The 121,896-nt window shown below is 38.8% G+C and overlaps 1 protein-coding gene across 1 annotated transcript; it reads right to left on the reverse strand.

The window, feature by feature from the left end:
• Window positions 1-51,426: 51,426 nt before the first annotated feature.
• SLC26A7 (solute carrier family 26 member 7) lies at window positions 51,427-121,433 on the reverse strand. Its single transcript, XM_055703897.1, has 18 exons — window positions 121,215-121,433; window positions 104,263-104,373; window positions 100,002-100,174; window positions 91,453-91,617; window positions 84,451-84,603; window positions 82,967-83,049; window positions 81,201-81,348; window positions 79,067-79,180; window positions 76,938-77,015; window positions 75,542-75,637; window positions 69,032-69,138; window positions 66,830-66,893; window positions 61,513-61,650; window positions 59,718-59,766; window positions 56,912-57,009; window positions 53,829-53,883; window positions 53,636-53,739; window positions 51,427-51,462 (listed from the first exon to the last, which is right to left on the reverse strand). The coding sequence occupies exons 1-18, from the start codon at window positions 121,405-121,407 to the stop codon at window positions 51,427-51,429; spliced, it is 1,965 nt and encodes a 654-aa protein (XP_055559872.1). The 5' UTR covers window positions 121,408-121,433.
• Window positions 121,434-121,896: the final 463 nt, after the last annotated feature.

Consider the following 121,896-nt stretch of genomic DNA (forward strand, 5'->3'; position numbering starts at 1 on the left):
ATCTAGTCTGAATCTAGCCTCTTTCAGTTTAAAACCATTACCCCTTGTCCTATCACAACAGGCTCCACTAAAAAGTCTGTCCTCATCTTTCTTATAAGGCCCCTTTAAGTACTGAAAGGCTGCAATGAGGTCTCCCTGGAGCCTTCTCTTCTCCAGGCTGAACAATCCCAACTTTCAGCTTTTCCTTGTAGGAGAGGTGTTCCAACCCTCTGATCATTTTTGTGGCCCTCCTCTTGACATGCTTCAATGGGTCCATGTCTTTTCTGTGCTGAGGGCTCCAAAGCTGGACACAGGGCTCCAGGTGAGGTCTCATGAGAACAGAGTAGAGGGGCAGAATCACCTCCCTCAAGCTGCTGGTCACGCTTCTTTTGATGCAGCCCAGGGTACGGTTGGCTTTCTGGGCTGCAAGCACACATTTTTGGCTCATGTCCACAATTAATATCAAAGAGCACTTCAGACAGGTGTTTTCTAATATCATTTTTACATTTAAACAAACACATTAAATAAAATTAATTAAATGCCAGCACTGCTTTCTTGCTAAATTACGACATTTTATTTATTGTCACGTTGTAAATTGATGGAGATATCTTCAAACGTGTTCCACAGTAGCTCAATTCAGCTGTCATGTAGTCAATTATAACTTCCCCTATTTTTGCATAATTAATTTCCCCTAATATTTTGATTTATTTGGCCAAGCATACCAGTGTTACTGTAATGCAGGCTTATTTACTTGTTTCAAAATCTATATATAGCTCCTAGCTGGTTCATCATTCATTCCAAGACTAGAAGACAGAGTGACCCCTGTATCTTCAAAGTGTTGTGTGAGGTTTTAGCCACTCATCTCGCATTAAATTTAATGGTACTCAAGCTAAAAGCTTGAATAGTTCCTTCCCTTTACTGCCCTCTTACCTGCATCTAAAGGACAGGCAAGCCTGTGATCATCCTTTTCTTCGGGTGCCCCATGTTAACCTGAAACTCAGTAAATATAGTTTTTATTATATAACCCAGAGTCTTTTCAAGCATTAGTCAATGCAGCACAATGCTCTTTGTTTAGCTTCACAGTACAGTGACAGAAAGTACAGTGATGCGTTTGTTCATACTCTGCATGTTTGCTAGTCTTTCAGTGGTGATCTGCTATATATGCCATGAATACACCTACTAGCAACTTTACTGTATACGGATGCGTATAACTAGCACTATTTAAGTGAAACCTTAACATTTTAGCAATGTTAAAGAAAGCATATCTAATATCATAAATAGCATTTCTCCTTGGTATTTTCTTTTTTTGTTTGTTTGTTTCTTAAATAAAAAGGGATCCCAGAGCAATAATTATCAGTTTTCACCAGACAGAAAAACTACATGCTCATTTTACCACTTTTATTGTTCATGTAACCCAAATTCTCCCCTTTCCAACCACACTTTTACACCTGCCTAGGAAAGGAAGGGAGGGCTCCCATTTTCCCATGTGTCGTGCTTCTGAAGGAGCAGAGACAGAGGCTCAGAGAGACAAGATCCTCCTCAGAACAGCCTGTTAGCCTGCTCTAAGAAAAGATAAGCAAAGACTTTGCCACCTGTTGCTGGAAGAAGCTCTGACCTGTGCTTCTCCCAGCCTGCTTATCCAACACTACAGGGAATGAGAGTTGAACTTGGTGTGTTACGTATTTGTCTTGTGTACCCATTTTCCAAGGAGCACCTTGAAGTGAAGGGCAGTCTCATCTGATCAAGAAGTTTCCCTTTTTCTCTCCCCTTTTCAAGAAGCAGTGAGGTTATTCATGACTGCAGTTAAAATTTGTTTTGTTGATTCTGTGGCCTAACTATAAAAGAGTGAGTAATACTGCACATGTGAATTAGAGCTGAATTTTTCTAGTGCAAAAGTTCAGGTGAAGCCACTGGCTTCCTGTGAAGAACTGAGCCAGCCAGCCTTTAACTGCAGATTCTTCTTCCTATTTAAATTGGCTGCTAGAGAGCCAAAAGCCTTTCAAATAATTTAAACACAGAAGGCACGTTTACGTCCATTTCTAAAATATAGTTAGGTGATGCTATTCCCTGTAATTAAATACTTCATCACTGGAAACCATAATAAGAACGTGCTAATTTCAGTTCACAGTAGATGCTCAAAGGCAATAAATTACAACTCTCTATCATACCCCCATCCCTTTTATGGTTACTGTTCTGCTATGGAACTAATGTGTTTTCTCTCAAGGCTAAGTAAGTGTCTTCTGTTACCACAACCTTATAAAAATCTTTCTTAAGCCTAACAGAAATCAAATGTTGGTTATGAAATATGGATTTCTGGATTCTGTTAGACACTCTCCTAAAATGCTGATGGCAAGCAAACAAGACAGTCGCATCAAGGAATTACAGCAATGCACACGGACACATTTCATTTCCCATGTATTCTACTGATGGCAAAAGCAAATCATAACCTCCAATACAAAGAAGGAAGATTTTGTGATAAATGTCATCCTTGTGATGACTGACTGCATCCAAAGTGGCCTGAGACACCAAAGCCCCAGGGGCACATAGCTTTTAAGAACAAGGAAATCCTGACTGTCCTGAAAACATCCTAAGAGAGATTGGAAAGACTTACAAACACCAGAGGAAAAACACTCTTTGTTCAGTTTCTTTCCTGGCATTTTTGTTCTCCCAAACGCATTTTCATAAATCCATGCTTATAAACAATTGTCACCCAGAACACAAGAAACTATTGGATGTGGTTATGCCTTGTTTACACATTCCCTCCTTTAGTCCTTCCCTCCACTCTAAGTAACGTTTCATACCAATGAATCAGAAATCAGGTTAAGGCTTGCTGTTGCCTTACCTTTCTTTAAAACATTTAAAAATGGATACCACAAGAAGAAGCACTCTAGTCCTCTCCTGTTATAGGAAATATATTGTTCCTTCCAACTTTTAAAGTTGGCTCCATTACAGATTAATTTCCTAGACATTGTCACAGTGATGGGTAACATGTATACAAATCTATGACTCTTGAACCTTATTTCTACCTTAAAGTAGCTGCAACATATCTTTCAGATTGCCAACAGAACTGGAAGCAGATGCTTTGGAAAGCATTTGGATTTCAATAAAGGAGGGAGCCTTTATTTGGTTAATAGATTATGTACAGATTTCAGTGGTTGGACTAGAGTCATAAGGCATAAAACAAGAACTTGAGGTAACAAAATCCAGCTTCTTGCTTGTTCAGAGACTTTCTGCAAGATCTTGAGCAAGTAATTTAGAATGGTATGAAAATTAAGCTTTTCCAAAGCCTTTGAGGAGGTGTGTCTAGCCTTTTCTGTCCCTTGGGACAGTAGAACCATCTCACAGCACTGTTCATAGTTAGACTGTTTAGAGGTCCAGAAGTGTCCAGACATTATACTGAGAACCCAGAAATTCATTTGTTAGAGCCTCCTTTCCTCTTTTGTGATATTATGTTTGTGTAAGATAAAAGAAATTTTGTATGTACAAACCCCCTCTTTTCTTCCTGGCTATGCCTCTTCTGAGTGGGATAAAATGTAAACTTCTTATAAAAGTAGTCATGTACCAGATCATTAGAAGTGTCTTCTCCTTTTCCTACAAGCCAGAGCCATGCAGAGGGACAGAAACAGGTCACACATGATTTGACAAGATGCCACTTCTTTCTAAGGAGCTGCCAAGAAAGTCTCCCATCATATCTATGCACTTCTTTCTACCCTGTTGGTCAGCATGACTAACCATAGCACCCATCTGGCTACTTTTTTCAAAGCACCTTTTTAAGATAACTGCCTCCAGGAATCTATATTCAAAAAACTTTAAACACCTTAGAGATTATCGCTGTCATGCCTGAAAATCATTCGACCAAATCAGCCTGTGACTAATGCCTTCTGCAGAAGGAAAGGGGCAGGCAGGTCCTGTAGCAAATACAAATCAAACCTTATGACTAACAATCATTAAAAAGCTTAAAAACATTCAGGTTTCTAAGATGTTTACAAATTGCAAAAGGAACATTTTGCAGAATAAAACTGCAGTCCTGGAGCTTAATACTCACTCTACTATTTCATTACTGCCCCTGTTTTATATTAGCGCACCAAGCAATTTGTATGCGTCTATGGGCCTTTTAGTAATGTATACCCAAAGCAATTGCCAAATGTTATTCAATGCTGCTAATACGTAATAGTTCTAATGAATAATGTTTTTGTTAAGAATGTGGCAAACTGCTATTTATTCAGATGAATTCCAACCAACCATAATGCCTGGGTCTTACTTTTGAGGTATGAATGCAATAATTGCCAAACACAGTTCTAAAATGCAATTTGTTAACTTGGAAGAGATTGTGAGATCGTGACATACATTTAAAGTGCCTCCAAAGCTGCTTTTGGTTGTTTTTTTCTCTCTGAGTCTTTGTTTATGTAAGTAGGATCTACACTTACTGAATATACTGGTTGAGTATCTCCACATCCACTTCAGCTGCATGCATCAAGATTCAGTAACTGAACATGAAACATTGGAGCAAGCAGTAAAATTACCTAGAGGATAAAGAAGGAAAATGACTTTTCAGAATTGTCAGACTCTTCTTAATTTTTCATTAGGTTTAGGTTCCAAAGTAACTTACAGAGGTTTTGAAAATGTCCTCAGTATATAGCCCAGAACCAGCAGGTCATTTAAGTTACAAGAAGTAGCACCAGAAGCAAAAGCTGTGTATTAGAAAGGAAAGTTACACAGCTTGCTAATGGGCCCAGGGAGAGAGCTGCACAGCTCTGTCAGAACTGGAACAGAACTGCAAGCAGCAGGCTGAGCCCTGTGGGGATGAGAGGAGAGCAAGAACAACATTGCGTGGTATCACTGACTAGACAGATTCAAACCAAATACAAAGTTCAGCAATTATGTACATATTAATTTTAAATAAACATATTCAAGGTTGATGTCTTACTGCGGCACAGTCGACTGAAAATTCACTTTAAATGTCATAAAAATTATAATTAAATATTTTTATTGGAGATGAAACTACAAGTAGCACTGACAAGATCTAGAGCAAAGTAGTGGCAAACAAAAAAGAATAACTGATTCTAATTCATTACTGTGGAACTAACACTGTATGAGCATAAAAATATTTTGGAGACTAGCATAAAAAGTTTTAAATCACATGATTTTAAAATCTAAATCTAATCACATTTATATAAATAGCTTGTACAATGTTGTATGCATTCCTCATCACTCAAGACTGTTCAGAACATACACTTTCTCCTGTTTCTCTGCACAGTTTCTGCAGAGCTTGCAGAGTTGCAAGCGTGTTTTAATGTTGGTGGAGTGTTATAAGCTTTTTAACTTACACATAGATAAGTGCAGAAATTTGCAGCCTCATAGCTGGGAGACAGATGATACTGCAGGTGCATCGGTATGAATACAAGTGCCACACTATTTTTATCATGACTCATCTGGGAATTTAAAGAAGAGGCAGTCTTCCCTTCTGCAGCTGAGAAAGGCCAGGAAAAAAACCTCTGGAGAATTCAAGCAGCTGAGCTGGAGAAACATTTTGGTTTTGTGCAACTCATATCTTCTAACATTTGGGAAATACAGAGACAAAAGACTTGGATATAACTAGTGAAGGAAGGGTGTTGCAACAGACTGTGGTACTTCTGTGAATATTATGCATAGCGCTTTTTTCACCCATTATTACTGTAGAGTTTTTAAATGCTAGATGAAGGTGATAATTCTTGGAGGAGTTTGTCGTATACATGACCACAAGAAGGCAATTAATGGTTGAGGACAGCAGAGTCTGTTTTCTGGTAACACAGAAGGCAAGGTCTGTGGTTGTGACACTGATTACGCTGAAGCCAGTGCTCCCAGCTTGGGGCCCACAGGAAGAACTCCTTTTAAAGAAGTGAAAAAAATATTTTAGGGAAATTTTCTGTGTGTGTGCGTGCTTTGTCCTGAATCCTTCTTTGGATTCATTTCACATCATTCTCCCACAGCCCATTGCATCAACACAAGTGAGGGCAAGGGGGAAGACAAACAAGGACGAGAGGCTGGTGCAAAGAACGTGGAAAATAACACCAGTTGTGCTTCCTTAAAAATGCTGTGTTAAATAGCATCAGGAGGACCTGACTGGGGGACAAGCAAACGCTGCATCTCCCTCCGGGAAAAGTGTGGCAGTCTAGGCTTAACTTGGAGAGGATGTGGCTTCACTGACCGTTGTGGCACAAACATGAACATTTGTGGCAATCCACTAAACTGGGACATGCTGTCCTCACCAGAAGAATAAATGGTCTCAGGGTGTCCCACCATGTGAACAGGAGCTCAGCCAGACACAGTTGTGGTCAGGAGAGCATGATGAATTGATTCAGAGTGGAAAAAAGGCTTAATTTTATCAGAAAAGGTCAATGTGCACTGGTTTTGTATATGGGTGCAGAAAATGGGGCTGAGGCAATAATATTGCAAATTATTTTCTCACTCAGATTTAACTCCAAATTGTGTGCTACATACATTGGTAGCACCCCCTCAGAACATTTTCTTGCTGGTATTTTAAAAGGCAAATCTAATATTAAAAAAAAACCAACACAAAAAACCAACAAAAAAAAACCAAAACAAAACAAAAAAACCAAACAAAAGAAAAGCTGAGCAAGATAATTTTGATTAAAATTTTCTCTCCTCCTGTCAGGACACTACCCATCCTGTCTCACTGCCCCAGCCAGGAGCAAGGCAGGACAAGGGGAAACCAGGGCAGCCCCAGCCCCAGGCATCAGGCATATCCATGGGGACAGGGATGGGCCAAGGCTGGGACAGGAGATGAGGCTGTCTGGAAGCATCTCCCCATGCCACCAAAGGAACGGGCCACCTGAGGCTACCCTGTCTCTGAGCCAGCCCTGAGCCGGCAGCCAGACCCCCAGTGCTCCCAGAGTCCTCACAGCCCCTTCACAGGACAGGTAAGGATTGATGGGAACGCATTCCTTTTGCTAAAAGGAAAGGAAGGAAAATGCCATATAGCCTGGTGGTAACTTTCCCGTTGTGTGTGATTTTTGCTGCTGTGATCCATTCCATCTCAGAAGAAGAGTGGGAAGACTGGAGGGTGCTAATCAACAGAGCAGAAAACATGGAAGAAAATGAGAGATTAATTAATTACCAAAATTATGCTGCCACGAACCCTGGGACAATTAGTTCTGCAGGTCCCAGTGGAGCTCTTTCCCTCATCACAGTACCTCCTGCTGTTTCCAGAAGAAGATGGAGTGATGTGATTGGCATTTGTCATACATGTGCCATTATTTTACCTCAGAAAGAGAAACCGGGTAGTGCCTTAGATATTCCTAGCTTACTCAGGGACAGGTAAATTTGGGGTGTGGATCCTGCCCAGCAGAACACCAAGAATGTCCATCTTGCCCGTGAAGGCATGATGCTCCTCTCTGCACACTCGCTGCACAGGTTTAGCACACTAACAAGGCAGCCACATGTTTTGCACTCTGGAAGGTCACCGCCTTCAGTGTTCCCCATTCAACACATAGCGAGACACTCCCAGAACTATCATTCAAATTAGATATGGAATGCAGGTTTAATTCTCACTGAGCTCTTCTTTCTGGTTCGTTCACAGACATTAACAATCCCAGTTATACAACATTCCTGCCACAACTACTTAAGCCCCAAGAAACTGGATCACAGATAAGTCCACACTCCTTCCTTTGGATGAGCACTGGAAATAATGAAGTCTTGGTGCTTCAGATGGCTCAGCAATTTTTAGCCCATAACATGCTCTCCCATGGCTCTAGTCCACCAGTCCTACCTTTGTGAGAACTTGGCATCTGCATTAACCTGGCTTTCAGAAACTTGCACTGGAAATCCAGAAAACAAGGAGCAGGCAGGGTAGTGAACCTCAGAGGAAAATAAGGTTTTGCATGACTTGCCTAGCATCACAGACAAACCCTGTGCCATAGATTTAGGATCCAGTTGTCTAAATCAGCATTTCATTAAACTAATGATGAAATTATTTCTTTGCCTGCAACCCAATGAATCAGATTCCCAAATTCTATAACAAGGATCCTCCAATTAATGGCACCTTCCTTCACTACAGCGTCATCAATGTACACCAGAGTATCTGGTCCAGTTCATCAAATAAGATGGATCTAGCAAAGAAGATGTAAGTTCATATATGTAGTCTGCTTCAAAGAGTACACACATAGCAGAAAAATAGTCTTAGATGCAACCTTAATATAGTAAATTTTAAAATTTTGAAGTCTTAAATTTGAAACTTTTTTTGAGATTTTGAAGTCTAGTATAATTTTGAAATGTCTCATAAAACTGTTTTGAATTGTTAAAGGAATACTTGTAAAATCTGCCTTATTCGGTAATATGCACACTATTATTAAGTTCCACAAGCAAATTAACTATGAAGGACCAATTTAACGCTGCCTTTAATGTTAGGTGAGCAGTTTCCAAGTGTGGGGAACTATAATAAGTGTATTTCTTTCTGAGGGGGGAGTTCTGAATAGTAGCGTTTTACATCCATTCCATACTTACATTTTCTTAGTGGTAATGACTCTGAGGAGCCCAGAAGAGTCAGGACCCATAATCTCAAAGCCAGATTTTGCAGCCTCCATCCATTTGAATTTTCTTTCCTCAGCTGTGTCCAGTAACATAAGAAACCTGAATTTATGAGATACTGAGTGAAAGCCATCTGATGAGTGAGAGAGATTCAGGATTTCTTGATACCATCTGCACCACCAAGAGTTTAAGACACACAGCGTAAGGCCGGTCCAGACTGAAAAAATTGATGAAGGACCCTGGGTGAGCTCAGCCCCTTGGCGAACAAGGAAGGTAAATGGCTGGGTGGCTGTGACAACAGCAAGAGAGGGTTGCAGCAAGGCTGCAGGCAGGACCAAATGCCTGCTCTGCAGGGATGTCCCAGCACCCTGCGCAAAGTACGTGTGACTGAGAGGCCAGAGGGGTTGTTCATGACACTCCATCTGCCAGCACCGTGGTGAGCCTGCAGGGCAAAGGAGGCAAATCCGCTAACATGCCAGGTGTGAGTCCACACCTGCATCCTCTTTGAAACAGTTCCTGCTTTTCCATGCTATGACAGAGTTGTACACAACATGGAATATGCAGAGTGACAGCAGTTGGCAGCCGTTTAAGCCCAGGCAACCATTTCATCGTAAGTACACAGTCATGCAAACTGATCACGTTTATTGCTGATTTTGTTTATACTTGCGTATACTAAGGGGTTTTCAGCCAAGAGTAACTCCCTTGTTCAAACCCAACTCATTTGCAGCAGAAGTGATCCTCAACCCTGCTGCATCTGTGTGCACCCTTGCGAAAACAGAGGGTGGGTGGCAATAGCAGTGGGAGCAATGCCAGTCTTGCTTTGCCAGCGTGGATGTATACTCTAAAATATCCAGAGCTACTGTACATGGGGAACCGTGGTGAAAAGGACAAGCAGATGTGATTTACCTAATTGATGGCCTAATTACGATCTGAAGAAGAGGTAGGTGATTTAGTGCTGTTGGAAAACAAGTTATTGAAAGGATTGAAAATTAATATAAAAGGCCTCAGTGGTGTTTAATAAACAGAAGTCACTCAAAAATGTTTTTAAATGTTTCAGACCTCCTTTTCTACAACAGCTCTGCCAGCCTATGATCACCATATTCAGTACAGAGCCAAGAGTGCACAGCTGGGGTGAGTCAGGGTTGCCACTGAGTTTTCTTGTTCTCATCTGTTTGATGTGATGCCTGCCCTTTAGATTGTGGCATTAGTAGACAAAAAAGAGTGCAACATGTCTCTCACTTCAGTGAAACACCCACACTCATTATAACACGTTTTGTTCAGCGATTTCCAGTCAGTCGCATTTTTAAGTGCTTCAAAACAAGTCGCTCAGAGCTGCATGCAGTTTTAAGCGCAAGAAATTGCTGTGCTCAGCCCTGAGGTGATCCCCCTGGAGTTCACCTCCTCCTTTTATTTCACCATTTGCCATTTTTCCATTTTTTTCTGTTACCCACACAAAAACAAACCACTGGATCTTAGAAGGTGGTGTCAGATTCTAGCCACCAGTCAGAAGCTGGTGCTACACCATGAGGGAAGCCAGGTGGTGGTACATGTCTCTGGGTCAACCCTGTTCTTAGATTTCTATAAAAGACGTCTAGGCAGAGGAGGTTGGAAAGGGGAAGGAAGACTTCTGCTTAGTTCTTTGGGAAGTCAGTAGGTTTTCTTGAAAGGTGGCCTTGAGACAAGTGTGGAGGGAAGGCAACATCTGCAGGTGACAAGGAAGGATTTTGCACAGTCTGAGTCACTCAGCAGTTTACCCCATGGGAAAGGAAACTGTTTAGTCCAGGGAAGTCCTGGTGATGGGATGCCTGACAGAGCTATCTTTGAAGTCAGCTTTGGTACCACAGCTGGGCAAAGGGAGTGAATGTGAGTGACAGCAAAGTTGTCTTCCTGTGGAAAATGATCCTACTTGCGATGTAGCTCTCACTTTGTATCTGGATAGCTCAAGCTGTGACACAGTCATACCACGCTTGTTGCACAGGGGGGATCTCTGTGGGATACTGCCACAGCTACCATCAGTGGAGACTGATCAGTCCTTATCACTTAGGAAGGGGGATTATTAAAGAGTCAGGGTTCCTGAATTAGAGTCTGCAGGTATTTTGCAAGTCCAGCTTTCCACACAGGCAGAAGGGGGTTTGATCCTTCTGTATTGATTCAATCAAATTTGAATGCAGAGATTTCAAAGGCAATTAATATCTTTAAAGAATATGAGCAGTTAAGGAGAGACCCTACAAGACACTCATGTGAAAGCAACCAAAGAATCTGCTCTGGAAAGAGACTTCATGATTCTCTCACTAAAGGGGAAAAAAGGGAAATAAAACCTGACGCACAAGAAACAATTTCCCCCAAATGTCAATCAAAATAGCACTTTCTCAGACACCAAAGTCAATCACAAGACACAGCTTAGTAGAAACTCTGACTCTGGTAGTTCAGATGTTCACAGAATAATTTGTTCTCTGTGGGAAGCCTTCTCCTTTGAACCTGCTTCCTCCACTTGGTCAAAAAAGAGAAAGAGAGAGAGAGAGGGAGAGAGAAAGGAAGGTTTTAATGATCTTCCCAGTGCAGTGCTTCCTTTTAAAGGCTTGGGGGTTGTTGCAGGGAAGGCCTTGAAAGAATGAATGAAAGATATTTTTTGCTGATGACTGAAATTAGCTGGGTTTTATGTTGTTTTTATTTTAGATTTATGACAAAGAAGCCTGGAGTACTCCATGTACTTCCTTGTACTTTTATACTAGAAAATGAAATATAATAAATCTAAGAATAAGCATTATCCAGTCCTTGTTTTATGAGCCCATAGAGATCTAGCCTATAAAATAAATGAGCACAATATCATTGAGTGCTGGACTTTGTTCAGAGTTAGCTGAAAGTTATGCAAATTCATAATGAGACCTGCTAGCTTAAGCAAGAAGGACATTAGTCTCCAGCCACCCGTTTTCTCCCCTTTTCTTCTGTACTCTGTTTATTTCAGGAAGCCTGTGAAGTTCTGATCTTCAGAAGTGTAGCCTGTGTACTTCTGAGTGGAGAGAAACATGAGAAGCTGTTGATATGGCTTCACCATGGGTTTTGAAGTGAACCAAGGTGTTCGCTGTGTTCTTGTTGCTAATTGTCCCCAGTTTAGAACTGATCTTATTCAGCACAATACAAATGGCATTTTTCAGCTGTTCAGACAGTTTTAAACAGGAATCAGTTGTTTTAAAGATATGACTTACTGATCCAATACAGGCTTGATACTGGAGAAAAAGGAGCTGGGAAAAAATTATTTGTGACATTTTCAGTCATAAGTAATGAAAGGACTTGGCACCTATCTCTACTCCTTTAGACTTACTCCCCTCATTCGGTCCTTTATCCTGTAGGTGTCTGAGGTACTGAGGCTACTAAGTGTCTGACACTGGGAATTGCCAACATGTTGTCAGTGCCAAGTAAATTTTCTGTCTCTGAAGTTCTGGCAGAACTCCCAAGGAGGCAGCAATCAAGCACCTGTGACCTCCATGGGTCCATACCACTGTTCCAGCTGCACAAAAAGGGGTTTGGCCCTCCAATTTTTGCCACTCAAACCCCCATGAAATCTTTTTTTTCCCCCAGTCATCACTCTCAGCTACACTTTCAGTTAAATTTAGGATTTTCCATCCAAGTTCTTAATTTGCTTCACCACCAGAACAATATGTAAACACAGAAATCTCTAAGTACATGGCTTCAGATACTACCTTACTGATGAAGACCTCACATCTACTCTCATCTGACCACGCAAAGACATACACGGCACAGCTGGGCACAGATCTCTGCTGGGATCTTCTAGTGCAGCCACAGCTTGTCAAAACCCCCTATAATAACTGTCCCTTCAAATCAGAACAGCTTTCCACAAATCTCTAAGATTATCTAAACCAGAAGTCATCAGATCTAAGAGCCCTCAGAGTGTCCATCTGTCCAAATTTGGAGAGATTTTGAATGTTGCAGCTCAGTATTGACTGAAGCTGTGACTGTCTGGACAACAGAAGACTGAGAAGATATTAAAGGGAACAGCCCTGTATAAAATGGTAACATTTCAAAAACACCTTATTTCTGCTGGAAGCCAAGTACATTTCCTCCACACTCATCTCCAGTGAGAAATACCCTGCAATTTTTCCCCCAAAATGCTAACTACTCTGCTGTAAGAGAAAGCCCAGTTCACTTTGAAGTGGTAAGTATGCTTAAATTTGCTGCAGGCTTCAGTATCCCTGAGGGTCCTAAGGCCTACAAATTATTTTTATTCATTTAAAATGAAATAGAAACTAGGAAAAAAAATATCAATACAGCTAAAAAGAAGACGCTGGAGAGCTTTGTAACCCCTTCACTCTCCCTGCTGTGTTCTGTCTTCTATCTGATAGGATCTCCCCTATCTTTTCTTCTGGAAAAAAACTTTCCTTCCATTCAGAGCAAAGTAAAATTTGACACATGGTCTGGACAGGGTGAAAAATATTACTGCCATAACTCCACTGTCTGGTGTGAATTAAGGGTGTTCGATAGTCTGCATATTCTGCCAACAGTGTATAAGGAGAGAAGCTCCAGTGAAAGTGCTGTCACAGAGCAATTTACTACTGTGCCCAAAGGTATGACTGCATCAAAGATGCTGTGTTTTAACCACCCAGTAATACTGCAGTGAAGACCATGGGTTTCATTTTGTCATATGAGAAGAGTGTTTAGCTGGTAGCCTGTGCAGATGTCCATGCTGCTGCATCTTCCTTTCTGCTGCTTTAATCTTGCTGAGGTTATTGAAGATGTGTCTGTCCACGCTGCTGTCAGACTCTCGGTTACTCTGCAAGAGTAGCAGAAGTTGACCCAGTGGGAGCACAGATTTAGTATTTGGAGGCAGTTTTCCACAGATTTGGTATTTGGAGGCAGTTTTCATTGCAGTTTGTGGAAACAGGAAACTCGAGGAACAAATGTGTCATCCAACCAACCCATATTAATAGATAAAATAACACATCCCTATCCTCCAGCCTATGGATACCTCTGCCTAATTCAGCTAAATATTTCCCAAAACAGTGGAAATTTTTCTAGGAAATGCTTGTTACTACATATTTTGTTTAGGTACCTGTCCTACAAACTCTTCTTAATCCCCACACATTTGCCCCACCTTTCGAGTACATTAGTTCCTATGGCAACGAGGATGCCATTAGCATGGGAGAGCTCAATGGCATTCATAATTCCTCTTTAAAGCCCATTTATAAAATAGAAAGTCATTTATACTATGGTTTATCAAATAAAGAAAGTATTTATGGTCCAGGTTCAGATCTGCTGATGTGGGTGGGAATTTTGCTACTGCCTTCAGTTGCATCCAGTATGGTCCTTATGCTGCACACCATATGTCTCGCTAACCACCACACAATCCCTTACCCCAAACTGCTAGCTCCTTTCTTTTTTGGAAGGAGAACTAGTGAGACTGATTCATGCAAAGTACCCTCATTGTTTATAATGAAGATTAAAAACATAATTATTTTTAGGAGCTCCTCAGTGATAGGAAATTTTAGACTTCAGAGATGCCAGATGATCTAGTCCCTGACTTCAGAAAAAAGATTTCTGCAGGTACTGCACTCTCTTCTGTTTCGTGTCATTGCACCCGCCTCTCACTGACTCCTGGCTGCCATTTTAAAGAATAGCATGGGAATTATTTCAGACATGTAGAAGATGGGGTGTGATTCAGTTCGAGATCTCAGTGGGCTGCAGGGATTAAATTGGCAATTGTGAAAAATCTTCCTACACGTTTTCCATATATTTCACATGTCATCCCACAAAAGGAATGAAAATAGAAGAGTCCCTTCTACTGAAGCTGTGAGAAGAGGATAGAAATCAGAGAGGTGAGTAAAGTTTGCCAGAATGTCTCAGTTTTACACAAGCCATTCCAGAAGAACCAGGGAGCAGCCATCTCCCACACACAATATTTCTTAAAACCTGTGCCACTAGACCTTAGAGTATAAGACAAATCTGTGACACTAATACAATGCCTTCCTTATTTGTTATATGCAAGCAGTGTGATCAGGATAGAGAAAAAAAATCAGAAAGAGCAAAACGGCTCCCCAAGAAATCCCAAGAAAGCTAAAAGTGGAATCAACAGCCAACAGTAAGAAAATAAACAAACAGCATTTGAGCTTGTAGAACTGGCAGATCAATATTAGAACAAGGTACTTTGGAAGAAGATTTGGAAAGAGTGAGGGAGTCCCCCCATGTACTGCAATGAGGAAAGACTTCTCTGTGTAAAAGGAAGCATCAAGATGACCTTTTGAAAAGGACTTTATTCTGCAATGCCCTCGGAGACTCCTGAAGAATACTGCCTACAGCACACCAACCTCTTAAAGCCTCTCTAAGAGAGTTTCCAGCACCCCACTGGGCCATCTAGGATGGGCAACCCTACATATGAAGGCAACCAAGGATCTTGTAGAGGGATCATCTTAAATCTCAAGCAGCAGCATGTGTTTGTCAAGATCCAGCTTTGTGGTAGTGAAGGGTGCTAAATTTTAGAAATTCAGTGCTAAATAGGGAAGGCTACAAGAAGTTTTAATGTCTTACATTAACTTTCTCTTGAACTCTATTCAGCTCTGCCTGACTCTTTATGCAATATGGGACATATTGATATGTGTCAGTTCTGTCTGGAGGGATGTACCAAAAATATATCAATCTTGGTACATTATGAGACTGAATTGAATATTAAATTGTTATTCTACATAGGCAACACATTGCCTAGGTTGACTCACACATACAAAGGAAATGTCTGACTTAATTTCTGTGCTTTTTATGTCATTTCTGTGCATTTCTGTCATTTTAAGAAGAATCTGGTCTACTTTCACATCTGAAGCTTGTTTCTTGTGAAAGAGAAACAGTGACATCCTGTGGTTCAAATGTAGGAGAAATGTATATTTTATCATCACCCTTTCTCTTTTTCATATAACTTCACATGAACGATCTAAATTTTGACTATGAAAAAAATTATTGATTCAATAGTCTCAAACAGCACTTTGCAAGTCCAATAAGCTTTCCTTATATGTAGGAATACAGGAAATTGAAGACATTGGATAAATGTGACGTTTTAGTTTCACGCTAGTCAAAATAGACTAAGGCTATTTAAAAATAGATAACGATAATAGAAAATAATTTAGATAATAATTTTAAAATAGATGTGAAAAGTGGCTTTTGAAAAACAAAGTCACAGCAGGCCTAGAATCTAGCACTTTCTTTCATAAATGCCTTCAGGACTTACCATCTTTGGAAATGCTTTGATTACCACTATTACCAGAATGAATTTGAAGGAATAGACCTTAATCAGAATATGATGGCATATCTCCAGGGTGAGCTGAGAGCACTAGCAAATGTAATAATTGAGCGAAAAATGACCATATTCATGAAGAAAAAAAAAAAAAGAAATTATTCTGATGCATTGATTTAAAAGGTAATTTCATCACATGAGACCCTTTTAAACTATATTACTTTGTTCATTACAGAACTCCTGATGATCCCATAGATACAGTGTCTTTAGACAGAGCTGTAACAAATTAACATAATATACCAAAAATGATGCCAACAGAACTCCACAAAGACCTTGCAATAGTATCAAAATCATATTTCTACAGGAGAAAAGAACACAGAATACTTTCCCCTTGCCATAAACTTAACACCATATACCAGTGACATCCTTAAGAACTTTTCTTAATACTCTGTTTTCTTTTCAGATGTATAAATCATGTCAAATTCACACACTGGATTTTTTTCCCAGTATATTTTGTGCTATTTGCACATCTCTCAGTTGTGAGGTAGTCCCTTAAATTTAGTTTCTTTTCATCAAGATTCCTAGAGACATGGTCACTGGAACTGTTACATCATGGCTCTCCTGTTTCTGCTACAGCTCTTGATGGTGTCAGCGATACAAAGAGCAAATGTTCTCCCATCCACTGACTTCCCAGATACAAATGGCCAAGTGGATGGGTGACAATGATGAAGAATGAAGCTGGAAAAGAAAATAAACCTGTTCAGACAGAAAGGTTGAAATGTGTTCCTTGAGCATAAGTGATTTTCTCCAGGGCTTCAATTTCATGACTTTTTTTTCCCCTTCAATGCAAATAATCTCCAAAGGCAAAAGCGTGTTTATAGGAAATGGGGCACCTTGACTCGATGTCAGTGCTGTGCAAGATGCAGACACCCTTGATGGAAGGTGAGAACGCCAAACCACAAACTACAAAGAAAGCATTGTTGCCAATGGATTATTTATTACCTTTCTTATCATTTAAAAGGTACACACTTGGGTGGGCACCTTTTCTTAATATAAAGCCAAATAAATAAGTAAATCCCCCCGCATGGCGTGGAGAGCGTTCAGTGAGATTGTTAATTTCAGAGACAAAAGAATATGCCATCTAACATTTGCATGTATTTCATTATGTTTGACTGGCATATGGTGATCCATAAGCTTGCTGCTAATACAGTGCCTGTGATTTTTAATTAAATTGATGGTCTTAAAAAAGGTACCTAGTCTCCTGAGTAAGGTATAATCTCTTCAGTTTTGAATATTGCCTGGTCTCACACCAACACTGCAGTAGCCCTAAAATTGCTTCAGACTCCAGAAGTTGCTCCAGAATAATTTTTAAATACAGGCTTCTAAAATTATAGTAAAGGACAAAGCAAAACTATAACCAGGGATTTCCCTAAATAAAAATGAAACAAAGAACAGGGCAGGCTATAATTCAAATTGTCAAATAGATATGACTCAGAGGAGTTTGAAAATTAAGTTTTTAATTTCTATATACTCCTTCTACTAATCTGTTTGTGAACTTTAGACTGTCAGCTGTAAAACAAAAAGAGAGGGAAACTAGACTCCTTTGAACCAGAGATTTAATAACTCCCCCAGGTCACAGTGCTCATTATAAAGGGAATGAAGTGCTGGTTCTTGGGCAACAGAACAAACATCTGCATCCTGCAACAAGCCAGGTGCTCTAAATCAGGGCAAAACCAAGGCAGCCCAAGCAGCAAAATCTGAGCATGTCCTCTGTCCCTGCTATGATTGTGTCTGCAGCTGGAGCAACCTCCCAGCCGAATAAGCACACCTGGAAACACTGATGGGCAGCAGCTGTCTGGCACCCACAGCGAAAATCCCAGGAGGCATCAGGTGTTTGTCTGACTTTTCCTAGGGGAGCTGGATGCATGTGCACTGTGCAAGCTTTAAAATGTCATTGTTAGTTTGCGTGTCAGTGAATAACATCTAGGTCTTGAATTGAAATGACAAGGGAAAGAAGTGTTCTGCAAGAGGTTCTATTATTGGCAAAAATGCTCGCTGCATTTTTATTGTGAATTTCCTTTCTGTAAATCTTTCAAGCCTCTCTCCTTGTGCACAATAAAATGTTAACTTATACACAGCTGAAAACTGTGCACACCTATCACTATGAGCAATATATCATCTCCATTACATTCTTTTTCCTAGACAGTGCTTTACCAAAGTGCAGAATTGATTTTCACACATTTCTTCAGATAATTCTGTATAATAGCAGTTTATATGAACTGCTTATCTGCTCTGTTCCTCCAACCCTGCATTTGCTCATCAAAGCCATAAACTGCCTGCTTCCAGACTCCCAAACCAAAGAGAAGCATTCAAGATAATCACTATTGTAGATGCCTATTTACACAGAGGTTTGCATACATATATGCTTTTTAATACAACAGTGTACGTGTAGGAGTATTCACAGCCCTGCACATATCCTCATGAACAAAAGCTTTCACACTTGAATGTTTGCAAGTCAAAGGCAGAGCAAATGCCACCAAAGGCTTCTTTTATGAATGGGGATCATGTGGTTTTATTTTACACCAAAGGTTTATGCATCTGGGAGCTATGTTGCATTGTTTGAATGGTGCATTTTTGCTTTGATATGATTTCATTCTCAGCTTGGTCCAGGAGTCATGTATTAAACACTTTCTTTCACTGGATGAACAAAGCATTGGGTTTGCTCATACTGTGTGTCCAGCCTGTAAACGTGTGACAGGTATCTCCCAGCTTCTACAAAATCACCTTTTGGATAAATCACACGTAAAAAAAGAATGTTCTCCATTTGTTTGGGTTGTCCCAGGCATGTCCTCTTTTTACCCCCATGATGAATCTTAGGATGTAGGAAGTCCAAAATCAACCAGAAATCCTACATTGTGTACATGTGCCATATGTCCCATTCCCCCAGTAGTTTATAGACTGTACAGATGACAGTGTAAATGCAGCATGTACTGGATCCATCTGACTGACTGTGTGAGCACAGCTGCATAGCACATGCACAGTACATCAGACATGTTGAGGTTGGGATGCACTTCCAGTCCATGTGTAGGCCATCTGGGTGGTGCATGCACATATATTTCTGGCCAGGAAACCCTTGTCACAGATATGGCAGTCCCAATCTAATCCAGGAGCAGATCTGGAAACAAGTGCCAACCACTGCAGCTCTTCTGCTTCCTTCCTTAAGCATGTCTTTGACATTATAGATCAAAGGTGTACTACCTGTCCCCATCACACTGAACTATTATGATTATCTTTCTTCTAATGTTGCTGTTAAAGAGGTTTCCCTCCTTTTCCCATTTTTAATTCATAGTGACTTCAAAATTTATTAGCTCTGTATCATATTTTAAAGGTGTCTTTATGAAAGGAAATACTTAATGCATTTATTTGCTAGAGACTGTATTTGACATTCCTAGGGTGAAGGGTCCAACTCCATGTTTCTAACCATTTGAGAGAGAGCAGCAGCCAGAAACCTAATGTTTTTATGCAGGCAGACATGGTCACTACTCTTGTATGCAGAGCCCAGGATCAGTTGCTGAGAATCAGTTACACACAGCGTCTCCGACAGAGGTTAGCTGTGTGCTGGCAAAGCCACTCTGAAACCCTTTGCCACACTGAAAGCTTCCTGTAAATGATTTGGCTTGTCTTTGACTATTTCACTGGATTACTTGATATAAACATTGAGCATTTGTTGCTTGCTGTCACACAGTGCTCTCCAATTAGTCATCCACAAATTAGTGGCAAAATTACACTAATGCTTTGCTGGTCTTTTCTGCTTCTCTGGTTTTGTGCTTACCGATGAGAAGAACCCACTTGTTATGGATGGATGAGTTTTTCTCAGAATTTCTGCTTTTTCTCAGGGTGTTGTCTACAGAACTGGATCATGGTTTTAATGTGACCTCAGTTCTGCATTTCTGTACTGTCTTCAGAACTGATTCCTACATTTGCACATGATTTTAGGATGAGATATTTTTTTCTTAAAAGGTATTTAACACTTCAGATTATAAAGACGGCTTTCAGCCTTAGAGTCACCTAAGCAAATATATTTGCTGGAATTGCAATAATTCATCAGCCTTTCCAGGAAATATGTAGCAGTGAAGAGTGTGGCACTATACCTAGATTTATGTCAGCTGGCCATCTTACAAATATAATTTTTAAAAACTGCATATGCACACAGACATAAATATGCAATATATTTCAAGAAAAATCATGCAGGTTGATGTAGATTAATGAGCACTAACACAACTGATATTACAGTAATTACAATAATATTGCTATAACTCATCTTACAGATTTAAAACCATTGAGAAGCTAGAGCTACCAAGGCAAGACTATGATCCATAGCTCCTTAAGACACCGAGCTGTATTGCAATAGACCATTTGATCACTGTTTGTAAGTTAAAGGTCTGTACTACAGAGACGTGGATTTGCTTTCAGAGATGATACGTTGTGCCTCTCAGCATATGCAGTAATGGTAGTAAGTCACGGGATAAAACCCAAGGCATTTGCTTTCTCCTATTGGCAGCAGAGATTTGAAAGCTTTGGTATATGTTATTTCAGTGTTAAGGGTAGTCTCAAGAGCTCCACGTCCTTAGAATTTCATCATTGTTAGAGTATATTGATCCATAACATGCGCATTTGCTGGAAAAGGTGGATTTGGTATAGCAGGAGGTAAGATACTTTAATGACTTTGATAGTGCTGTTTATGGACATATAAACAGTAAGTGCTGATAGTTCAGAATTATTTTCTTTAAATTATCTACAATATTTTAATGTTATTTGTGTCTGTCCAGCAAAGATTATTATTTGGTAACACCTAGTTTTATAAGGAAGACCTCATGAAGTTCAGCAAGGGCAGGTGCAAATTCCTCCACCTGGGATGGAACAACTCCATGCACTACTATATTCTGGGAGCCACGCAGATAGAAAAGAGCATTGCAGAAAGTGACCTGCTGGTCCTGGTGGACACCAAGTTGAACATGAATCAACAATGTGCCCTTGTGGCAAAGAAGGCTAAAGATGTCCTGGGATGCATTAAGCAAACCATTACCAGCTGGTCAAGGGAGGTGATCCTTCCCCTCTACTCAGCACTAATGAGGCTACACCTGGAGTTCTGTGTCCAGTTCTGGTCTCCCCAGTACAAAAGAAACATGGATATACTGGAAAGAGTCCAATGAAGGGCCACCAGGATTATTAAGGAACTGGAGCATCTCTCCTATGAGAAGACACTTGAGAGAGCTGGCACTGTTTAGCCTGGAGAAGACAAGGCTCAGGGGGGACCTCATCAATGTATGCAAATACCTGAAAGGAGAAGGCAAAGAGCAAGGAGCCAGGCTTTTTTCAGCAGTGCCCAGTGACAGGACCAGAGTCCATAGGCACAAAGTGAAACACAGGAGGTTCCCTCTGAACATCAGGAAACGCTTTTTTACTGTGAGGGTCACCAAGCACTGACAAAGATTGCCCAGAAAGGCTGTGGTGTCTCCACCTTTGGAGATACTCAAAAGCCATCTAGACATGGTGCTGGGCAACTGCCTTTAGATGATCTGGCTTGAGTGAGGGGGATTGGACCAAATGACCTCTAGAGGTCCCTGCCAACTTCAGCCAATCTGTGGTTCTGTGATTCTGAAAAAAAGCTGGATTTTTCAGCAGCAAAACTGCTATTTTTAGTATCCCACACCCTTCATTTTATTTATCATGTGTGGCTGTTCATAACAGCTGTAGCTTCAGGAAGGGACAAGTCGACTGAGGACAATTGTCTTTTTGTAGCCTCACTATGGCCTGACTTTTTCACTGCCACTGCCAGCACTGTAAGACAGAAAAAGTGAGCACTGCGCAGGAAGTCAATGGGAACTATAACCCTGCCTTTGTAAGAAAACTCAGGTCTCTAGATCACCGTGACTCATGACCTAGCAGTTAGTCAGGCAAACACAAGGACCACTTCACTTTTCTTCATTGTTGCTTCTAGTCCTCTCGTTGCTGGTGTGTCTGCTCACACGAAGAAAAAAGCAGCACTTACGCACCACGACCACGATGAGAGTAACCTGAGGGAATGAGACCCCAGCATAAAGAACATGCTGTTTTACTCAGACACTTTTTCAGGAAAATGAAAAAAACTTAAAACAACATGTATGCCGTCAATGCAGTTTCCCTTGGATTAAAAACAGAACATTAGACACATATTTAATCAGTTTTGCTGTCCCTGGGGGTGTTAATATTTGGCACTCTCCCCCTTTCAATTAAGAGCTGGTTCTCTGTTCTTACATAAAACTAGTCGGGAAATTTCCATGAATACCTTCTCATAGAAAATGCATTTTCTGTAAAACTGTACTTTACTGTGAGGAAATATTAATAATATTCCTTGAAGTTTCTGAATCTTCACCAGGCAATGCTGACTCCAAGGGAAACAGTTTTGTTAGTTAAAACACCTCACATCAGGTCAGACTTTACCTCATGGTCACAAAAGTCATAGCAATGTCTCACGGGAGTTTAGTTCAGATCATACATGTCCCAGTTCTTCTTTTTGCAAAAGCCTCCTTGTCTGAGCTACACCATAGAAATTCCTGAAGCTGAAACATCAGTCAAGACCCAGTTGAGCTGGAGACCCCAAACCATGGTGGAAAAATGGGAATGCTGCATTTGAACTACAGATCCCACAAGGAATAAATGTCCTTCTGATTCCTGAACTAAAATGTTCAAGTCAACAAACCAAAATTAGACATTTTTATTCTGAAATATTAAGGCATTTAACTTCAGTCAAAGGAATGTAAAGGATCTGCTGAAATGCATTTTAAGTAGTTGTGTAAAACGATTGATTTTCATTGTTTTCCTCATTATAAAAACAAAGACAAATAATCTCTCGAGGTTGTTGTTCTGCCTTTCTGTGTGAAGCAATGGGTAAAAGAAACCTGGCCTGCCTCAAAAAGTCACCTCCCAGTATGCTAAAGTTAAAGGTCAGGATGGACCAACACCTCTTTTAGTCTGTTCTCCTGCACATCCCAGAGCACAATGTTTCATCCAGTCTTCACATACTGAGTGAGCTCAGTAATGCGTGTGACTAAAGTAAAACTTGTGTTGAGAAAACACAGGTCTTCCAGAAAAGTATTCATACCTGTTTAGGCAGTATCACTGGTTTTTTTGGTATTGTGCTGCAGCAGTTGCTTGCCCTCGCTGCTCAGAGTATGTTTCATGTTTTCATCTGACTTCATCTGGCCCAAGCTTCCAGCCATAACTCTTGCTGTGACCATATCTGTTTGGCCACAGTTGAAGATTACTTCAACATCCATCTTTTCACTCAAATAAACAAACTGAGCTTCAAGTTTGTGAAAACAAAGTAACTTCTCTAGCGCTCAGATAATTTTGTTTATTCTTTTTCCTTATTTTCCTTTACTCTTCCAGTTGCTCAGTATCTTGTTTAAAAAGCTGACTGTAGACCCATGTGCCATGTTCTTATGTGTTCATGTCTTACAGTGCACACACAGAGGAAAAGTAACTCCTAATTTCTACTTGTCACTGACCTGCTTATATACCTGGGGACTTCGTAAGCCATTTGGCCTCAGCATCACAGCAGTAAATTCTGGTGAACTTTAATCAGTTTCCATGCCCTGTGTCTTATGTTCCCTGCCTTATTCAGTTGCTTTCTGTACACTTCATGAACTCTACTAGGGCACTCTAACTTTTTATAGAGTACCGCAATTCTCTCTTGACAAATTTACCATACAGGAATAAACTTAATATATTCTATACTCCAAAAAGTAATCTGAACTTTGACTTCTTTTTCCATAAAATATACAATTCTTTTGAGAGAATGTTTTTTATAAAGAAGTGCTGACGTGTCCATTCTTTCTTCCCTCTTTTCCCCGTGTTTTTTGTTATGTTTTGGTTTTTGGTGGGTTTTTTTGTTTTGGTTTTTTTTGTTGTTTTGTTTTGTTTTTTTTTTAGAGAGAACAATACATAAGCAAAACAACCAGAATTCACTCAGATTAAAGGGCAGTGGAGAGAAGTTTTCAAATTCTTCTATTTCCCCCCTTTTTTCTTTTTTCCTCTTTTTTTTCTCTAGTTCAATTTTCCTGTCTTTTTTCTTCATTTCTGCAGAAAAATATAATATGCAGCTATGACCAACTTTGGAAGAAGCAAAAGGAGCAAAAAAGGTTGGGATGTTTTTCCATAGGGAAGTAGAACTGTTCTGCTTTATACTTTGTAGAAAGACAGAGTAAATAATAAGTACAAAAGATACAGGGACTCACCAAGGGAATCAGGTTGAGGAGACTAAGAAGAAAAAGAAATCTGTAAAATCAGAGCTACTAGGATGAAAGAAGCTCTTACATATCTTCTCAGAAATAACTGCATTGCAGTCAGTGAAGGCAAAGGAGTGAAATGCACTGTGGTCCTGGTTCGGTCTTGCACATTGAGGTGGGAGCAGAAAGGAACACTTCCAATTCCTTCCAGATGGAGACAAACATCTCAGTGCTCCAGAGGCACTCAAGGCTAGCAAAAGGACAGGAATCCACTCTGAACTAACCCTTGAAGAATAAATAAATACCACTGGTTAGGCTTGCAGAGTTGCTCTTCTCTGGAAAGGGGCTCTAAAATTATGACACTCCCTGACCATATCTCAGTGGCAATCCAGAGCAATCCTGACTTAGGTAACTGACAGAAAGAACTCTTCCCATGCACTTGCCAACTTCAGCAATCCAAGATCCTTCTAAGCCTCACTCCTTAAAGACTTGGCTGTAACAAAATCATCAACAAAATTCACAGATTTCAGTAAATACCAGATTTCACCCTTTGTGCGTTTGTGCTATACCACTGTTAAGAAAAGCTCTACAAGAACATCCAGTTACAGGTGAAAAGAACCCAGTTCCCTTCTGTTGTCCTTAGTTCTCCATCTGACTGGGATGAAAACCAGCAGCAAGGTCTAGTTAGATAGTAGGGAACCAAATACCGTGTGACAAAATATACCCAGACAAGGCAGTGTTTTTGCATACCTGCTTTTCAGCTGAGGTGACACAGAATTGATAGAATGCTAAGAGTGGCACTCCTGAGCTTTCAGTAACCACCAAAGTACCCCAAGGGCATGCCAATAAAAGAAGGTGCTGTTTCAATTTTTTTCATGCCATGTACATACTCCTCACCCAGTGCAGTCAGGCAGTGGCTCTCCAGAGTTTATTAGACCAGTTCTCTTGTACATCAGTTGGGAATCAAACTGCTTTTTGATTGCACTTTTCAAATTTAAAGGAGCAGCATACTGTTTATAAGTTGACTTTCTGTGTGCCTGTGCCTGTGTGTAAATCTGTCTGTGAGAAGTTCAGTGTAAAGCTTGGGATATTTATTTGAGTATTAGGCAACAGAAGTGAAAAATCAACCCGCTTCCTTCATTTCACTGAAGTTACAGAAAAGCATGACAAGGAGCAAAACCCAAAGCCATACACGACCTTGGTTTCTGGATGCTGGCTCTGAACTGTCAGTGGACAGTACCTCAGACAGGCAGTGAGCCTAAGCCAAAGTCTAAAGAGTAAAAAAGGTCAGGAAGGTAAAGAAAATCAGGGCCAGTGCAAGCTTTATAAGTCAGTGAAAGAATTTTAAAGCCATATGCTGCTTAGCAGTCACCAGGGTAGAGGGAACGTGAGACTGGAGAAATATGATCTGTAGATCAAGTCCTAGTAACAATTCTGGCAGCAGAAACATTCAAAACCATCTGCAGCCAGTTTAGCAAACAATCTGGAACACCACCAGGAACAAATTAAAATAGTCAATCCTGGAAGTCATGAAAGCCTGTATGAACAAGAGTCTGAGCAAATGAAATGGTGTTTTCTTGAGAATATCTTGCAATATTCTCAAAAACATCAAAAGAATTTTTTTGCCCTCTCTTTCATGTGAAGACAAAAAGCTGAAAGGAAAGTCATATGGGTAAGCAGAGAGAAACACGGTATCAGCACTGGAACTCCAAAGCAATCAAAATGCCACAGATTTCGCTGGCAGCAATATTAATACAAGCCAGGAAGAGTCCTCCTGTACAGTGCAGGGCCTCAGACCCGGATATTCCACTGCACTTTGCACCACATGTTGAGTGCAGGATCTGGGAAGCAAGTGTACTGAGAAATCCCATGGAGAGGGGTGTGGGTGAGAAAACTGGCTAGCGTATGCGGTGCTCCGACATGAGGCAACTGAACTCTCACTACACGGATCTCATTGCCCAGCACCTCCCCCAGCAAGTGAAAAAAAATGTGCATGTGTGTAAGAGTTAGGAGTTTAGGATGCAGTGCCAACAGGAAACGGAAAGGGGGAGAGAAGTAGAAAACCAGACAGCTGTAGAAACTGCAAGGAAACACACCTCCACTAAGCTATCCAGCTAGGAGCGCTGCCTTGTCAATTGTCCGTGATGGCACATTGTCAAAGAGGAGAACAAGGGAAAAAGTGTCTTCACAAAGGCCCACACACGCAGGAGGCTCAGTCAGGGATCTCTGTTGTGGGCTGGATTAACTCTTTTGGGGACTTCTATCTGCTAAGTTTTGCCCTAGGCATGAGAGGCAGCTCCTACTCCTGCTGCTCTAGCACCGTCCCCCCGCTCCACTCCAGGAACTATGGCAAAGCCCTTCCCACTCAGTGCTCCAACTCGCCTTCCTTTTCACCTGGGAAAAGAGGGGAAGGTTTTCAGTTGTGAGTTTGTCAGGATTTTTTTAATCAAAAGGAAAGCTGAGTGCAATCCAAATTCCTGGCACTTCAGATTCTCACTGGTTCAGCTGAGTATGAGGAGCTATGGGAGAGCTCTTTTCACAGAGCAGTTTGACCCACCAGCACAGATGGAGCCACAGAACATACGATCTGGGCCAGGTTCTCATTCAAACACTGCAGGATGCAAACAGGCAAGTTTCATGCAGTGTCTATGAAAAGGAACACTAGCATGATATTAGGCTTTTTTTTTTTTTGTTTTTAAGCAGCCAGGAGGACAACATGAGAACAAAATATTAACTTCAGTTTAATCCTGCTGCAACTCCTTTGTTTCCGTCACTCTCCTCTCAGCTTTGCTACTGCAGAATTAATAGATATTGAAGCAGAATTTTGCCCAGTTTAATTGCAGATATCAGTCCTATCTTCTTTGTCTGTGATGGCAAGGGTGTGATTGAACCCCTGGTCCCGGTCCTGAGGAGGGGCTGTGTTCAGGGTCTGCTGTCGTGGTAGCAGAGCTGTGATGGAGCTGGCTCATTCCCAAGCCCTGCTTCCCCTGTCCTTTGACCATGAGAAGGGTGTTAAGCTCACAACACAGCCAGGGCTGATCTTGCACCCAGCTGTGAAGAGCCACACTGCACCCACTGGGTGACTGTTTCATTGCCTTTCTCTCTCTGTTGGTTATGTCGTGGCCATTCTTAATCTAGCCCTAAATCTGCAGTCAGAACAAAATGAAATAAAATAAAATGGTGATTTATATCAGAGAAAGCATTTTCTGACAGACTGGGGTAGAGGAGGGGAAGCAAAGCAGCACCTATAAAACACTATTTCAATTTGTGTATCAAGACTTTTATTAGCAAAGCGGATGGCAGGCAGCACTCCAGGCTGATGAAGTTCACAATAAAAGAACCATAGAGACCATTCTCTGGCTTTTTAATTGTCCTTTCTAAATCACCCATGGTATGGATTTTGGAATTAAGTGGTTTAATAGCTGACTCGACCGAATGGTTTTGATGATGGTTTTATTCAAATGAAGGACAAGCTGCGCCTGCAGTGCGAGTGGCAGTGAGGCCGGGGAGGGAGAGGCGGCCTCCCTGGCGGTGGCGGCGGCGGTGCTGATCACGAGGGGAACAACATGGTGCCAGGAAGCGTGTGTGCCCCCGTGCAGAGCCTTGCGGCCCCCCAGAGCTGGTGTAGCTGCCAGGCAGCCGGGTGAGACCCTCCACATGCCCCTCACCGCTCCCAGCCGGCAGCACAGGAGGTGGTGCAGGCACCGAAGGCCCCTGCGTGGACAGGAGTCAAGAAGCGGAGAAGGGGCTGGCCCTTGCCACCCCTGAGGACACAGAGCTGTCTGCTTTACCTCTCCCCTGTGGATGAGAGGAGCAGGGCAGGGCTGATGGCTGTGGGATTTCAGTGGACAGGCAGCTACCAGGGCCCCATCACATCCTTACCGATGCTGTCAGGGAGAGCCCTGTGAGCCAGGCAAGGCAGGAGGTAAAACACGCCACTCCCTGAAGCTCTGAAACATCAAGAGCTTCAATCCTGCCTAGCAAAACAACAAAGATAGGTTTCAAAACAGAAGGGAAGTCCTGTATTCATTCTCACTTGTATCCTAGCTCCTCTTTTCATGCCCTAACACATCCCTATGTCTCCCTGTAGCACAGCTATTATGTGACAACACAAGCCCACACACTGGTCAATACCAAAGGAGACACAGAGAGTGAGATGTGTGCTGAGAAAATGCTTTGTGAAAGCCAAAACTCTGGCTCATGCACCTTGTCCTTGTCCTTGCCCTTCCCTTCTTACAGCAGGAGTAGGAGGACTGCGACATTTGGTCAAAAGGATCACCAAAGATGGGCACCTAAACTTTGGCATAGTCTGTCTGGCTAAAGCAATACCATGCATAATCAATAGGTAACTCTAGATTCCTTTTCAGGACCCCAGAGGGGAGGCTGTTACTCATCGAGTGACTCAACTTGCCAGAAAAAATTGCCTCTGGAGATCTTCAAAGCTACTTACCTCTTTTGGTCCCTTCTTTGGGGAATAAAAACACTGAGTTCAGCAGGACTGTTTCATCAGGTACCCACAGCATGGACCTACATTTGGCAGACAGTGACAGACCTGTCATGCCCCATCTTTTGCAAAATAGTGTTTTCAAACTTAAAAATGCTTTATTTGTGTTTATATTTATATCTGTTTTTCTTTGAAAATACAGAGGACTTGGAGTCAACCAAATAGACTTGTGAAAATGGAGATGAGCACCACTTCTCATTTTTTCTGTAAGGCTACCAACCCACCGTAATATCTAACAGCCTACAGGAAACAAATATTTTTCCACAGCTGCTAAAACCCCAGTAAATTAATTAAAGAAGTAGAAATAAAGATAAAAAAGCTTAAGCACTTTTACCCAATGTTATTATATTGTTTTGTTAGGGCAGAAAGGCCCAAAGCTTTGGAAAACTGATAAACCACAATATTTAGGACAGATTCACTGGTTTGTGAGATATACCAAGTCCTCAGGAACAAGATATAAAATAAATTGAAAAAAGAGGGTAAACTAGAGTTCTTACCATATTTCTTGAAAAGGCTATCCTGTCAGCATAAAAGAAACCTGTTTTTTTCCCACCTGTCTTATATTTTCATATACTTTCCATATATGTTGAGAAAGGATGAACAAACTGTGCGCGTTTTAAGGAGGAAATGGATGACACAAGTGAGATTAGGCAGGGCTGAATGAGGACCAGGAGAGACAGTGTCTCCCCCACCTCACAGACACACACACAATTACTCACTGATCTTAAGAGATAATTGAGATTCTCGTACGCTCCAGAGAGGTGCACCAGAAACCCCAGCAGAAAATTTGTGGACAAATGAAGTCACACTCAAAAATACACAGTGGGAGGACTGCAGCAGGTGCATTCTATGTTCATAGAAACACTTCATGAATCTTGGATGAAACTCTGAACATGAATGTAAAATATTATTCTTTATTACACTTTATTAGTAAAATTGATTTTTTGCTAGGAAAAATTTGTTGAAAGAATTTAAAATTACTGCAATTAAGTACTTATAAGCCCATTGATTAAGAAGTACCCTAATCATATGGTGTTTTAAATGGAAAATTTGTTCTATAGAAGTAATATCCACTGTTTTCTAAAATTTTCCTAGTTTTCTGACCCCCAGAATGGGCAATTATGATTTGAACTATTCAGAGGTCTACTACTGAGTAAGTGCATTAAACCACTGTCTCTCCTGTGTACTGACATCCATCAATCACAATCATTGTGTCACCATCAATCACCTGGTAAAAGAAATAATACTGTTCTTGTAATAGCACATGATCAATATCTTCTGCTTTGAAGATAAATCTCATTTCAGTAAATGCCTTGCCTGTCTGACAGCAGGAGACTATTACTCTACGAAAATACTCTGTTTCATTCAGATTATCCCTTAATTAAAAGTTTATGGCTGTCCTATTAAAAATATGGCCAGGAAGGTGATTTCTTATGTAAAGCTGAAACTAACTAGCTCTGTGGTAGAAATGAAAGGAAGACAGAAAAGCTGCTTTCCCCTGTCCCTGGCTCCAGGTGCTACCACCTGGTTATAGGGCTCCTCACACTCCCATTCTCAACAATTATGCTTTCCACTAGCTATTTAACAGGACTACTGATAGATTCTGACCTGTGCTTATGTCTCCCAGCCAGATATGTCTTTAAAAATGGATTTTCCACCCCAAACTAACTTTACTTCAATCTAAATTAAGACAGTTCAAACCAAGAAAACATTGCTGTTAAAACAAAAAAAAAAAAAAATAACATCAGAAATTGCTTCAGAGAAAATATTCTGTGATTAATTTTGAATATTTTGTATAACCTTAAAATCTTTAGTATTTTTAATAGAAAACAGAGACAGCTTGGAAGAGTCATTTTAGAATCAGCAACACACTTATCAGTGTTTCTAGGCACTCTTAAAACAGTATTTTGGAAGAAATATACATTTCCTTTTTTTTTTTTTTTTTTTTTTTTTCTCAGATGCTCTAATGATTCCACTGGCAAGACAGAAGTCCCACCCTTTGAGCAGAGTGAAATCCTGCCCAGCACATAAATTAGAAATTAGTGGCAAACCCTCTATTGACTTGGACAGGGCAAGCACTACTCTCCAACAATTTGAATCACCATCACTGTAGTCATTTCTCTGGCAAATACTTCCCAGGTTAGTATCATAGTCTTTCTGCTTTCTTAGGAAATCTGGTTTGTTGTAAAATGTTCTCTGTAATACCATAGAGTAGAAATATTTTATATAAGTAGCCTTGGTTAAAAATTAAAATACAATCCCCCCCCTCCCCAATTTCTTTCTTCCTTGGCAGGAAATTCATATAAAGCTCACAAATAACAGGATTAGCACCATGAAATTGAAATAATTTATAGAATTGGAGGTGTACAGAGAAGCTGCAGTTCTGAAAATTTAGAGCAAGTGAATAGCTGTGGATCAAGTATCTAAACTCTCCTTCCAGACAGTGAAATGAGGGCGATTCATCATTTGTTTAGACAATTCACATAATATATCTCCAATTACTTCCAATATATAATGGATATAAAGCTTAGGGTACTCTGTGAGATTTCAAGACAGTCTTAATTGATTTCAGTGGGAACTGCATTTCTGTATCTAATGGGAGGATTCAGCTGTTCATATTTAAAATGCAGAATTTCAACATACTTAATGTTGCAAGAATCTGAAAGAATGGTCAGCTTAGTTTTTTCTCAAGAGACATGAGGATGCTGCAACTTACTGGGGGTATATAACAAAAATCTGAAAAAATGGGTATTCACATCGAAAGGATTTTTAAGTGCAGTGGTGCAATTCAGAGGCCTGCATTTCAGATCAGTAAGCATTCCTGAGTTTATGCTGGTTTCCTTTTGGATGGATTTCTAAAAGAAATAAAAAAGCATGTTGGTAGAGTTAACAATTGAGAGCTGCTGCTTATTTATTTTTATTTGGAGCAGTTTGGGGGGATAACTTGTCTTCATGCGCTTCTGCAAGTAATGACAATTCACATGTGGTAATGAGCATCCTTTAGGGTCAAGGGATTTCAAGTATGAAGTGACTACTCTGTTGTCCAGCAGTATTGTAGTGAATTCACATTGAGAATGGAGAACCTGTATCTACTTCAGCTCAAAATAATCTCCCCACTTTTTTTCAGGACAAGGAGGGGAAAAGCTGCAGCACTGCAGACCCCTCTCAGGGATTCACTAAACCGTGTACTTTTTGGCTTTGGCAGGATGGCTGCAGGTCATGTGCAGAAGTGTGGATGTAGGGGAGTGTTATCAGGTGAGCTATACCATGGCCAGGCAGATTAACACTTTTTAGTGCATGAATTTGTGCATTTTATTCTCAGCAGATGCCAAGTCAACAGGCACCAGGACAGCAAGTAGTAGTTTTTATTTTCTGCCGAAATGTTTTCCTGAGTGCAATGTACAGTCAGGAGCATTACTGACCTATGTCAGTATGGTTAGTGTCTATCGGACATAGCTGAAGCAAGTGCACCCTGTTTAATTTCAGACTTGCCAAGGAACTTTATCTCATGCTATGTTCTTGCTAGAAAATCCAAACCATATTTTAGAAGGAAAGCTTGTCTGTCCCATTTAACCCTCTTGCGTTTAGTCAGTTGACTCTCTTTAGCTCACTACTGTCTCACAAAATCTCCTTTGGGCAGTGGTAGCATAGTTAAAAGCTCAAAGATTTATGACTTCAATTGTTTAGCTCACTGGCAATAATGCATCATGACAGAAGCAATTGTTGGAACAGGCAGCTATGATACCATTCCTTTATGAAAAACTGTAGTTGGAGATAAGGAAGGCAAAAGAAGTCTCTTGTGAATATTATTATCCTCTGGAAATTATCCCAAAAAGATTTGCAGTTTCTCTATACACTATGGATAGAGTTCATTGATCCACAGACTATCATCCTGAATAGCAGATTAAAAACAGATGGCCGTAGATGTGCTCTTGGCTACAAATCTCAAAAGAAGTGAGAGGGAGTACAGTGGTGACTGACCACAAATGAAAGCATAGAAGGGATTCTTCTTTTTTCTTTAATTCCCTGTTTGGTTCCTCTGTCGTTTTATACAAAGCCCACTGTAGTTAAAACTCAAATAATATCAACACGCAGAAGGTATGCAGAGTATACTGAAGTAGATCAAAATTATACAAAGTGTCCTAAAAATACACTACAAAGTCTTCTATGTGGGGCCTTTGTTAGGTTATTGTGCTGGAGCAGCACATTGTCAGTGAAAAGAGTCTTTGTATAAACTGACTTGAACTGATGGTAATCCATTTGCTTTAGTGGCTCGGGTAAAGTGAAGAGTAGGTATAAATTATGTGTCCTCATAAAAGTGATAAATATACAAGCTAAGGCAATACAGAGGACGAACTACTGAATATTTTAAGTGTCATATCAAAATCCTTGGTTTTATTTAATGTATGCAGATATACAGATTTGTTAATATAATAAGTAAAATCAGTTGTTATGCATGTAAGTACAGCCTCACAGACCAAGATTTTCTGTTTTCTTTATTCATAGTTTTAAATTGCATTTATTGTGTAGTGCCACTCAATTTCGAGCAATATTTTCCTTTTCCTATGCTCTAAATTAACTGAAATGGTAAGCTGAAATTCCAAAATTTCTCATGGAATAAAAATTCCAGAAAAATTTATTACCTGCTCATTGAAGCAATCTATTTTAGCAATCTATCTAGTGTTGCTTTATTCTGACTTCAATAACATCATTCTAACAAAATAAAATTCCCTCAACTTAAAATTGGAAAAATTCCAAGTTTCCAGTTATCATTTTAGATATTTTGTTTGGGTTTTATTTTTTATTAAAATATTAATTATATATAATACAATAGTCAAGGAATTTGAATTGGATAGTAAATTAAACCAATTGAAGAAGAAATAAATCTTGTTTTTACTTTTTTCATATTACATTTTCCCAGAATCAATAGATGAAGTATTTTGAAAATAATGAAACTACACTTTTATCAGGAAGCTGTTCTATAAATCTGGTTTTAGGCAGTGGTACTCTTAGATAGCAAGTCATAAGTCTGGTTAGTCAGTGAAATTCACATACAGTTTGTCATTCATTTTTAGTTCAGCTTTTTTAAAACATTTTCAAACACAAATCAAGTGCAAACAGTTTTCAGGAGAAGTCTACTTAAATAACAACAAATTAATGGAATCAATAATATTCATTATGGTCATATAATAATGCATACATTGTATAATCATTATTGTTATAATCATCTAGTATAAATAAAGCAATCAAATTACATTGGTTTTGTTCTTAGATTAAGAGTATTTTTATTATTTATTTCATTCTTGCAAATATTGTCCAACCACAGCTGTGCATACTTCAGACTCACTAATGTCTGTACAGTATACTGCATCAGTAGAACATCTGTACAAGTCTGTTTTTCAAATGTTAGTAAGAATTAGACGCAAAATATCGATCAAAACTCATCTTTTTTCAATATTGACACTCTATTAAATACATGGATTAATTAACTGGGTTTCCTGTTTATCATCGTTGGAAGATGAAAAAAATAAAATTAAGTCAGCTCAGTTAATGTCCATGAAACAGCATCAAAGTATTGGAAGGTGTCAGGTCTTCACAATCTGCCTGGATTAGCATCTCCTGGAATGGGTAACAACTTGGAAACACAACACTGCAGAAGTTTAGGTCAAGACAGCTCTGCTTTCTGAATTAAAATCTGGATCTCATAAGCAACTAAAACATCGGATGCAACTCAGACTGAGCCTTTGGAAGGATGTTAAGGATTTTCAGCTGAACCACCACTGAGGCTCTTGCCTCCCATAAATTAAACTTACTTTTCCCCAGTAGATTATAATTTCATTTAAAACATTGTTTTTCTCCACCAACATGGAAGGATTTAATTCCCATTTACATCAGGCTAAACTGACAATTTTCTATCAAAATGTTTTCCCCTGTGAAAAATGATTTTGCAATTAACATGAAAGTTTTACTAAAAGAATTCAAGAAGCTTCATCCCTTTAATTAGTGGTACAAAAATTCACATGGAAAATCTAAATATGTTTCCTGTCACTGACAGGCAAAAAGCACTTTACTTTCATGTTTTAGGCATCAGATCAATATAACTGGTGGAACAAGGGTTGGGTTTTTTTTCATCTAAAGAACTTCTTTCCCCTCCCCAGTCCAACCTAAAAGACTGAGGTAAAGGTTTTTTTCAGAATAAAATGTAAGAATTAATTTGTTTTGACAATCTTATCCTCTCTTTAACCATCTCTGGTTTATGATGCTGTTGGGTAGTGTCAGAATTCACCTTCTAGGCAGGGCAGGGAATATCTCAGGTACGCCAGCTCTTCTTCAAGGGTTAATCCATGAATCTGTCACATCTTCAATGATATTTTTTAACAACCAAGTGTCCTGGTTTCAGTTGGGATGGACTCGTTATTTTCTTAGGAGCTAGTGGGGTGCTGTGTTTTGGCTTTGGTGTGACACTTTTCTGTTCCTCAGGCCTTGCTAGCAAAAAGGCTGGAGGGGCACAAGGAACTGGGAGGGGACACAGCCAGGTCAGCTGACGCAAACTAGCCAAAGAGGAATTCCATACCATGGGACATCATGCCTGGTATATATACCTGAGGGGCTGGCCGGGGCGGGCAGAGGGTTGCCTGGGGACCTGCTGGGCATGGGTCAGCGGGCGGTGAGCAGTTGCGTTGTGCACCTCGTGTTCCTTTCTTCCTTTCCCTCTGGATTTCTTTCTTCCCCTCCCCCTTTTCATTATAACTGTTTTGTCATCATTGTTATTATTACTGTTTTTACATTCCTTTCCAACTCTTCTCCCCATCCCTCTGCATGAGGGAGGAATAAGCAAGTAGCTGCGTGGTATTTAATTACCAGCCAGGGTTAAACCGCGACACCAGCAAACTGATGGTGTCTCAAGTATGCTTTCCCTTTTCTGCCAGTGCAAGGACTAGCTCCACTCAAATAACAGACTGGAGAAGACATCATTGCCTTTCTTCCAGATGTGATTCCACAAAGCATATTATTATAAAAATTATGACAATTCCAAAAAATATTACCTTTGATAACAAGTATTCCCTATTTTCTTTCCTTTGTGACTGAATTTTGATGTAAGTGAACACTAACTAAACCTTTTAGGGATGTTTGGCAGAGACTATCTTTCATAGATATATCAGTTTTGATGTTACAATCTAATATGTAACTTAGTTCTTGGAATATAAAAGGAGACCAAGATATTGGCTCTTTTCTGGAGTATTGCTTAGCACATGTGTATGTGAAAGTTACTGCTTAGATGACAATATATTAAGACGTCAAAAAACAGACTCCTCCAAAATATGGAGAACAATGCTTGCATATTTAGGAAATGGTGGGCTTTTTATAGTGAGACATAAAGAGGAACTTAATGGTCTGGTTCAGTAAGTTTGTGCAAATAATGTTAATTCTGTTGTATTCATCCTATTACAAAATTAATTCCCTTTTCATCCTCGTGAACTATGTCAGGTCTGCAAGTCTATGAATGTAAGCAAGAGGTCACCCACACTGGCTGGACACAGTTTGAAAAATGGGAACTCATAATCCATTGATTTCTCTGTTGGCAAAAGGAATCCAGTCCTTCAGCACAAAATATTAGATAATTTGGAGTTCAGCTACACAGTTTTGTGCTCTGTGGAGGCACTGGACAACAATGAAAGTCTTTCATTAAAGCAAATGTCAGCCAAGTTTGCAATGCCTCTTTGATCAGCAAAAATGGCTTTGCATATTATGCCTTAGAGTGCTTCCTCAAGGTCACATTTCCCTACTTTTCTCAAATTGGGCTTATTACCTCTTCACACACTGACTTGTTGTCACTGGTGCAGTAACGAACACTCTTCCCCCCTGGCTGCATTGGTTACCAGATGCTAAAAACATTAATGATTCTCAACTGCCAAAGCAAATTCTTTGATATCTGTTTTCCTTTCTTATAACTTTCTCTAGTCTGTTTGACACAGTATCATCCTGCAAAGGAAAGAATGATCCCACATCATGCCTAGTACTGCATTTTTGGGGAGTTTTTTTCCCATTTGTACTTCTAGGCTTAGGCAGGGCAGCACATGAAATTTGCATGGAAACCTCAGGTGGGATTCTGAATACTCCCCCAAGCCTCCAGGCCTTTCTGATCTAGTGTCTGGCTCAGGGTATCATTGGCCCAATGGTTAAGAATTATTTTGAACAAAAAAACCCTCTTCAATAGCGCAGACTCAAATCCTGAAGTGTTTATTATGTGTACAATGAATGTGAACAATGAATCAAAACATCCTGCTGCTAAAATCACTGCTGTATCACCAGATTTTTAAAGATAACCACATCTTTTCTGTAATTTACTATGTCTTACACCCTGAAAAGCTAGGCAACTATTCATCCAAGAGAGGCAAGGAAGGTTAACTAGAAGTTCCTGGCTCCAGAGATCAATTGGTGTTATTGATTATGCTGTTGTATAAAGAAGGAGATGAGGAAGCCACATTAACTTTAGTTTTGTTGAATACCCATCATAGTGAAGGGTCAAAGAAGAATGAATGCCTAATGAAAACAAGTGGAAACATTGGAAGGGAATAATTATTCACAAGGTCAGAATGAAAAAAATACAAAGAGGGTTGTGTATTTGTGTATGCTGCAAATGATATTACAGACTCCTAGGTCTAGGGAGAAGCGAGATGTATTCAGACTATGTTGGTCTATAATACAGACATATTTGCTTAAAATTACACATATCTTCAAAGAAATTGATGGCAGAATCAATCTTTCTAGCCAGAGGTGATAAGTCATAGCTACACATGCATTCTACGGGAACGACATGCTGGGAAATGTGAGCTATCCAAATAGGGCTCCTATGTCATTCTATAGACTGCCCAAGAAACTAGGCAACCGTTGCTTCATTCAGTGACAGGTATCTTGAACTTAAATATCTGTTGGGTGTGCAAGTCCATTTTAAGCAATATAGTAGCCGCTCAGAATATGTCTTGTTACCACTAACCAATTGTGTGACCAACTTCAAGGAGAAGTATCTACACTGCAAAGTCTATCAACAAAACTAGTGCAAAGTAATCTGCTGCAATCTCTGCATGCAGATACAGGCCTGGCCAGGGATAATGAATTAATTCTCTCTGGGACTGAGACAAATGTTGGCAAAACAAAGGGAGGTTGACAGTGATTTTAATTTTTTTTTCTTCTTTTGCTGTGTTTTAGTAGGCTGGCTGTGGACAGATCTGCAATCACTGAATTTTTTGCTTAAGCAACTACCCTTTTTGAGTGAATGCAAAAAAAGCTCAACCTGGTGAATTTATTACATTTTTGCATTTATTGCATTGTAGGAGGAATCAGATGACACCACAAATGAAATCATGAGAGAGTCCTCCAAAAGGATTTTAATGGACAGAAGTATTTTCAATAGTAGGACATTTGCCTAAAGGCTGTTAGAGAAACCTCTCCCCCTTTCTTTTGGCTTTAGGTCTATTTTGAAACATAACATAGCTTTTTTGCCCTTTTACCCTTCTACTGTCACTGTTTTTAGCTGGAAATATTTTTCATCAGATAGGAGCGTCCTGTACAACAGGGAAAGAAAACATTTTTGCTCTTAAAAAAAACCCAAACAACTATTCAAAGGTTTCATTGTGGAATGAGAAAGGGTCTGATGACATTTTCTAGCAGCCAGCAAATCGTGCTGTCATGCATAGGGAAAAAGCCACTAAAATATCCCCAGCTAAAATATCGCAAAATTATGTAGAGCTCAATCCTAGGAAGCCATCTGCCATGTGAAAGCTCCACTGATTTCTAAAGGCGTTCATCACAGGCAGGCTTGCAGGACTGGACGCATAATTTGTCCCTTTTAGAAACTGTAGCTGTCGAAAAGAAGCCTTCATGAAAAACACTTGAGTGGCAGAGGCTGCCTGAAAAAAAGTCTGTGAATTCAATTGGGCAAAAAAACCCACCACACACCCTCAAAAGGAACTTCTCTGCTGGCTGAAAATGCACCACAACTGCAGGTATAGAAATGAGCTACCCATGGAAAGGTTTGATCCTGCCATGTGTATGCCTGGAAATCTGCCTGCTGTCAGGGAGTTTTCTGCTCCAAAAAGGTGCAGACATGGTTCCTCCTCAGTAATTGTCCTTTTCTGAATTATCAGCCCTTTAAAACTAAGGGTACATAATGCCAGCTCATATGGAGGAATTTTTGACATATACTACACATATATGGAAAGATGTGTATATATATTAGTATTGCCTTTTATTTTCTTTATTAATGCCTCTTGGGAATGGTTTAGTGGGTCCTGTCTTGGGACAGGGAGATGGCTGAAGAGCCTCTCAGGGTCCCTTTCCCAGCTCTGTGTTTCTGGAAGCTCTAACCTCGATGTGGAGGAAACAGTCTGCAGAGAGGCAGAAGGGGATGTGTTTTACAAATTGCAGCCTGATGAGCTCTTCAACAACATTAAACACCCATGGAGAGTTACTATAATACAAATACTAAATGAAAAATCTTTCATGGCAGTAGTGAAAGCAAAGTCTTTGATATATATATATAAAATAGATAAAATTCCATTAATTTTCAACTTGGGACAGACGGTATATTTGAATTTACAGACACGCCAAATGGTAATTTTGGCTTCCAGTCTTTGAGATATGGCTGATCTATTATGGGTGATAACAGCATATGCTACTTTCTGAGTCAGTTTCTGTTATGTCATGAGAAGCACCACTGCTAGTAATGGAAGGCATTTTAATATTACCTAAATTGCCAAATGAGGTTCATAGCATAGAAAATACGTGGGCTCCAAAGGTAGATTCAATATTTCAGATGAATGTCAGATTCTATACTGAGTAAATAAATCAATGAAAGCAAATCTCACATGACAAATCAACACAGTATGTAGCTTGTTCAGAATTTTTCTTTGACGATGTCAAAGGGTTGTGTATCTTGACAACTTTCTTTAGCTGGTTATGCCTGGGAGAATTAATGGAGACATTTGGCCTTTGTGGGTCTGTGTCCGAACTTGTATGTCCTGGGGAGGTAAGTTGCTGCTTGAGACGCTGAGGAGCAGCAGCAAACAGCCGAGGAATGGGAGCATCTGAGTGCGATTTGATGGAGCAGATGTTGCATCCCAGCACTCCACAGCTGCCTCAAGGCTTTGTCTGGTGTCAGCCTTCTCCTAAATGAGTTTTTATAATGAATTTATCTGTTAATTGACACATAAAAATCTATGTTAATATAACATTAAGGATCTATCTTAAATTTACAAATGCCAGGAAACTGGAGGGGAAAAATAAAAGCCTAAGCTTGACTGTCACCAAAACCTACCTGCTGTTTTCCATGGGGAAGAAACCACTGATGCAGACACACAGACACACTTTACATGCCACAGAATTAAACATGACTTTTTTTTTTTTTTTTTTTCTGGTACTGGCTAAAGGAAATAGTATTTCTGTGGAAAGATCCCTTTTGACAACTGCATGGGCAGAGGCAGCACCTCCAACACCTGGTAAAGGTTTTGGCGGTTGCTCCTGACTCTCGGGGGTGTTGCAGTATTAGAGCACTTTATTTGCTTTTACTTGTTGTTCAGACTTGTGGCTCTGGTGGCACCACAGTTGTCCCACCACTGACCAGGCCAAGCAGTAAAGCATTTCCCTTACTCCTTGCAGAAATATAAAGATGCTCCTCATTGCTCTTTCAGTGTTTCCACCATTTTGAAAACAAAAAGCTAAAATCCTTAGTGGTGGCCCGCATTTCAGATGTAAGCTAGGGCAGCTCCTTCAGTACAGTAGCCCATTTTTTACCTTATAAGCTGAGAAATCCAGAAACAAACTCCTTCTCAGGCTAATAAGATTAAAATCTATGTTTTATCTTCGGGGGAATAGCCTTCTCACTGGTGAGATAGGATACATTCCACCAAAGCTATACTAAGAAGAGTTTAAGCCTGAATTTGGGTAGTGTGGGAAAAGGAGAGACTCTGTTTTAGTGCCTGGTCAAGCCATATGAATGGGGAGCTCCTGGGCACCAATCCCTCTTCTCAGGACAATTTATATATTTAATGTTAAACCACCACTACAAAGACCAGATCCCAGGAACTCCACATTAGATGGCCAATTCATGCCCTCTGTTGCCTTTACCCCAATGAATCTTGTTGCTCTCTTTTCCATGCAGAAGGGTAATGTCCATAGGAAGGAGAAATTGTAGAAGAGTTAAGGCACCTTCCCAAGAGAGGAACAGGAAATGCATGGCTGAAAATATCCAGCCAGAAACAGTGATTAAATCTGGACATCTTGGCTTTCAGGAGGTTGTTTAAACCATGAGAACATGTAAAAGGGCACAGAAAGCCTAAGCCCTTCTCCAGCTGTGTCTTGAAAAGGAAAGAGGGAACCTTTTTTACTTTGTTAGAAGAAAATAGTCAGTACCCACCTTCATGAAGCCGAGGCTGGGAAATGAGGGCTATTGCACCATGGTCTCCACAACCCAGGATGTGCTTTATATTTGAACAATATTCACATAAGACTGTCCAGACCACCTGACTGTGTCCTTGTTTACATACTGGCTGATAGCCAGTGTTTAAGACTGCAATATCAGTTGCATCAGATTTTGCTGCCTGTCTGGAGATGGGAGAGGGCTGCCACCAGGCGCCTGTACAAGAGCTGATGAGAGGCAGGGTGGCAGCCGGCATGTGTAGCAAGAAGGCACACTTGGCCAAAGTTGCTGTGGTCCCTCAGGCACACAGACTCAGAGAGACGCTGAGGTTGAAAGGTACTTCTGGAGGTCCAACATCCATGCTCAGACCAGTCAGCTACAGCAGGTTACTCAGGGCCATGTTCAGTTGGGTTTTGATTATCTCCAAGGATGGAGATTCCACAGCCTCTCTGAGCAACCTGCTCCAGTGTGTGAACACCTTCATAGTAAAAAGCATGTTTGAATGGAATTTCCTGTACTTCAGTTTGTTCCTGTTGCCTCATGTCCTGTTCCTGAGCACCACTGAGAAGGGTCTGATTCTTTATTGCCCCATCAGATACACCCAGGTAAGATCCCCCTGAGCCTTGTGTTCTCCAGGTTGAACAGCCCCGGGTCTATCAGCCTCTGTTCCTATGTCAGGCTTCATGGCTTTTCTTGAACTCACTTCAATACATCCACCTCTTCTGCTGGGAAGCCCAGACCTGGGCACAGTAGATTTTAGTGATCTGGTGATACTCACTTTAAGCTCTCAGACCACACCGTGGTACACACAGCCCAGGCAGGCAGGATGCTGCCTTTCCAAGCTGAGGACCATGTAGAAGACAGATTCAGCAGCTGTTCAAAACCACACAGATGCCTCTCTCCTGATAAACAGTGTAGTAATGCCTCTGGCTACAGTAATGCCTGGCTGCCCTGTGCTAAGTGGGTCGCAGTAGTCCTCTGTGTAGTGCCTGCACATCTCCAGGGTACTCCAGTGCAGCTCTGAGGGTGCATGGAGGGTACTAAAGACATCTGTCTACTGTACCACCTCGTTTTACACTCCCCTGTGTGGGCAGAGTGGCGACACGCACCAAGGCACAGGGAGTCATGTCCCCATGAAGCTCTATCAGCTTTGTTCTTAGCTAACTGATGACTAGTCCTATCTGACAGGTTATTCTAAAACCATTATCGCAGTTTTGAGTTAACCTTTCAACTGAAAATGTTTCCCCTTGACCTTTCTCTCGACTCCTATCCTAAATTTTTTTGGACAAATGCCATGAACAGAGCTGCCACTACCCCTGCTGGCTCCTGATGAAGTATCTGGGTGGTGACATTGATAGAGAGGCAATTGAAGTGCTTTGAACACAGTGTTTGCAATGACTGTCCATAACACAGAAGTGGTAATGGTTGGGATACACCTGTTCCTCCTTGTGGACCACCTGAAAAAGTGTAGTCTGTGAGGCTAAAAAGAGGCAGATGTGAGCTTGCTTATACATGTATCTCATGCTTATACGGATGAAACACTTATGATGCTGCATTTTGTTTGAAAAAGAAGTCTTACTCTAGAAAATCACACAACTCTGTTATTGATATGATGTAACTGAAATGTTATTCAAAGCACATTAGCAGGATCAATGGCATTGTGGGGAAACTATCCTTGTGTGAGGCAAACTGCACTTTGAAGAAAATGACCTCGCATGCTGACCCAGGGCCTGCCAATAGCAACTGGTTAAATTTTTTTGTTGTCTGCTTCTCCTTCATCCAACACCTCCATGCAGCCTGACATCCCAGCTGCACCCTGTGCTCTTCAGCTTTTTCCTCCATTCACAATATCACACAATCTCATTGCCTTGAGATTTCTTCATCCATACACCCTCTTCCCACACCCTGCTGCCCACCCCAGTGCCCTTCTCCTCCCAGTCCCATGCACCACAGCCTCACAGGCTACCAATATCTTAGCTCTGGTCTCCAGCTTTGCATCTGCACTGTCTCACATGTAGTTCAGCCAATACTGCACCCATTAGCACTTGGGCTGTGCAGTGTGTAGAGCAGACTGTCTCCTGCTGGGAGGGATAGGAAGGAGGAAGGAGCAAAGCAAGCAGTCCACTGGCCTGGAGAACATCATGGGTCCCTGTCCTGGTTTCAGCTGGGACAGAGTTAATTTTCTTCTGAGTAGCCGGTGCAGTGCTGTGTTTTGGATTTGGTGTGAGAACAGCGCTGACAGCACACGGATGGGTCTGGTTGTTGCCTCGTGATGTTTATACCAAGTCAAGGACTGTTGGGTTCCTTGCGCCCTGCCAGCGAGAGGGCTGGAGGGGCACGGGGCACTGGGAGGGGGCACAGCTGGGACAGCTGACCCAAACTGGCCAAAGGGATATTCCATACCATGGGACGTCATGCTGAGTGTATAAACTGCGGGAAGAAGAAGGAGCTGGGGAACATCCAGCATTATGGTGTTTGTATCCCAAGTAACCATTATGTGTGATGGAGCCCAGCTTTCCTGGGGATGGCTGGACACCTGCCTGCCAGTGGGAAGTGGTGAATGAATTCCTTGGTTTGCTTTGCTGGCATGTACGGATTTTACTTTACCTATTAAACTGTCTTTATCTCAACCCACAAGTTTTTTTACTTTTACCCTTCTGATCCTCTCCCATATCCCACTGTGGGAGGAATGAGCAAGTGGCTGTGTGGGGCTTAGTTACTGGCCGGGGTTAAACCAAGACAGTCCCCTACAGGTCACATCTCCGTTTCATGGGACTGGGAATTGAAGAGGCATACTGAAGATGTGTGAAATGGGGGCAACAGTGGACCCAGGCCAGTGCTGAACCTGAGCTATGATTGGCAGATTTAAATACAATTTTACTACTGAAAATAAAACGAAAACGATCACAAATTGCAGATTTCAAATGTAATATTCCAAAACCTGTTTCAAATCTGGAAGCACTCCAAGACCAAAAAAGTGCACTTTTTTTTCTTATCACTTAGGATTGCTCTCATTCTTTCAAAACATGTCTTCCTTTATGGAGTTACTCTGAATTAAGAATTTGGCTATAGGAAACAAGCTAAAACAGAAAGCAATGAAGTTCCAGAGATTTAAAAACAGTTGCAGAGAGAGCAAAGAGAGAAAGGAACTTGAAGCAAAATGCTGAGAGTGTTTGAAATTATTAGTTTGTACTGGGCTATAAACAAACCACACTGGGGAGCCAACTGACAATTCCAGTACTGTGACTATTAAACTCTCTTGGACAGGAAATGTCATGATGTTATTTCAAAATATATTTTAGGACTTTACTAACAGAGATGTAAACACAGCAGGTCCATAAAGGCAGAATGGAAAATTAGCTATAGATGTTACAGCAAAATAATGACCACTGATACCACAGAGAGTTGGATCCTAAGGCAGACATGATGTTCAGTGTCTGGTGCATGGTGTATACCAGGGGCCCTCAAACTTTTTAACCAGGGGGCCGGCGCGCGGATGCAGTGGCAGGCAGTCATCTGCAGCTGCTTGGTTTCCCCCCCCAACCCCCGGCGGGGGGCGGGGGGGGGGGGGGGGGGCGGGGGGGTCTGTAAACACCGGGGGGTGGATTGAGGACCCTGGGGGGGGCCATATCCAGCCTGCGGGCCGTAGTTTGAGGACCCCTGGTGTATACAAATGGACAGTCCTCCTCAAAACTGCAGGACTAACAAAACTCTGCACTCCCCCTTTGTCACAGAGAGCATGCAGGATGGACATGATCTGCCAATTACTTTATTCTCAAGACTGAATGAGCAAATACCATCTGCTCCTTCCTCCTTCTATACACAAGAGCAAAAGACAGGAATCTTGTTCCCCCCAGCTCATAGGCAGATTTACAGGCTGACCCAGGAGTTTGCAGATTAAAGAATTTGCATAAAGAACATGCGTGTATGAAGGTCGATGAGTATTAGAGCAGGTAACAGCAAGCGGAGGTGTATGAAGTACTTCAGGATAGAGTTGTATGACTACTCTTTGGGTAACATTACTTTTCGTTTCTGAAAAAAACCCTCCATCCGCCAACTACCACAACTGAATTGTTGCTATAATCACTATAGCCTGTTCAGGCTTCAAACAGCAAGTCAAGTCCCAGGCAGTGATGGCTTTAAAGATTATTCTTTGTGATTATAAAGCATGGTTACCGGATTGCACAGAAAAGGCAACTTGATGATGGAACAGGTCCTTTCCAGTCCTCTGTTTGTAAAATCATCTACTTTTTCTATCAGTTTATTGGTTCAATCACCCCAGAAGCTACAAGTAGTGCAAATTTGAAACCATCCAAGGGATGTTATGTATCACTCTGTGACACTCCATCACTTTGCCTGTGGACTGATAGACACCTAATTTCTGAACTAACAAGCAGCAAGCATTTTTAACTATACTACCTGGGTCTACAAATGACAGCCTGTTTTTTCTATTTGCTGATGGCATTGTTTAATAAAGTTTATGATTTACTCAACAAAGCAAAAAATGTGCAAAAAGTACTTTCACCCAAAACTTACAACTATTTAAGTAATATTTAAGAAAATTTCCACAGCATTGTAGAGTTTTTAAGAGTTCCTAAGAGTTTAAACTGTGACAGCATCACGATCAAAGTGTGGGGACAAAAAGTATTACCACCACTGAGTCAGTCAGAGCAAAAACCCAGATTTAAATTACAATCTGTGCAACACTACGAGCCACTCCCTTGGTCTTTCTTAATTCATAACCACCTGAATGTATCCAGCACAAAACACCTCTTTATTGGAGAGCATATTAGAAAAAAATTAACCAGCCATTTCTCTGCTTTTGCTCGTCATGCTCTACAGAAATGCTGCAGAGCCAGAGGATTCCTGTTAGGGAAGGACTTGCTTCTTGAGTTACCTTTCAAGTCCCTGGTGAGAGCTCATCTTGGGCTTTTGCATGCACATTCTGGGAATGAAAAGAATGATGTTGCTTGGCCATCTCACTCCAAGGTGGTTTCCTTGCTATTGTGTGAGTGTAATTGAGAAGTATAACTCTAGAAAATAGCCTTTATCTTTAAGTGTATCATTAAGAACATTTAGCTGTATAGCATCTAGGAGTTTATGGCACGGCAAATTGTTTATACTTTTGCAAGCCACTGTAAAATTAAAAATGTAGAGGTTGCATTAATTTTGGTAGAGGCAAATGCCGTCATGTATTACCAGACTTGAAAAATTAGGCTGCTACTTTCAAGGCCATTTTTTAAAAAAATATGTCAATATATTTTCCATTAATGCCATCCTAACTGTTGGCAGAGGAGGAGGGTTTACCCATAATTTCCTCTCTACTCGGGTAAGCCACAGACTATATATAAGCAATACCATCAGTATGTACAAATTGGATATAAGGTGCACCATTTACTGATGCAAATGACAAAAAGACATATTCAAACAACTGTATATGCATAGAGGCAATATTGGAAAAATTGCCCCAAGATTTCTATGTCTCTTATGGAGGTAAAAACATCTGTTATATGCCATACACCTCTAAGAACTGTGAGGTAGTCAAACTTATGAATGTTAATACAATTTCTCCTTTTTCCTTATTAAGATTTAATACATTTTGAGGTTGAAGAAGGCAACATATCTCATTACAGACTGGTTAGTGCAGAACGTAAAAAAAAGTCTTTTAAGTATCGAAATAATGAGGGCATTTTCTTCCTGCTACATGTAAATTGTCTCATATTCCAATTTATTTCCATAGAAATTTATTGTTGCATATGCTAATACACAGAATTTAAACAAGAAAAAAAAATTAAATGCATCGTAAAACATATGGAAACATACAGATTATGTGATCTTTACTAAAAATCCATCTTAATGATGAAAGCACCATTTAGCATCCACTCTGGAACTGCACTCCTTCATTTATTTATGAGACACTACTTTCTGTAGACAAAGAAAGTATCTTCCAAAAATAGGAGTGCCATATTTTCAAAGCATACTGTGTATTTTATTTTAGTAACTAGTAAATGTCAAACAATATTCGTACACAGTATTGATGCATTAATGTTTTCATTCAACAGTGAAGATACCTTTCCTTGTTACATTATATATTTATGACACACAGAGCTGTCAAATAAATTATGTCAAAGCAGCTAAAGCCAGACCTTGTGACACTTGAATCATAGAATCAGGGCAAATAACCTTTAAAATGAAAGACATATGATGAGAACTGGAAACATTTAATTTGCATAAATATAATGTTAACAGTGTTTCCCTTATTACATATTTCATGCCTAATTTATAATTGTCACTATATTCATTTCTTAACATCAGTTTGCACTCTATTTTTTTCCTCATTGCTTGCTTTGTTTTGGAACGTGTGAAACACAAATTCTGTAAGAAGCATATGATCAGATCGCCATTTTAATATACTTCAATTAGCACATCTTAATTTTTGTGGAAAACTCTTCATTCACATAATGTACTATCTGATATTTAGAATTAATTCCTAAAAATAGCTAAATATTCCTAAACACATCAAGCAAATATAATGTCTGAAAATACTGGGCCATCTCTTGAAAACAATCTTGTATCAATGTTTTCCTGGGAAGTGCAGAATACACCAAAACGAAAAATACAAAACCCCAAAATGTTCAAAATCGAAACAATGATTTTCATAAACTAGGTGAGCCATACCTTTTGAGTTTAGGAATGTAAAATCTGAGTGCCTAATTATACCTATGGGAATCAAAGTGAATGGTTAGATTTTCAGAATTGCTTACTACCCAGAATACTAAACTTGTTGGTTTTATTAGCTGAAACCTGTTCATAAATGAAAGACTTCTTTGAGCTTCTGCTGGAGGGTGCAGTCTCTCCCTCACGCCGTTAGAAAGAAGGTAAGAACAGAGAGCGCTCCCCACTTGGCAGACTCTGCCCATATTTCTAACATGGCACAAGCTTATGTACACAGGCACACTTAATAAAACTTTGCATTATTCTCAAAACTCCCTAGGGATATTCAAGTAAATAAGGCTAGAAAGTAGAAAGATGAATGCCTGCCTCAGGAGGGCACAGTAACGACAACCCTTATTTTTACTGTCTTGTAATTCACCTCCACGTGGATGGCAAGACCGGGGTCTGCACCGCCATAAGGAGACACAGACTTTGTGCAGCCTCTTTGCTACAGGGCGAGTTTGGCTCACTCAGCCCTTCTGAATCAGAAGAATAAATATGGTTTATTCTTTTCTATTCTGTAATATTCTATTATTTTATAATAACTGCAGTTGAACTAGATGATAGTTGTAGGTCCCTCTCAACCGAACTATGTTATTCTATTCTATTCTGTTCTGTTCTGTTCTATTTATTCTATTCTAGTGAAACTAACTGGGAAGTTTTGGGTTAAGCTCCTGTATATTTACATAGTAATTCTTCCTGAGAGCCAGAGGGAGGCCAGTGGACAGTCTATACAAAGAAGCATTGAGGAAAGGGTTGAAACAGATAGCATCCTCCAAAATTTAATCTAGAAGGTTTAGGGTATTTCCTTCAAATCTTCACCAAAGAATTGAGCAGCTGTTTATCAGCTGACTCCGCAAATGAAGGAAACACACCACCACCACCCCTAGGGATTTGCAAAGAACAACTCGGGCAAGACGCTAAGCAACTCCCAGCCCACCAGCAGAGCACCTAGCGATCTCCTGGTGCCCAGTCACCAGTGCATGAGGACTGATGGCATGTCAACCAGGTCGTTTGAAGACAGGCAACGTGCAATCACCAGTTTTAGTAAATGTCAATAGCTCAGAGGGGTAGTGATGGAGAAATTCTTCAGTAGTGAAGTAATTAGCCCACCTAGGTCAATGGCAAAAGAGAAATTACCCTCCCTCACCCATTAACCATGGCTCTGTAAAGCAGTTCTAGTCTGACGGAGCTTAAACTCAGTACAGGTGTTTTAGAAGCAATTAAAAGGGCAGCTATAGTCACAAGTCCCTTGAATGCTCTGTTCTGCTAAGAAACAACTATTCTAAGTGCTGTCACTTGCCAGAAAGGGAATCTAATTAACCATGTATATTCTCAGAAATAGAAAGAAATCTAGGTTAATTATATAAGGTAAAATATGTTACAGGAATATTACAAGTATCCCAAAGCCCAGTATTGAAAGGTTAGGAAATTTAGAGTTATGATTAAACATTTTAAGGAAAGGCACGTATTTCATCCCTGATTCTGCCCTGAGAGGCAATCAAGCAGTAATCACATCATTAGGAGACTTTAAATTTGAAGTCTTACACTGATGAAACACTTTTAAAAATGACACTGTGTCACAAGAAGGTCTTTGAACTAATGGGAAATAAATGTCCATCCCAAACCAGCCATTTAGCTGGGAAAAGTTATTCTTATTGAAGGCAGTGGGAATTGGGAGCCATTTTGATTAGCACTACAAAATTGTTAATTCGATGCAGAGATACAGTGGGTTTCATCAAGGGCTAATAGTACAAATAGTATCTGTGTTGTTCCATTTACAAGATAATTCAGAACAAAACCAGAGGTCCCCTGGTAGAAGCTATCTTTGCTAAAGACCTATTTTTAACAATTTCATTAATCAACTTATCTGTAAATTTTCAGAAAAAAACATTTAGCCATCAAAGAATAAATACTGAACTTGGTAGAGAAGACACCATTTATTCATTTGTTCAGTTTGCAATTAGGTAGAGATCTCCATTCAGCTGTGACATAAAATTGATGCTTCTACAATGAAAGTACATTGTAAATAGTTTCTGAAGAGTTAATAAATTACTAAAACTGTTTGAGGAAATTATTAATCAAATGTTATGGTCTGTTACTGAGTCTGAGGATGTAATGAGTCATTTGCATTCAACTACAGCATCTGAAATGAATGCACTTGGGACAACATACAGAACTTATTTCTCCTGTGTACAGCAAGCATCTCACAGTTACTAATCAACCCTTTGCATATTAATTACGAAGGCAGTCTCAGAAGAACATGTACAGAACAATTCTGGTCATCTGTGGGACAAAGTGGGGAATAACTCCAAGAGTCACCTATGACTGAAAGGGTAAAAAAACCCATGGCTCTCTCCCGTTGTCTTCTAGAAGCGTGGACTCACCAATACCAGAAGAAAAGCCTTAACACAACTATGCGGAGATGTGAAAATCACTCTATGAAGCAGGCAGCTGCTTTGGGCAGACAGAGCAAGGAGAGTCCAGACAAGCATACATATGTAACTGTTGCTGAAAACAGGATACTTAGCATTAGATTTTGTCTATACGCTCCAGGTGCACGAAACACCCTTGTACTTCTCCTCTCTGTAATACTAAGATGGCCATTGCGGCTGTGCCATATTCATTTACCTTTTACCTTCCATAGTTTTTTTAAGTCAGCGAGGAAAAATCCTACTTCCTCATCCTTTCTCGTTTTTTGTTTGCTTTTTGCTCAACTCATGTTTTACTGCTAGTGTTCATGTATGGCAACAAAGGCAAGAAGAAAAAAATCATACATGTTGCCACATAACATGATGCTGATATGACAGCATAATCTGATACGATTGCTGGCAATAGTTACAAGCCAAATACTCAACCTGTGAATTCCTCCACCCCATTTGTGTGCTCCACATAGCACTGCACATCAGGATTTGGGCTGAAATGTGGCACACACCATATGTGTCTCTCCGCTATCATCTCAGCTACCACAGCTGAAGATTTCAACACCGAACAAATCATAGCTCAGAATGGAAATGCAGAACAAGTTTTGGAAGAATATTACCAGTTTTTCCTCTTCAATCTGAGCTAAAGAATACCTGTGGCTTTGAAAATGTAGCAAACCATAATAATAACTCATGACAGCCACTGGAGGGGGAGGCAAGTCAGTGCACTTAGCCAACATGCATCTACCTTCTCTGAATATACAGTGCTCCCACTGACCCTGGCAGGCATTAAAAAGCATACAAAACCAAGTATGAAAAATGGAAGCATACGTTAGCTGTGATACAATGCTGTTCCTGCAAATGGCTGTCTTGAACAGAAGGAAGGGTAAGTAAAGCCATTAGAAACAGTATGCATTGTTCTGTGCCTTCCTGCATCTACTGTATTGATTATAACACACTATTTTTAAGAGTTCATAACATCTCATTATTCCATACACAAAAATACAGATGTGTATTACAACTAATGTTACAATAGAAGATATCTAAAAGAATATATCTCACTGGTAAGCAGTCAGTACCTCGTGTCTGCTTTCTAATAATTTGTATCTAAACGTATATAAAAATATTATATAAAACCACTATAGAAGAATTGCATGAACATTCTCCAAGTGATGGCAGCTGAAAGATTTTTTTTTTTTCTCTGAATGGCAGATCAGTTATTAGTGAATGTAGCAAATACATACGGCATACAAAAGATCATCTACGAGATCTCCTGGAGAAAAAAGCTAAGGAGAAACCATGGTGTAGTTCATTCTGAATATGAGCAGATTAAACTAGCCATATTCAATGGGTTGACATCACACTTCACTCTGTTCACTAAACTTGCTGTAATTCTAAATAGGGGAGAAACAGGAAAAAAAAACCATATTATAATATTTTCCTAGAATATAATGCAAAATTAGCAAATGAAGCAGTGCTGGCTTGAAAATGCCACCATTATAAAGACTAATAAATAAATTAAAAAAATTATGATGAGGATGAACAGATGAGTTTCTCATCAACTTATCAACATAAACACGAGCATTACAAAACATTATCCTTGGAGAATGTAGATAAGAGCACCTTTGCATTTCCAAACAGCAGCAGAGATTAAAAGGAACCATGAAGGCCTCTTGCCTCTGCCTTTCTGCCAGTGAAAGACTATTTCCTGCTGTGGGGTGAGGCTCAAATGTAAATTGGAATGAAAGACTTCCCCTAAATCTCCAACTCCTTCCTCCTACCCTTCCCTACCCTTCCCTTCCCTTCCCTTCCCTACCCTACCCTACCCTACCCTACCCTACCCTACCCTACCCTACCCTACCCTACCCTACCCTACCCTATCCCATCCCATCCCATCCCATTCTATCCTGCCTTTTTTCCGTCATGGAAATACTCAAAATTCCTATTGACCTTAGCATCTTTAAAAGACACAGAGAGGTACACAGACTGTGTCAGTTATTGTGCGGTGCTGCTATTGCAATCATTCTGCCTTTTTACTCCTGTTCAGCTTATCTTCAGGTGTTAAACATAAGGAACACACAAAAAACCCCAAAGCACATGCTTTGAATACTCTGAAGAAGTATCAGCAGCACATATACACAGTTCATAATTACATTTAAAATTTGAGGCTGTGAGTGAGCCTTTTGGATTAATCTGCTAAACCACTATTCAGAGTTTTGATTTGCCTAGCAGCTCTGGTAGAAACACGTGATCAGTTCCTAGAAAAGTGGGCTTCTGAGCTCTAACTCCGCCTTTTCTCTTTGAACATTTGTCCTGGTCTGTCCCTATCCCATTTTTGTAAGATGGAAATGCTAGCACATAAATATCTTACAACAATATAGGAACATTAATTAATGTCTATAAAGAATGCAGACATTTTATAACACAACAATCATCCTAATTCATCTAATCAGACCCAGACAAAATATTCAACAGCCATCCCCATTATTTTTGCCCTGCAGTTACCATTTCAGTAAATTATTTTTTGAGAACAACAAAATGAAAAATGTTGAAAAGCTCTGAAGAGAACATGTTTTTTCTGGTCAATCCACTGGATCAGCTGTGCAACTTACCTTATCGAGATAAATCAATGGAAAGTGATTTTGTCCATAAGCAACTCTAATTCAATTAGTAAAATATAAAGTGAAGAAAAAAACCCACCCTAAACCACAGACCATTATGAGTTTTAATGTCTCTTGGAGAAGGCTCTGAGCCAAGTTCTAGCCATGTTTGGAATCATAAATAAAACCATAGGAAAGCACACTACTTGTAATGCATGCTCAGTTACGTTGGGATTACAATGGAAAAGGCTCACGTGGTTTATGAGGAAAGCCCAGGTTTACAGCCTTTTAACAAGGAATGCAAGAATTATTGAGCAAGTAAATACATGTTCAAGCAAATGCATATTCAAGCCTCAAGCCTCAGTTTCTGAGCCAAGCCTTCCTTCTCCGTCTAGCTCTCTTTTCCACCTCATGCAACTCTTCTCCCCTTTATCCATCAGTGAGCAGGCACAGCACACTACAGTACAGGATAGTGACAAACTTATTAGCTTGAAACAAACTTGCTAAGGCTCCAGAAGCATCACGGTCAGAACAGTGCAGTGCTGTGTGAAGCTGATTTAAGCAAGCCAGGCTGAGGAAGGGATGAGTGTAGTTTCAAAAATGCAGAACTGGGTGCGAGGTAGTTTGCCTCCCTGAGAGGCTGTATTAGGTGTTTCTAGATGACATTACACTTTGCAGTGGAGAATGCACCCAGACTGATGCCCCACAACACAGCATCTCTGGATTTAGAAGACTGAGAAGCTGTTGTTAAAGGAGAGATGGTGATGGGAAGAGAGCGCTAGCAGGAACAATTTGGTAACTGCAATCCAGATGCTGAGGAGCAGTTGTAGAGAATAGACAGATAAAAAATCTCTATCTAAACGGAACACTGGGTAAATAAGATTTTCCCAGACTTTAAGAAATTGCTGTGAGCATCATGTGTGGAGAAGAAGCACTCCACTTCACCTACCCCTGCTGTAAGTCTCACCCTGTGAATTTGAATGGCATCAATTGCTGAAGAAAGAGATTCAAAGAAGACAGGTTTTTCAGATTCAAGATTTCCACCATGCTGCATTGCTTTTATCAAGGAAGCTGCAATAAAACAAACATATGAGTACTGATAAGGTAGTGAGGATAGATAAACCATTATGTTAAGAATTTTGCAGTAAGCTGATACTTGCCTTTGCAGTGTGCTAGCAACACATCGATGTGTCTGCTTTTACAGTCCATGTAAATCTATATGTGTGAAAACATGAAATTCAAAAAAACTGTGTAAAATACCAACAGAGAATAAAATACGCAAAAAAATAACATATTCAAAGCAAGGCAGAGTGCATGGAGTGCTGCTGTTGAAGCTATACTGCCAGCAGCCACCAGAGCGAGCCCTTCTATAATGCAAACACCACGAATCCACACCAATTTCCTCCCCGCTCCCCAAAGTACTCTATACGGCTCTGCTGAAAAATAAATCTGAACTTGATTGACAATTTTGCATTTTTTACTATATTTTTTAGGGTTTTTTTTTCCCCAAGTTCTCCTTTATCTTCTTTATTAGCAAGTTTTCCCATCTCCTCTCCTTATGCTTACCTACCAGTCCACAAGACAGGAATCAGATCTAAGAAACTTTAAGACTTTTGTCAGTCTATCAGAAAAGCACCATAACCATCATGCTACATTCTACAGTAAGTTGTTCTTTATTCTTTCTTTACAAAGAACTGTTGTGGAGTCTCCTTCTCTGGCGACATTCAAAACCCGCCTGGCCACAATTCTGTGCAACCTGCTCTAGGAGAACATGCTTTACCAGGGGGTCGGACTAGTTGAAGTCCAGAGGTCCCTTCCAACCTTGACCATTTTGTGATTCTGTGAAATGTTCAACTTTACAGAGACTAAGTATTCAGTAAGCTAGAAAGTAAAAATAAAAAAAGAAAAAGTGAAAATAACTTTAGAACCAGCATAGGGCCTTTTCCTGGGAGATAAGGAACATCCAAATCAGTCCCTGCTTCAAAAAACGGTTAAATAATCCATGTAAAGTGGAACCATGCTGAGAGAACAGATTCAATGAGAACCACATGAGAAAACTCTATTTTTAAAAATAAACCAAAAGCCTGACTTAGTCTAAAAATCTCTCCAACCCTAGCAGTAGTGATGATATTTCGAGGAGTGTAACAACAAGGACATGTTGAATGTGCTCCTCCTCTGAGTAACTCAGTTTTGGACCAGTCATTCACTCAGAGGCTGCACTCCCAACCTGTGCACTTCACAGCCCACAACAGGCTTACCTGTCAAAAAACTGTCAAACACTTCTTTGACATAATTTGTAGTTCCGAGCTCTCTTCAACCTTTTGGAAATCATTTCACAATTTTTTTATAATTAATGCTTTATTGAATGCCCTATACTTTGAGGGGTGATCTTGTAAAGAGTAACTCCCACTAACCTTATTTTTCCAATTTTCTTTTTGAATATATCCCCACCTATATATGTAGTTTTAATTTAACATTTTTGAGGCAGCACTTACTTCACTGCTTAATCACTGCAGTAAACTGAGAAGATGTTTAGGATAAGCAAAGGCCTGGGCTGAAACCCAAGTCCAAATCTAGTCTTCTATCTTAGAAAAATTGCATGAATCCAACTGTGCATATCCACTAAAACCTGTACCTGCTACACAACAATGGAAACATAAGAAAAAGCTTTTGAACACAATTTTTCATCCACTATATAGAATCGCTCATTATGTGGAATCATAGTCATAGAATCATTTTACGTTGGAAAAGACTTTTAGGATCATCAAGTCTAACTGTTAACCCAGGACTGCCAAGCCCACTATTAAACTATGGCCCTAAGCACCATATCTACATATCTTTTAAATACTGCCAGGGATGGTGACTCAACCACTTCCCTGGGCAGCCTGTGCCAATGCTTGACAACCCTCTCAGTGAAGAATTTTTCCTAATACCCAATCTAAACCTTCCCTGGTGCAGCTTGAGGCCGTTTCCTCTTGTCCTGTCACTTGTGACTTGGGTGAAGAGACTGACAATCCCCTCGCTGCAATTCAGGTAGTTGTAAAGCAATAAGGTCTCCCCCGAGCCTCCTTTTCTCCAGACTAAACACCCCCAGCTCCCTCAGCTGCTCCTCACAAGACCTGTGCTCCAGACCCTTCACCGGCTCCGTTGCCCTTCTCTGGACACGCTCCAGCACCTCAATGTCCCTCTTGCAGCGACGGGCCCAAACCTGAACCCCGGATTCGAGGTGCGGCCTCACCAGTGCCCAGTGCAGGGGGACGATCACCGCCCTGGTCCTGCTGGCCACACTCTCTGATACAGGCCAGGATGCTGTGGGCCCCCTTGCCCCCCCGGGCACACTGCTGGCTCATGCCCAGCCGGCCGTCAGCCAGCTCCCCCAGGCCCTTTTCCCCCAGGCAGCTTCCCAGCCGCTCTGCCCCAGCCTGCAGCGCTGCCTGGGGCTGCTGTGACCCAAGGGCAGGGCCCGGCACTGAGCCTGGTTGAACCTCCTACAACTGGGCTCGGCCCATCGGTCCAGCCTGCCCAGATCCCTCTGCAGAGCCTCCTGCCCAACAGCAGAGCAACACTCCCCCCAGCTTGGTGTCAGCTGCCAACTCACTGAGGGTGCACTCGATCCCCTCATCCAGATCACTGATAAAGGTATTAAGCAGGACTGGCCCCAGTACTGAGCCCCAGGGGACAGCACTTGTGACCAGCTGCCAACTGGATGTAACTCCATTCATCACAGTAACCAATGATTACTGGGTTTAGTCTTCTGAGAGCTTCTTGGAGCTCCTGTAATGCCTGAGGAACCCAACTTGCTAGGTATGTAGCCCACAGGAGAAAACATGGAGATTTTTAAGACCTTAGACTTAGCAGAAAGCAGGACATACAGATAAAATCACAGAATTAAAAGCTGAAATTTTAAAGGAGCAAATCTATACATGGCTCCACTTCAGCTGACATGACAGGGTCAAATATGACCTAAAACATCTTTAAAACTTCAAAAAAAAAAGTTCAGAAACACTTCTCCATTCTATACAGATATTTATATTTGCACTGAATGTCACTCAAAATCTTTAGAATTATTTTTCATATAATTTTATATATAAACACAGTGCAGTTTAATACCAAATCTGTGTTCATATTTTCCATGAGTGACACGTTTATCCACTGATATAGGTGGAGTGACTAGAAGCTTGCCCCAATAACTCATATGTATAATTATATTTCCATGTACAGAATTTTCTGATGTTATGAATACCTGAAGCAGCACTGATATTCCAGTGTAGTCAAAAAAATCCAGTCCACTGCAGTCTAGTATCAAAACACATCGCTCAGTGTGACATGACTGCGACTCACCTACACATTTGATAAACGAAAAACTTTAATTAAAAGGGAGAATAGTCAAGAAATGTGTATAAGAATAATGATAGTTCAACAAAATAAACTCAGAATATCACAATTAAAAATTACTATTAGGTACTGGGGTATCATTAAGCATATGGCATATTTTACAAGCACAAATGGAGGACCTTCAAAGCAATGAGATGGAGTGATGATGGGCAGAACATATTATTAGTGAGATGTTTTAGACAGGAATAGTCTTTCAAGAATTTAAGAACTGCTTCTTTAGAATTGATTTTCTAAATGAGTCAGGATAATACCTTGGCTGGATTGGAAGAGTTTACATAGGATACACAGGGAATATAGCTCTCTTTTAAGTTCTGATATGACATTTATTTCTGTAGTGCTTAAACACCTGTCTATGGCTTAACTAATATCTGCCCATAATGAAGAAAAATATGTAAAGTGAAGTGTTTCATTTTCCTATGGTTTTATTGTGCTGGTTTTTGTTTGGTTAATTTTTTTTAATATAATATCACATAGTGATGCTGGAGAAAAAAAGATGCTAGTATGGTTTGTGAAGGCCTTATACTCATACTTCAACCTCAGGCCACCTTGTGCGTAAGCTAAGCCTGCACTGTTCCAAATGTGTCCTGAACTAACACATAGCTAAACGATTCCTGGCTTTCATGAAAGGAAAACTAGAAAATAATGTACATCTTATTTACATTTCTCTGTGAACAAATGTTCATAATAGTTATCATAATGTACAAAACTCAAAAAAAAAAAAAAAAAGGAATTCTGAATGTAAAGAAAACAGAGGTAAAGATTTTAAACTCTTGAGGGGACAGTATTTCCCCATGGTGTAGGTTTAAAATGGAGCTAACTCCTTTCTGACAGTAGTCTGAAAGCCTTTTGGACTTACACCTCCAGAGATTTACTGCCTTTGTACTGTCCAACATACATTAACAGATACATACCGAGCAAAAATACAGAATTTTAAAGCGAATCTCCTGCTTGACATCACTGTAATGGAAACTCAGAAGGGACGTAAGAGAACTCCTAGCTGCTCACTGTAATCATTTGTATACATTTCCTCTGCCTCCAAAACAAAAGAACATAGTCTTTTTCCCTGTTACTTACCCCTGCTACCTTCCCACCCAGCTGGCATCCTGCATTGCAGTAGAGGTTGCCTGGCTTCTAAATGGGGAGTAGGGGCAGACCTGCTCCCCCCCTGAACCAGTGCCAAGGGCAACAGTAGCTGTTTAGTTTGGTGCTGATACAGACCAATGGCAAATTGGTATTCCCCAGAGGGAGAAAGATTTTGACAAACATGTAAGTTGCTGCATTTTCCAGGATGACTGCCATTAAGGATTAAAGATTTTGCCCTCCTGCTCCCATCCTTCCTGAAAATTTAAGCTCCACGGTTTGTTTTTCTCTTTATAGGAATTTTTCTTTATTCTTTCTGGGTTTTGGGGGGGGGGGGGGGGGGGGGGGATGTGTTAAAGCCTCTGTGAAGTGTCACCATAGGCTGGTTTGTACAAGGAACAACAGGGCATTTAAGTCCTCAGGGTAGGACTTATGCTATCAGAAAGGAGGTCTTGTGCTGTCTGTCAGTTCTGTAACATGAGAAACCAGTTCATCTAAAAAAAGACTGACATATGTACTGTCAAGATCTTCTCACACATAGGGTGCTGTGCAGTCTTTTAGTATTTTACAGTATAGTATATATTCTTCAGTAGCCATTACCATTATGTTGCTACGGGTTACAGAAAAACACCCTGTCACCTCCAAGTAAACTAAACACTGTAATATCATACAAATGTCATGATACTAGTTAATAAATGTAAACATTCAGACAACAGCCTCCAAATCAGATTCTCTACTGTGGTCTTAATGCTTATAAGTGTTTTAAATAAACACAGTGGTTTAATTCCATCCGTAATAAAGTAATCTGTATAAAGTATCCTCTGCAAAAGGTTGCTGCAGCTCTTCTGTGGGAATGTATGTGCTTTGGTTTGTTATATATATATATATATATATATATATATATATATATTCTCAATGTGTGAGAAGAGTGGAATTATCCAGCTTAATCCTTAATTGAAAGCAAACCCTTAGGTTTTTTTCTTTATTCTATACTTTATTGATATATTGTACAATATTGGTGCCCATTGTGTCACTGATAATTCAGTTGACATTTTCTGAGATTTTCTCCTAAGTGGCTTTAAAGGTCACAAAGATTTAACACAGCTGTAATCTTGTCCTATTTTTACTTTTGCATACTAATATCCAAGGCTCACTGTGAATGCAAAAAAACAAGACCAGAACTTAGCAAAATAGCCTCTTAGGCCTTCGTCTGAAGACAACCCAGGCAGTAAAGTGGGAAGTGATTCCCACCACTGTGTACCTGTCTCAGTACACACACAGTGGTTCCTGTGAAGTAAGTAGGGACTCCTGCAGAAAAGGTATTGTCATGGGCTTCCTGCTTTTGAAATCTTCAAAAGTCATTCAAAACCAGAAAAAAAATAGAACCTGTTAGGCCAAGGTTAACAAAGTTCAACACTGTTTATCACTCATGCTTCATTGAATGTTTCATCCAACTGAAAATATTAGTTTCCAGACAACTTAAGTTCACCTAGAAATAAATAGAAAAGTATAGAGCCATTTTGCACACTTACATCTGTCTTGGTTTTAATATCATTAATAGATAATTAACTCACCATGACAACTTCCATTGGAAAATGAACAGAGCAATGTGTTCTGGTCACACTGAAATAAAAGCAACAAACTATTAACGTACCAAGGAAAACTAGTCCAATGCAAAGTAACCAGAAAAAATCAATGCAATCCATAGGAATTCTGTTTCTCAATATCAAAGTTAATTCCTTTTCTCCAAAATCATGTTCTACGCAACAGCCTATTGGATATGTAATATTCGCTGGTATGTATGTCAGTATTCTAAAGTCATACCAAACTGGTATTTTGCTTTTCTTTTTAGGTGTCTCAAACTATTGTCATGTTTGGATCCACTAGAAAGCATATAATGAACATGATGCTTTTGGGCAAGCAGGGGTTGGTTAAGAAGTGGTCAAAAGTGGGAAAGATGTTCTTGAAAAGATAAATTCTAGACAGTGATTTTATAAGAGTATCTTCTGATTCATTTTTCTTCTTGCTGCATTCTCATCTGCTATGCTAATATTTCAGTGAAACCACTTTGACAAGTAAATTTATTAAGGAATTACTTTTACCTGGATAAATGTTTTTATGATTTCAATATGACTGTTAATTTCACAGGAGAAATATATGTTAAAACCAGAAATACAGCACAAAACCAAAATGCAAAATGCAATTTTTTTCACTTCCATTAGGTGCTACAGAAAGACTCTTATTCCATAAAAAAAATATTTATGCACAGTATTTCAGGCAGCTCTACTGCCAAGAACCTTACAAAAGAGACAAAGCATAAAAATTTTCTTCCTAAGTACTTATACATTAACTTATTAAATTAACTTATTACACTTATTAAGTCATAAATTAATTCCATGCAAATCCTCAGTAATTTTCCTCTGTTTGGGGGTTTGTTATCATGCTAAACCAAATCAGTTGGCCTAGTAGAATCAAGGAAAAAAGCAGCACAATTTCTGAGCTGAATTTCTGAACGAGAAGTCACCCATCAAAGTAGGTTGGGGTAGCACAACTCTTTGGCAAGAGACGGCAGAGGTGGTAGACCCACATTGCTGAACACTGTCTTAACAACCTATCTAAGAAATAGCTCTGAATTTTGTAGCCCAATTTACCAAACTGCATGAAATTGCCTACAGTAAGCATTGTATGGTATTGGAATATATTAATCAAAATGGTTGATAAATAACACTTTTCCCCCTTTTAGGGAATGTTGTAGGAAGTCACAGTAGTTATGTACAGATAAACTCAAAAAATACTATTCTTACAAAGATTTTCTCTAAAATCAAGTTATATGTTATTTGTATACTGTTAATTTTTCCAATGCAATCAGTGCAGAAAATGAAAAACTACCTTTGAGAAAAACTTTAGCCAGTCTGTACCTTCTTTCTAAGTCTCCTGGAATTATTTATAGTTAGAAACAGAAATGAAGTGTCTCTCTTATGGACTTATTTCCAGGGAAAAAAACCCAACACATTCTGTTCAAGTAGATTTGTAGCTCATCATTGTCTTTTTAAAATCACAGCTTTGTATTAGCTGAGGTTATGTGCGTTCTGCCAGAAATTTTTAAAGAGTTTTGGGACAGTGCTTTAATGTCTCTTACAAGATCATATACAGAAATAATAGAGAGAGTCTTTTCAAGCAATAATAAGAAAATAATCCATATTGAATCTGATTAAGATAAGGATTAACTTTATTCTAAATTAATCATTTGCAATATTACCTTTTTTTATCTCTTTCAGTATCTCATTGCAGTCTCTAAGAAATGCAAAGAAAGCAATCATGATCTTCAACATTGTCATGATGATTACTGAAGCATATAGCACATCTTACCTTGTTTACATCTTCACATGCCTGGCTGCTGGTGCTATCCTTTTGGATTATCTTTATCAGGTCAGCATGAAATTTCCTGGCATTCAGAAAGACTAACGGGTTGTTGACTGAAACTATCTTTACCTGTTTTAATGATTCCTGTGGAATGAAATAAACATAATGCTGAAAAGATTATCTTGGGTTTGGAGACTAAAAACCAAACTAATTTCTTTAAAAATCCTGAAAATTTCTGTATAACAACCTAGAAGGAGCTTTGGATTGTGAAAATGATTTAACAGATAACTATCTTGATCAGTCTTCACACATAACTGAAGTAAAAAAGGAAATATAAGTAACCTATAAGGAAAATACCCTTAATTCAAGATAACATGAAAGAAAAATCATATTCACTATGATGCATAATACTAAGACCTATTATCTGGCAAATAATAGTAGCACTGTTTCAGTTGGTATGATCCCCAAACGTAGGCAAGACAAGGCTTGCAGACAGGGAAGATTTTCTATCACACAAACACATGTACTGGAAAAAGTGCATAAGGTTTTGGGACAAACACTGTGAATGGTTTGGGGGACACTGGAAATGCTCATCTTGGTCATCTGAAGATGGCTTTGGTACAACAGGGGTATTTCTCCATGGAAATACTTAGTGGTTCCAGACCAAGCTTGAGTGACACATTTCAAACTTTGCCAGGACATATCTACAACCAACACAATAAATAATCTACAAGAGAACGATCAGCTGACCCAAGTCCCATCTCTGCACTTCCTTGAATTAGTTTCAACCAGTTCACCAGGTACCTTCAATGAAACTGTGTAGCTGATAACATGGACATTGCAAAGCAGAACAATTTCTGAAGGGCATCAGATAGAGGTCAGAAACCCCCAGGTTCCAGAAGAGAACCTTTCCCACAAAAAAAGGACTATTTCTTTCAAGGTGGACTTATAAAGCACCTTTACAAGCCATGTTCCTGAAGGACAGCACCCCATGGAAGGGACCCACCCCACTGGAGCAGTTTGTGAAGAACTGCAGCCCATGGGAAGGACTCATGTTGGAGAAGATCATGGAGAACTGTCTCCAGTGGGTGGGACCCCACGCTGAAGCAGGCGAAGAGTGTGAGGTGGAAGGAGCAGCAGAAACAACATGTGATGAACTGACTGCAACCCCCATTCCCTGTCCACCTATGCCACTCAGCACAGGGAAGAGGCAGAGGAACTGGGACTGAAGCTGAGCCTGGGAAGAAGGAAGTGGTGGGGGGAAGGTGTTTTTACAATTTGGTTTTTCGTTCTCATTACCCTGCTCTGATTTGAGTGGTAATAAATTAAACTAATTTCCTCAAGTCAAGTCTGTTTTGCCCCTGATGGTAATTGTGATCTCCTGGTTCGTATCTTGACTCACAAGCCTTTTGTTATGTTTTTTCTCCCCTGTCTGTTGGAGGAGGGGAGTGATAGAGTGTTGGCTTTGGTGGACACCTGGCATACAGCCAGGGTCAAACCACCACATATTTATATATAAATATATTGGATATCAACAATCACAATCTCAGCTGAAATACTGGTTTTGTAGGTAGGTAGAATTAAGGTAATTCTACTAAGCTCTCAATTTTCCACAGGTTGTGAAAGATGCCTCTCTTTTCCTCAGGCAAATTAGGTCTGAGACAGACGAAATTCAATGTGGACCACAGTTGCTTTGATTTCTGTTGCTTCTATTTCAGACTTCAGGAAAAGTCTGTCGGTTGTTGCGGTCTTACTTTTTCCAGTTGTACTACTTGATCTAGTAAAAGATATTACATCTACTTATAAAGTTCTTTATGTATATTCCAATAAATAACTGTATTAAGCTTTTACACATCTATTGCTGTAAACAGGAATAAGCAGGATCATGTGTGGCCTGTAAAAGTTACTAATATTTTCAGTAGCATTTTCTTCTTTCTCTACCTGACCAGCATGCATGCAACTAGAGAATCTTAAATAGTCACAACAACACTGTTCATAAATGCCAGTTGCCAAAAACATAATAGGATTATTTTTCCTTTCAGGCATATCTTTTATGGAAGCTGGCTATCTCTAGGTTACATGTAGAAGTTCAGAATATTCTTCTTCCAGGTGGAAAATGGGAAAAATGGGTCCTTGATCGCACTACCGCATTGCACAGCAATGATTCCCACTAGGTGATTTCACATGCAAAAAATGGTATCGCCTATCATCAGCTTCAACAGTCTCACAAAAAACTTTGCTCACTTTTGAAGAATGAGAGCAGGATGAAAGACACCATTCTGCTGATTGTAATGGGCATACACTGCAGCTGACAACACCACAGCAGGTCAGCAGCAGGCTGTGAGGGCACATCAGCAGATCTGGTTCCAGGAAGTTCTCCAAAAGGATTTCAGTCCACAAAAGTGCTATATGCAATAAAGTATGCTATCACTAAGTGCAAAAAGGGGTCTGGATACAGAAAATATCCATTTACTACTTAAATAAAATATCTGATTTATGTATCAGCTCTCCTGTTTGTGGCAATGGCTATCAGGAAGCAAAACCCAAGAATTTGCAAGAGAATACAGGTCAAAAAGCCACTCTTCTTCCTAACAAAAGTCATGTAACAGGGTCACACTCAAATACAAGTAAGTGAAGCTGACACAGACTATTTTTTAAAGTAGTTTCAAAATGTGTGGGATTGCATTGAAGATACGCAGTTTACCCAACAGACCTTCAAGCAAAACAGGAATGGAAAACTTCACCACAAACCACACAAGATACCCCCTTATTGTAGAGTTCTATTCAGACTTCTGGGAACCAGATGATGTCTTGGACACCACCACAAAGGAAACATTTCAAACATCCAAAACTGAGTCAATGAACCTCAGACTATGTATAGGGACTTTGTGCAATTTACCTATAAATGTGATTGTGGTAAATATCACATCACCAACATACTTTGGTCAATCAAGTGGCAAAGCCTAACTGGCAATTAAAAGAGCTAAGATTATATGAAAGAAAGATCTAAAGTAAGTGAAAAATGGAGGGCAATATGTTTGAATGGAGAAATACTCCAACATCCCACAGATTCCCATAAAAACAGTTATACACAGCTCAGTGCGGATACAAGGGAGCATCTTGGTGCCATAGCAGAACTGGCAGAATGGAAGATGAAAACTAAGAAAAAGGAAGACTAATGTGCAAAGGTCAAAGCCTGTATGATCAAGAAGCTGATAAGCTTCCAAAAATACGAGGTGGAAAACTGGAAAGGCTTAAATTATGAGACTAAATCAAGCAGATGGCAGACTTAGACACAATCTTTTGTCCAAGATGGGCAAGGACAACTGTACCAAATTTGGCTAAGTTATTTCTGGCTCTGGCTTGGTTCTAGCTCCTTTCTTAATAAGAAGTGTTATGAGAAAAATAGACTTTGTCATGTCCTTACTAGGAAAGAAAATTATCTCAGGTGACCTATCCCCGCTGCCACTTAGAAGGATACTGGCAATTGCCCCATGCACTCTGCACAGCATTGTCTGGGCTTGGGTAAGAGTTCAGCTCAGTGAATGCCTGTGATGCAATGTGTTTCACATAAGCTTCTAAATACCCTCTTGATTTTTTCCACATTAAATTGTCTTTTCTCTTATTGATGAAATAACCCCTATAAATCCACAGACCTTAATGGCAGAGTAGATCATTAAGCTTGCATATTTTCATGTTTAAAAGTCCTGTTGTTTATGTCTAAGTTGTTATTTACCAGAGAAACTGGGATCAGTCAAATATTCATACATTAAAAATTACTCTAAATGCCTGCTGCAGCTCAGTGACTCTAAATTCAATTAAAGGCATTTTTCTAGAGCTTGAAAATATTTTCCTTCTTTGTTTTGTGTAACAAGCTCTTGAGCAATTTGCTTTGTTAACAAGATGTTATTTTCCCCACTGCCTGCAGACACTAATGTGTTATTACTTGGTTACTTGCATTAATCTTAATGATTAAGATAAAAAACCAGGGGAGCAGTTAGCTGAAAAAAAAAAAAAAAAAAAAAAAAGACATACATTTGGATGGGATTTGTACAAAGTATTTTATGAACTTATATGAAAAAAAGTGTGCATATCAAATTTTGGTAACCCATCTCTGACAAAGTTACTCCAACATTTTTCTTAAGAATGAGAAGTGATTTAATAATTGACATCTGGGCCAACCTCAACAACAGTGTTTTTAATTCACATTTCAGAGTCCTTCCCATCCTCATATACCTTTCACATTCCATCATTGTTCAACATGCCAAAACAGTAAATGCCTCTGAGCCAAGTTTAGATTTTGAACCCCAGATAGATCTTATGGAAAACATTTGTCAGAAAAAATAAGTTCTTTAGAGGACAGTTTCTTAATGGTGAGATAATAACTGCTAAGCATGTTGCTTACTGATACGTAAGACCCTTCATAAGCATTAGGAAAGAGGACATAGTTGAAACTGCTACGGTGAGAAGGCACAATGTCCTAATGATGGAGCTCTGCACTGAAAAGACACATGGTTCTACTTCTCTCTTGGCTGCTGACCTACCATTTTATTTCAGAGGAGGGAGTTCACCTCTCTGGGTCATTACCCCTCTTTTCTTACCATAGGCATGACCACAAGAAACTTCAATGATAATTGCAATGAAAATAACCAAAATAATTTAAAATCTCTGACTGGTAGGTTTAAGTTTGTAAGAAACCGCATTTTAAAAGCACCGTCTTTGGGAGAGATTGTTCCATTCAGTTTTCACATGAGGGTACCCTTGTTTGGGTACAGTGGCGAGATGTGTGGAGCAGTCTGTGACAACTTCATGCTGCTGTCCCTCCTTCCCCAGCCACACACAGTATCCTCTGGGACAGTCCGATCCCAAGGGGCTGGTGGCAGAAAAGGGGTCAGAAAAGAGACTGCAGATGATGAGAATATCAAAGGACTTTCAGGAAATGAGGAAGTCTGATAAGAATATAAAGACAGCTATTGTCTGCTCTGATGGCCCCTGCCCTTGCTGCCAAGACACTTCCTTAGACTTTGGGATTAAGAAACTTTTACAAAGAGCAATTCCTAACTTAAAAGTAACAAACAAACAAAGATAGACAGATCTAACAGGACTTGCCTAACTTCACTTTGTACACCAAAAACAGAACCAGGAAAATATTCCAATTTCTGATTCCCAGACTGCTTTTGTATTTACTACTTCATACTGGCTTTAGATTTCAAATGGTCATACCATAAAAATGTTCCCTTGGCTCACTGATTACAATCTGGTAACCAACTAGAGAAAATACATAAATCTGAATGAGTGGAACACACACACACACAAAACTTACACAATTATCTTCTGTTTTGTATTTATATTCCACTTTCACATTTTTCAAGTTCAGTGTCTTTGCTCTGTAATCAATACACAGAGAAATTCTGTAAGGCAAATTGTTAGCAGTCTGGAACAGAAGCAGCAAGAGACACATCCCAAAACTACAGCATAGAACTTTATAAAGTTGTGGCAATGAATCCATACATATTTTCAAGCATACATAGCTTTTTTTTTTTTTTTTTTTTGTGTGTGATAATGATCCAGCTGAAGAGTAAAAGGCACATTTTAAAGTTGCAATATATCACTTTGAAGATATGAATAATGGAAATTTATGGTAAATAAAATCTTAATTTTAAATTTCTGTTTTGTAGCTGGCCAGAGAGCTATTCTTAAGTCAAAGTAGCTAAAACATAATCCACGGCTTCAAAATTAGAAAGGTATAATTAATATTTTTTTACCTGCAAAATCATATTGGAAGGAAAAGAAAAAAAAAAAAAAGAAAAGATAACAGAGAGCTATGGGCCATGAAAACTAAGGACATTTTATTTGTCATTTAAACATTGCACTCTAGTTACCAAAGTGAGGGACCTAACTGGAAAAGCCAGTACCCCTGTGCTCTCTACACAGCCAGTGAAAAGAGGACGTTGCCTTGACAAGGCAGCTCAGTGTAGGACCTTGTGCTTCAATACATCCCTTGTGCAGAACAAGAAGACTACAAAACCAGCTATCAACAGCTCTGTGCCTAAAGCAGGTAATGGAAATAATACCAGAATACAAACATTTACTAGATGCGTCAATGTGCAAGGAGTATTTGCAGGTACTGGGGTCGGCTAAATGAGGCTTGCAAAAGTCAGCTGTTCTCTCCCGTTTGCATAAATCAAGCTGTAGCTGCTGCTGGTTTTAATACATTCTGATATATAATGTACTACGTCCAATACTCTGGCATCTGAGCAGAAACTTCACAATAAATCATCTATGGTATTTTTCTTGCTTCGCTTTTGCTGACACCTTTACCCATGGCTTACTACATGTTCTCCTGCTAACCTCATCAGCACAGTACAGATTTTAGGTCTATTAGCTGTTCAGTGCCTTTAGATTGCAGGGACAATCATGTGCAACCTGACTGAAGAGAACAGAAAACACTGGGAACAATCTTATTTACTTTAATTAGTGCACGTTCAGACTGAGGTCTCTGGTAGACTAGGCAACAAAGGACCACAGTCTTTTGTGTCAGATATCCCTCCCTTTCTGCTGTTGGAGAACCTCAGACGTAAACAATGTGAAAACTTGCCTTTTCCTTTACCATCAGAATTTATCAAAAGTTTAGTTGGCTGAGTAGAAGAAGGTTACCACAAATGTACTGATTGATTTTAACAGAAACCATTCTTCTATAATTTGTAATTGCTGTGCAATTTTGAGCTATTTTCATGGTAGTTCTGCAACTTACCCTATGAGAACAGAGCTATTAACTTTAACAAGCATTAAATCGAGCTGTCTGTATTGTGCTTAATTTCAATGTTCGTGCAAACAAGTGCCTGCAAGCAGCAAGTCATTTCTAGTACTGGTGAGCTATGGATTAATTGTGTAGCACAAAATGATCATGAACATTAGCTGATATTTTCCTTTACTCATGATCCAAAGCAGCAACTGTAATGCATGCAAAAGAACATATGAATTTCTGTTTGCTTGTTTCTTCGTCTTCACTTTTCTAATTCATACATAGAACGTATATTTTTTATTAGGTGTTAGAATAGTTGTGCAGTTATGTTTCATCAATAAATATTAGAAGTGCAAATGTCAACGATCAACTCCTGTGCAACATAGTTCCTAGGAGTTTACAAAGGTGCCTAGTTATTAAGACTTGCCAGATACAGTTTCTCCTTAAGGAGCAAACAAATATCTAATGGAAAAAAATAATTTTATTGATCTTCCTGTTGATCCTATGCTACCTTTACCTAATGAATCATACAGATGTATAATACTAAGAGAAATCACAAAATAATACCATAGTATGAAATGTCTTGGAGATCCTTAGCCTACAGGAAATACACGTTTGACTTCTTTTGAATTGTAGTATACTATATTTTCTGCAACTAAAAAACTGGTTTCATTGTTAAATTTAGTATACCGTATGTCTATCCTGACTGTGAAGCAATGCGGCACCAGAAAGAAGACATAATGATGTGCTACTAGAACATTTCAATAAATTGTTTCTCACCTGGGAAAGCGGAAAATCATGGTTACTGTAGTGCAGACAACACCATACAACAGTCCCACGTTAGCAGCAAAACATATTGTAAACACATAGGTACTAACCCATATGATCTTTAAAAGGAGGGAAACAGAAAGAGGTGATTAGTTGTTTTCATTTTTGTAACAATGTGCATTTTATGAATCAGAAATAAAGATTTTAAAAATGAAGATAGTTTCTCAGAGGTGAACATTTGGATCTTTGAACTGGCAGATATTGCAGACTGAATTAGTGATTTGAAAAAATGCCCCTCTATGGGAGAACACATATGACATGGCGCTACTCATGCCAATGCTCACAGAGGCTCCTTTCAGAGTTACTTAAAATAGCATATGTAGTTGCACTAACAGCATGACTCAGAACGAACTTAGTTGTTTTGTAAAACCTGTATTTATTTTTCACATTCAAAGGTTTTGTCAGTTTCTTCACTGCACCCATTTAAAATCCTCCTTTCCTTTTACACAATGAGGTACCCTAAAGGTCAAAAACAGAGAGCTCTTCTTCCACTAATTGTGTAAGTGAGAATCATAATTTGCAAAGAGGTTAATTAAAAGTGGCATTTATCAAAGTACAGCTGCCTAAACCAATTCTATAACAAATAAAAAGTATCGGGGAATTAATTTCTTCATTTGGAAATGGTGAGATTTCAGATTACTTCCCCATCTTTCAATATTTATTAATAAAACTTTGGGTTAATTTTAAATACAATTAAAAAAATACAAAGAAGAGTATCTGAAACAAACATCACTTTGGCAAGGAATTTAAAATATTAAAAAAACCAAAAGATTTTAACATTTGAATTTTTAAAAAATATTTTCTAAACAGAAATGACCAATTATATTTCCATGCATCAATGTTGTGTAGGGCTGAGAAATATCCAGATATGATTCAAAGGAGAAAAGAACAAATTACTTGATTTCTGATAGCAACCTAATGTCAGCACAAATTTCTTTCCTTGAGGGAGCCTTAAGCAAAGACTGCCACATAATCTTTATATAAAAAGTGTTAAAGAAAAATGGAAAGTATTTTCACTCCTCTAGATATACTGATCTCCACAGGTGCCTGTTTCAACAATTACAGCACTTCTTGTTAATGTTCGCAGAGGAACAGATCATGTTACAATGGCACAATCAGTGTTAAAATTATCCTTTCTGATGCTTTCACTCAGCTCAGGAAAGCCAGAGACAATAGAATACTTTCAGCTTAACCACAGGAATTTTGTCAAGCAGATTTCAGAACAGTTAGTTTATGAATAATACAGTATAAGTCATACCATACTAATTTGTGCTTCACAGAGGACAGTGTGTTACATGACTCTACCAAGAAACCTTTTCCTCCCCCGTCTTCAAAACTCTAAGCCGTTGCAAAAGGTTTTTGCAGTCTCTTCTACAGCACAGCTGCTAGGTAAAGAGTTAGTTCATTCTTTGAAATGGTGCTTGACCTCCAGTTATATTTTAAAATTACATCTTTTACAAATTGTTGCATATATATTTGCAAAGAATACCTTTATAAGCAACAAATACTGAGTTCTGATTAATCAGTGAGAAAATTATAACATTTACAAATCAAATATATATTTATGAAGGAGCTTACTGGACATGAAAGGGCTAAGGGAAGTACTACAAACCTGAAATTCAGGCAGGATCAAGAACTATCAGTCCTGATAAGCGTGAACCCTTCCCAGCACCTGAGACCAAGCAATCCACTTCAGCTGCAGACCTGAGCCTCATCACATGTAACTATATCACTGCTGCAAGACCTGCAAAATTCTTCTGTCTCAGAATAAAATGGAAAGCATGCAAATACAAGGTCTATATAAGAAGAATCAAAGCCAAAATGTTTAAGTACTGCTGAGTACTGCAAAAGTTAGTTGACTGGGTCTTCAGCAGCCTAATATCTTACATCTTAAATGTAAACAGAGACTGCCATTGTTGTAGAGGACCAGCCAAAACAATCATATTCTCATCTGTCGGTCACTGGTTCAGTGCTTTGTACTGGCCTGGAGTCAGAACTTTTTAAGGTAGGGTAGCATCAAACTGGTAGAAAAAAGTTATGTTGATATGACAGACATTTTTTTAAATCATAGGTTGTCACTAGGTTCAGCAAAGAAGTCATAAAAATATCAAAGTTCTCTTTAGCAACTTATTTCAAGATGACTATTAAAGACTCCAGGACAGATAGAACGTAATCATTCTTCAAATCTCAGCAATAATGTGTTACAGGCACATTTTATTCTTAAAAGTCAAAACAAAATCCACCTTCAAAGTATGTCTGTACTGTAAAAATTAAAAAAAAAAAAAATATCTAAAGAAATTCTAAACAAGCAGAAGACAGGGATTTATGTTGAATCCTGCATATATCAGAAAGTGTTAGAAGCATTGAGAGGTACAGTGACTGTCTATATACAGCAGCTGCCTCTGAAACTCGGTGGACAGTGTGTTTCCACCTAGAGCTTTTCATCTCACAGAGTCTACACATACACCACTGAGGGGAGTCTAAAATTGGAACTTGCTAGTAAAAAAACATATAAATAGGAGAAGTGGGAGAATACTCTGTGAGCCAATGGCTAAACAATGCAATACTAAAGTACTGTGATACTAAATGTTTCTGTAGCACTTCAAAATCAGATTATAAATTTCCTTTTTTGTTGCAGATTGAGGAGATGATCAGCTATTGCCTGAATGGGTAGGGCTTCATTTCACTTGGCTTAACGATCTACAGTACAGATGCCTACAGCTGGGTGAGCTGTCCACATTCCCATCATAATCAATGGAGATTTAGTTATAAGAGTGAAGAGAAATCTGGATGCATTCATCTAACTCCCACCTGATTATGCTGGTGCCTACTTGAGGAAGAGATGAATCATACCCTAACATGCCTTGACTGACCAGCTCTGTACTGTCTGTAACGTGAGGTTGTGATGGCTTGCTCTAAACAGAGGCCCATGCAGCAGTCACCAGCACACAGCCAAAGGAAGAATCTTATTGAAGTCCTGTTCACTCAGTGAGTACCTTGGCAAGGAAGATGCTGGAGTCCTGGAGGAGGGTCTGGCTCCACAGAGGCTGAGTAGCACACCCATGCTTCTACATCCTTCTGCAGGCAAGTGACTGATGTGTGCATACATCCTCAGGGTACCCTTCCTCAAAACTTATGATTCATCCAGCTCTGGGCTCCCCAGTTCAAGAGAGACAGGGAACTGCTGGAGAGGGTCCAGCGCAGGGCTACAAAGATGATGAGGGGGCTGGAACATCTCCCTCATGCGGAAAGGCTGAGGGAGCTGGGCTTGTTTAGCCTAGGGAGAAGGCTGAGAGGGGATCTTATCAATGCACACAGATATCTGAAGGGTGAGTCTCAGGAGGACAGGGCCAGCCTCTTTTCAGTGGTCCCCAGTGACAGGACAAGGGGCAGCGGGCACAATCTGCAACTCGGGAATTTCCACCTGAATGTGAGGAAAAACTTCTTTACCTTGGGCATGACAGAGCTCTGGCACAGGCTGCCCAGAGAGGCTGTGGAGTCTCCTTCTCTGGAGACATTCAAAACTCACCTGCACATGATTCTGTGCAACCTGCTCTAGGAGAACCTGCTTTAGCAGGGCGTTGGACTAGCTGATGTCCAGAGGCCCCTTCCACCCCTGACCGTTCTGTGATTTGGTGATTCTGTGAAGTGTTGAAGTGAGGACCACTGCAGCTGTACAGCAGGAACTGCTCAATAGTAAAGTGGTATATAGTAGTTCTTTAATATAATTTTTCACAAGCATTCCATACACAATGGTTGAGAGGGTATTTGATTGCAAGCTGCCCTGGAGACAGATGGACTGATATAAATAATATTCTTTAAGAAGAATTTATATGGTAATCATACTTCCAACGGATTAAGCATTTGTAAATTCCTTCCCACCCCACCGAGACTAAATACAGCAAAAGTATTATAACTCAGGGTAGTATATTCACTAATGCAGGAAAGATATAAAATCTCCATAGCCCTAGGATGTCATAAGCTAGAAGTATCCATGTAAAATTACTATCATAGAAGAGACAGCTTCCTACTTTGTGGAAAATTGTTTATATAGCAGAGCCCTCAGAGCTCTCAGAGTCCTCTCACAAACTGGGACCCCTGTGTGATGAATAGCTGAACAAATCTAAAAGTCCATCTGCCTACTGAGGATAATATGTTAAAAAGTTCTAAAAATACAAGTAATTGCACCAGTTTGCTCCAAAATTCCATGGAAGACCCTCCCAGGTCCCCTCCTCCAACTATTTTGACAAAATAGTTTGACAGGGTGGTTGGATCCATGTCTCAGAAACCCACACTGGCAAGATCTTGGAGGCTACTTGTTGAAAATGTGACCCTCCTTGTTGGATCCACTTTAACTGCTGAATTAGTATCATCTTTACATCCTTACATACTTCTACATTTAAAAGGATTATGTTTTAAAAAGAACTAATCAACAAATGAATATTACTCATCCTGTTTGCATTCAATGAGAAGCTTAAAGAAGCATGAAGGAGCAAGGTAACAAACCCCATGATATTCTGTTTCCTTGCACTATCATTTACCAGACCTGTAAGCGTAACAAACCTGACTTCTATGCTACGTGACACACACCCTTCAAAGAATCAGTTCCAGAAAGGACAGCTGCTAATTATTTCCAAATGTTTTGTTAGAGTTTCTATCTTCAAAACACTTTGGATAACCTGAGTAGTGGAACGGATTCATTTCCAGTGTGTTGTCGATTGCTGGGGTGAACCTTTTCAGGCCAAAACCAACACCAATGTAGTTACTCAAATGCCTGGGCTTGGTGGGGCTCCTCAGACCAGGCAGCAATGTAAGATCAACGTTTATAGCCTTACTTTAGATTATACTGCTTAAAGGAAGATGATTTACCCTGTCAGGCTAAGAACTCATGGTATAACTACTTGAAGATAAATTATTGTTCAGGTATGTTCATTCAAAAAGATAAACCCAGCAAACTCCCCCACTCTATAACCTCTCTTTGAGATATAATGACACATGTCAGAGATGTACTAACTAACTATTCACCCATTCTTTCCTGCCAAACCCACAAAAATAAAAATCAGTCAGGCTAGTCTATCTGTGAAGATGCATCAAACATAGTGAGATTACAGAATATGCTGCTGGAAAACTTATCTACTTATTATCTCAATGCATTAATAGAGAAGCTATCTCTCTCTTCTATAACTACCGATTTTCTTTAGTCCACTGTCCCCAAAATAATTCCTGATCCACATCATACACCATTTGCGTCACTGGCAATATGGGATAAGTTGAAGATCAATACAGTACAAGTGATAGAAAATATTTTCAAAATTTTGCTGCTTGAGGAACACAAGATTTCCTGAAAGACAGAGCTTTTCTTCTGGATGATAAAAAAATGAACCACCAAACAAATACCCACAACAACAAAAACCCACCATAGTCTTCTGCAATGAAATGTGAAAAATCTCGCATAGCCAAACTTGATGTTGTTTACTTAGTGCTGCTTTTCATGCTGAAATCCAGTACTCTTAAAAAAAAACCAACAAAAACACAAGGTTTTATTCAGTCTAAACCTAACATTACTGCTATAGAATAATAAGTCACTGGTGAGTCCAATGAAGTCCAATATTACCTCCAGTAAACTATATTTCTCACCACAGAGAAGGAGGATATGGCCAAAATACCTTTCTGAATACTTTTTAAATAAAACAGAAGTTCCAAAAGCTTTATGAGATGTCAGTATGTATTTATGGAAGTGGTTAGAGCTTTTGGTTCCACTAATCATCCAATACATTTAAAAATTCCCTTAGAAGAGAGGTCTAGGAGTCCTCCTAAACCTGGACTCATCTTTCACATTTGCTAGGTATTCTGTGCAAATGTATGTCAGGCTATTCAGAATTTGCATTAAACTAGATTTTCATACTATGTCTCTTTCCATCTCTCTCTTTTTTCTGATGTATTCCTCCTCTCATACTGCAGAGTCTTTCATTACGATCAAACAGTAGCACTCTGCAAAATCTGAAAAAGTTAAGGCAATTTACTCACAGCACCCTCAGACATGTATCTTTCTGCATCTCTAGTGTTCCCAGTTGTGTTTGTCCTGTACCTGTACCATTCCATAGCCCCAGAGGACAGAGATAACAGAATCTCTTCAATAATACTACAATAGCAAAAGCATGCTAACCACTTAGAGAATGCACACAAAATTAGACACACATCTGCTCAGATTAACCTGATCTGTCCATATACACATCTTTAGCATTAAATCAGGTTTGATTCTTTATCATTCACTAAAATTCCATTTTTTAACACAATTGACATTACAGATACTGTTATTTGGTGAAAGAAAATAAGCCAATAGTACACAAAACCCTTAATAATAATGGCTCAGACTTATCTCTTCTGGGCCACGGTACTATTAAAGTTTATTTAGCAGGTATAGGGTCTCAGGAAAACCACCTTAGGTTATGTTTCACTTACCCAGTCTATTCTATCCACGTTCCAGTATTTTTTTAAGTCACGGAACTGCATTAGCATCCCCTTTAAGCCCACAACAATAATGCTTGCTAGCACACACTGCATAGAAATAAAAAACAAAGGCTGTTTTCAGAACTGGTTTTTTTCAATCTAGTGGTCAATATTGTAATTCATCTATCAAAAATCTGAAGTTAGTGTTTCAAAAATGGGATGAACACAGGTGTCCTTGTGACACAAGCAGTAACAGTATCAAACCCATTTTTCTCTTCCTGAAGACAACCTATAGGCCACCTAATTGTGAGACAAAAATGACAGACATTAAAGGCAAAAAATCAATTAACTCTGAGGCAAACAAAATACTTTATTGATCTCTGAATCAGAAGGGGGAAGGAGATGGCTGAAGAAATAATCTGGAACCAAAAATGATGGAGTACAAAACGATGGACTTGCAGTGCATAGGTGGGGAGGGCTAAAAAAAGCAGAATAAAAAAGAAATAAAACATTAAGAAAGCAACACAGAAAAGGATTTTTAAACCATGGGAAAAGAAGCCTACAGGAAAACAGTTAAAATTTACATATAATCCGTACAAAAAATGAAGGGAGGAAAGCAGGATAGTAAGAAAAAGGACATATTGTGCACCCATCTTCAAGTGTCCTTGCTTTGCATGGTTAAAATAAGCTATGAAAGCATCTGTGTTTGAAAAGTGAGAACTTTCAAATGACACTGTAAACAATAGCACAAAGTGAATTTAAAACACTGTTGACTTAAAATTTAATGTACAAACACGGCAAAATTACAGATAATTATGGAGATGTATTTTGCATCTTTGACATGCCTCTAATTAAAATTCACTATTAATTGTAATACCAAGCTAGATATGGCTTATGTGAAAACACACCACATTGCTTTTCAGAGCCTTAGTGCAGATGTGTTCTATGACAGAGATAAGAATACCTTATAATCTTTCTGTAATTAAGCTTAGATCTCTGTCTACAATCATTTGTGTCAAATTTATTTGAAAAGCAAAGTCATCCATTATATGCATAACTAAAGAAAAATTGAGGATCTTCATTAATTTCTACCACACTGTCAATTTACAAATCCACAGCAATCTGGATGTATATTTTTCATAAACTATGTGCCAAAAGTAAGTAGAAAGGAAATGCTTTCTTATATACTTATGTGATAGCCTATATATTCAACTATACATGTGTAAAATCTGTATGTATTATGTTGTCACCTCTGTATTTTATGATTTCAAGACTTGCTGTGCCCTTACTTTTCTTTCCCCCATTAAAATTAGAGCTGTTTTAGAAGTAGCACAATCTTTTCCTGAAAGAAATGAAGTCATTAGCAAATGTTTAATATAATCTTTTAAAAAGATGGTAAGTACCATACCATAGGCAGCCAGTACAGCATAGGTCCAATTGCATAGATCACCACAAGAATTAATACACAAGAGATAAGGCAAGCCACCTAAAACAATAAACAAGAAAAACAGATTATTCAGGCTAAAAAAAAAGGAAAAAAGTAAAATATGTGGAAAGGACTAATTATCAAATATTGCAGACAAAGTCAAGAATGAGATGTTGAAGATGGTAGCTATTAATGTATCTATGGATTGCAGATGCGTACGATTTTAGTTTTATTCTCTGGTGATTATCTTCAGCCAACTACAGTGAAAACAAGAGATTTCAACATCTGTGCTTGACTCCGCTGACATCACACAGACACAGACCACAGCATCACTTACACACTTGGTTATCAAATGGAGTGTGTGTGAGCAGAATCTCATCCCAGAAGTTCTGCAGCACCCACTGTCATTCTGTAACATATTTATAATCATGCACCCTAAATGCTGCACTAAATAACAGATCTGTCATGTGTTGTCATTTTTGCACAAGATTTTTAACTTCTTTTACTGGGATCAACACTAAAAGGAAATTATTGTGTTAAGTCAGAAACCACCAATGATTTCATGTTCATATCAGTAGACTTTAATTTAGAAAATGTAGGAACATTTTTTTTATATATTAAAAATTATATTTAACACAGGTGACATGAATCCAGACAAATATACAGTCTAAGAACTATGTTTCTTCACAGTATTGTAAGATATTAATTTCATGGAAAACTACAGTAAAATTGCACTCTCCTACTCCACTCTGACTGCTCACACAGCAGAATACTTCTGGTCTCATTAAGATACTGTTCAGATTCACAGAAGGTTTTTGACGATAAGTAGACAGATGCTTACTTTATTTTTGTATTGATAATATGTTTCTTTACTAAAATAATCAGGTTTCATTTTAACAGACAAGTTGTTAAAAACAAAACCAGACAAGTTGTTAAAACACTAGAAAATTAAAGCCATGGTGTACTGAAAAATACCATCAAGAAGGATAGACAGAGTGTTTACAGGAAAAGAGACGCAAAATCTGCTGGTAAAGTCACAAGGAACTTTTCCCTCTTTCCATCTTCCCAAGAGGAGGAAAAAGAAAAAAATCGTTGATTCCGTTTGAAGGACACTTCTAGCCCATGATCATAGAATCACAGAATCAGAATGGTTTGGGTTGGAAGGAGCCTTAAAGATCACCTGGTTCCAACCCCCCTGCCATGGGCAGGGACACCTTCCACCAGACCAGGTTGCTCAAAGCCCCATCCAGCCTGGCCTGGAGCACTTCCAGGGATGGGGCATCCACAGCTGCTCTGGGAAACCTATGCCAGGGGCTCACCACCCTCACAGTTCAGAATTTCTTCTTGATACCTAATTTAAATCTACCCTCTCAATTTAAAGCCATTCTCCCTTGTCCTGTCACTACATGTCCTTGTAAAAAATAGAATCATAGAATAATACAGTCCGTCACTTCTGTTTTCTCCCAGGAAAATATATCACTGAAGAATAAATTACACCACTGAATCCCAGATATAGCTGTTAGAGAAAAAAGGGCTGCATGGAGCCCCTGAATTTTGCATTTCTTTCATGACATATGCCAGAGTAAACTTAGTTCTGTCTGTGTAGTCAAAGGCCAAAGCTGGGAGATTACTTGGACTTTTTTAACAAGTAGCAATTAAGGTTACTTCCACTTTATTTTGAAAATCAGATAGAAGCACTAAATTAAATCCATTTTTTTTTCTAAAACTTTAGTTCAGCCTGTACCATTAAATCCATTAAACACCATTAGAGGGCACTTATGTTACAGTGCTGACTAAATCACATAAAACTGAAAGGGTTTGTGTGTAGTTTCCTGCAGTCTTACAACACAACTCCAAACCTCCTTACTGCCACAGACTTTAAAGTCTATATTGAATCAAACAGGTAAAAATGAATAAGTGGAACCGTTAGCTTTTCCAGTAAGACAGCTGCTGCATTCCATGCAGATTGTTAGAAATAACAGAGCAGAGTCATTTCCCAGGACAGAAGGAAAGGGAGAATAGGGAAATACAACGAATAAAATTCAGTAAAAGTTCCAGTGAGCAGTTCCCATAGCCTTAATTCTCCTGTGTACCTCACTGTAACACGTTACCTGTGTTTTGGCGCCTGTACTGTACAGAAGTGCCGTCCGCCCCATTGCTGCAGCACTTGGTATGCAAAAGAAAAATGAAGGAATCACGTTGCTGAGGCCATGAGCCAAAAATTCCTGCAAAGTTATTAAATAGATGTTAAAAAGAATATGGTTTTTTTTCCTATTCTGTCATTTCAATGCTTCTTGTCAACAAGGGATTGCAAATATTAGCAATGACAAAGGATGGCCATGTTTTTTTGGGAAAAAAAATCACATATGTGTATCATAAAAGATCTCCCAACAGAATATATTTTCTTACAACTCAGAACTAATCTGAATGATAGAACTGCTGAGCAAGAGTCATCAAAAGCAGGAGGCACATTTTGTTCACAGAATAAATGGTATTGCTAAGTTTTGAAGATGAACTTCAACCAAAATATTTACATCTTGATCCATATCTGCTTTTTAACAGGCCAGAGTCTCAAATAGTGGGATCTGGACGGTGTCCAGGTTGTTTCTGGCTTATGATTCTACTGGAAAAAGACAGCCACTGATTTTATTTCTTTTAAAGCATGCTTTAGTGAAAGTGAAGTATGGTAGCAATACTATCTGCATGCTGTCTTTCATTACAAATGTATTTGGTGTTTATTCACACTCAAATTGCAGCTATGTCTGAACAAAGATTTACAGAAGCAAAAGTGGAGAAGCCACCTTGTATCTGCAGCCTAATCTGAACAGTGTTTTCTACAGAAAGCACAGCAACTTAGCTACCCAACATCAGCCTTCTTCCCCAGACTACAAGGAGAAAAGAAGTCAGTACTGCTAGAAGTGCTTAGGACACAAATGTTTTTGTGTCCAGCCATGGTCATAAGTTTGTCTTCACAGCACAGGACAGCATCACCTTAAAGGTCCCCAGACAGCCTCACACACCCACATGCCACCACACAGAGCCCTGTGCCTGGCCTCTGAATGCAGTGCAGCTATACCACCCCACTGCCATTGTCATCTCTGTTCTCATAGAGGTTTTGCTCTTTCGCTCCATAATTCAATGCAGACACACACATAGTTTCCAACACCTCAGTAATTAAGCTGTGCAAGCCACAAGATCTCTGAAGGTGCAGAAAGACACACAGGTTGCTGTGCTCCATTCAGTGCTCTTGAGCCAATGCAGCATATCACCCTGAAGTCTAACCTGTATTGAGCTCCAAGCATTTTTCCTTTGCTCCCTAGAAAATATGGCTCTGAAGCATCAACAGAAATTAATGACCTATTCTATTCATTCTGAAAAGCAATTGAGACCTGAGTAGACAAGAACATTCCCACCAGATTTTCCAATGATGCAAGAGTTGTAAAGGACATGAAAGGATGTTAGGAAGACCAACCTGTGTAGATAGGGTGTTCAAATAGACCTCCACCTGCAAAACCAACTGTTCTTCATTTATCCCAGATCACTTAGGAGAAAGGTGGAGGCAGCATTTTTACCACACCGCACTATTGCTAGTCACCTAAATATGAGCTTTTCTTACCACAGTGCTTGAATTACTGTCTCCGTGGATCTCAGTTTGACTTGGAGTTAATCACCCGCCATGACAAGCAGTGGGGCTGTGCAAAAGGTAACATCTTACTTTTATTTAAGCATCCCACTTTATTTAACTTTGCACAGAAAGCTTCTGTGGCTGCAAATTTCAGGCAGCACTGTCTGAACCCACTCTGCTTCTTTAATAAAAATAAATCTTTATTTGGGATGAGACTTCTACTTGGCGTAAACTTAATTTTATAACCTGTTATAAAATGTTATGTCCCGGGGCTATAAGTACCTGGTTTGGTTTTAGAACTGCTTTGTTGCTTCAGTCAGTGGCTGATTTAACATCTTAGCTTGTTTTTAAGAACTCAGCTGCCAGAGAAGATGTCTCATCTTAGAGCACTGGAAATACATTAACACCCCAGGCCTGCACTGAATACAGCATTACAAGATTATCCTGAAGGATGCGTTTCCCCAAAAGAAGTAGCTTAACCAATTAGGGTGTTCTGCAGAGCAAGGCCTCAGGATCTCACATGGAACATACCCTTTCCTACTGGGCATTCATCTATAAGACATTTCCAAAATGGTGAAGCAATTTCAAGGCTTACTGACAGCAAGGAGAAAAAGCTTTACCTGGTTGTCATCCACAGTGTATTTAAACTTTTTAGCAGAGCCTTGAGCAAGAGATAGTGATGCTACATAACCAACCAGTGCTACTCCAAAAGCTTCAGTGACTACTTCAGGCAGGACGTTCATGGGTGGTGGTTTTGGTGATGGTAACCTATAAAAAATAAAGACAGTCCTTTTTACAAAGCCTGATACATAGCCTCAATACGCTCGCAATTCATGAAAATACAAGAAAAACAATCTTCACACACAGCCAGCTAATTTTTGTAATACTTGTGACATTTTTCAATATTTTAGATTAACAAGATCTGAGTCTATGGGGAACTGCAGATGAAAACTTGTAGAAGATGAACTAGTTTCAGATGGAGTATTCCATTTGTAAACGTCAATCTGAGAAACTATGAAAAGATTAAATTATCTTCCTTGCTGACAGATGAAATCATCAACCATTCCCTAATTTTGTAATGCTCAATAAAAGAGACTCTACTGCATACTTTTTCTTTTTTGTAGTTGACTTTTCTGTAATGTTTAGTTTAAATCTTTTAAACAGTATTCCTGTAGGTTACGAACAGTATGGACATTTATTTCATCTAATGAGACCTTCTAATTGGGACTGCAATGAATCGCCTCGGTTAAGAACCAAATCACCCCAGATTGCCTCTGTACTCCACAAAGAGACTTCACTCTCCCCAGAGCACAAATCAAACTGCCTAGGAGCCAGATTGAGCTCTTAAGGTTTTTCATACTCTCCACTGACAAGGCAGTTAGGTATTTCAGGTAAACGCCTAAAAACGCATAGGAATGGTCCAGGCTCTACTTCTGTTTTTCAACACTACACAATCTTCTCATTAGTTAGGAAAAAAATTAGTTCCTGATTGAGTCTACATTAATACAATTTAACTGAAGTTATTTAATTTAGCACATATCAAAAACCCACACTTAGCTCTCTTTTAACTTCAGATACATTGCATGTAATAGCATGCCCTAAATACTTTAACACAATTTTCTTTCTCAGGAACTTCACTTATTTTACTTTATCAGTGCAAGCTACCACATATGCACCCATGTTGTCTTGGACTTGTACTCTGTGAAATTGAGGGAAACCCTGCAATTTCCAAAGGAGAGATTACACAACAGCTATTCTATTCCTTACTAACCCTTAGAATTTGAACATCCTCTCTAACATCTAATCTAATTTCTCTTTCCAGCTAATTATTGTGAATATTTTTTTTTCCTTCTCTTCAAGGTCATGGAGAAAAATGTAATGCTATCTGTAGTCAGAATGCCCTTTTCTAGATTAAGCATATCTAAATCCTTTAAATTTCCTCAGAAACAACATTTCCTAAAATTACTATATAAGTGAGTAGAGAAGAACAAAGTCGAGTAATCTACAAGCCTTATCTCACTGCATGTCCTTTCTGCTACAGTAACCCAAGGTAACCCTCAAAAAGCAGCCTGCAATAATCTTGTAGAGAGTGCTCTGCCCTCCTGTCATACATCCATCAGCCATCAACAGGTAGTTAGTACCTACTTTTCATTCCATAAAGTAATAATCTATGAAAATGTGCAAGAAAAGTCTGCATTTCTATGATATCTATACAGATGTACCTTGTTAACATGGGGTTGAATTGGGGGACAGTATTTGAGGAGATGGGAAATAAACATAATGGATTTTTGCCAATTTTTATTTCAGAAAACTACTTTGACCTCTTCAGAGAATGTTCTCAGAAGTAAACATATTTGAAAGGCACGAGCTAATAAAAACACATTACCCTTCAGGAATATGTCCCACAACTTCAAGCCCGTAGGTGTATTCCATATCAGCATAGTAGCAAGCAATTGATGTAGCAATTATCTATTGATTCAACATAGAAAAAAACATTATGTTTCTATTGCATTTTACTTATCACATGGTCCCTATTATTGCCATACCTAAGCACATGATATTCATTTATCCTTAGATCAATCCAGTAAGACAATGAAGTATTATCACAAAAAATTTTGCAAACATAGAAGAGATGCAAAAAAACCCTAAAATCTGTATGCAATAACTAATTTGCAAAAGATAGCTGAAGAAGAACTATGGTGGAGTTTGTATGTTCTCTGTTCATGAAAGGGATCTGTACGATTCTGTGTGAAACCCCAGGAACATTGCCAATCAGTGTCCCCACGGCCTCTGTGCAACATGTGCCCGAGACCACTGCCATTCACACAAGCAGCTTAGAATGATTCATAATTTAGGTGCTCCTGAGTGGTCTGATTCAGCTGATATTCTCCGAGCACATCTAATCCAGATGGGCAGTGTCGACATCGACACAAAACACAGCAAAAAATGGGGCTGCTTCTTATTTTTATGTTCCAGCAGGTATAAATCTTGGGGAGGGAGTGAACAGTTTGTCCCTGAGAAGGTTCAAACTCACTTCCTACACTTTCAATGAGATGAGCAGACAAATCCCAGCAGAACAGGCGCAGGTACCAGTCCATGATCCTCTGTTTGCCGGTACATTTTAGCCAGTATTGCTTAAAAAGTAACACAGAAACAGATCTTAGAGCAGGGACCAGAACCACACTACCTCTTTTTCCAGCATTTTGCCCAAGAAAAATTATTTTTTTGTAAATATTTTTTTCCAGCGAAAGAAGAGTAATTGTGATGATCCACTCTGAAAAGCACCGACCCTTCATTTTTTAAATTTTCTTTGAGATCTAGAGAAAAACAGAAACCTTCTGTGCTGGTGCTGATTATTTGACTACAGCTTAATCCTTAAAGCAGGGATTTACAATGTAATAGCTAATTTCAACTTAGCCTATGACATGTGAAAGGCCATGTAAGTAAAATTACAGAAAGCAATAGCATACCTATTTAACTTTGTTGCAGATAAATAGCAAGCAACATCTAAGCCACAACTACCCAGCACAAGACTTGCCTGGAGTTACAACATGCCAATTATTCATTTTCTATTTCAAACTTCTTACACTTTAATATTCGAGGCTTTGTATTCTTGTGATTATGCAAAAACTAGTAAACACATGAAAAAAGTTAAACAAATTAGGAACGTATGCCATTTCTTTCTTAATTATTTAACCAAACTCTTTCCTGTTCTTACAATTAACATACAGCCATGAAAATGAGCTATCCATTTAATACATGGCAGGTGTGGCTGTGGCTAACTATAGACAACACAGCAAACTTCAGCAGATTAGTTGAACCGCTAAAAGCTTTGTAAGCAAAAAGTCTGATATTTGATTTTGTACTCACCAAAACAAGATCGATGGGAAGAACAATTTTAATGTTTCTCTGAAATTTCTCATTCAGTTCTTTGACAAGAACAAGCACCACAATGCTCAGCAAGGAGAGAAGTAAAGCCTCCAACTGAACTGATCTGATATTCTCAAAGATGTAGGCATAAATCTACAGTGAATGGTAAATAACAATCACAGATTAAAAATTATATCATAACATCTTAAATAATCTGTGAGAGCTGAATTGATACAGCAGGAGTTGAGTCATCTGACAAACTGGCCTACACTTAAGATTTTGCAGGGAAGAAAGTCAGCAATTTACTATTACTATGGACTTTGAACACTCAAAAAATACACTGAATATTTGTATATATGAATTTACAAGTTTCTGTTGGTAGAAGCCAAGAAGATTCCAGTAAATGTGATGCATGTCCTTTTCTTATTCAGTCTCATTAAATTTAGTGAGATAAATGAGTGTTGCACAAAAATGTTGAGATGCTTCCATACCCAAAGATTTATTTTCAGTGTCCATATCTCATAACATCCGTCAAGTTTAGTAGCAAAAGTTACTTCTGATGAAAAACTTTAAAAGACAGAAAGGAGGGATAAATAAAAGGAGAGAGAGGAAGAAGAAGAAGGGAAAGAAAAATGCAGTAGTGGCTGGATGGAAGAGAAGCAACAGGAATCTTCCTAGATGAGCATCCTCTTCAGGACACCCTCTCCGGTGCACAAGGGAATCCATCCAAATACTTTTCCAGAGTAACTGTATAACTTCAGCAGGGCCCACTCAGTCTCCCCGTTGGTTGCTGCTGCCCATTACACTAAAAGTGCTCCATGGACCATGCTTTTATCACATCCAAATGCTGCACGTGCTAGTGAGCTGTCAAGCTTGTGTATGTATGCTGTTGTTTATTTAAATAACTAATGTTCATCTGCTAGGCTTGTTTCTTTCCTTAGCATACACTTGTAAGTTAAAAGCTGCAAAAAAAAAGGTAAAAAGAGGGTAAGGGAAGAAGGGGTGATTTACACATCAGTGGCAAGTACTTTCCAGGGGAAACTGTCCACAGCAAGGTGCAGGAATTGCAGGTGCAAGGGTGCAAGGGTGGGGCGTGCTGGACCACAAGGTTCACAGCCCTGCCACAGCAGTCCATGGGATGCTGGGGAATGGATACATCACTGCACTTGGCATGCAGATTACAATGTTAAAAAAGAACGAGAAGACCGGAGCAGATACATGGAGCTGCAAATAGGATGCTTTCAGCTTTTCAAAGGTTAAGTTGTGGTGCAGTGTGCTGTAAAAGATGGCTAGAAGAGTATAGTCAGGTCTATGATGAAGAAAGGAAATATGGTGCTGAACATAAGGAAGATGTGGAATAGAAATATAGAATAGGAATAGAGTGACCAGTAGTGATGAATAACAGGGATCACTGATGATTAATGCAATTTTGTAAGTAACAGCCTTAGAAGAATGCAGTTGCCTTCACACCAGCACAGATGACACAGTGAACTGTAATTTCAGTACTGGTCTGAATCTGAGGGTCTGGAAAATGAGACATAAATCAGTATGACAACAGATTAACAGAAAGTAATGAAAAAAATTGCAAGTTTACTGTAATGGTTAGAAGAGGTGAAGAAAGTCAGAGGGAACCTTGGTCCTAATAAACAAAGAAATAATTAGATCCCCATCACAAATTATTTTAAGGCTTCATGAATAAAAGCAATAGTCTAATGCCTGGAGGAAAAGAGAGGCAAGAAAATTGATATAATACACATGCTTACTAAAGCTGCAGGGGAAAAAAACCAAGGTAGCCTCAGTCCCTGGGATTCTGCATTTATATTCTGGGAACTATTGTGTAGCCTGATATGTAAACCACGGAGAGAAGAGAAGTTAAAATCTAGGATGTAGATTTAGACTGCATCACAGTAACTTCTTTTTAAACCACAACATTATGGATAATAAAATCAAGCGGCTGAGGCTTGAAATAATAATATTAAAAAAAAAGTGTTTTCCCTGGTAATGACTCAGACCACTAAAATAAATGAAAAGTGACACTTGTCGTTTTATGAAAATAAACATTAATAATTTTCTGCCCCAGAGAACCCATTCACAAATACATGTATAAAGCTAACATGGTTTGACAGTTTGGAGCTTAAATACATATATTTGTATTGCACAGGGAGAAGTACTAGAAAAAATATCTTAGGAAAGAACCTTGTTTTAGCAGAAAGGTGGTCAATATGATGATAAAAGTTTTTTTGTCCTGTTCTGATTCTATCACTCCTTGAAGAGATGACGCTCATTTTGAAGAATGAGTAAATTAAAATAATTTCCTGATCTTTCCTCTCTCATGCTTTCTAAGAATATTTTCATAATCTACAATGGGAAAAAAAATATTTGAAAAACACCTAAAACTGGTTACAGACAAATAGACAAAATTTTAGTCCAGGCCTTGGAAATTTAGCCCTTGGAATTGTGATTAAGGATGCACAGTATAACCCAGCACAAACATTTCTCAGAACCCAGGAAAACATTTCAAAATCTACTTGTTAAATAATATGATCTATATATGTCATAAATCTGAAGAATGGTAATGAAACCACAGTTTTTAACCACATATGGCCCCACTGTAATCAGACAATGTGTGGATTGTGTCTTGAGTGGCTTGGGACTAGTCTCTATACCCATAATTTTCCAAGAACACATTTTCAAGAGAGCACAGGATTTGGCTCTGTGCGAAGCAGAAGATGTGATTAATTAGGATAAAAGGAGGCGATCTGGAAAACTGTATTGCAAACTGCGCCCACAGACTCACGAAAGGCTGTGCTAGATCTAAGATGAAGTGGTAAGAAAAGGGAAGAAATAGACTGATTGATAATCGTTGAAGTCAAAGGGATATGGGCTTAATTTGGAATGAACGGTGTCTACTGAAGTGTCAGTATCAGCTCTCTGCGTTTATGGCATTTAATTTAATTTTCCTAGACAAAGAGAGACATGAGTGAGATTGGGTGAATACGATTTGAATGAAGGCTTACAAAGAGATACGTATAAGCTTTTATAATTTCTGTTCTTCTTTATAAAAAAGAAGCTTCCATTTAATTCTTAAAATATATAGCTAAATCTTGTAGACCTTTGTCACAGCTTTTTCAGACTTTGCAATAAATACTTTATATGATCTGTCTTGTGTATTCTGTGGTGTTTCTCTTCAAATTGTGCCCTTCAGTATACGGTTTACATCAGTCAATGTTTTGTTGCTCGTACAAGTTCTGCAGTGTCTGTGGTACACTGAAACAATGCTGGCAGTAATACATAGATATTAAATCATTTACTACACCAGGCTAAAGAGCTTCTATTGACTAGTCTGTTCCCAGGTAATCAAACCGCTCACAGGCTCTTCAGAAAGAGAAAGAGTGTGGTTCTTAACATGAATGTAGCTAACATATACTAAATCCATCTCTCTATGCTATACAGTTCACATGTTATACTGTCCAGTCAGTTACTGTATTCAGCCGAGCCGAAAATGTAAATCCTAAACATAAGGACCTAAAGTTCAAGCTTGTCATAGCACTGGCATCTGATTCAAAAGAAATACTTACAAATGTTCATCACAAACCTCGTTATGAATTCAGTATTTTACATATTTTGATGATGCACTTACAGAAATAATTTAGAAGTCATGTAGCAGAATTTAGTTTGATATTGCAGTGTACAAAACAATTTGTTGTGTCATTATATAATTAACAACATTCTAAAACACAGCAATAATATATTAATTGAGCTTTTTAATTGCCTTTTTTTATTGTTGTTGCTAGTTTTGTGTAAAGATTTTTAATGGAAATAATCTGACAATAATAGGAGGAATCAGTGAACTTTTTGGCAATCGATGCAAATTTGCACATAAGTGGAAAAAGCAATTCTCTAACTTTGCACACATATATATACTGACACTGAATGTCCCTATTCTCATGGGAAATTAATGGCTTTGAAATCCACTATATTTTCACCTGCTTTCATAGGGCAATATCACATATATGAATAATGTAATGGTTTATATTCTAGAAACTATGTGTATTCTGATGTGCTAATGAAATGCTCTGAGTTCTTTTTCTTTAATGTAGATATGAAAATCCAAAAGATTCTAAAGTGAGTATAGATGTCGAGGTAAACAAAAGAATTAAGAGAACATATTACTTAAAATATTTAATACAGTTTAATAGTAGATGACCTCACTGCATTTTCAAATATGTTTCATTATGGTGCTTATTAGACAATTGGAACACACTGTGGGAAAAAAAGTGCAGGCGACTACTGTGAACTGTATAGTGAATAAACTGGGGGGGGGGGAGGGGGGGGGGGAAAGGAGTAATAGCAGGAACATGAAGGATTTTTCAACACAACTACAAAAGACCCTGTTTTGGAAAGTCAGTTTGTTATGTTGCAGCTCATTATGCAGTGCTGCATTTTCTCAGAAACCTGTGGAAGGATTAAATATATCTACACTGGGATAAAAGGAAAATATGTTTTTGTGATTTCAGATATTAAGTAAATCTTGATGACACTTTTCTTCTCCCTTGTAAAAATTAGATCTTACATGTAACCTTCCTTCACCATTTTTCTTTACCTTCACCTTGTCCTTCCCATTTGCAAAATACTGATTGATGCTGCAATGTGCAGCTCAGTTGGAGTATTACAAACCACGTACAGCGAAAATGATATTTAATAAATTACATAAACTGTGTAAACACAAAGATCCCATAGGCTCAATGCCAGTGTAGTAGATATGTTCTCCATATGCAAAGCTCATTTTTACATATTTAATCATGATCTCACTTGCTATAAAGAATCCATTTCACGGGCTTGCCTTACTTTCAACTCTCCTATCACACTTTATTAAACATTCTTATTCTTGCTTTGCCAACCCAAAGGCTGCCTGAGGCAAAGCAATTGGCTTTGTGAGTGGGAGGTGATTTGGAGTGGAGAAAGAAAAAGAAAATGTGAGCAAAAATACCAGTCTTTGGGTTTCAAGAATTTGGAGTAAAGAACATGCCCAGAGAGACATGCCAAATTTGCCTTTCACTCTCTAGTTACATGTGCACACTAACACATATCTAATTAGTATAATTTTTATTATTTTATTATATATAAAAATTATTATTAAAATCTGAATCTGATGCTTCTGACTGAGGTGCTGGATCTTTTTAAAGCAATCCATAAGTCTGAACAGGTACCAGAAACCTTTTAAAATACCTGTATGGTAAAATTGTCCCTTCTAAGTAAGGAGACATTTTTCTTATTCTTTTAAGTTGTACAGAGGGGTTTTTGTTTGTTCATTTGTTTTCATGCAATTCTAAAGAGCCATTCAGAACCTTAGCAAAATCAGGAAATATTTTCTTTGGAAAACGTTCAGAGGGGTTTCATTTCAAAAGTGAAGTGAATAGCAAAGAACTTACTTCAAATACATTAAAAAATACAAGGGATAAGGGAATAGATTTCTTTCAGAGAATTTCAATGACCTCATTTATGATATCACCAACACACCAACGTGGAAATATTTCTTCGTATCACTGCTGTTCTTTATTATTGCTCATAATGTATATTTTGATTATGTCTTGGCTGTGGTGCTTAACACCAGTCATATCTAAAAGATGACAATATTCCTATATATAAGTATAGTCACCATGGAAACACCATGAAAAAAAAGGCTAGTCACATTTTATATTAAGAAGTATTTATGAAAAGGCTTTAAAAAAATTAAATAATATTTTGATATATGATGAATAGTCTTACAGGCCAACTGACTACTCATAAAAATAGCTATGACACTTTTAGTTATGTCCCTACAAGATAAATAACTTGTCAAGATAAATAAATTTTATTTATTGCATGCTCCTGATTCTCATTAATAAATTGGTCCTGTAAAAAACTTACCAATGGATTAGTCATAAGAAATGTTATCAAATTTATAAAATACTATGAAATAGCAGTCTAAAACCAACATATTCTCATCACAGAGTTCACATTAACAAATCCTCCCAAATAATAGGAAAAAATAAAGAGCACAGCATTACAAGAAAATATAGTGCTTTTAAATAAGGTGTCTTAATCTAGTGGCTAACTAGACGAAGCCTCACTTCATCTGGTAATCAATTCATTTGTTGCTATAAATGCAATTAAATGTCACCTCAGCAAGTAAATAAAATTTTATTATGAGCAAAATACCGTTTTGACAAATACTCTTGCAATATACTCTTGTAACTAATGCTCTTGTAACAAAATACTCTTGTAACTAATGCTTCTGCCAAGAGATTATGCTCACAGCACCTAAACTCAGGGTTTATTGGTATAAGTTACCATAAAGAATATGTTCTTATAACTTTTACGCAGTAAGACTATACAGCTTGGCCCTTTAAGGTTTCAGCCAACAATATCTACTTTCCAAAGGGAGTAATCATGATACTGTATGAAAGGCTGTATGCATTGTACAAAAAATACCTTAAAGCTGTACATTTTCTGTGGTTTTGGCAAAGTAGTATCATGTCATAAAGCAATGAGTAACATAGGTAAGGTAACTTTTGCATAGGAGATCTACAAATCATGGTTTATTTTCCTTTTACCCCAAAATAAGCTGTCAGCTGTCATTCAGCAAAATATGAAGAAAATATGTTTGGATTGGTGTTTGGATATATCCCTCCCACATGCTGATCCAGAAAGAGTTAATCCTCCCTGTTAAAGTGTGTAATTGCTCAGGATAATAAATGTAATCATTGGTGCTGTAATACAAATATTTCAAATTGATTACTGTATCCTTTCAAAAGAAGACCCATTTCTGCTAATTCTTCATCAGGTTTTCCTAATCTGTTCTCACAAACAGACCTAGCAAGATTAACATTTTGATATTACATCTTCCATTCATTCACACATATGCCTAACAAATTTCTTACACTTACATATAGCCAAATAGTGCAGTTATTTAAGAAAGTATTAGCTAATGGAATAACCCATGTCTTTTACTGAACTCACATGAAAAAATCCCAGTGGTCCTGATATATACGGCATTTTCATTCCCAGCAGATACTTCACTTGAGAAGTCACAACATGTGTAGCTGCTCCCGTGGTCATCGCGCTTATCACTGGTTCTGTTAACAAGAAAGTGGCACTGCCCAACTGCAGCATAAACATTGCTACCTAAAAGGCAAAGGTACGAGTATCAGCAATTACAATAAAATGCAGCTTCCTGGTGACAGGAAAATGTGCCAGAGTCCTTTTAATAAACTGTAAGATAAATAAGATAAAGATAAGAAGCAAAAATCCTTTGAAGGACAGCAATACCTGAAAACAGAACCCACTGAAGCTCTGTGGGTTTACCTGAATTATCTTACTCACATCACTAGTTTACCAGACTTTAACATTAGTTTAGTAAAAAAAGAGGATCAGAGAAACTGTCTTCATGCAATGCTTAGTATTCTCTCCCACTTAAATACGTGAGCACAAGAAACACTATAAAAACATCAGCTCAACACAGCAACATGAAGTAAAGCAACTCAAAAGGCAAGGGTGATGCTAAGACTCATTCCTGCCCCACTGCTATTCAGCCTGCACAGGCAAAGGGCCGTATATCTTTGTCCAGCTTACAAACTGCCAGCACGTTGATACCAGGATTCCCAATGTTAGTAATTTCAACAGCTGCAAAATGTGTTAGGTGCTAAAACTACAGAGCGATGAGTCCATGGTGAGAGCTCCATCATCCCACAGAGCCCTGCCCCACCCCAGGCTGCATCATCATCAGTTTTCCTTCTCATGCAGTCACACAACTGCTTTGCTCCTCCTGCGGACCCTTAGTCTCCTGATATCCCACTGTCTCTGCACATACAGTTCAATATACCATGATACTTGATGCTCTCATGCTGCAATATCATAATATCAAATACATCAAGTATCACCAGTCCACTATCTCTAGTTACATCAGCTTCATATGTTGAGGTGTCTGGGTTTACAGGTATCCAGGTGAGGAAGCAACAGAAGTTGCTTCACATGGTGGAGGATATAAAAATATTTATCTTCTTTACAGACAAAAAGGGATGTTTATATAGTTATGTGTTCTGTATGAACAAACTTTATAAACTTATAGTAAAAGTAAACTATTTTAAAGACCTTTAAAATCTGCTTCCTATGCATGTGGCAAATGCTTGACCTAACAAAGTAGAATATATGTATACAGTCAGAAAACTTAAAAAAGGAAGAAAACTTCAATGTCCAATTTCATAAACACAATCACATATACAAATTGGATTTCTCTGCTAGAAATAGAAGAGCAGGCTTTGGCTCATCTGTATTTGACCTTGACAATTATTTCAGCTTTGTTGCAATTTTTACAGAAGTTATTTCAGAGTACAAGCATATAATGAAAGAATAACATTCCTCTCTAATCCAGGAATCTGGACTACAGCTGAATCTACAGCTATTGTAGATACTTTGTAGCAATATAAGCCAAATACCCAAGGTATTACTGTGTCCTGCTGCATTTTCTCCCCTTATCCTAGACGGCAATCACTCTTTTCCTCTGAAGAATGAGATCTGACACCTCTTAATTCTTTGACCAAGGTTGTTACATACCTACAGGTGCTACTGTGGTTTGCATAACAATTAATCCTTTTCAGATCCATATTAAGATATTAAGTTACATTTAAATCATCTCCTCTTAAAATGAGTTCTGCAGATTCATTAGATAAAAAAACAATTTCATACATCTATAGTCTTGCATTTGTTATTCTTATGCCTGAAAAGGTACATGTTCTTGGCATAAAGTTGTTCATTACAATACTTTCTAAGAGGATTATTTTGTGTTTAGCATACTAAATATCATCCTTTTGGAATATGTGACAGTCATCTTTGCTTTATTTTGTTTTGTTCTGAAGCTAAAAGAATAATTCTAAATGTTATCATTCTTTATACCTGAACACTATTTGTGTTTTCATCATGAACCTCACCTGTACGCAGTGAGCCATAATAGCACGAAAGATATAAAAATACCAAAGTGAGTGGCTTTTAATTTACTACAGAAAGCTCTAGTGAACAATTTCCTCTTCCACCTGAGAGATTAATTCTGAGATTTTTTTTTCTAACTCCCCCTAATAGCATGTGAATGGCACTTTACTACGAACAATCAGAATATCGATTGCCATTCAAGATTGGACCCCCATAGTGATAATTACTGTTCTACCCTCAGTAAGTAATAATTTAGTTAGTTGGGCCTAAAACTGATAATTACTAACTTCAGATATTTTGTTTAGATGTTTGTTCTAATAGTGCGTCTATTCATGTATTTAGAACATTTTTCACAGTAGCAAAGTTCAATAAGAATTAAATTCTCCCTTCCCTAGTGAATTTTTGTTTGTTTTCTAAGATCAGTTTGCATTGTATGGATGCAAAATTTCTAACTGTGTAATACCTTGTTTTCCAGAGAATGAGATGGATGTTTATTTAGCTGTGGAATCAAAACCACAGAGACAATTCTGTGAACTACATAATGTCACAGAGAAATATTAGTTAATATTAGCATTTCAGATGAAGTTATTATGGTGAATTACAGTGACATGGAAACATGATTGCAGGACTTCACAACTTCAGCACCACTCATATTTACTTCTTTTTTTTTAACTTTCATTTTTTTACTTTAAATCTTCATTTTATTTTAGGGAGATGCTTCACAGATAGTAACTAAAAGGTCATATTTCAAAACTAGTTTTTATTGGGTTTTTATAACCGTAGGTTATGTAAACTACATCCAAACTGTGTGGTTTCAGGTAGACAGTTTCTGCAGCCTCTCAGTTAAACAAGCAGCAGCCTACATTTGATCCCCGCCTGTTACTACAGAAGGTAGCTCCAGAAACAAAAGCTTCATCAACACGTACATCTTAGTATTTATTTACATTCTAGTTAAATAAATATAATGTGCATCCACGTATCTTCCATGGTGAAGATCTAATAATGAAGCACCAGAACAGAAAACACCCAGGGAGGAGAGTGGGATTGTCAGCATAAGCTGCTGTGAGAAACTCCTGCTGTCCTTGCAACATGAGTCATCTACAGAAACTGCTTAGATCAAGATGGGGCAAGAAGCTGTTCTGAAACCAGTCTCCCAAATCCAGTTGCATGTGAGTTTCCTTGACAGATAAAATTTTTAGCATTTATACAGGCCCAGACTGACTCTCCAGTGAACCCTCCGTGCCAGGCAACAGGCACATAGCTTGGCTGCCACTGCGTTTTGGGTAAACACTGTTTGAAACTAAGCTGAGCTGACAGCATAAAATTGCATCACATTGCATTATGTCATAAAATGTTTCACCCGCTAAGCAATAACCAAAATGTAGGAAGTAAAATATTCTTAAGGAAATTTCTAACAATCTACTTTATCTTCATTGTGGTTGTGATGCTCAGTTTTGAGGAATTTCCATCTTATTTTCTGATATATGGCATGATTTTTCTTCCTTCTACAGATGAACTACAGGGAAAACTGACAGTGAAGTGTCAGAACAGCAAAAACTAAAAAAAAAATAAAATAATGTCAAAGGTAAATGGGTTTCTCTTTTCATTATTTATACTAATACTAGGCTTTTCTTAAACTGTAAAAGAAAGAAAATTTTCATATATTTTAAGATTGTCTCCAGAATTGTCTGTTTTTCAAAATTCAGTTTCTAGGGGATGAAGGAGTGTTTTAGAGAGAGAACAATTATAGTGACAAAAACGGTTTGAAAGGCACATAACTAGTTTATTTGTGCAGCTTTTCCAGTACATCATACTATGTAAAAAGGCTCATTAAGAAATAGCTTTCTTGAGATGAACTTTGCTTTCGCCAGGTAGACATTCTTGATTAAATTAATGTGAATGAAATCAGGAGCTGTCAGGGAAAGGAATAAAACACAGGAGAAAGTAAGGAAAAGCTGCCTTGAGTTAATGCACAGTAAAGGAGAAAAGGTCATGGAAACAAGTTATAAAACCAAGTGATTAGACAGAAATGGTGGAAGGTGAGATTTCTGAACAAAAATATAGAATAATATTGAAAACTAAAGTTTAGAATGGAAGAAAGATAATACACAGGGAACCTTTTCCTGCAGCTGTCTTTACTGTTCTGGAATTTGACAAGTAGAAGAAGAGAACAGGGTTTTAGCCAGGAGAAGTGAAATGAGTAATTGAAAAAAGCAAAGCCCTCTATGTTCATTAATTCAAGCCCTTTTGGTTCTTGTCCACTTTCAATACTTTCTTCCCATGACAACACGCTTAGTTTATTATTGTTAAAATTCCACTCTCACTGTGTAGTCAATCTAGCTTTATGGCCAGTAAAATTTTTTATCATTTAACAGCTCTTTGGGAATCACTAATGTCAAACTTTTTGTCCACAGTAATTGAAAGGCTGATATCGTGTTACCCGCTGCTTGTATCCAGTTTTAGAGAATAGATTTTAAACCCCTCAAAACTCAATGTTCTGGAAGATGCAACTTTTTTTCACCATTAAAATGAACAAAAAGTGGTGGTATTCTTTCCGGTAATTTGCTGCATGGGCCAAGAAAACAAGGTCAGCCATCAGGAATCTCTCTTGGAGGGGAGCAGACTGTGAGCTTCTCATTTAGTATGTTGTATCGGTTATCTCAAAATCAGAGGTTGCAAAAGTGAAGACATCTATGGACCACCTGGAGACAACAGTCAGACACAGACAGTTCCCCTTAACTAAGTCATCCATTTAAAATTCTTCTTAGGCTGTTTCAATATACATTCTAATTGTTAGCTTTTGGTCTTCTGAAATGCAGCTCTGAAGTTCATTCTGGATGGCTTGAGAGTGTTTGGTAGCTTCTGGTGGTGTGTGGAGTGACCTTTCCTCACTCCAGGACCTGTAGAAGACTTCTTTCTGTGGTCTTTCTGGACTAATATGTATCATGCTGTACAATTGTGGGAACCAGGACTGCCATCCAGCCCACCTGTATTTTTCAATAAGCCTGCAAGAAGTTATTTCCACTGTGAAAGAAAAGTTAACTCTTTTCCTGATTATCACTGTACAACAAAGGCTCATGTTTGTACCTCATGAAAAACTCTGTGTAACATAGAATAGTGCAGCATAATTTTCCCCACAGGGAAAAAAATCTTTGGACATGAATACTAACCTTGCAAAAGCACACTTCATCTTCAAATGTGCTCATTCGTTACTAAGTAAACTGATAATAGACCATGTAAATTTGTTCTCCTGATAACCAGAAATACTTTCTATTTTCAATACTGTATATTAGAAACAAATTATATGTAAGTTTTTATAATGCAGTAGCTGAAAAATTTACCAATGAAACTGTAGAAGACTCGAATGCAATAACCACCTATTTCTCATTTACAGCAGAGTAGCACAACTGAAGTCTGTAGCATTGCAGTCCTTAAGAGAATAAAGCCTTTTTTTTCTAGGATGAACATTATTTTTTTCTCACTTTGCACTGCAAGTGGCTTTCCTCTGTTTATTCAGCAAATTTAATGTTGAATTTCAGTTTAGTATATTGATGTTTTTTATAGACACCTATATTTATGCAAGCGTTCCTGCACATATAATTTAATAAGAGGGGGAAAAATCTTACCTAAAAGCCTTTCTTTTGAGGTGTTTGTTTGTTTTAAATGTTATAAAGGCATCATTCAATTCTAATTACAAAATTCTTCCACAGGCATCTGTTATGTTCTGCCATTTCCTCTTCCCATCAATACCGCGGAGGTATTTAATATCAGGGAATAATTCCATTAACTTGATTAGCTTTCCATGCCCTGTTTATATGTTTTTTATGTATGTTACACAAACATAAAAAAATCTGCACTATACCTTCAATTCCGCTTTTAAAAATGAAATTATGTCTATGAATGCATTATATTAAATGTTTCTGATAATTACAGGTCTTATTTTATGTTTGCTTATTTTCTATTTTAATACTGTTATCTTCATCAGAATGCCTCTTAAGATAACTAAATATCTTCCCTCTTCTATGAACACTTCCTCAAACATTAGATACAAAAAGTAGTTTAGCAATCTGAAATCGATTACTTGAAAAAAAATTAAACAGCTAAGCCCCAAATTTCAAATCTTATAAGCTCCACCTACTCTTATGTGATGATCAGAAACCAGTTCTAATTTATTTCATACCTAGATGGCACTGAGATTCACAAAGCCTGCTCAGAGCTTGCCTCACACACAAGCGCACTTATGGGCTTCACAAAATACAAGCCAAGCAACAGCAGCTAATTGCAAAAACACATCTCTTGCCTTTGCCTTCCCTCCATGACTTACTATTTTGTATTGGTTTTTTCCTTTCTTTTCTTTAGCATTATTTGCCGATTAAAGTACTTAGCCAGGGTACTAGAAAAATACTGTCAAATTGCTTTTGTGGCCAAGGAGGTTCAGGTCTTTGCCTACTATTTCTAAGATGGAACCAGCTGTTTTGGAGACGGACATTTCATCCTTTGTGTGGAAGCTGCTCAAGGTGTGGAATAGTCATAGCATCAGTCATCTTTGTGTAGTTAGCAGCTGGTTAGAGCACTGCATTTTCACTTTTTTCAGAATAATGAAACAGTAGACACCATAGCTCAGATCTGCTCCCTTCACAGAGGAGTACCATCCCAACTGTCAACTACACTGACAATTCCACTTTGTGTATTTCATTGTGTCTTCAATGGAAAACTGTTGCCTCAAAATGCATCAACTTATTCCTCTTGTGCCAGAATACCACATCTGTTCCAGGCTATTCATTAGCTTCTAGTTTAACATGATAGGTAGAAGCAGGTCACTGACTTAGCTCCCCATTAACAGTAAGATATGCCCTGTCACCTTATCTGGGAACTGCAGCAGCTGTTAGCCAGGAGCCTGGAATCATGATGAGAAATGTGGAGTCTAATGCTTAACAGCACCTGGGATGATAACAAGGTCAGCCTTGATCACAGCCTTGATCCAGACTTTTACTTGCGTATTGTGTATCAGTAGTTTCAAGGCACTCGTCTAGGAAAAAAAGTATTTTAATCTCATCTCTAACCATTAAGCTCACATAAATGACTAGTGGTGGCACTACAAGCACCAGTTTTGTCAGCATGACTCTGATGCAAGTGGCATTACTGACCTGGGAGAGAAGCCCATGCACATAGCCCAGTTTCCTATCAGACCCACTTTGAAGATGCAGGCAGAGTATTTTCTAGTTCTCATTCCAATCAGGCTTAAACAGGACATAGGCTGAGATGAGTCAGCTGGTGTGGCTGGAGGCATGTGAAAAAGCAGAACTTTTCAGAATGAAAGAGTAAGAAGTCTAGAGGATTTACACACCTAATGGGATTCTGCAGCAGCCAAGCAAAAAAAATCTGCATCAGGTTTTGAAGTTAAATCAAATGCAGGCACCAACTTCCCACTTGAGGCATTTTGGCCTCTCTGGGGGCAACATAGGAGATTGTCAGGCTGTGAACGCAGCCCTCCCACATGAAGAGCTCTGTGTATGCTCAAAGGACTCTGTTATTGCAAGCACCTTGCACATGGATGCAGTGTTGTGTTGCACACACTGGTGCAATGGGACAACACATGCAGCAGCCAGGCACAATGAGCACCAGCTCTACTCCATACGTTGTCTATAGGGTTTCCCTCATGCCGCTACCCCAAGTCATAGTTCTGTAACCAATAAAAGAATGAAAACAAGTGCTACAGAAATCATCATGCTTACTGATATTTCCTACTGACTAACATAAGCATATGCCCCAGTTCCTGCCAAGCATGTCAGCCACTGGAGATCCCATTCCAGGCTCCTTCGCTCATCCATGCACAGTAGAGGGATTCAAAGCACCGAGCGCAGGGGTCTGGGTTTCTTTGAGAAGGTTTCTACCCAGGAGGTGTTGCAATGTTGAGTGCTGGAACATCTCTTCCATTTTAATATTTACAAGGAAAGAGGGAAACCTTCTTTGAAGACCTAAGCAACTGGCAATGGATAAAGAAACTCAGCACTTGTGGTCAGAATAGGAAGAGAGAAGAAATTTAAAAGACCTCTGATCATTTGAATAAGCTTTGGGGAATCACTTAAAGACATCTGTTTTACTAATTTATTTTCCTTTAATGATGCGTGTGTGAACTCTAAAGAGAATTTAAAGATGTTTTCCCTACTGTTTTTAATTATTGAATATTGTATAGTATTTCTCTTCAAGCCAAGAGCAATAGAAAACCTCAGGAATATGTCAGTGCTTACCAGGAGCTGATTCATGATTTTTTTTTTTCTGAAGGAGAAGGAAAGAGGGCACCAACAGCAATTGAATATTATATTAGAGCTGACTGAATGTGGTCTTAATTCATATTGCAACACCCTAGGAGCATGTATACATTTAAATTTCATAAATACTACATCTCAAAAAAAGGAGCAGAAAGTTTTTAAAATACATTAATTACATCATTCATGAACATTGGACCAGATCCATGGTTCATTTTTCTCAGAAAAAAACCCCAAAAAAAAAACATTACAAAAGTCATAGCTGTCACCAGTGCAATGCATCAGTAGCATATAGAATGTGTATGTGCCACTGACCTGAATGATTCCTCCCAGAAATGAAACTGCTGCTGCAACTCCAATCCTCTGCATTTCAAACTCCGATAGGCCCAAAACTTCTGAATTATTGTTTGTAGTGAAATTAGTGCTGACTGAAGGAAGGAGACGCTCAACTGCGTTGGCTGATATTAAGGAAGTCAAGGCAAAAGTACCTACAAAAAAAGCCACACATCAGTCACCAGTAATTCTGTATCTGTCTGTACTCATCACTCACTGTCTCTTTCTCAAAACTTGGCCGTTAGTGCCATTGTTGTGCATCCCTGTCATGATAAGAACAATTTTTAAGGTAATCTTGTAACACACATTTCTTCATGTAAAATACCATTTGTACAGACAATTTAAATGTAAATTTTTTGGTGACCATATTAATTTAGACATGTTAACAAAAGAGGTTCGAACACAACCCACAATTATTTCAAGCTGTCAGAAAGGCTTTTAACTCACCCTGGATGAGATGAAACAGCTTTTCGTCTGAGAATCCCAAATGTTTACCATTCAAATTTCTAGGGCAATTAATTCATGCTATATATACAGTACCTAGCCCATTATAGTTAGCAGATGTGCAAGTTCAAAACCTCAGCAATCTGCACTCTAAGAAATGGAGGCAGATTATGAGAGAAATTTTTATTTGCTGAGAAAGGTAAAGCAAGTTGAATGACACGCAGATAAATAAGGATGGTAATTCAATATAAAAAAGCACAAACACATTCATGCAGAGATCTAGGAGCGTGAAAAATGCCTTACTGTGTCAGACAAATGGTCCATCTTGCCCAGTACTCTGCCTCCAGCTGTGGCAATCAGAGGTGTTACCCAGGGAGAGCACACAAGCCTGGCCATTTTCTGCAGACTAGTCCCCTCATAATTTCCCAGCATCCATAGCTGTTGTGTCAGGGAAGTGTATCCTTATCTATCCCTTTTAGATTTTGTTTATGGACTAGCATTCACGAATCAGTCAAAGCTCTGTTTGAACCTGCTTGTATTTTCTGCCTCCACAATGTCCTCTGGGAGCAGGTTCCAGAAGTTCATCATCTGCTGTAGTATTTTCTTTAATCTATACTGTAAAAGCCTTTTAAAGTGATGCCTCTCCCATGTCACTGAGCTCTCCTTATTTCTGCTGTTGCAGGGCACAGTGAACACAGTTCTACCTTCACCTCAGACTTCATAGAATAAACCTCCTAGCACGAATTCCTTGGGAACCTACCAGGGACACCTCCACCATGAAAAATGACCACTAATTCCTACCTTTTGCTTCTTATCCTTTAACCTGCTAATAATTAATAAAGGACTTTTCTTCTATCACAAGGACAACTTAGTTTCTTTAGTAACCTTTGGTGTGGAACCTTATCAGTAGCTGACCCTTCTGATATCTTATATTCAAAGTATTTCCTTTTCCCATGTGCTTACTGACACTCATACAATACTCTAGGAGGTCAGTGAGGTAGGATTTTCCTTTACGGGAGTCATATTAACTTCTCTCCAACAAACTCTGATTATACATATATTTCAGAATTCTTACTTTTATTATAGGCACATCTGCAGTTCCCAGGGTACCTTCCAAAGACCTTCTGACAGTGAAATTACACTGGAAACTTGACAATTCTGTGACCATGTCACAGAATGTCCCTGTTACACCTTTGTCAGGAAGGTATCCTACCAGTTTCCTTCCCAAAGTCTTGAAGTAGTTGTATTTAAAGAACCTTTAACTAACAGTTGGATCATCCTCTCCATGGCATTCTTCAAATCCCTTCTTTTAGCCTTCTAACTTCCTGTATATGTTTGACCTGTTACATTTCATGGCTTTCCTGCTCATCTCATTTGTCCAAGCTTTCCGTTTTTCAAGTGCTAAAACCCTTCCTTATGACATCCCCCTTAATTCTCCTGTTGAACCATGAAGGATTTTTTTTGATCACATTTTCTTTTTTGCATCATGATACACATTTTACCTGGGCCTATAATATTTTTTTTTCAAGCAACGCTCAGGATAGTTGTATATTTTTCTCTTCAGATTGCCCGTTAACAACAACAACAAAAAAGTTTACATAAAATTGGATTTGAAAACAATTTATATAACATTTTATCCAAAATCAAAGAGCTGTATGTGGTATGATGACAGATGAAGTGCTCTCAGAAGGTGCCTCAAGTTCAATTACCCCAAAAACAGTCAACAAAAAGGTGTAGGGGTTAGTTGCTCAGGTGAGTAATCTTTTAAAGTAAATCATCTATCTCACAGAAGAGACATTTCAAGTGAGTAAAAGTTGACAAAACTGGGCCATTGATGAATTTTCTATTTCATATTAGCATGGCAGACTTCACTAACAAAGGGCACTTTTATAGCCTGTATACATATGGAGAGCCCTGCTGACCTTACAGAAAATGCTGGCAGGCGAAGAGATTGTCATCAATGTACATGAGTAATTATGGAGCATTTGGCAATCTGAGGCAGGTGGTATAGCTCCAGTTCAACCTGCACACCGTAACACCTTAACCAAGGCTGATGGGACAAATGCATGAGACATTTCTACTGAAAGGACCAACAACATATGTCAAAGACATTTATTTAAAAAAAATCTTCGTGACTACAAGAGAACATTTCTGTTGGTTTTTTTTTTGCTTAAGATTAAATTCTGTAATAGAAACCTGTGGAAGGAGGTTCCACACCAAGGACTGTACAGGAATACACAACCAGGGAGCTGTGGGACTCAGAAAATCATTCTCTGAGTGGGAATCCCTCCCAAGAATAAAAATCAGACTTAACAGCTTGTACTTACCCTTTTTATCATCCATTTTCATTACTAGAATTTGTGTCAGCCAGATACTTTTCTGTTTTCCTGCATATGGTCATATGATGGATTCTTGTCTTCCTAATAATCTTACACCAACAAACTACTGATAATACACTGCTAAATCATTCATTTTGAAACAGCTTTTTAACATAGGTTCATGTTTTAATAAATATACTAATCTATCTCTACTCAAGAGTCAAAATTACTTTCCAGATTCTAAATTTTCACTTTTTTTGGAACGCTTCTCTTTTTTTACATGAGTTGAATACATTCTATCTCTCATTATAGCATCAGATCACTAACAGCATCCACAGATCCTTCTCGAACACCAAAAGACTCAAATATTTTCTGCGCTTCTAGGGAAAACAAACCTTCAGCTTTCCTGTTTCTCTAAGACTATTTATAGCTGTTCAGCAATTTTCAATAACTTAACAGCAACTTTGAACAAAAAGTGCTCAAAATATGTGGCTAAATTCTTAGTAAAACATTGCATACACTCAAGAGCATACACTCAAGCAATCAGATTCTGCAGACTTAATTTTGTGTGTGATTACCCCAAACCATCTTTCCTCCTTTCAGGAGTTTTCCTCCTCCACAAGGAAAACACATCTCCTCCCTGCTAAAATCTTCTGACAACCACAGAGGCTCCCTTCCTTCACCCAGTCCTACTGGGCCTGTCTCACCCTTCCTGAGAACTTCAGAGGCCACCAAGCGCCCACTTCTGCACACCTGAAGTGCTTGTGGCTAGATCTCGTGAGTATTATTTCTAACTTCCATCCATAATTTGGTTTCTTTGGAGTCAGAGCATTCACCAACCTATTAGGAGATCAAAGCCATTCAAGGCTTGCAGCTGCCGTTGGCTCTGCTGAGGGTAAGCAAGTAACTCAGCGCTACTAGCATAGTAGCTAGGGCACGCCTTTCACTGCCCATCTAATTAGTCTGCAAGTGGACAGGAGTTATACTGAACTCATTGGGAGAATCTCTATCTTTAATACTGTAGCAGGTAATAGGCACAGAAAGCTTTTTTCCTGAGAAATGCAGGTTTTGTGTTTCAGACAGGTGAGAAGTAATGTGTGTTTTCTGTGGTTTAAGAAGTGATTGAGCCCTTTTCATTCCTGTTTGCACATATCTTGTTGGCTGAGCCCTCTGTTAAAATCTTAGCCCGAAGCAGATTTCTAGAATTAAAATACAAATGCCCTTAATAAACTAATTTACAAAGGAAGTGTCAATGGAATACTAAATCATAATGGCAGGAGTAACTCCAATATATTCTTAATGAGGCTCTTTGAAGTACTTAAACTGGCAAAAAAAACAGTTGTAAAAAGAAGCACAAAACCATTTTATTTGTGTTTAGTCTCAGATAACTTTCCTTCCACTGGGCTTATAACACCCACAAAAAAAAGTTTTGGTTTCCAACTTCTTGTTTCTGAAAATGTTTTTAGCAAATAGACACTTACCTGTTGCAACATGACGTCCCATTCCAAATATGGCGTAAATAATGACAGGGAAGAAAGAGCCATATAAACCAAAAACCGGATGGACTGAAGACAGAACAGCAAAGGCCAGCCCTATAGAAAGTTGAATGGCATTACTTCACTAATGAAGATAAAATGTTCTGCATGCAATTTTTTTAAATGAGGAAACATCTACGATTTTATTAGAGCAGGAAAAAACACACCTTCATTTACAAAAACCTTGAGCATAAGTCAACTACTATACAATTAGGATCAGGAAGGACTGTGGAAGGTTTTTCATCAATTGCCTGTCACCAAAACCTCACACTTTCTTCTGAGTCCTGGTCACCAGCAGAAACAATTAGGTCACAGATACAATCTATGGCACCAGCTACCATGTTTCCAGGTTGTCTCCATTAGTCATTCCAAACGTTTTTTATTAGCCAGTCCTCACAGGAGGAAGCAGCACCATTTCACCCCTACCCTCGCAAACATGGCTTTGAGACTGCCAGGGCTCCAGGCAGTCAGATGGTTATTTCTTACAAACAGTTCAAAACCTATAATTTTGGTTTGGATGGAGCGCGTTCAGTCTGCTTTGTTCTAATTTCTTAAATAAAAAAATATCCCAGTGTTCATTGCCTTTAGATGCCTGAGTTTTTAATCCTTTAGCTATTAACATTTTTTTCATTATGTAAAGCTGTCAGTCCTGAAACAGAAAGTATTTTATTTTCATATTGAGATGGAAATGAACTGAATTGGTTAGGATTTAACTTTACAAACCTACCAGTTACCTTTATTGCTTAGCTGTAGACAGCATCCATCTTTTTCTTAGAAAGCCTAAGAATATGCCAAGAAATCATCTTTTACCAGAGACATTCCTGCAAAGCAGCAGCTTTGATTGTTTAACTTTAGAAACCTAAGACAGCGACCAAGTCTGCACTGAATTTTTGCAAGTCAGCAGAAAGAGACACTCACCAGACTATGCTTCAGACCAGCAGCCTCTACTGCCATTTCACTGCCCCTAGGAACTAAGAGTAGGAGAAATGGCCTGGCAGAGCTGCCCCATAAATCTTGGTGAATACCTTGCCGTGCAGTGGGGAAGGCAGGACTGGCTTCTGTAACACACAAGATGCTTTTCTAAGGTCCACCTTCAACCTGAGTGGCCAGTCTAAGCTAGTGTATATGTGTGTGTGCTGAGAGAATGAACATGGCAGAGGTGATTCAGATCTATGAAATGGGGCTGCCTTCTGTGTTACATTTGAAATTTCCAAAGAAAATTAAATGCATAGTATTAATTGTTCTCACAATTGTTCTCACAAACTTTCCTGACTGCTGCAGAAAGCATTTTTTACCTGAAACATTGGTGTATGGGGTTTGAATAATATGCAAAGTGCCAAAAGAGTATCTTTGTTTATAGGCTTTCAGTGGCAATTCTCAAAATTTTGATTCAAGAGTTCTCCTCTTGTATTTTCGTTTGAGTCTGTAACAAAGAGCACATGATAGGGGGAGGCAATAAAACACCAGAAGGCCAGAGGCATCAAGTTCCCTGTGAAGTAAACAAGGCCTAACAGTTCACCTGTTCTCAGAAAAACATTACTGTGAAGATCTTGCTGAGATGGATCTTACATGGATCATCTTCACTCACACTGCGCTCAACAAAGCAGCACTATCACTTGTGGCTTGGAGAGGAGAGATTTTAAAACATTTATGTTTCAAAACTTTGATGCCCTTTTTAAAACAGAAATAGACTTTGTTGCCCTTCTGCCTTTTAATTAGCATATGTACAATCATTGCTTCTGCTCTTTTCTTGTAGCACACCATTATCATGAACCAGAAAGATCTTTGAAATTATAGTTCTACATCCATGTTCCCATGATCAATAGACATAAAAGAAGGTTCTGACCCAAAAGCAACACAGAAGGGTGTGCCCGAGGAGAATAAAAACAGCACAGGAGAGAACTGCATGACCCTATCCAGACAAAAGTGAGCACAGGGGAAAAAAATAAAGAAAAGGAGAAAAAGATTTTTAAGGCTTGCACTGAAAATCTCTTCCACTATAACCAATTTATGAACAAACAAACAAAAAACATGAAACCACAAACGTGGCAATTTATTCACTAGTAGAATACCACTCACAGATATTCCAGGCTTACAAAAAAAGCATTATGCAAGGCTAATTTATTTTACTTTCCAAAAAGTTAAGGATTCAGTAAAATCAGTCTGAGTTCAGTCATACTTTAATTATAACAACATAATTGAAATGAAGCAACCTCTCTGTGTGGACAAGCATAGGGAAAATACACAAGATTCAGCACTGAATGTTGAGCCAGGTTTGTACTTTACAAGATCGACTGGGAAGAGGTCTATAAATCCTGGTTAAGATGATCTGCAAAATGCTCTGTTTCAGATCCTAATTAAATGAAAAGAATTCTCTAACACTGAACCAGAGAATTACAAATATAGAACATTTTCATCTGAAAACATTCCTATTTCCAAAAATTTCCTATCTGCGTGCTGCAGAACTTCTACACAATGCATAAACTCACCTAGCTGAGTTCCTTTGCATGCTTTCCTCCTTACTTTTTTCTTTTCAGCAGCTATTACAAGGGAAGCACAAAAACTTCCTCTTCACCAAGAAAGGTTAACAATTTTGGAAGATATATTTTGAAATATCAAGTTCATTTTGCGGAAGGCAGATTGTGTCCACATCATTGTAAAGTTTGTGCTTCCACTGTCTTAATTTTGCACCTTGAAGTTTTCCTTATAAAATCGACACAGTTCAGTTCAAATTGATTTTGACCCTAAACAACTTTACCACTCAGTTCAAGAGGAGGCTAGCTTAGAAGTTGTACAAAACAACACTGAAGAGTACAGTAATACACTGCAGGCTAAGCGTCCTGGTTTCAGCTGGGACAGTGTTAATCCTAGTAGCTGGTATATTGCTGGGGGTTGGATTTAGTATGAGAATAATGTTGATAACACACTTATGCTTTCAGTTGTTGCTAAGTAGTGTTTATGCTAAGTCAAGGACATTTGCAGCTTCTCAGGCCCTGCCAGCGAGAAAGCTGGAGGGGTACAAGAAGCTGGGAGGGGGCGCAGCCAGGACAGCTGACCCGAACTGGCCAAAGGGATACGCATACCATATAACATAATGCTCAGTATGTAAACTGGGGGGAAACCTGGCCAGGGGCCGCTGCTCAGGAACTGACTGGGTATCAGTTGGTGAGCAGCGAGCAACTGCATTGTGCATCACTTGTTTTGTGTATTCTAATTCTTTTATCATTACTATCATCATTCTTATTATTTGCTTCCTTTTCTGTCCCATTAAGCTGTCTTCGTGACAACTCAACAGTTTTCTCACTTTTATTTTTCTTATTCTCCCTCCTATCCCACTGCAGGGGTGAGTAAGCGAGCTAGCGGCTGCGCGGGGCTCAGCTGCCAGCTGGGGTTAAACCATGATACTAAGCTAAAATATTTCCAGAAGAGGGACTCCTAGCTCTTTTACTATTCAATATTTCCAATTAATCCAGGTTTAAGAACAGCATACACTGTTCTTTCCTCTCAACATTTATGAGGAAAACAAGGGTTCAGCTACCACAAGATATTCTGTCACCATCTGGCTGTAAAAGCCAATTCTTATTTCTCTACATATGTTTACTTTGGTTTTATGTTTCCTAAGACCTTCTGAGTCTGAAACATTTGACAATTACAGTCAGACTGTGTTTGATCCAGCATAAACTGTACATGTTGTGGGTAGAGCACAAGAAGCTCAATCCAGTCCCAGATCACCCACACAGAAACTTTGTCAACAGCTCAGCTCAGCTATCTGAACAGGGCTGAGTGGAACAAAGAGGCACAAACTGAGCAAACCCTTACAGTCAGAACTGGCCAACAGAAATCTGGCATGAGTCCTGTAAAAATGTGGAAAAGGGGTTACCCTGCCCAGCAAAGCCCCAACATCCAAAAGGAATTTTTCTTTACTCACAGACTTGTTGCTGAGAAATATCTCTTGTTTACAGGCAGACAATCTAAACATAAACCCAGCCCTTGTTTTCTGCCTTTCATGCGTAAACCTTTCAGAATCTTTTTGTACTTAGTTTCTAGAAGCTGTGTCTCCTGTTTTTTTCATGGTGAGGTCATGGCAGTCAGGACAGAGCTAAAATTACCAGCCTCTGACTCCAGTTCTGGCTCTGTTTGTTAGCTTTTTGCTCCCATTACTGAAGCAGGTCAATCGTGTGCAAGAACAAAGAAGCATTATAAAACAGAATTAGTAAAGTCTTCAGGCTTTCTGATTTGGCATATAACGTTCTAAAAGGTTCAAATACTTTTAAAGATATAATCAGTAGTATATTTCAGCTCATTTCATTAATTTTCATATTAAACTTCACCACAATGCATTCCATATGCTCCAGAAGTAGTCAAAAGACAGGAAACATTATTTTAAATTTTTCATTCCAAACAGTAATAACACTCAAAAGAAACAGATCATAAAATAAGGATCTCATAATCTTCACTGGTAATATGGAGAAGCCTCTATGGCAGTGACATTAAGGTTTTCAAATAAGTATATAAATTCCATGGAAAGAAATGCAAACAAAGAATGAAAAATAAGTTCAGATACAGCACATCAATATTGTTGTTCTTTCTTTTAACTACCTCCTTATCATAAGATAACATTGTGTGACAGTCTCATTGAAAACCATGCTTTCTGACTAGCATCAGATGCGTAACAATCTTTTAGTATGCCACAGCAAAAAGCAAGAGTTGCTGCACCACTTCTGGTAAATGTCAAATGCAGGTAACTACAAAATAACAAGCCTGATACAAATAGAATCAAGGCCATGTCCTATCACAGGAGAAAGGTCTCCGTTTAATAGCTTCTGATAAGTAGGCTAGTGCCAAACGTACAGCAATAAAAAATATGTTTTCCGAAGAAAGAGCTATGAATCATCAGAGTATGATCAACTAGTTAACAATTTTCTGCATCTGGAAATACACTCATGTTACATACATATATTCTGAGCAAAGCTACACCATGTCTTTTGAAAATACAATATGCAAATCAGAAATTTAAATGAAGAAGCAGGAAAAGTAGTACATCTATAGATAATCCAAGGAGTTTCAAAATTTGTCTCATTTACTACTTACTGTGGAAAGCTATAAATTTAAAAGTTTTTCTGGTAGTGTATATATTCAAATAACTTTTTATTATTGTAATATTCTGTTTTTAAATGTGACTATATTAAGATGGTCCAACCTCAAATTTAGGGAACCCAAAATTACACTGATACATCTTATCCCACTCAAAATGCTATCTGCAGTTGTGGTCACTGTCTGATGCTTCAGAAAAAGATAATTTCTCCTTTTGTTCACAAACCTGAATTACATAGTAAGAAAAGTATTTCCTGTAGATGCCCTAAAATGTAAAATTAACACATTTTAACAAGTCTCCTGCCAATTTTTCTTTGAGAACCTACAAATCAGGCACCCAATGGCTCATATCACAGGCTTTAATTTCTAACTCTGGGATAGCTAACTTCCACTGAAGAAAAAAAACCCAAACAAACAGAAAACACTTTTAATACTACATTTCATAACAATTTTCCTATACAGTCCTACAGTTCTGGAAGATTATTTGACACTGGCTTGTTAAAAGTTATTAACACAGAATGATCCTTTGGAAATAATGTCATTTACCTCCAAAACCTGGAAAGTCCAGTGTCAGCTCTCTCGGTGGTGCACATGTACACCTCATGCTTGCAGATCTCTTTCCTAATGGCACCATTTGCTGGGGCTGTGCATGTGCATTATACCTTCTGTCTGATTGATTTATTTAAAGAGAAAGTGATAAGAGCTTAAAATCATTCCTTAGTTCTTCTGTCATTCAAAGCCTGAGGCAAATGAAGAATGTAAAAGCAAGCTGGGAGGACATTTTTCAAAAAATGTACCATTTATCTTCAAGAGACCACACAATGTTGAGTTAGCAACCATTTTCTCTTTTTTGAAGGATGCTTCAGTGCAGCTCCTTCCCATGCAACTGTCTCCTTCAGACTGATGAGAATTAAGCATCTCAGCTCTATTAGTCATAGTACCTGAACTCACAATAATTAACACTATCTGAAATGCAGCTCTGCCAGTGTACCATGTGACAACTGTGTCAAAGGTATGTTTGAGAAAGCACTGTTCTGTTTCTGCCACTTTGCAGATCTCCAGATACTGACATTTGTATCCTCATGTTCAAGACAAAAGATATGTAAGTATTACAGTAGAAGAAACAAGTGGGCTCTGTGACCCATTTATGAATTCTCTATTTGAGATAGCTTGACCCTTCTGTACATAAAAAAGCTTGGATACACACAAAAACAGATGGGGGTAGGGGGTGGGAGGGGGAAATAATCTAGTATTTTATTTTCTTTTAACGGAGCTCATGAAAAAAAGAGCTATGACTCTTGACAGACAAACAGAGATTGTCTCTAAAATAAAATTAAAGAGGCATTTTGCAAGTGGATTATAGGGAAAGGTGTCTGCATCTCAGTAAGAATAAATAGAGAATGAAACCCATAAGAAGCTTCTGGCAAGCAGGTAACTATGAGGCAGCCTTTTGAGAATGTCATGGTTTAACCCCAGACAGCAACTAAGTATCACACAGCCACTCACACACTCCCCTGGCTCTCCCCAACGGGATGGGGAGGAGAATCTGGAAAAAGGTAAAACTCACAGGCTGAGATAAGAACAATTTAATAAAGGAAAGAAAATATAATAACAACAACAGTTGTAATGAACAGAAGAGAGAGGAAGAGAGGAATAAAACCCAAAGGAAAAAAAACCCCAAAGTGATGCACAATACTATTGCTCACCACCTGCTGACCGATGCCCAGCCAGCCCCTGAGCAGCAATCAGCAGCCCCCGGCCAACTCCCCCCAGTTTATATACTGAGCTTGATGATCTGTGGTATGGAATATCCCTGTGGCTAGTTCGGGTCAGCTGCCCTGGCTCTGCTCCTGCCCAGCTTCTTGTGCACCTCCCCACTGGCAGAGCATGGGGAACTTGAAAAGTGCTTGATTGAGAGTAAGCACTACTTAGCAACAACTAAAACATCAGTGTGTTATCAACATTATTCTCATACTAAATCCAAAACACAGCACCGTACCAGCTGCTAAGAAGAAAACTAACTCTATCCCAGCCAAAACCAGGACAGAGAAGCATCAACCCTGTGGAGAAACAAAGACCAGTTGTGACTGATAACAAGCCTCAATCAGATGAACCTGACTTCTTGAAATCCTTGAAAAGGGCATCCATTTTGATAAATTGGTGGCCAAGGATCTCAGCACAAAGGGTTTTCCTGGTCTCTCTGACATGGAAGATTATAGGTGAAGTCATTTCTTCTTCTTCCTTCAGGGAGTCAGCATTCCCTGGACTTGTCAGTCCCTGTCCATGGTGCTCTGGCACCCCCAGGCACAGGGCTCGGACATCTGTGCGGCTTATCGGGTCATACTAAGACACGTGCACATGGAGATTAGGCCCCAAAGGATTTAGAGGTCATTCAGAAGCTGAATTCACATTTCTAGTACTCTGTCAGAAGGTCTGTATTAGCACATATGTAACTTGGAACAATTTTAAGAGGTTAGAAATGAGATATTGCATGCACAGCAGCATTAGTGCCTTTCTCCTCTGATGGAAAGTCGTATAAATATGCAACATTGCCCTACATTTGCTTACTAACATGTTACATTTCATGATCATCTTACAGCATTATTCTTCGTATGGGAGAACTGTAACAGAGTTCAGCTGGACACGTTTTCACGAATAATTTATGACCTACATGGATTCTCCAATGCCTTCTCTAGGAGATTTTTCTGGCTCTGTTTCCAAATATGCTTATTCAGTTTCATCTACACATGATATTTGTATGCCAGATGTATATTTACAAGACAGCTCTACCTCTTAATAAAATTATTAGCTCCAGTTAGTCTGCTCAGAGAATATTTATGTCTACATTTATGGGCAGAGTCTGAAAAAAACCCTAGCAACCACCACCCTTGAGAAGACACAGCTGGAGCTCCTCCATGAAAAGCTAAAAAAAAAAAAAATATATATATATATGTATGTGTGTATATATATACACACACACACATATATATATAAAAAGTTTTTGGCATCATGCCTTCCAAAACACTGGGCACCAGTTCTGGAATGCATGACGGCAGTATAGTTCATTTTCTTAATGGCAAGGTCTCCAGCCAGTGTTAAGGAATCAGCTGTTCAACAATAAATCCAGCTCAAGATTAAATTAACTTTAATTAAACATACGAAACACACCAATCCTCAGTGAGTTATTATTGGACTTGCAGAATGAAAAAAAGAAGTTGGCCGGAATAACAAAACCGATTTCATCGGATGCCATCTACATATTTTGCTTTCAGAGGAAGTATGTCTCAAGAGCCCTCCACCTCCCAAAAAACAGCCCACCAAAACCCACTTAATCCAAAGCATTTCTTGCTCATGATAGGTCATAGAAAAGGCAGCAAATGCATAACACTGCTTATAAATACTATATGAAGTATATCCATGCGCTAGCTGAATACAAAAAAAATATATTTTTTTAAAAATTACGAACTGCTATAGTCCTAAATGTGATAAATTTGAAAGTCCAAACCTTATACCCTCATACTCCCACATGGGCAACTTTTGAGTATATGCAGTACAGCACATGGACAGATGTTTATTTTAAAAAAATAACATAATGTTTATGAATTCAGCTAAATACCAGGAACTCAGCAAGATAAAGCTTGAATCCAGAAATACAGTGACAGTTTTTCAGTTTGAAAAAACACACAGAATTGTCTTAACTTATTGATAGACACACCTCAGTTCAAAGCTTCCCATTTTTTTTGAGCATCAGCAGATATTGAAAGGAACTATAAACTTGTGAAGGAGCCCCCTTGTGCTCTGTATTCTTTTCCTTCTTATGACAGGCAAACATGTAATTTAGTACATCTATGAATGCAATTACGTGATAAGCAGATGCATCATTTTATCCCAATATTGTAATGAATATTTTTAGAACTACTTCCATTTTTAAGTCTAAACTTATTCCTGCTACTTTATGCTCATTTAATCATGTGCTGCAACTGTCTTTTACGTTAAATGCCTTTCCTGATAAGGAAAAAACTTTCTCTGGTTGTAATTAACCTGTCCAAGCCATTTAAATCTTCTCCCAAATATAAACTTTGTTTTTCCAATCCTTCTTCTAGCCTTTTCTTCTCCTACTGAAGCTTAAAATCATCTTCCATGAAGAGAGGCAAACAAAATTACACATTGGATTTCAGCTAGTGGATCAACAGTCAGCACTACCTGTAGTTATCAGCCTCTTTGCAGCTCCTAACCCACCTAACAATCCCTTTTTTTCAAATAGGCTAATTATTTTCCAGCAGATCATTAAAATTACCCCTAAATGAGAGCATCAGCAGAGTTGTCTTTAGAATGCATACATAAATCTGAAGCAAAACCCACTAGCTGTCCTAGAGCCTTGTTTCAGAACTGTGTGGCAGATTCAATCACTATGGTATCCTTTATTGCTATACATGCAAATATTATTTTATTATCATTGAAGGGAAATATTGCTTGCATCTGGTCCAGTCCCTCATCTGCAATACAGACTTGTAACTTGGATACAACACTATACTCACTATGATCTAATCATAGAATATCATTCCAAATTTGACAGGATCATCAAAGGTACTTGTTACCGGACTTGCAATGTCACTTACGTATTCCCTCAGAGTTCTGAGATGATAATTACCTGTCTCAGCCCTTGATCTGAGTATGTTTCAACTCCTGTGTTTAAACTTGGTTACATATCCATGCATTTGACCATTTCCCTCATGGGCAAAGTCATTATCCTTCAGTAAAACTGAGATAAAGTCCCAATTTTGTACTGAGCCTTCAGTTTAGATCAAATATTTAAGTAGAAAGTACCATGTCTTGGTTTTGTCCTCTTTTTTCTAAGGCTGAAAAAACATTTGTGGGTTTGTGTTTTTCAGAAGAGACTGTCATGGTTTAACCCCAGCTGGAAACTAAGTACCATGCAGCTGTTTGCTCACTCTCCTTCCCCCTGCCCCAGTGGGATGGGGGGTGGGGGGAGATTTCGAAAAAGGTAAAACTCACAGGTTGAGATAAGACCAGTTTAATAGTTGAAATATTGTTTGAAAAAAAATAACAAAAAGGAAAAAGGGAGAGAGGAATAAAATCCAACAAGATGAAGTGATGCACAATACAACTGCTCACCACCCACTGACTGAGGCCGAGCCAGTCCCCAAGCAGCGACTGGTGGCTCTATCGCAGTTAAAACCAGAGTAGGATCTAACTCAGTTGTGATGCTGGACATTCATATTAGTAGCAAATAATTGAAACCTGTATTCTTTGCACCATAAACTATCAATACATGATTTTGCATGAGGCATTTCTGTGTTTCAAGAAAAAGCACTTTTGTGTTTCTAATTTCTTTCCCCATATACTTTTCTATTACTGGACAGTGTAAAGAGCTCGAAGATGCTTTAATGAAAAGTACAGGTTGCAAGTATTATCATCACCCAGTGAATGACAAAACAGAATTTAAATCATGGGTTTGTTTAAGCAGGAGTCTCTCTGATCATTAGTGGCTTGCAGAATAGTGTTATATCACCAAAATCTTAAGCGAGATCTTGGAAGAAGCTTGCGGGGAAGGGTTGATGCCTGAAGTTAAATACCTGCATTAGGAATTTACATCCAGAAAGAGTAAAGCAACTTCATGTGTTAAGCAAAGCACTTAATTTTCATATTATATAATATCCTAACCGAAGTACTTCAGATATATTTGTGTCCCCTAACTATATAGAGAATGATGTACATAAATTATGTACACTAATATACATATTCAAGCAGACTAACTGGGGATAAGTTCTCCATCAATTAACTCAGTTGCACAACGTTTGTATTTGTACAGACTTTTTCAGACAAACTCAGAGTTACATTTTTTAGAGCCCATGACAGTCAGAGAAGCTTACTGATGGTTTGCAGCATTACCTACATGGCTTCTAGATGCCAGCCTTTTTGGACAGTATGCGTGGTTCTACCCAGAAAAAAAATACCAAAACAAACACACAAACAAAGAAACACATTCTAAATAACAACCCAAAAGCAAAAACTGAGATGTGATGTACCAGCCAACACGCTTTGCATGATTTAAATCCTAAGAGAAGGCACAAAGCTATTTGTTTGAAAAAGACAAGATTGGATGAAGGCGGCTAGCAAAATGGATTAATGAGAGATGGATCAACAGCTTGGTGATGAATAAATGATGCCAGGAAAGATCAGCTATGAAAGGCCTTGAAAGTAAAGATGAGTAATTTGCTTGGTGCAATAAAAAGTTACCACAGACTGTGAAAATGAGCTAAGCAGCTGCATTCTGAAGAGATATGAAGGGGCTATAGCACATGTTCAGAAGGCTGCAGAAAAAACACAATGACATCTTTATGAGATTTAGCTACATGAAAGACTGCATCATAATGCATCTTAATATTATCATGCAAGGAAACTGAGACAAATTCAGACGCAGCTTGATCAAAGTATGCTTCTCATACAAGTAGGTGGTGTCCAGGTCACACAAAAAAGCCACAAAAAGAATCCTGGTGTTATTGTGACAGGTCAATGGATGAGTTACAGGAAAGAAAACAGTAAGACTTGCCTTAACCATGTTGAGCATGAACTGTTTATTACCCACAATGACACAGATATACTAGCTGAGAAACATCTCACCTAAATTTTGATGTCTACATCATCAGTGTTTACACCTGAGTGACTTGCCTGTTACACTCCATGGAAATCTTACCAATATAATCAATCAGACTTAACAAAGTAAAGGATTAGGTTTAGTCAGATGAATCACACCTGTGGTGAGTTGATCCTGGCCAGCAGCTAAGCACCCGCCCAGCCACTCATTCACTCCCCCTCAAAGGGTGGGGGAGAGAACCAGAAAAGCAAAAGAGAGAAAACTTGTGGGTCAAGATACAGTTTAATAAGTGAACAAAAGAAAAAGGAAAAAAAATATTCATGGAAAAGCAGTCATTCACGAACTTCCATAAGCAAATTGCTAAGTCTTATCAACCAGATCTCCAATGACTAGTAAGAAATACAAGAGTGGCTTGTTGCAAACTACATATTTACACTCCAGAAAGTTTGTTTTATTAGCAAAATTTCAAATTGGAGAGAAAAAAAACCAAATTAGGCATTTATGAGACATCTACATGGACCTAGGAATTGAATTTGTGTGTATGGGGGAAGAACACAGAATGAAACGGAAAGAAAAATCTTTACATGATGATTGTTGATGGGGTATTTATAAATTCCAAAGGAAAAGAGAAGAGAGCAATGAAGTCATAGTCCAAGCAGCAAAGGATTTCTTTGTTCATGTAGAGACATCTTGCTGCAGTCTATCAATAACAGGTCTTTGAGAAACACGGACGAATTGGGTAGTGATTACCAAAACATGAAAATCAAATTTCTTAACTGTCTGTGAAAATATACAGCAAACTTGAAGACTGGATGACAAAGCTCATTTTAGATTCAAGGGTTATTTTTCGGCCTTAGGTATCAGAGTAATAATAAGAATACTGTGTCTGAAAAATAAGGTGTTGAGCTCTGTATTACTAAATGATAGCTGGAACTAATGAAGCCTAAATTCTTTTACTGGTTTTTATTCATGGCTGACTGACTTTACAGTCTGAGACAGTGCAAGTTCCAGCAGAATTTTTCCAGTAATTCATGCGTTTGAAAGGGCTTTTTTTTTCTTTTTTTTTTTTTTTTTCTACACAGATTACCTAATGCCTAACAAGGTATAAATTTGTATTATCGCTTTTTAGAACTTGGAGGATCTGTTTCCACTGGTCATTTTCAAAAAATCTGAAGAACATAATTATCTTTGACACTTTCCTTCATCTTCTGTATAATTAGCTAAACACCTCTAAAATTAGAGGATATACACAGAGACCATAGAAGTATTGCCTCAATAGATTAATAGGACATAAGAGTTAAGCATTGAATTTTGGGGCTCATGAATTAAGACTAATTTGGCATTTTTAGTGGTCAGTGAAACAACTACAGGAAAACTTGGAAAATGATTACTTGGTTTCAGCCATGACTCATCACAAATGCCAAGCAGCACATGGTGATAATGCCATGCCTTTCCTTCCCATCTCCCACGTTCCTTGGACTCCTCACCTCCACCCCAGTACTGGATCCATTTGTTGTACTGAATGTTGTTGATCAATGGATTCCCTCTGAATGGTTAAATATGACTTGGGCATGTGTTGTAGTTTAAGCCCAGCCAGCAATTAAGCCCCACACAGCCCCTCGCTCACTCATTCCCCGCAGTGGGATGGGGGAGAGGATCAGAAGAGTAAAAGTGAGAAAACTTGTAGTTTGAGATGAAAACAGTTTAACATGTAAAGCAAAAGCCATATGCACAAGCAAAGCAAAACAAGGAGTTCATTCACCACTTCCCATCAGCAGGCAGGTGTTCAGCCATCCCCAGGAAGGCAGGGGTCCAACACGCGTAAGAGTTACTTGGGAAGACAAACGCCACCACTCTGAATGTCGCCCCCTTTCCACCTTCTTCCCCCAGCTTTATATGCTGAGCATGACACCATGTGGCATAGAATATCCCTTTGGCCAGCTGGAGTCAGCTGTCCTGCCTGTGCCCCCTCCCAGCATCTTGTGCACCCACAGCCTGCTGGCTGGTGGGGTAAGATGCAAGGCAGAAAAGGCCTTGACTCCGTGTAAGCACTGCTCACCAACAGCTAAAAACATCCCTGTGTTATCAACACTGTTTTCAGCACAAATCCAAAACATAGCCCCATACTAGCTACTATGAAGAAAATTAACTCTACCACAGACAAAACCAGCACAGCATGCTTTAAACAGGTTTCAAAAGCATTTGAAAAGTAGTGGCAGAATTCTCTGCAGAATTTATTACGTAATTTCATGTGGATTCTTTGATAGCTATTGTATTCTTTATTGGATAACATTGTGAGAGAGTAAGGTTAACACCTTAGGCACTGAGGCATATGGTTTTACACTTAGTTCAGTGCTAGGCAAGGTAACACCTTACCTTCTAAAGATCTATTTCTTCCACACTGTACATAATTACTCAGGTAGCGTGCTTTTCTTGTACTCCGTTCCTAGACTCTGTCACCACGGGACATAATTTCTAGTTCATGTGTGTCCTGATGGAAGACATTTAAACCTAAATATGAGCTCAAGTGTTTCAATTTTCAAGTAGCTGACTTGAAGGTATCTTGCAGGAGTCTGAAGTCTTTAAGTCACATCTAGAATCTAGTAATTTTGACCCTGAGAATGATGAATAGTAGTAGTTCTTTAAAACTTAGTCCAACATAAAAGATGGCATAAGAACAGCTATTCTGAACTATCCTATACCTTTATAAAAGACTTTTTGGGAGAAAACATTACCTGCATACATTGATTGCTGTATTTATATTACTTTGCTCTTTTATTTTTCCCACTTACAGGGCAGAAACCAAAACCTGCTATTGTGTACGAATTCTCCATAAAGAGTTTCTGAAAATTCTGTGAGAAGCAGCAGTTATGAGCATTTTTTTTTTGTTGCGTTCACTACGACACACTAAGGACAGTGATTTTCCTCTTTCCTACCTTCCTTTACAAAGGGAAGCCAGTTATATCATCTAAAATTTAGCTTAGATGTTGGAACACAGACACATTACACCAGATCAGAGCAGCTGCCAACCTGAATAGTCTGAACATGGCCAAGGCCAGATGAGTAAGAAATCCCACAGTAGGAAAATGTGAAAAATGCAGCCCAGTTGGAAGGTCTTTCTTAATTATTCTCAAGCTACTGGACTGCTCTCTACCCTGGAATATGCAGCTTCCATCACTCAGAAAACTGTTGCTTACGAATACAACTTGCAGGTTTTTTCTGTATGCTACCATAACTCAAGTTTATTTCCATATACTTGAATTTACTTAAACATGTTGCTGCAACACCAAATGACACTGCTCTGCATGTCAGTTACCACTGGTTACTAAATTTTTCTTACCATTGTTAGAGTTTCTGCTTTCATTTAATTACAAAACTTCTTGTTTTGTGGGTGGAATGAAACAGACACATATAAGACCTCTCAAAATTCAGGGTCTTTTCCCTTCATGCCGTATGACAAATGAGTCTTTATTTTCTTGCATAACCCTCTCTGTGAAGACATTAAAGGATAGTCCTGATAACTGGAAGGCTTACAACACTAGGAAAAGAGCTAATGCAAACAGGGTCTAAATAAATATGTTGTGTTTAAGCTAAAGCACCACAAACATGGTAAAATATTTTGGTATCTAACTCTCCTCCTTTTGAATCCCCTAATATCATTCTGAAATCTTGAAAAGTAGTGAGGAGAGAGAAAGGAAAAACAGATCAGCAGGAGGGAAGAGTTTCAATGTATTTGGTTTTAAACAGCATAAAATAAGGATAAAATTCTTTCTAGAGTACTTAAAAATAATCTAGAGAGATAAAACCAGTATTTCTATCTTCCCAGGATCTTCTTAAATTTATCTGTTACATTAAATTACTTCTTGGTACAAGACTCAAACAAGAAAATCCTGGCTAAAACTAACAGTAGTGCAGAACTGCTGTTTAACTTAATGTTTTTGATGAATTTCAACAATACTGTTATTAGCAGCATTTTAAATACAATTGCTGTATAGGCACATACTAGTGAAATCCGATACTTTGCAGTGTTACATATTAAGGTTCTTAAAGTTAAATCATGCCAATGCAGATGTTCCTAATTACTTTAAAAGCACAAATACTTACACAAATTAGTTGTTTCCAACTCCAGCATAATTCAATTAAAGGAGTGCTTATAATGTAACAACATCAATGACAGTTAAGCATAACTAATATGGGAAATTGTTAAGAAAGAATCAACATGGTTTACATAAGGGAAGGAGTTAAAGTCCATTTGAGCAAGATAAGCAGCTGTGATTTACCTGAGGCAAATACAAAATATTGCCAAATGAAGGTGACACTATCAAAGACACATCAAAAAACTGAGAAAAACATTTAATTCCCAGTAGCAATCACTTTACAAACCCAGATTACTGGGACTTCAGGTTTCTGCAGGTAATTGTGCAGGCTTTTGTTTTGGGGGAGTTTTTCCTTTTCCTTTTTTTTTTTTTTAAGCTACCAAATGGAGTCTAGCTCCACCCCTGCCTTGTATAGCTGCTTGAAAAGAGATGTGGTAGGTAACATAATACAGCATTAAATCAACGCAGAAGCAGAAGTACGCAAGCCATGGATGCAGGCAGATTCTTTCTGTGGGTAATGCCTCTGGCAGGAGCACCCTTTATGCACAGAAAGTTAGTATTTCCTGCTGTGCTCTGGGCTTCCAAAGGTTACGGTATAATGCCCATGTTTCTTCCCAAACCGCATTTCTTACAATGCAATTATCACGTAGATGTATTTTGCTTTCCATATGGAATAGGGAAAAAGGTAGTCATTTAACTGATAAAACATTGTATAAAACCATATGCTGTGTGAACACAGTTGCTGCTCTCTTATCTTCTATATTAAGTCTGTGAAAATTTGTCAGAAAGGTGGGATATATAACAAAGTTCCAGCTCACAGAAATTAGCTACAATAACACAAGGTATTTCTATCCACTTTTGCACATCCAGTATGTACACATAACAGTTAAAAGCATATATTTTTTCCCTTATATTTATATTTAGATTAAATCAACACTAAACATACAAGCATGCCTTTGTTTTAACCAAAGCTTTATGATAATACTAAACAAGGAAAAAAAAAGAAAAGAAAAGAAAAAGATGACCAGACCGATTCAGCATGACCAGATTTGAAACATATGAATTTGAAATGAGTTAACTGACTGTACCTTGAGTCACCTGTTGGATGGCTAGCATCATCCCAGAAACTGTATCGGGAACCAAATTTTCCTTCCAATTGTAGACAGGCACCCATTTCAAGATGGGCAGCCTTCTCATACACCATACTTTGACATCTTCAAAGCGAACAGCCTGGATCTTCCTCCAGACTGCATTTCTTTTCCTTTTTGCTCCTGTCATCATTGCCACCCCACAAAAGCAGTTCCTCTTTCAGAAGAGTGCACAGTTGAGGAATCACCCTGATCTGTGTCAGTCTCCAGTTTTCTTCGGAGATTTTGCAGTTCCAAAACTACAGAGAAAGAATAAATGAGCAGAAGCACTTAGGAATTCTGCAGCTGCTCTCTAACTTTACTAAATAAAAACACTTATTAAATGCTTCAATCATATAAAGAGCTAAATGAAATTCAAGAACCGTTTGTAGCAAAGATCACATTTTCTGCTCTTTGCAAAAATTTAGTCTAGTCTCAAGTTAGTTAGTGATTCTTTCCAGTAACCTCCCGCTTTATATTCCTTGTAATGCCTGTGCTTTTGGCCTCAGTCCAGTGGCAAAATGAGGTATTACTGGGGGTGTGTGCGATATAGGCTGAGCTATGCTAATATGAGCGGGAAGTGCCCAGTGGAGCAGGCATCTCCCTGCCAAGCCCAGGAGAGCTGCCTTGCCTCTCCTGGGGG

Source organism: Falco cherrug, chromosome 3, assembly GCF_023634085.1.
Source record: "Falco cherrug isolate bFalChe1 chromosome 3, bFalChe1.pri, whole genome shotgun sequence".
NCBI classification, from domain to species: domain Eukaryota; kingdom Metazoa; phylum Chordata; class Aves; order Falconiformes; family Falconidae; genus Falco; species Falco cherrug.

Coding starts and splice junctions, on each gene's coding strand:
- SLC26A7 (XM_055703897.1), bottom strand. CDS start 121,407: ATGATGACAGGAGCAAAAAGGAAAAGAAATGCAGTCTGGAGGAAGATC. Junction 66,894..69,031: donor ATGATTTTCCGCTTTCCCAG/GTGAGAAACAAT, acceptor TATTGATTACAG/AGCAAAGACACTGAACTTGA. Junction 59,767..61,512: donor CATGTGAAGATGTAAACAAG/GTAAGATGTGCT, acceptor CTTTTATTTCAG/TGTGACCAGAACACATTGCT.